This window comes from Salmo salar, chromosome ssa06 (genome assembly GCF_905237065.1).
Source record: "Salmo salar chromosome ssa06, Ssal_v3.1, whole genome shotgun sequence".
Lineage (NCBI taxonomy): Eukaryota > Metazoa > Chordata > Actinopteri > Salmoniformes > Salmonidae > Salmo > Salmo salar.
Genome location: NC_059447.1, coordinates 20,018,126 through 20,162,304, shown reverse-complemented (window position 1 = coordinate 20,162,304; position 144,179 = coordinate 20,018,126). Strand labels below are relative to the sequence as shown.

General features: G+C 44.5%; 4 protein-coding genes and 1 long non-coding RNA gene across 18 annotated transcripts; 3 read left to right on the top strand and 2 right to left on the bottom strand.

Annotated features, from left to right (window-relative positions):
* Nucleotides 1-16,424: 16,424 nt before the first annotated feature.
* On the top strand, nt 16,425-45,108 carry gprc5ba (G protein-coupled receptor, class C, group 5, member Ba). 6 transcript variants are annotated; one of them, XM_014202822.2, is made up of 4 exons: nt 16,425-17,022; nt 36,071-37,099; nt 37,405-37,532; nt 39,183-45,108. In XM_014202822.2, the coding sequence occupies exons 2-4, from the start codon at nt 36,073-36,075 to the stop codon at nt 39,225-39,227; spliced, it is 1,200 nt and encodes a 399-aa protein (XP_014058297.1). In that variant the 5' UTR covers nt 16,425-17,022; nt 36,071-36,072; the 3' UTR covers nt 39,228-45,108. The 6 variants fall into 6 exon arrangements, with proteins under 6 accessions (XP_014058297.1, XP_014058298.1, XP_014058296.1 ...); XM_014202823.2 differs by lacking the exon at nt 16,425-17,022 and adding an exon at nt 17,029-17,207; XM_014202821.2 differs by lacking the exon at nt 16,425-17,022 and adding an exon at nt 17,029-17,744.
* Nucleotides 45,109-49,203: 4,095 nt separating this feature from the next.
* Nucleotides 49,204-67,781, bottom strand: LOC106606545 (IQ domain-containing protein K-like). Its single transcript, XM_045719907.1, has 9 exons — nt 66,666-67,781; nt 66,437-66,564; nt 66,190-66,340; nt 65,488-65,585; nt 65,057-65,109; nt 64,712-64,789; nt 64,403-64,487; nt 53,059-53,173; nt 49,204-49,720 (listed from the first exon to the last, which is right to left on the bottom strand). Exons 1-9 carry the CDS (start codon nt 66,715-66,717, stop codon nt 49,407-49,409), a joined length of 1,074 nt encoding a protein of 357 aa, XP_045575863.1. The 5' UTR covers nt 66,718-67,781; the 3' UTR covers nt 49,204-49,406.
* A 283-nt stretch (nt 67,782-68,064) lies between these two features.
* LOC106606547 (SUN domain-containing protein 1) lies at nt 68,065-111,208 on the bottom strand. Of its 8 annotated transcripts, none has more exons than XM_014202831.2 (24): nt 108,470-108,773; nt 104,046-104,140; nt 86,449-86,637; nt 85,663-85,889; nt 85,107-85,133; nt 84,546-84,863; nt 83,928-84,062; nt 83,256-83,387; nt 80,643-80,726; nt 78,475-78,591; nt 77,425-77,556; nt 77,217-77,310; nt 76,530-76,588; nt 75,943-76,127; nt 75,474-75,755; nt 74,858-74,950; nt 74,193-74,266; nt 73,557-73,701; nt 73,000-73,326; nt 72,413-72,497; nt 71,188-71,303; nt 70,624-70,791; nt 70,167-70,259; nt 68,065-69,948 (listed from the first exon to the last, which is right to left on the bottom strand). In XM_014202831.2, the coding sequence occupies exons 2-24, from the start codon at nt 104,126-104,128 to the stop codon at nt 69,832-69,834; spliced, it is 3,282 nt and encodes a 1,093-aa protein (XP_014058306.2). In that variant the 5' UTR covers nt 104,129-104,140; nt 108,470-108,773; the 3' UTR covers nt 68,065-69,831. The 8 variants fall into 8 exon arrangements, with proteins under 8 accessions (XP_014058306.2, XP_014058303.2, XP_014058309.2 ...); XM_014202828.2 differs by lacking the exon at nt 108,470-108,773 and adding an exon at nt 104,641-104,880; XM_014202834.2 differs by lacking the exons at nt 104,046-104,140; nt 108,470-108,773 and adding an exon at nt 110,979-111,208.
* A 94-nt stretch (nt 111,209-111,302) lies between these two features.
* On the top strand, nt 111,303-113,035 carry LOC106606548 (uncharacterized). Its single transcript, XR_001329075.2, has 3 exons — nt 111,303-111,516; nt 111,951-111,986; nt 112,270-113,035. It is a non-coding gene; the product is annotated as an uncharacterized lncRNA (long non-coding RNA).
* Nucleotides 113,036-117,986: 4,951 nt separating this feature from the next.
* Nucleotides 117,987-135,011, top strand: LOC106606524 (centriolar coiled-coil protein of 110 kDa). 2 transcript variants are annotated; one of them, XM_045719903.1, is made up of 14 exons: nt 117,987-118,171; nt 119,144-119,334; nt 121,880-122,008; nt 123,480-124,770; nt 125,109-125,230; nt 125,799-125,949; nt 127,936-128,045; nt 128,270-128,386; nt 128,607-128,708; nt 128,911-129,027; nt 132,041-132,111; nt 132,292-132,357; nt 133,773-133,832; nt 134,071-135,011. In XM_045719903.1, the coding sequence occupies exons 2-14, from the start codon at nt 119,170-119,172 to the stop codon at nt 134,156-134,158; spliced, it is 2,589 nt and encodes an 862-aa protein (XP_045575859.1). In that variant the 5' UTR covers nt 117,987-118,171; nt 119,144-119,169; the 3' UTR covers nt 134,159-135,011. The 2 variants fall into 2 exon arrangements, with proteins under 2 accessions (XP_045575859.1, XP_045575860.1); XM_045719904.1 differs by having other exon boundaries at nt 133,773-133,813; nt 134,071-134,336.
* The last annotated feature ends 9,168 nt before the right edge of the window (nt 135,012-144,179 follow it).

The following is a 144,179-nucleotide window of genomic DNA, read 5'->3' as shown; positions in this document are numbered from 1 at the left end:
TCCCCATCTGATATCCACCCCCCCTCTCTATCTCTTTCTCTCCATTCATGCTCCAACCAACCACCCAGCCCCCACCCCAGATTTCTCACTCTTGGCCCAGAGATGATGCTCTCCACTGGGCTGGGTGGTGCAGGCTGAGGCCCTCCTCACATGGAGCCCCATGGATGCCAGACAGCGTCAGACTTCACTTGGCTGGGTAATTGTGCAGCAGTGTGGAGGTGACGCTGCTCCTCCAGGGGCCACCGCCTGGGTCTGAGGTTGGGCTGGGGGACAGTTTTTATTTCGAAACTGCAGACGCAATAGCTGTTTGAAAACAGAAAATGTATAAATAAAATATTTTTGAAACTGCAGACGCAGATGAAGGCTTCTCCTTTACAGAAAGAGAAAGAGAGAGAACAAGAGAGAGAGAGAGAGAAGGAGAGAGAGAGACAGAGACAGAGAGAGAGCAGTTGTTGATGCTGTTTATGCAGGCCTACTAGACTTTTACATTAGTCATAAATCAATTGGTTAGTCACACAGTCACACAAACCACAACACACACAAATGCCCAGATCTTCAGTATATAATGATTGATCACATTCAAGTCAAGTGTATAATTGATCCTACCTAACATGACACATGCAATCCAATCACTCAGGAGGATACATCAAAACAGTGTTGTTACCTGTCCCTATCCAGGCCTCCAGGCCTCTGTTTGGATGACATTGAACAGTAAATCCTAAATTGGCCTTTGTTCTGCTAACCTGTCCATAACCCACAAAGGGTTAATGGGTTAAGACCCCCTTCAGCCCCATAGAGCAACCGGAGCAGTTAACAGATAACCTTCTTTCAGGCTCTGTGAAGGAAGATAGAATGTACTGGGCCCCATGTGGCTGCTTTTGAAGAGGGACAGATTAAGGTTGTATGTACTGTATGTATGTGTGTGTGTGTGTGTGGGTGCAATGTGTGTGTGCGTTACTCCCTGCCTGTGTGTAGATCTACAGGTAACTTCCAAAATAAAGGAAACACCAACATAAAGTGTCTTGATATGGCGTTGGGCCACCATGAGAACAGCTTCAATACCCCTTGACATAGATTCTACAAGTGTCTGGAACTCTGTTGGAGGGATGCGACACCATTCTTCCATGAGAAATTCTAACATTTGTTGTTTTGTTGATGGTGGTGGAAAACACTGTCTCATGCATCTCTCCAGAATCTCCCATTGGTGTTCAATTGGGTTTAGATCTGGTGACTGAGACACACACGCACACACTCACTTTAAAACCTTATGCTCCTTAGAGACCCCTCTTTCAAAGTAACGGAGATCCCTTATTCTAGCCATGGTAGCCAAAATAAGCATGATGGGATGTTAATTCCTTAACTAACTCAGGAACCACACCTGTGTGGAAGCACCTGATTTCAATATACTTTGTATCCCTCATTTACTCAAGTGTTTCCTTTATTTTAGTAGTTACCTGTACATTGGCACATAATGAGGTCACGCTCAGCTGACCTTTAGTGTATTCCATTAGCATCAGAGGGCAGGCCTCCCCTAACTGTCTAAAGATCATGACCTCTCGACAGCCGGAGGGCTTAAGTCACCATGGCAATAAGGCCTGTAGAATGGGCTGGAGCTGCACTGACAGCTGATGTCAGGATAATCCCTGTTCTTACCCTGTAGCCTGGGTTACGTTACTTACCTCAATCAGCAAGTCAGCACATTTCACCAGCAGGGAGAAGGAGAAAACACCAGGACCGGACACACTGTTGGTTTGTGTGTGTGTGGTGTGTGTGGTGTGCGTGTGTGTGTGTGTGTGTGTGTATGTGTGTGTGTGTGTGTGTGTGTGTGTGTGTGTGTGTGTGTGTGTGTGTGTGTGTGTGTGTGTGTGTGTAACCTTGTCCCCAGGCTAAGTGCTACCATATATAGAGAGATATCTGGCTGGTGAAGGAGACTAGTGTGTGTATAATATACAAGCTTGTAAAATAAATTACGAAGAGGAACTTGAAGGACAATACAATTATTTTATATTGAAAGTTGTACTGTATGTGTGTTAGTGTGTGTGTGCATGCATTTTTGTGTTAATGTGTGTAACTGACCTTTCCTTCTTGCCAGTGTGCCATAACAGCCCATCTTCCATGTCCTTCCACTGTGTTAAGGAGGAGAGGGGATGTCATGTCCTTCCACTGTGTTTACGAGGAGCGTTGATGGCATGTCCTTCCACTGTGTTTAGGAGGAGTGGGGATGTCATGTCCTTCCACTGTGTTTAAGAGGAGTGTTGATGTCATGTCCTTCCACTGTGTTTAGGAGGAGTGGGGAAGTCAGGTCCTTCCACTGTGTTTAAGAGGAGTGTTGATGTCATGTCCTTCCACTGTGTTAAGGAGGAGTGGGGATGTCATGTCCTTCCACTGTGTTTAAGAGGAGTGTTGATGTCATGTCCTTCCACTGTGTTTAGGAGGAGTGGGGAAGTCATGTCCTTCCACTGTGTTAAGGAGGAGTGAGGATTTCATGTCCTTCCACTGTGTTTAGGAGGAGTGGGGATGTCATGTCCTTCCACTGTGTTTAGGAGGAGTGGGGATGTCATGTCCTTCCACTGTGCTTAGGAGGAGGGAGGATTTCATGTCCTTCCACTGTGTTAAGGAGGAGTGGGGATGTCATGTCCTTCCACTGTGCTTAGGAGGAGTGAGGATTTCATGTCCTTCCAATGTGTTTAGGAGGAGTGAGGATTTCATGTCCTTCCACTGTGTTAAGGAGGAGTGGGGATGTCATGTCCTTCCACTGTGTTTAAGAGGAGTGTTGATGTCATGTCCTTCCACTGTGTTTAGGAGGAGTGGGGAAGTCATGTCCTTCCACTGTGTTAAGGAGGAGTGGGGATGTCATGTCCTTCCACTGTGTTTAGGAGGAGGGGGGATGTCATGTCCTTCCACTGTGTTTAGGAGGAGTGGGGATGTCATGTCCTTCCACTGTGCTTAGGAGGAGTGAGGATTTCATGTCCTTCCAATGTGTTTAGGAGGAGTGAGGATTTCATGTCCTTCCACTGTGTTAAGGAGGAGTGGGGATGTCATGTCCTTCCACTGTGTTAAGGAGGAGTGGGGAAGTCATGTCCTTCCACTGTGTTTAGGAGGAGTGGGGATGTCATGTCCTTCCACTGTGTTTAGGAGGAGTGGGGATGTCATGTCCTTCCACTGTGTTTAAGAGGAGTGAGGATGACGTGTCCTTCGACTGTGTTAAGGAGGAGTGGGGATGTCATGTCCTTCCACTGTGTTAAGGAGGAGTGGGGAAGTCATGTCCTTCCACTGTGTTAAGGAGGAGTGGGGAAGTCATGTCCTTCCACTGTGTTTAGGAGGAGTGGGGATGTCATGTCCTTCCACTGTGTTTAGGAGGAGTGGGGATGTCATGTCCTTCCACTGTGTTTAAGAGGAGTGAGGATGACGTGTCCTTCCACTGTGTTAAGGAGGAGTGGGGATGTCATGTCCTTCCACTGTGTTAAGGAGGAGTGGGGAAGTCATGTCCTTCCACTGTGTTTAGGAGGAGTGGGGATGTCATGTCCTTCCACTGTGTTTAGGAGGAGTGAGGATGACGTGTCCTTCCACTGTGTTAAGGAGGAGTGGGGATGTCATGTCCTTCCACTGTGTTTAAGAGGAGTGAGGATGACGTGTCCTTCCACTGTGTTAAGGAGGAGTGGGGATGTCATGTCCTTCCACTGTGTTAAGGAGGAGTGGGGAAGTCATGTCCTTCCACTGTGTTTAGGAGGAGTGGGGATGTCATGTCCTTCCACTGTGTTTAGGAGGAGTGAGGATGACGTGTCCTTCCACTGTGTTAAGGAGGAGTGGGGATGTCATGTCCTTCCACTGTGTTTAAGAGGAGTGAGGATGACGTGTCCTTCCACTCACCATTCAGTCTTAAAATTAGCTCTCTTCCTGTCCTGCAAGCCTTACACGCCTGCATCCTGTCATAGTGATTACTTCCTATGTGAGGTCATGGACTCGCATCCTGACATTCATAATAAGGACAACTCAAGCGTGCGACCGGTGTGCTCGTCTGTCCTCACCAGATCAGATCCCTCCCTGTTTCAGCCTGTTTTCTTCCGTTTGTTACCTAATGAATACAACCCAGGATTGGCTATCGTCCTTTGGATATAACCCTTCCACTGTGTGTCTCTGACTCTCTGAACACGTGTCATGGGTAGCCCTTAATTAGGCTGTCTCATCGAGCAGTGCACCATTCAATTCAGTTCAATTGAATAAATTATATTTATCCCCAAGTGACATAACTGTTGCTGGACTGGCAGTGAATAGTAACCACACCGTCAACATACTGTATAGCAACAGCAATAATGACTAGTGAACCTTCTCAGTGTATCACAGGACTGGGGGAACCATCTCAGTGTAACACAGGACCGTGGAAACAGTCTCACTGTATCACAGGACTGGGGGAACCATCTCAGTGTAACACAGAACTGTGGAAACAGTCTCAGTGTAACACAGGACTGAGGGAACCATCTCAGTGTAACACAGGACTGTGGAAACAGTCTCAGTGTAACACAGGACTGAGGGAACCATCTCAGTGTAACACAGGACTGTGGAAATAGTCTCAGTGTAACACAGGACTGGGGGGACTGTCTCAGTGTTTCACAGGACTAGGGGTACCGTCTCAGTGTATCACAAGACTGGGGGAACCGTCTCAGTGTATCACAGCGATGGAGCCAGCATCCTGGGGAGAGGAAGCCCGGCCATGCCCTGGATTGGTGAGGAGTCCTCCAGGGGGAGGGGTTGGAGGGTGGCATAGGAATGGATGGCAGTGCCAGCCTGGGGCACAGCAGGGTGACGGGGAGAGCCCCGACTGCCAGGTGGAGGTGTCAGAGGAAATGAGCTTAGAGGCTGAATGGAGAGGCCGCAGCCAAAGTTCTCACAGGAGAAAAAGAGAGAGAGAGAGAGAGAGAGAGAGAGAGAGAGAGAGAGAGAGAGAGAGAGAGAGAGAGAGAGAAGGCACATATTAAAATGAGAGGTACCAAAGTGTCTTTGAGAGGACTATGTATAACAGATATTATGAATAAAGAAAGAACGCCTGCACAAGGTAGGGCTCGGTTAGTAGAGCATGGCGCTGCAATGCCAGGATTGTGGGTTCAATTCCCAGGGCCACCCAAACCCAAAATGTATGCACGCATGACTGTAAGTCACTTTGGTTAAAAATGTCTGCTAAATGGCTTATATTATACAAGGCATATGCTGCTCACAAGTGCTTATATTTAAATTGCAATACAGTCTGCGTTGTGTTAGTGAAGAATAATCAGCTTTAAGACATAAATGTACTGTACGGTATACACAATTTACTGGTTTTTTCCTTTAGTAAAGGGACTGTTATGTTATTTCAGTATGTGACTGAAATACTGGTGTCTTCCTTTAGTAAAAGGACTGTACTGTTATAATCACAGGCACCACAGATCTATAATTATAAACAGGGTGGTTCGAGCCCTGAAATCTGATTGGCTGAAAACCGTGGTGTATCATACCATATTCACCTAATTCTCCAATTATTTTAAAACATGGAAGCAAAACGCAGAAACTATTGATACAACCTACAGCATAGAAAATGCATTTCGGGAAAGTTGAGGAGAAAGTGCATTGGTGTGATCACTTTTGGCCAGTTATGATAACATTGTTGCATTGAAGCATTGCAAATAGTTGAACATGAGAGTCAATTGGAAAAATGGAAATCACTTGCTGCAAAAAGTTGTGCAGGCTAAATAGTGTTGTTAAATTGCCACATTTAAATACAAGTTACTATATCATTTTTTATTAGACCTACATACATCATTTGCAGTTGTCACTATGACAATGAACACACACTGAAAACACTGAATGGTCTGAACCTGTATCTGTGCATTAGAGACCTCCTGAATGGTCTGTGTCGTGCCCGCTTCATGACTGTCTTGGTGTGTTTGGACCATGATAGTTTGTTGGTGATGTGGATACCAAGGAACTTTTCCTCCTTTTCCTGTAGTCCACAATCATCTCCTTAGTCTTGATCACGTTGAGGGAGAGGTTGTTATCCTGGCACCACATGGCCAGGTCTCTGACCTCCTCCCTATAGGCTGTCTCGTCGTTGTCGGTAATCAGGCCTACCACTTTTGTGTCATCTGCAAACTTAATGATGGTGTTGTTGAAGTCGTGCCTGGCCATGCAGTCATGAGTGAACAGGGGGTACAGGAGGGGACTGAGCACGCACCCCTGAGGGGCCCCCATGTTGAGGATCAGCGTAGCAGATGTGTTGTTACCTACCCTTACCACCTGGGGGCGGCCCGTCAGGAAGTCCAGGATCCAGTTGCAGAGGGAGGCTTTTAGTCCCAGGGTCCTTAGCTTAGTGATGCGCTTTGAGGGCACTATGGTGTTGAATGCTGAGCTGTAGTCAATGAATAGCATTCTCACATAGGTGTTCCTTTTGTCCAGGTGGGAATGGGCAGTGTGGAGTGCAATAGAGATTGCGTCATCTGTGGATCTGTTAAAGCGGTATGCAAATTGGAGTGGGTCTAGGGTTTCTGGGATAATGGTGTTGATGTGATCCATGACCAGCCTTTCAAAGCGCTTCATGGCTACAGACGTGAGTGCTACGGGTCGGTAGTCATTTAGGCAGGTTACCTTAGTGTTCTTGGGCACAGGGACTGTGGTGGTCTGCATGAAACATGTTGGTATTACAGACTCAGTCAGGGACAGGTTGAAAATGTCAGTGAAGACACTTGTCATTTGCTCAGCGCATGCTCGGAGTACACATCCTGCTAATCCGTCTGGCCCTGCGGCCTTGTGAATGTTGACCTGTTTAAAGGTCTTACTCACATCGGCTACGGAAAGCGTGATCACACAGTCGTCCGGAACAGCTGATGCTCTCATGCATTCTTCAGTGTTGCATGCCTTGAAGCGAGTATAGAAGTAATTTAGCTTGTCTGGTAGGCTCGTGTCACTGGGCAGCTCGCGGCTGTGCTTCCCTTTGTAGTCTGTAATAGTTTGCAAGCCCTGCAACATCCGATGAGCGTCGGAGCTGGTGTAGTATGATTCAATCTTAGTCCTGTATTGACCCTTTGCCTGTTTGATGGATTGTCGGAGGGCATAGCAGGATTTCTTATAAGCTTCCGGGTTAGAGTCCCTCTCCTTGATAGCGGCAGTTCTACCCTTTAGCTCAGTGTGGATGTTGCCTGTAATCCATGGCTTCTGTTTGGGGTATGTACGTACAGTCACTTTGGGGATGATGTCATTGATGTACTTATTGATGAAACCAGTGACTGATGTGGTGTACTCATCAATGCCATCGGAAGAATCCCTGAACATATTCCAGTCTGTGCTAGCAAAACAGTCCTGTAGCTTACCATCTGTGTCATCTGACCACTTCTTTATTTACCGAGTCACTGGTGCTTCCTGCTTTAGTTTTTGCTGGTAAGCAAGAATCAGAAGGATAGAATTATGGTCAGATTTGCCAAATGGAGGGCGAGGGAGAGCTTTGTACGCGTCTATGTGTGTGGCGTAAAGGTGGTCTAGAGTTTTTTTCGTCTGGTTGCACATTGAACATGCTGGTAGAAATGATGTAAAACGGATTTAAGTTTCCCTGCATTAAAGTCCCCGGCCACTAGGAGCGCCGCCTCTGGATGAGTGTTTTCCAGTTTGCTTATGGCCGTATACAGCTCATTGAGTGCGGTCTTAGTGACAGCATCGGTATGTGATGGTAAATAGACAGCTACAAAGAATGTAGATAAAAACTCTCTTGGTTAGTAGTGTGGTCTACAGTTTATCATGAGATACTCTACCTCAGGCGAGCAAAACCTTGAGAATTCCTTACTATTAGATTTTGTGCACCAGCTGTTGTTTAGAAATATGTTGTCTTACCGGAGGCGGCTGCTCTATCTTGTCGATGCAGTATAAAACCCACCAGCTGTATGTTATTCATGTCGTCGTTCAGCCACGACTCAGTGAAACATAAGATATTACAGTTTTTAATGTTCCGTTGGTAGGATATTTGTGATCGTAGTTCATCTATTTTGTTATCCGATGACTGTACGTTGGCTAATAGGACTGATGGTAGAGGCAGATTACCCACTCGCCATCAGATCCTTACAAGTTACACTGCCCTACGTCCTCGATATCTCCGTCTCTTTCTCATGCGAATCACAGGGATTTGGGCCTTGTCGGATGTCTGAAGTAAATCCTTCGAGTCCGACTCGTCAGAGAAAAAATCTTTGTCCAGTAAGAGGTGAGTAATCGCTGTCCTGATATCTAGGAGCTCTTTTCAGTCATAAGAGACAGTGGCAGAAACATTATGTACAAAATAAGTTACAAACAAAGCGAAAAAAACTCACACAATAGCGCAATTGGTTAGGAGACCGTAAAATGGCAGTCATCTCCTCCGGCGCCATTATGTACAGCGACAGAATTCAGAGCATGAGCCATTCTTACAGTGTTCTCCCTGTACACTTAAGTCAGAACCGTAGGATAAATAAAGGAGGTATATAAACAGACAACGAAAGCTCTTACAATATTCGATGATTACATTTATCTAAAACAGGTTATAGGCTACATGTGCACCACCAAGTCAGAACAGTCGGCGAAATTAAGAGGGGTAAATAGACCAAATTATTAGGGTGAGGCACATGGGCTACTAACATCTTACTACACAACATACACTTAGTATTACTTTCTTAGCTACGGTATACATATCTCCCTGGCATATTATATAATTAATGCAGCAGAATACAATACATTTTTGGACTCACCTTGTTGTGCTGTGCTCACTTGAACAGGAAGGTGGTGCGGCGGTCCTTCGTGGGAACATTTTGTCATCAAAGTTTGGCATTCTCTGGATTTATGGTGCTTTCAAAACAACTGGGAATTCTGAACAAAAAAACAAGGTTGAATCATGATGACGTCATTGATCTTCAGGTCGTGCTCTAGAAAGAGGCCAGATTTACAATTCTGAGTTGGATGACCGTTCAAAACATATTTTCCCAGTCTGAGCTCATTTATTCCTGACTTCTCAATTGTCGTGAACTCACTGAAGTTAACAGTTGTTTTCAGCACGGCACAAATCATGCTTCATTGACAGCATGGCCAATGTTGAATGTTTATCATTTTAAACTTGAAAAATAGCCCCTTAATCCCAGATTTGGGACCACACAGCCACTCCACTGAATAGCAGGCTAGTGATTGCTTTGCAATGCTTGCATTTAGCTACTGTCACTGAATTTGCGATTTCCAACTTGTTGTGTAATGTCCAATGGCCGATGAGCACTGATACGTTTTATCTATAATTTCTCTTCATTATTTCTCTTCATATGACAAGGATTAAAAATGATTTGCCAATAGATTGTCAACTTCATTCATGATCATGACTGCTGGCTAAGATTATGAAAGAATGATGTTGACTTTTTTTTCTCCAAGATGGCGTAGCAGTCAGGCGTCTTTGTCCTGTCGTGTTCCTTGTATATATCTTTTTACATCTTTTTCTTCGCATATCATTTTTAAATATTTTCCTAAACCTCAACTTCTAAATACTCTCCTGCAACCTGCCTCACCCAATGTGGCGTGGATCTGTTTTTATTTTCTAAAGTATTTCTATTTACTTCGGATATGGAATCCCTCAACTGAAGCTAGCCAGCTAACTACCTACCACCTATCAGTCAGCATTGCTAGCAGTCATCAGCTAACCGGATTCCTATCGCAAACTCTGAACATTTTCATCTGGATCTTCGCAACTAGCTAACCGCAACCCCCGGTGACTACCCCTGGCTAGCGTTTCCATCCCGGAGCAAGCACCAATTAGCCTGAAGCTAGCTAGGCCAGGGCTCCTGTGCTACCACCGAAGCCCACTCCTGGGCTACAATATCCGGACCCCTTCTGCTGCCGGTACGGGGCACGGAACCCCGCCGATCCTCTACGACTGGAATACCGACATAATCTGCCCGAGGATTCCAACAGGCCCCTCAGGCGTGACGTCTGCTGAAGGCCCATTCTGCTAACCGGCCTGCTAGCTATCTAGAGCTACTTGGAACCCTACTAATTCCACGACTGGTCTATCAACGTCACCGCACGAAGAGGCAAAAACAGACTTACCCCCATCGCAACGTCCCCCAAAGGCTAACTTGCTAGCCCCGGTCTGCTAACTGCTAGCTTGCCTGCCCCGGTCTGCTAACTGCTAGCCCCGGTCTGCCAACTGCTTGCTTGCTAACCCGGTCTGCTAACTGCTAGCTTGCCAGCCCCGGTCTGCTAATTGCTAGCTTGTTTAGCCACAGCCTACTAACTATTAGCTTGTTAGCATCGGCCTGGTAACTGTCTGAATCGCCGTGTCCCCAGTCAGCCCAACCAATCACTGGACCCATATGTTCACTTGGCTACACATGCCTCTCTCTAATATCAATATGCCTCGTCCATTACTGTCCTGGTTAGTGATTACTGTCTTATTTCACTGTAGAGCCTCTAGCCCTGCTCAATATGCCTTAACCAACCATGTTGTTCCACCTCCTACATATGCGATGACATCACCTGGTTTAAACATCTCTAGAGACTATATCTCTCTCATCATTACTCAATGCCTAGGTTTACCTCCAATGTACTCACATCCTACATTACCTTTGTCTGTACACTATGCCTTGAATCTATGCTATCGTGCCCAGAAACCTGCTTCTTTTACTATCTGTTCCAAACGTGCTAGACGGCCAATTCGTATAGCCTTTAGCCATACCCTTATCCTACTTCTCCTCTGTTCCTCTGGTGATGTGGAGGTTAATCCAGGTCCTGCAGTGCCTAGCTCCACTCCCACTCCCCAGGTGCTCTCATTTGTTGACTTCTGTAACCGTAAAATCCTTGGTTTAATGCATGTTAACATTAGAAGCCTACTCCCTAAGTTTTACTCACTGCTTTAGCACACTCTGCCAACCCGGATGTCTTGGCCGTGTCTGAATCCTGGCTTAGGAAAACCACCAAAAACCCTGAAATCTCCATACACTTCTGCGAGCAGGCCATTCTAATCAACCTGGCCGGGGTATCCTGGAATGACATTGACCTCATCCCGTCAGTAGATGATGCCTGGCTATTCTTTAAAAGTGCCTTCCTCACCATCTTAAACAAGCATGCCCCACTCAAAAAAAATTGAATTAGGAATAGATATAGTCCTTTGTTCACTCCAGACCTGTCTGCCCTTGACCAGCACAAAAACATCCTGTGGCGTTCTGCATTAGTATCGAATAGCCCCCGTGATATGCAACTTTTCAGGGAAGTTAGGAACAAATATACACAGGCAGTTAGAAAAGCTAAGGCTAGCTTTTTCAAACAGAAATTTGCATCCTGTAGTACTAACTCAAAAAAGTTCTGGGACACTGTAAAGTCCATGGAGAATAAGAGCACCTCCTCCCCGCTGCCCACTGCTCTGAGGCTAGGAAACACTGTTGCCACCGATAAATCCACTGTAATTGAGAATTTCAATAAGCATTTCTCTACGGCTGGCCATGCTTTCCACCTGGCTACCCCTACCCCGGTCAACTGCCCGGCACCCTCCACAGCAACCCGCCCAAGCCCCCACCATTTCTCCTTCACCCAAATCTAGATAGCTGATGTTCTGAAAGAGCTGCAAAATCTGGACCCATACAAATCAGCCGGGCTAGACAATCACAGAATACCGACCATTTCGAATCCCACCGTACCTTCTCCGCTATGCAATCTGGTTTCAGAGCTGGTCATGGGTGCACCTCAGCCACGCTCAAGGTCCTAAACGACATCATAACCGCCATCGATAAGAGACATTACTGTGCAGCCGTATTCATCGACCTGGCCAAGGCTTTCGACTCTGTCAATCACCACATTCTTATTGGCAGACTCGACAGCCTTGGTTTCTCAAATGATTGCCTCGCCTGGTTTACCAACCACTTCTCTGATAGAGTTCAGTGTGTCAAATCGGAGGGCCTGTTGTCCGGACCTCTGGCAGTCTCTATGGGTGTGCCACAGGGTTCAGTTCTCGGGCCGACTCTCTTCTCTGTATACATCAATGATGTTGCTCTCGCTGCTGGTGATTCTCTGATCCACCTCTACGCAGACGACACCATTCTGTATACTTCTGGCCCCTCTTTGGACACTGTGTTAACTAACCTCCAGACGGGCTTCAATGCCATACAACTCTCCTTCCGTGACCTACAACTGCTCTTAAACGCAAGTAAAACTAAATGCATGCTATTCAATCGATCACTGCCCGCACCTGCTCGCCCGTCCAGCATCACTACTCTGGACGGCTCTGACTTAGAATACGTGGACAACTACAAATACCTGGCTGTCTGGTTAGACTGTAAACTCTCCTTCCAGACTCACATTAAGCATCTAAAATCCAAAATTAAATCTAGAATCAGCTTCCTATATCGCAACAAAGCATCCTTCACTCATGCTGCCAAACATACCCTCGTAATATTGACCATCCTACCGATCCTCGACTTCGGTGATGTCATCTATAAAATAGCCTCCAACACTCTACTCAACAAACTGGATGCAGTCTATCACAGTGCCATCCATTTTGTCAACAAAGCCCTATACACTACCCACCATTGCGACCTGTACGCTCTCGTTGGTTGGCCCTCGCTTCATACTCGTCGCCAAACCCACTGGCTACAGGTTATCTACAAGTCTCTGCTAGGTAAAGCCCCGCCTTATCTCAGTTCACTGGTCACCATAGCAGCACCCACCCGTAGCATGCGCTCCAGCAGGTATATCTCACTGGTCACCCCCAAAGCCAATTCCTCCTTTGGTCGTCTTTCCTTCCAGTGCTCTGCTGCCAATGACTGGAATGAACTGCAAAGATCTCTGAAGCTGGAGACTCATATCTCCCTCACTAGCTTTAAGCACCAGCTGTCAGAGCAGCTCACAGATCACTGCACCTGTACATAGCCCATCTGTAAACAGCCCATCTATCTACCTACCTCATCCCCATACTGTATTTATGTATTTATCTTGCTCCTTTGTATCCCAGTATCTCTACTTGCACATCTACCATTCCAGTGTTTAATTGCTACATTGTAATTACTTCGCCACCATGGCCTATTTATTGCCTTAACTTACCTCATTTGCACTCACTGTATATAGACTTTTTGTTTTCTTTTGTTCTACTGTATTATTGACTGTATGTTTTGTTTATTCCATGTGTAACTCTGTGTTGTTGTATGTGTCGAATTGCTACGCTTTATCTTGGCCAGGTCGCAGTTGCAAATGAGAACTTGTTCTCAACTAGCCTACCTGGTTAAATAAAGGTGAAATAAAAATTACAAATAAACATGATCAGTCCAATCAGAGCTACTGTACATATAATATGATTTGACGTAATTTTATCTGTGGTCAATGACCTTGAACCTTCTTGGATGGGCACTTCTAACGTAACTCTACGGCAGCATACCCAAGTCTACCCTTAGCCTTGGCGGTGCCGTAGTGTCCCCATGAGTGACAGAACACTGAGCCAATCACGGCGCAGCTCTCTGTATTTTCAGCTAGCTGCCCCACCACCACAGAAAGCACTGAGCTAGGCTGACAAACCTGCATTTTGGAGCTGCCTTACTCAAGAAAACAAAAAAGAGACCATGTTTGTATGCGGCTTTATTAACTCAATTATATCAATTTTTTTTTACATTGTTTGCAAACTGATATGTGACACGTGTTAATGCCAAAATAACATGCAAAACAGGCATGCCCCCCCCCCAAAAAAAATGTTTTATATATATATATTTTTTGTGTTAACAATGTGGGGGGCTAAAATAATGGCCGACGCAGCAGAGGCAGAGCTGAGCCCCAGCCACAGCGCGGAGTTCATTCTTTGAAGTTAATGGCGACCAGTCATTTAGGGCAGGTGGGGCTCCGCCTAGAACCACTGCGTCGGACCTTATTTCCTTAAGATATACAACGGGTGGGTCTGATACTGGCCGCTGATTGGTTAAAACCGCATTCCAGCCGGTGTCTCTTTAAGTGATAATGCCAGTTTGGAGGATATACTGGCATGGGTGTTGTTAGGTCTTTTTGTTCTGTATCTATGGACGTGACCTAGTTGTTTGTTCTAAATGTTCTGTTGTCATACTGGCTGGCAAAGTTCTTATCCCTTGTTTGCTAGCTAGCCAACTATGGCTAACTTTGTCATGTCAAACAGTGCAGCCAGAATAACAACAAAGTAGCTGCATTTCCATTTGTTTAAGCTGTTTTCTAATGACATTTATTTGGATACATCCATAACAATGAGCTAATGAGATGCAATTTCACCTGAGATAATGTCTAGATGCTTTTTATAGTGGAGATTCAGTTTATAAATTGCCTGGCTGGGCTGATGAGACAATGGATTGCGCAGTCAGAGGAAATAGGCATTTTAAGGTGGTAACTTGGCGTATAGACACCAGCTGGATTGCGGTTTTAACCAATCAGCATTCAGGATTAGACCCACCCGTTGTATAATCCACAATTTACCACTGGCTAAAGCTATGACGTTGTTCCATCTCACTGCGCAGTCCACTGTCTCATCTGCCCAGCCAGACAATTTATATGTTGCCTGCGTCTAATCTATTTAGTCAGGCAATGTCCACATTATTCTGACATATTTTAGAATGTAATAATAATTTGAATATCAATGCATTGGCAAAGCCTAAAAAAATGAATGATTCTTAAAGTGGTAATGGATGAATGTCTAATTCTGATGAGAGACTGTGAGAGCTTGTTGACTCTAACACCTTTAATCACCTAATGCAGGGCGCCATATGGACACCTAACCTGCGAGACGCTTCTGCACCATGCACTTCCTAGAACCACATAGAATTTTACAGTATTACACAACCTCTTCTTACACTGAGCAATATCTGTATCTATATGACTTATAGACATATTAATTTGCAATGTTGAAGTGATGAAATAATACAGTGAGTGCACAAAACATTAGGAACACCTTCCTAATATTGAGTTGCACCCCCTTTTGCCCTCAGAACAGCCTCAATTCGTCGGGATTGGACTCTACAAGGTGTCGAAAGCATTCCACAGGGATGCTGGCCCATATTGACTCCAATGCTTCTCACAGTTGTGTCAAGTTGGCTGGATATCCATTGAGTGGTGGACCATTCTTGATATACACAGGAAACGGTTGAGCATGAAAAACACAGCAGTATGCAGTTCTTGACACATTCAAACCGGTGCACTTGGCACCTACTACCATACCCCATTCAAAGGCACTTTAATCTTTTGTCTTGCCCATTCACCCTTTGAATGGCACACATACACAATCCTTGTCACAATTGTCTCAAGGCTAAAAAATCCTTCTTTAACCTGTCTTCTCCCCTTCATCTACACTGATTGAAGTGGATTTAACAAGTGACATCAATAAAGGATCATAGCTTTCACCTGGTCAGTCTATGTCATGGAAAGAGCAGGTGTTCCTAATGCTTTGTACCATCAATGTATATCATATTTGATATTTATTAAGTAATTTGACTGGGAGGGAACGCTATAACAAAGGGGGTCATATTTATTTATTTTATATTATTATTATATATATTTTATGATTATTGTCACATACATCGGATTGGTGCAGTAAAATGTGTTGTTTTACAAGGTCAGCCATACTGTAGTAGTAAGGCGCCCCTGGAGCAAATTAGGGTTAAGTGCCTTACGTTTTAAAATGTTTTGCAACAGAAAATCTAAAGGAATGTATCTTATTGGACAAGTCCAGATAGTCCCTCTCTGTTTCAGTCCATTTTCTTCCGTTTGGTGCCTAATGAATACACCTCAGATGATGGTAATGAATATGAGTGACATTTTTCTGAGGGTAATGTCTGTAATCTGAGAGGCCGTCTTCAGCCACAGCTCCATATGATTGCCTCAATGTGCATACTCGTGTGTGTGTGTGTATGTGTGTGATGCACATGGCTGCCTCATTAACACAATGAGGTCACTCTATTGTCACATCAATCAGCGAGAGAGAGAATGCATTGCATCTGTATGTAGCCTATATGAGTTTGCACATAGAGTTCAAGTGTGTTATAGCTCTGAGCATTTGTTTAACATGGAATGCACATGTTAATGGTGTGTGTGTGGTTGTGTGTGTGCGAGTGTGACTGCATTTTGGTGTCTACGTGTGTGTATGTCAGTGTGTCAAATCTGTGTCTGTGTTGTCATTATGTCCATCACCTCCATGGTCATGCTAAAGAATTTGGCCTGGGGCCAGGTCAGGACGGCCAAAGAGTTTCCTGTACTAATACTCCAAATCTCAGATTAAATACAATCCCATTGGAACAATAGAGCAGACAACAAAGGCTCCATGCTTTGACGAAGGCAGCGTTTCTCTATTATCTTCTGTCTGTGTGGCAATGGCATGGTGATATTGACAGATAGACTGTGATTACGAGGATTACGAAGGCGCGACTCTCTGGACAGAAATCAATGTGACTGTCACTCAAATTGTCCTCCGAAGCAGAGCAGCGGTATCCGACTAACCCGCTGGTTTCGTGGGATATCGGTGAAGAGGCAATATCCCGAGCAGAAGCAGTTGGATACAATTTCGGGCAGTGTAGAGGGGTAACAAAAACAAATCACCCCCCAATCATAGTGGGCTGATTGCGCTCATAGTAGGTTGCGCAGGTCTGGCACGGGGCGGGTTATGTGTCACTCACTTCACGCCTCCCTGAATAGATCAATCGAAGGGCTGAGGACGCGCGTGTTCAAGCAGAAGGAGAAACCAGCATCACAACACCGTTATACTCATAGCTCCGAACCAACCACAGACCGAATGTGGAAGGGAAGAACTTGATGCCAAGAACCGTAAATGAACCACGGATTATCATTTCAATTTTAATCCGAAATAGAGTGTACTGAATCGCCGGCCAATAGACAGATTTGGGTGAAAGGTGTATGGACGTGGTGCCAAAGAGGAATTGACGGGCAAACCCGCGGTCAACACACCAATTTATTGGAGGGGAGAATATAGGACTGCCTACAGAGCAGAAGCGGACTGGAGAGAGTGAGAGAGATAGAGAGAGAGAGAGAGGGAGGACGGAGTGCAGTGAAGTGAGTAGATTGTGGTTTCTCCCGTTGCTCCACGTAGAGCTGTCATGTTCGCTGGTTGTTCAAAGAGGGATTAAAATTACGCATGTTATGCAGAGCTCCAAACTGTCATACACGTTGATGCAGTCAGTCGGGAGATGTGCAGCAGGGGGAGCTGAGTCTCGACCCGGGCAGTGAACAGTGTAAAGGTGCGCAGCAGTGACAGGGAATCCGTCTGGATTTAACGCACGATATTTTGTGAACAGCGGGGATATTAAAGTTGCATTCATGTCTTTTATTTATTTAGATTATTCCTAATTTATTCATCACAAAAGGGGGTTCGTTGGGGAAACGCACCGTTGAACAAAGGATTTAGGAGAAACGACAACTGTAACCCAATTCTGCCATTCCGAGTGCGTCTCCCTGCTGGCGTGTCAAATCGGGACCGTTACCAGAAGAGAACGAGTACGGTTGAATACAGGGTGTTCTCTATCTGGTTCCTAACCTGGGAGTGGGTTGAATACAGAGTTTTCTCTCTCTGGTTCCTAGCCCAGGAGAGGGTTGAATAATTCGGTCGGGGCCGCAGAGCTGATCCACAGCCGTGGGAATGTGGTTGGAGAGTGTAAACGCAAACGAAGCAGGAGGGCTTCAACCCTAAAATGTGACTTTTTCCAATACACCCCCGCTATACAAGTGACACGTGCATTCTGCAATCGTTTCCATCGGATTTGTTTACGTCGCTCAAGGTACGTTCCCTCGATTTCCCCTCGAGTATCGATCGATATCACCGAGAGAGGGAGGGGAGTGATTCAAGAGAGAGATTCGATTGGTATACGTGTGCATGGTTTTCTGTGAACGTGATATAATCATTGTCAATGGCCAATTGGTAGTTTTAGCACGACACTATTGATGCTTCGAATTCATCACCTAGTGCGGTGTCGGTGGTTAAACTGGACACTGGCTATTGTTGGGTTCGTCATTCACAGGGGTCGAAGTTGCCCCCTTGACAGTCTTGTGTGAGTGCTGGTGATGTGGCTGCACCAGATGCGGGGTTCTAATGTGTAAACTTGCCCGGTGGTCTGGTATTTGTCGTTGGGCACGTTGTTGGGAAGGCTCTGTCATTGAGAAGAGTGCAATTGCTGCCGCAATTCGGGGCGTTCCTGCATGTGGGCATTCCTGCATGTGCAGGAACCCCTCATTATACTTATATTGGTCAATTTTTAAACTAAGAGAGGCGGGGGCATTCCAGTACAGTAGGTGGCAGTAGTGCACAATAATGTTGGATGCCAACCACCAATAAACCCCACAGAAGAAGGGGTGGGGCGACAATGGTAGCTAGCTTTGTGGTGACGCGGTGGGGGCGACAATGGTAGCTAGCTGTACACCGGTAGACAGTTTCCTTCACCCACATTTCATGCAGGAACCAATGGGATGCTCGGGGCTACACCTTAGTGTGTGGCCTTGACCTCAAGGGTAATTGATGAAAAGGACCACCTGCCACTTGACCAAGCATAACATCAAGAACAACATCTAAGCTTGAGTGAGGGTAAACGGCAATACTGTTTACATCAGAATACAGAATACATCAGAATACAACCCAGTCATTGTACATGAATGATGCCTCTGCTGTGCTCTGCCATTGATGTCATAGCTCACAGTGCATAATATGAGCAGCATGGTCTCCATGGTGGTTGACACCATTTTGGGATTTCATGTAAACGCACATTTCCAACCATATCCATGGATGTTCTGTGTTTCCCCTATACGCTGCAAATCTTGCAGCCACTGAAAAACCCCACCGGAGTTAAAACATCAGATCATCTGAGAAACATTACATTTACATTTACGTCATTTAGCAGACGCTCTTATCCAGAGCGACTTACAAATTGGTGCATTCACCTTATGATATCCAGTGGAACAACCACTTTACAATAGTACATCTATATCTTTTTTTGGGTGGGGGGGAAGTTAGAAGGATTACTTTGTCCTATCCCAGGTATTCCTTAAAGAGGTGGGGTTTCAGGTGTCTCCGAAAAGTGGTGATTGACTCCGCTGTCCTGGCATCGTGAGGGAGCTTGTTCCACCATTGGGGTGCCAGAGCAGCGAACAGTTTTGACTGGGCTGAGCGGGAACTGTGCTTCCGCAGAGGTAGGGAGGCGAGCAGGCCAGAGGTGGATGAACGCAGTGCCCTTGTTTGGGTGTAGGGCCTGATCAGAGCCTGAAGGTACGGAGGTGCCGTTCCCCTCACAGCTCCGTAGGCAAGCACCATGGTCTTGTAGCAGATGCGAGCTTCAACTGGAAGCCAGTGGAGTGTGCAGAGTAGTGGGGTGACGTGAGAGAACTTGGGAAGGTTGAACACCAGACGGGCTGCGGCGTTCTGGATGAGTTGTAGGGGTTTAATGGCACAGGCAGGGAGCCCCGCCAACAGCGAGTTGCAGTAATCCAGACGGGAGATGACAAGTGCCTGGATTAGGACCTGCGCCGCTTCCTGTGTAAGGCAGGGTCGTACTCTGCGAATGTTGTAGAGCATGAACCTACAGGATCGGGTCACCGCCTTGATGTTAGCGGAGAACGACAGGGTGTTGTCCAGGGTCACGCCAAGGCTCTTAGCACTCTGGGAGGAGGACACAATGGAGTTGTCAACCGTGATGGCGAGATCATGGAACAGGCAGTCCTTCCCCGGGAGGAAGAGCAGCTCCGTCTTGCCGAGGTTCAGCTTGAGGTGGTGATCCGTCATCCACACTGATATTTCTGCCAGACATGCAGAGATGCGATTCGCCACCTGGTTATCAGAAGGGGGAAAGGAGAAGATTAATTGTGTGTCGTCTGCGTAGCAATGATAGGAGAGACCATGTGAGAATATGACAGAGCCAAGTAACTTGGTGTATAGCGAGAATAGGAGAGGGCCTAGAACTGAGCCCTGGGGGACACCAGTGGTGAGAGCACGTGGTGCGGAGACGGATTCTCGCCACACCACCTGGTAGGAGCGACCTGTCAGGTAGGACGCAATCCAAGAGTGAGCTGCGCCGGAGATGCCCAACTCGGAGAGGGTGGAGAGGAGGATCTGATGGTTCACAGTATCAAAGGCAGCAGATAGGTCTAGAAGGATGAGAGCAGAGGAGAGAGAGTTAGCTTTAGCAGTGCGGAGAGCCTCCGTGACACAGAGAAGAGCAGTCTCAGTTGAATGACCAGTCTTGAAACCTGACTGATTTGGATCAAGAAGGTCATTCTGAGAGAGATAGCAAGAGAGCTGGCCAAGGACGGCACGCTCAAGAGTTTTGGAGAGAAAAGAAAGAAGGGATACTGGTCTGTAGTTGTTGACAGTGTAGGTTTTTTGAGAACATCAGTTGCTGAACAAAATCTTAGGGGAAACACTGATGTTCTCTAATCCTCAAACACCCTCCCTTCTCTATATTTGGAAACATTCAAGGTGAGATTATATTCTTTATTTAGGAATTGAGATCACCCCCGCCAACCTAACAATGGGTGGGCCCGGGTCCCCCCACTAACAATCCTTTCTGGAAACCCCTGTGGACCCTCCCATGTGGTCAGCATGGGGGGGGGATGAGCCTGTAAAAAGAACATTCTCTAAATAGGTATCTGCCTAAAGCAGGGACTTGGTCAGTGAAAGAGTTAAAGGCAAGGCCAGCAACCCTTAGGACCAGAGTATTTTTGGCCTCTAGCCAGGAAACTGACCTAACCAGGGCTACGATTCTACTATACTGGGTAAGTGACCACTGCTGACCGTTCATACATCAATGATGATGCGCTTATTACTAGGTCATAACAACTGAATCAATGTAACTTTGCTCTGGAACATGGGAGAGGAATTCTTCCTACATACATGTACAGGACATGCCCTTCCTTGCCTTGAACATTGTTGTGTCATCGGCAGTGAGTGAATGGTGTCAGACAAGAGAGTTGTTTGGTCTACCTACCCGTACTTGGTCTCTCTGGAGCTGTGGTGTAGTCATGTTGATGATTGTATGTAGGGCTGGGCGATATGGCCTAAAAATCACATCTCTATTTATTTATTTATTTTAACTTATGGGCAATTCACAATATATTTGATTTAAAAAAAATCATATATATATATATATATATATATATATATATATATATATATATATATATATATATATATATAAATAAAACATATATAAATTAGCTTTGTTGTACAATTAAAGCTCAAACACAATAATCTAATGAATTCAGGGCTTGTGAAGTTATACCTATACTAAATATAAGCCTTCCACAACCATAAGACCCACTAATAATTAAATTCTTTAACCTGCTTTTAGTTAAACCTGCTTTTTTACAATAATCACTGATTTGACATTCAAGTCTGTCTATGAAAGTGCCCTTTTTGTTCCAAATGGAACCAGAACCAGAACCATGCATAATACATATTAACTAATAATGACTAACTTCTAATCAAATCAAATTGTATTGGTCACATACACATGGTTAGCAGATGTTAATGCAATTGTGGCGAAATGCTTGTAGTGAACTTCTTGCAGCAGGCATTATAGAAAATGAACACAGTACTCAGAAACAATCTCTCAAGCCCAAGCCCACGTGTTAGTGAGTAGCCAGATAATATTTATATTTCAAGTTGAGCCAACGTGTATCTATTTGCTAGATAACAAGGTAGAACAGTTGAATTGCTATGAACACACCCTTCTGTCCATCTCCAACTGTTTGAGCAGCATGTTAGCCTGTCCACTTTGTTCAAATGTTGAAATCAAGTGGCCTACCTTATTTCTCAGAATGAGAACGAGTTGCCAATTCCTTATATAATTATGTTTGATGCTTATAGTCTTTGGCTAAAATGCTGCTAGCGGTATGTGGCACCACGTGTGACAAACTGAGCATGAATTTTCCAGAATCAATGTTCATTGCATTATATATTAGTAGGTTTTATTATCTGTTTTAACAAACCCTTTTTATTTTTGTACTTTTGTATCTAGTATTTTTCTGGTGTGGTTTTCATATAAGCTCTTGGGCTTCCAACCACACCTGCAAACCGTCTTATTATTATTATTATTTTTACCTGTATTGTTGTTTATCACTTGTTTTCTTTGTGCAAATAAATTAAACTAAACGTAAAAATGTAACTTAAAATTGATACTCCTGTTTTGGTAGTGTCTGCTCTGCGCACAATCTGAGGAGTTGAGACATAAAAGGGGTATGGTTAGAAAGGTTAACTTCTGCTCTATTCCAGTAAAATAATGTCTCAATGTCTTTCAGTGTCCATGTTATGACCTATTCTGTTGGACCAGACCTGAAATGTAAATAGCCGGTTCGCTTGTCAAAGAGGAAGAAGTGAACTCTCTCTCTTTGTAGTTGTGAGTGGCAGGGGCTCTGTGTGGGGAGGAGGAGCTCGGTGGGTGGGGGAGGGGCTCTGTGTGGGGGGAGGTGGGTGGGGCAGGGGCTCTGTGTGGGGGAGGGGCTCGTGGGTGGGGGAGGGGCTCTGTGTGAGGGGCAGGGGCTCTGTGTGGGGGGGAGGGGCTCTGTGTGAGGGGAGGGGCTCGATGGGTGGGGGAGGGGCTATGTGTGGGGGGGAGGGGCTCTGTGTGTGGGGGAGGGGCTTGGTGTGTGCGGGAGGGGCTCGGTGTGTGGGGGAGGGGCTCGGTGGGTGGGGGAGGGGCTTGGCGTGTGTAAACGGTAAGGTGCAGTCACAGCAAAGAAGAGAAGGAGACGAGTCCAAAAAGACAACATGAGAATAAGCGAACATAAATGCTCTGAAAAAAATGTCAACTGTAAAAACTAGATACTTGCGATACAGACATTTGAAATATCGTGCAAAAACATAAATTCAAATGAATTTCATATATCGCCCATCCTTAATTATATGCGGTTAGAAAGCCCATGGGTGTCTCTGAGTGTGTTCTGTGTTCTAGAATGTACTTAATGAAACAGATCAGGGACGGTTTAAATTCCATTCAAAATGCCTACTTTGTTTATCCTACAAGGGGCAATTACACTCTTAGAAAAAAAATGCTATCTAGAACCTTAAACGCTTCTGCGGCAGTCCCCAATAATGATTCCAGATAGAACCCTTTTGGTTCCATGTTAAACCCTTTCCACAGAGGGATCTACATGGAACCCAAAATAGTTCTACCTGGAACCAAAAAGGGTTCTCCTATGGGGACAACTGAAGAACCCTTTTGGAACCCTTTTTTCTAAGAGTTTATGCTGGACATGAACTGAAAAGGGGAAGTAGACTACATACAAACATGCAATATTATTCTGAGGTGCTGTCTTTGATGTCACACAGTGAGTTAGTCATCATTCAAACCTCGTAACACCTGATGTTTTACCCTCTGGCCTTCCTCTATCAACCATATGTACCTTATGCCAACCATGTGTATATCTGGTAGAGCTGTGTGTGTGACAGAGAAAGAGAGAGAGAACGTATGAGCATGTCATATCTTCATCAACGCCTGAGTTTCCTCTTGTGTGCATGTGTGTCTGTGCTCAGAGGCAACAGCTTGACTCATCACACAACGATCACACAACAATCCCTTCCACGCTACAGCTTCCTCCGCACATCCTGCTCTCTGTTCCTCTTCTCTCATCTTCTCTCCATTCCACTCCCCAGCCCAACCCACCCCACTAATTCTTCTTCTGATCATTATCATGTAACCCAGACATGCTCTCTGACACCTTCTCTCTCTGATCATTATCATGTAACCCAGACATGCTCTCTGACTCTCTCTCTGATCATTATCATGTAACCCAGACATGCTCTCTGGCTCTCTGATCGTCATCATGTAACCCAGACATGCTCTCTGACTCTCTCTCTGATCATTATCATGTAACCCAGACATGCTCTCTGACTCTCTCTGATCGTCATCATGTTACCCAGACATGCTCTCTGGCTCTCTGATCGTCATCATGTAACCCAGACATGCTCTCTGACTCTCTCTCTGATCATTATCATGTAACCCAGACATGCTCTCTGACTCTCTCTCTGATCGTCATCATGTTACCCAGACATGCTCTATGACTCTCTCTCTCTGATCATTATCATGTAACCCAGACATGCTCTTTGACTCTCTCTCTGATCATTATCATGTAATCCAGACATGCTCTCTGATCATTATCATGTAACCCAGACATGCTCTCTGACTCTCTGATCATTATCATGTAACCCAGTCATGCTCTTTGACTCTCTCTCTGATCATTATCATGTAACCCAGACATGCTCTCTGACTCTCTCTCTCTGATCATAAAAAAATCGGACTTAATTGCCAAGTCAATTAGCATATGGTCACACTGCGAGACTCAGTCACATGTTAATGAGGCCTAATTATCCAGGCCTGGGATGCCTGGAGAGGTCTGGGGACCATGGAGGGAGGCACAGAACTGTCCCTCTCTGTCTGTCTGATCATCAGTCTGTCTGTCTGTCTGTCTGTCTGTCTGTCTGTCTGTCTGTCTGTCTGTCTGTCTGTCTGTCTGTCTGTCTGTCTGTCTGTCTGTCTGTCTGTCTGTCTGTCTGTCTGTCTGTCTGTCTGTCTGTCTGTCTGTCTGTCTGTCTGTCTGTCTGTCTGTCTGTCTGTCTGATCATCTGTTTGTCTGTCTGATCATCAGTTTATCTGTCTGTCTGTCTGTCTGTCTGTCTGTCTGTCTGTCTGTCTGTCTGTCTGTCTGTCTGTCTGTCTGTCTGTCTGTCTGTCTGTCTGTCTGTCTGTCTGTCTGTCTGTCTGTCTGTTAGATGAGAGTTAGATGATGTAGTATGGAGTCCTGCCAACCTGGCAGTCTAGCATCTCTTCTGAAGACAGATTAAAGGCCCCAAGGTCCCCATCCTTCCCTGACCTCTCCATCTCTCCTCTGACCCCTTCATTTGCCCTTCGGCTCTGGCTGCGTTGTGATTCTTCAACTTTTCCCGAAGTACACACTCGTAAACTCCACCTCATGGATTCAAAAGAAATATACAGGTCAAGGAATATTTTTGAAACTTGGTCCAGCCTTGCTTGCACAAGTCCAATGCCTTTAAATACATTGAGAGATAATCATACAAAAAAAGTATTTTTAAGTGTCATCCAATATGGCGATTAGTTACCAACTTTCGTGGTCGATGCAATGCTAACAACAGTATCTCATTCCTAATGAAGCACATTCATTACAGTACTGCTGCTGATCCTCAAAAATATTCAATATATTAATCAATTTACGTAAACATGTCGTCCCCTACAAATGATGCAGCAATTAATTTCAGTTAATTACTATAGCTCCCGCCTTGGGCCAATCAGTGTAATTTAGTAAATGCCGAATCTCTATGGCAAGACACATCGTTCACCCAAGTTTCGTCAAAATCTGGCCAGTGCTGTCTGAGATATCGCGTGTGACTAATGTACGAACGAACAGACAGAGAGAGATCCAAAGTCCCCTCCCCGATTTTGTAGACAACATTACAGCATTGGTCGGTGGCGACAGTACTTCAGGAAGGCTAATTAGTAATGAATTATTATGGCTACCTATCGACATGATGACTAATGTGGCATGGAACAGAACAGGCAGATGTGAGGCAAGCTTTGGTCCATCTCCCGGAAGTGACCTGCTGACCCCAACAACATCTGTCTATCTCCACATCTGGAGCCCTGCACGGGCTAGGGTTAGGACACACACACATGCATGTGCACACACACATATACACACACATACACAGAGCATTCGGAAAGTATTCAGACCCCTTGACTTTTTCCACATTTTGTTACGTTACAGCCTTATTCTTAAATGGATTGAATAAAAACATGTCCTCATTAATCTACACACAATAACCTATAATGACAAAGTAAAAACAGGTTTTTAGAAACACACACATTCACACACACATACATATATATATATACATACACACATCTAAACGCATGCACATATGCACACCCCCCTCCACAAACAAACACACAAAATCGATTACTTATCATCGCTATCCATATCAAATGAATGACAGAATTGCTAAAAGACTGAGGAGAGGAGAGAGAGTTGAGAGAGATCCTAGTCAGAAAATGTAATCATCTCCCCAATTATGGTTATGGTAATTACACAGCATCTGGTGGTGCACTGTCTAGGGTAATTGTAGAGGACGATAATTGTAGAGGATTGCTCTGTAGGTTTCAGTCTTTGACTTGAGGAACTGAAGACTGTTCTTGCTGTTGTAGCCATGAGCAATTGCATTATGTATAGGCCTTATAAATGCACGTTGCAATGTGTTGCTATTAATTGTAGTGTAGCATTTTGTAACATTGATGTGAAGTTGTATACTATGTATGTAAATGACACATTGGTGTGTAAATGGTGCATAGAACCAGTGTGCAGTGAGAGCTATTGGGGAGTAAGATAGTAAGGCTGTGTTTACACAGGCAGCCCAGTTTTGTTTTAGAGCTGATCAATCAAACCAGCTCTGAAAAATACCTGATGTGAAAAGATCTGATGTGATTGGTCAAAAAAACAATTAGTGGGAAAAGAATATCCAAATTGAACTGTCTAAACAAAGCCTAAATGTATACAGTGCATTCGGAAAGTATTCAGAGCCCTTGACTCCCCCCCCATCAATCTACACACAAAGCATTTGTGTGTAGATTGATCTGCACTTTGCTCCGTTCATCTTTCCTTCGATCCTGACTAGACTCCCAGTTCCTTCCTCTGAAAAACATCCCCACAGCTTGATGCTGCCACCAACATGCTTCACCGTAGGGGTAGTGCCATGTTTAAATCTTGGTTTCATCAGACCTTGATTGTCATGGTTTGAGAGTCTTTAGGTGCCAAGCGGGCTGTCATGTGCCTTTTACTGAGGAGTAGCTTCCGTCTGGCCACTCTACCATAAAGGCCTGATTGGTGGAGTGCTGCAGAGATGGTTGTCCTTCTGGAATGTTCTCCCATCTCCACAGAGGAACTCTGGAGCTCTGTCAGAGTAACCATCAGGTTCTTGGTCACCTCCCTGACCAAGGCCCTTGTCCCCCTATTGCTCAGTTTGGCCGGGCAGCCAGCTCTAGGAAGAGTCTTGGTGATTCCAAACATCTTCCATTTAAAAATGATGGAGGCCACTGTGTTCTTGGGGACCTTCAATGCTGTAGAATTTTTTTGGTACCCTTCCCTAGATCTGTGCCTCGACACAATCCTGTCTTGGAGCTCTACGGACAATTCCTTCAACCTCATGGCTTGGTTTTTGCTCTGACATGCACTGTCAACTGTGGGACCTTATATAGACAGGTGTGTGCCTTTCCAAATCATGTCCAATCAATTGAATTTACCACAGGTGTACTCCAATCAAGTTGTAGAAACATCTCAAGAATGATCAATGGAAACAGGATGCACCTGAGCTTAACTGCGTGTCTCATAGCAAAGGGTCTGAATACTTATGTAAATAAGGTATTTCTAAAAACCTGTTTTCATTTTGTCATTATGGGGTATTGTGTGTAGATTGATGAGGAAAAACATGTATTTTATCAATTTTAGAATAAGGCTGTAACATAACAAAATATGGAAAAAGTCAAGGGGTCTGAATACTTTCTGAATGCACTGTGTGTGTTTTGACACTGCATTATACATTGACACACACTTATCTTTACATATATACACTAAACATTTAGGGTAACAAATAGTCCGTGTGCAGAGGTAAAGAGAATGAGATGCATTGTGGGAACAGTAGTCATTGTTATTCACACATAACAATACTGTGTACCATAGAGCCCTCAGCTGCAGCTCTTGCCTCCCTGTCTGTAACTGTGAGGAGGATCAGGATGTCTAAGCAGGCAGACAGTGCATCAGAACTGGCACTAGCTGGATTCTGGATCCCTCCTTCCCCATTACATAAGAGAGAGGGAGAGATAGAGGGGTAGAAGAAAATCAAACAGAGCGAGGGGAGATGTGAGAAAGAGGGAGAGAAGGAGGTAGAGAGCGCAGGGAGAGCATACGAGGGGAAAGGAAAGAGGGAGGAAGGTAGAGAGAGATGTGGGGTAAGGCAGGGGTTTTGCTGTACCATATGATTGGGTGTTGGGTGAAAGAGGGAGACATGGAGGGAGAGAGCTGAGAAAGGGAAGAGGGAGGTAGTGCGAGTGAGTGAAGAAAGAGAGGGATGTAGGGTAAGGAAGGGGATTTGCAGTACCGTGTGGTTGGGTGTTGAGAGGGAGGAAGAGAGAGAGAGTGCCAGGGAGGGGGTAAGGCACATGGTTCACATCCCATCTTCAGATGTGGCAGAAAGATGAGAATGCTGCTCTCTTTACAGTAGGGGAGGGGGAGCAGATTCAACATAAATAGAAGATTTCAACTGAGGGGAGGACAGAAATGGCTACAGAGAGAGAGAGGCAGAGGAGGAGAAACAGAGAGATAAGAGAGGGCAAAGGGAGCGAAAGACAAAGACGGATGGAGAGAGAGAAATAGAGAGAGGAGTGGCAGTTAAGGGAGAGCAAGAGAGGGGGCAGAGAGAGGGAAATTGACAATATAGAGAGGGGGCAGAGAGAGGGAAATGGATGGATATAGAGAGGGGGCAGAGAGAGATAAATAGAGGGATATAGAGAGGGGGCAGAGAGAGAGATAAATAGAGGGATATAGAGAGGGGGCAGAGAGAGAGATAAATAGATTGATATAGAGAGGGGGCAGAGAGAGAGATACATAGAGGGATATAGAGAGGGGGCAGAGAGAGAGATAAATAGAGGGATATAGAGAGGGGGCAGAGAGAGAGATAAAAAGAGGGATATAGAGAGGGGGCAGAGAGAGAGATAAATAGAGGGATATAGAGAGGGGGCAGAGAGAGAGATAAATAGAGGGATATAGAGAGGGGGCAGAGAGAGAGATAAATAGATTGATATAGAGAGGGGGCAGAGAGAGATAAATAGAGGGATATAGAGAGGGGGCAGAGAGAGAGATAAATAGAGGGATATAGAGAGGGGGCAGAGAGAGAGATAAATAGATTGATATAGAGAGGGGGCAGAGAGAGATAAATAGAGGGATATAGAGAGGGGGGGCAGAGAGAGAGATAAATAGAGGGATATAGAGAGGGGGCAGAGAGAGAGATAAATAGATTGATATAGAGAGGGGGCAGAGAGAGATAAATAGAGGGATATAGAGAGGGGGCAGAGAGAGAGATAAATAGAGGGATATAGAGAGGGGGCAGAGAGAGAGATAAATAGAGGGATATAGAGAGATAAAGGGATGAAGACACTCAAGTTTCTTTTCTGCTATAGAGGAAGGAAGCCTGGGGGGCTCTACTTCACATTACTCATATGAGGGAGGGAGGGAGGGAGAGTGTTTGGGTGGTTGTCTCTGTCAGTACTCTGTGTACCATCTCCAGCCTGTCAGACAGTCCCCCTACACAGAGTGGAAACCATCTGTGACAGATTGAGTGAGTAAGTAAGTAAGTGAGGGAATGAGTGAGTGAGTGAGTGAGTGAACAGACAAGAGAGGGACTGAGTGTGGAGGTGAGTGAGGGACTGAGAAAGTGAGAGAGGAAGCGACTGAAAGACTGATTGTATAGATGGATGACTGGACTGAGCATGGTGATGTAGCACTCTTGATATCTCTCCAGTCCTGTATGTGTGTTGAAACTCAGCGTCACTACCTGTCTGTTACTCTATGTTCTGAGTCTGTACTCCACACTGCAGCTACGCAATGTGGTTCCCATTCCCTGTCACAAAGCAGAGCCAGAGAGAGAGGGAGAGGAAACAGCAGTCTGCATGGTTGTATGGGGATGAGTGAACCCCCCTCTGTCCTATCCTCCCTCCCTCTCTCGCTCCTGTCTTTTCAGAGATGGGGCGCAACCATGGTTATCAGGGGCTCTGCCAGAACAAAACATTGTGTGAGGACTGAACTCAACACCCAGATCTGTCTGTGTGTCCTTACATCCGTATGTGTGTGTGTGTGCGTGCTTGTGTCAGTGGTGTGTGTGCGTGTGTGTGCGCATGCATGCATGTGTATGAATAGAGTTAGCAACGTGTTTAGGGGTGTGTGTGTTTGCCTGCATGTGTGTGTGTGTGTGTGTGTGTGTGTGTGTGTGTGTGTGTGTGTGTGTGTGTGTGTGTGTGTGTGTGTGTGTGTGTGTGTGTGTGTGTGAATAGAGCTAACGCCATGCTTAGTTGACTCATCCTTGTGGAAGCGCTGATTGCTGTTAATGTAAACCAGTGGTAACCAGCGGCGGAAAATAAAGTGATTTAAAGGTATCACCTGTACTCTCTGAGCACTGGGCATACTTGGCAAATCACAATGCACCAAAGTCATAAACAAGTCCTGTGTTTTTAAAAATGCAAAAATAGCATTGCTTAAATAATGACTGTGAACCCTCTTGAGACATTCACCCAGCGAACACAGAACGTTCCCACAACCAACATATTTTTTCCCAAAATGTTCTGAGAAATAACATTTCTGATTGGAATGTCTCTTGGGACATTAGCCCAGCTAACATAGAACATTCCCACAGCCTAAAAACAATGTTCCCTGAATGTTTTGGGAACCAAAATGTGTGAGCTAGAGAACTACCTACTAGGCCTACACTATGGCAAACATATGGGCTGTTGTTGCCCAGCTACAGGTCAGGTGCCCACTGATCTAACTATTCCTCGCCCCCCTAATGGTTAAGGTCAGGATTGGAGGTTAGGTAATCTGATCCTAGATCTGTGGTTAAGCTGCAACTAGTATCTCAAGCCAATCAATCAGAGCTGCAGGCCGGGTGTCAAGGCATGACTTCTCACCCCTGACCCCAGTGACCCCTGTGGGCCTTGAGCCCAGGATTTACTTCAAGCACGCCTCCTGTCCCTCACACACCTCGACCTTGGTTTGAAACGTGCCTGCCTGCAAGAGAGGGCTCACGGTAGAAGTATCCCCAGTCCCCACTCCTAACCTTAACCCAGCCCCCACTCCTAACCTTAACCAATTGATGAACGATAACATTGACCATGAATGGGTGGTTAGGAACAACTTCTACCTACAGATAACTTCCAAAATAAAGGAAACACCAACATAAAGTGTTTTAATAAGGCATTGGGCCACCATGAGAACAGCTTCAATGCACCTTGGCATAGAGTCTACAAGTGTCTGGAACTCTATTGGAGGGATGCAACACCATTTCACGAGAAATTCCATCATTTGGTGTTTTGTTGATTGTGGTGGAAAATGCTGTCAAGTGCCTCTCCAGAATCTCCCATCAGTGTTAATCAAATCAGTACTAGAATGAATCTAATACTGAAAGCACAAGCTACAGTTAGCTAGCATTGTAGTGTATTCAATGTGGTGAGTAGTTGACTCAAATAGAGAGAAAGACAATAGTTTTGAACAAATTCATTTCTTTAAAAATTAAGGAGAAGCAGCAGAGAGAGAGAGAGAGAGCTATATTTTGTATTTTTTTTAACTTTCACTTACTTAGCTAGCTAATTTAACCTACTCAAACACCGGGCTCAAAGAGAGGAATGCTATTTATGTTAGCTAGCTGGCTAAGGCTATCCAACACAGGAACCCTTCCAAGTCAAGGTAAGCTTTCGGTTGTAGTAATTTTTTGCCACCAGGGCCCGCCGGTGTAACTGCTAAACTTCTTGTTGGACACTGTACTGCATGATTGTAGTGGGTTTACTAACATGTTAGTTCTAGTAGTTATGTTGCCTACGACGTTAGCTAATATGGTAACATTGACAACGATGTAGGCTGTGTGGAGCGGTTATGGTATGAAGATTTAGTTTGGAAAGATTTTTTCGCCTGGCCACAGACAGCTGACGTGCTGTGCACTGAAGTGCACAAGCGAAGGGAAAAGGTGAGAGGAGGAGAGCGTGTTGATGCGAGAAGGAATTATACAACAAGCAAGTGATGTTGCTGTTTGTATGTGGCTGCTATGAAGGTGAACTGTGTGATCAGGGGTGTATTCATTCCGACGATTCTGTTGAAAAACATTTCTTAAATGGAAGAAAACGGAATGAAATGAGGATAAACCTACCGGAATTTGTCCAATAGAAACTCTTGTTGGCAACAGTTTGGACGAATGATTCCACCCTAGATCAGCTAGATGCAGGCAAGAGCACGCAAGGTGGAATTGAATGTGTCACTGTCTGTCACCTTGATTACTCCAATTTGTCTATCAACCTGTGCACCTACATTGTAAACGTTCATTCATAGGCTAAGATGTAGCAACCTCATGATGGGTATAGGGAAAATGAGAGTTATGTAGGCTAGTAGCCTAAACCTATCGCTGTTACATTGAGCTGGGTGAATAGAATATGAATGACAGTCATCCAATATGCTGTAATATAAATAAGGCCAACAAATTGTCCTCCCTAATCTTAAATGGCACCGACTGCCACTGATGTAAATATTATGTTACTGTCTATTAATGGCACCTAGAAGCAGATATAGCATAGCACAGATATAGCATAGCACAGATATAGCACAGCACAGATATAGCACAGCACAGATATAGCATAGCGCAGATATAGCATAGCACAGATATAGCACAGCACAGATATAGCACAGCACAGATATAGCATAGCACAGATATAGCACAGCACAGATATAGCATAGCACAGATATAGCACAGCACAGATATAGCACAGCACAGATATAGCATAGCACAGATATAGCATAGCGCAGATATAGCATAGCACAGATATAGCACAGCACAGATATAGCACAGCGCAGATATAGCATAGCGCAGATATAGCATAGCACAGATATAGCACAGCACAGATATAGCACAGCACAGATATAGCATAGCGCAGATATAGCATAGCTCAGATATAGCATAGAACAGATATAGCATAGCACAGATATCGCATAGAACAGATATAGCATAGAACAGATATAGCATAGCACAGATATAGCATAGCACAGATATCGCATAGAACAGATATAGCATAGAACAGATATAGCATAGCACAGATATAGCATAGCACAGATAAAGATGGTGGCTGGAAGCCTTGCTGCACCAGATATCCTCGACACACTCATAAAGCTGTCTGTAATCTGAATTAGTCTAAGCTGCCTTGGAGCGAACCAACACCCTGATAGAGGGGTTTAATGCCAACATTCATGAATCCAAAATGGTGTCTTTTTCTCTTTTGGAACCCACCACCACTATCAGCGACCCCCAGGTTATTTCCATGAGCCAGACCTAATTAAGGCTAACCACAGGGCTTTTCCCATTGCAAAGACAATATGTCAGCCAGCACAGTTTGGTTTGGGTGGGCATGATAGTGTGAACAGGGTGAAAGGGTTGTGTAGGGTCTGTGTTGTATTTGTGTGGTTGTGTGTATTAAAGTGACGCGAGGTGATGGTTTAAAATGAATGCAGTGCTATTGACTGTATGAGGCAGATAGGAAAGTATGTCTGAAAGGTCAGTGTGTGATGTGTTGTGAAGGGACCGGACAGTTGCTGTTGACTGTTACTAGGCTGGTTTAAAAAAGGCTGGTGTGTCAGTGTGTGTGTGTGTGTGTGTGTGTGTGTGTGTGTTTGTGAGTTTAGATACAGCCTTAGATACTGATCCAGTGTGTTTGGTGTCTCTTTATGTACGTTTGTTTTGTTAGGATGGGATAGGATAGGATGGGATGGAATAGGGTAGGAAGGGATAGGATAGGATGGGATAGGATAGGATGGGATAGGGTGGAATGGGATAGGGTAGGGTAGGATAGGATGGGATAGGGTGGGATGGGATAGGGTAGGATGGGATAGGATGGGATAGGATAGGGTGGGATAGGTTGGGATGGGATAGGATGGGATAGGATGGGATAGGATAGAATAGGATGGGATAGGATGGGATGGGATAGGGTGGGATGGGATAGGATAGGATGGGATAGGGTGGGATGGGATAGGATAGGATGGGATAGGATAGGATGGGATGGGATAGGATAGGATAGGATAGAATAGGATGGGATAGGATGGGATGGGATAGGGTGGGATGGGATAGGATAGGATGGGATAGGGTGGGATGGGATAGGATAGGATGGGATAGGATAGAATGGGATAGGATGGGATGGGTTAGGTTAGGATAGGATGGGATAGGATGGGATAGGATAGGATGGGATGGGATAGGATAGAATGGGATAGGATAGAATGGGATAGGATAGAATGGGATGGGATGGGATAGGATAGAATGGGATAGGATGGGATAGGATAGAATGGGATGGGATAGGATGGGATGGGATAGGATAGGATGGGATGGGATAGGATAGGATGGGTTAGGATAGGATGGGATAGGATGGGATAGGATAGAATGGGATAGGATAGGATGGGTTAGGATAGGATAGGATGGGATAGGATAGAATGGGATAGGATAGAATGGGATAGGATAGAATGGGATGGGATGGGATAGGATAGGATGGGATAGGATGGGATAGGATAGAATGGGATAGGATGGGATGGGATAGGATAGAATGGGATGGGATAGGATGGGATGGGTTAGGATAGGATAGGATGAGATAGGATAGGGTGGAATGGGATAGGATAGGATGAGATAGGATAGAATGGGATGGGATGGGATAGGATAGAATGGGATAGGATAGAATGGGATAGGATGGGATGGGTTAGGATAGGATGGGATAGGATAGGGTGGAATGGGATAGGATGGGATAGGATAGGATGGGATAGGATGGGATAGGATAGGATGGGATAGGATGGGATAGGATAGGGTGGAATGGGATAGGATGGGTTAGGATAGGATAGGATAGGATAGGATGGGATGGGTTAGGATAGGATAGGATGGGATAGGACAGAATGGGATGGGATAGGATGGGATGGGATGGGATAGGATAGGGTGGAATGGGATAGGATGGGATAGGATGGGATAGGATAGGGTGGAATGGGATAGAATGGGATAGGATGGGATAGGATAGAATGGGATAGAATGGGATAGGGTGGGATAGGGAGTTAATGTGGAGGAGAAACAGACAGTCACTGTGAGGTGATATTGATTTCCTCAGTAGCACTACTCAGCCTGTCAGTGCTTTCTGAAGATCTTCTCTTTAAAAGTATGTGTGTGTGTGTGTGTGTGTGTGTGTGTGTGTGTGTGTGTGTGTGTGTGTGTGTGTGTGTGTGTGTGTGTGTGTGTGTGTGTGTGTGTGTGTGTTTTACCTATGCAATGTGCCTCGTCTCAGTGTCTTACCTAAACAGCATGATGCTGTCAGCTCCTCTGTCTGGACAGGAGGATCCCTGTTCTTCTATTCCTGTTATATATATGATCCTGTGGAGGCTGGTGGGAGGAGCTATAGGAGGACGGGCTCATTGTAATGGCTAGAATGGAGTCAATGGAACAGAGTCAAACACATCAAACATATAGAAACCACGTGCTTCTACACCTGCATTGCTTGGGCTTTGGGGTTTTTGGCTGGGTTTCTGTATAGCACTTTGTGACATCAGCTGATGTAACTACATTTGATTTGAAATTTGATGATGTTTGACTCCATTCCATTAATTCCATTCTAGCCATTACAATGAGCCTGTCCTCCTATAGCTCCTCCGACCAGCCTCCACTGATATGATTCTACATGCCTTCCCGCGTCCGCTCAGACAGTGAGCAGTGTTTTCTCTGAGTATGACTCTGTCTGTGGATACTGATGTTATAAAGACGACCGGTAACTCAATGTTCTCCTTTCAAAACAAGTACATTTCCAACCTCCGACTCAGCTTCATGGTAAAGCCATATGAATGGTTTGTTAACTTGTTCTGCTCTTGTTCTGGAAGTATCTAGTTGATGCTCATGATTTTGTGTGTGTCTATATGCATTTGTGTGGGTGTGTGTGCATGCATGCATTGGTGTGGTCAGTGTGTGTAGTATGTTGAAGCTATCAGTGTGTGATGTTGGTAAAGAGCCTCTTGGCTGTGTGTTGACCTCTGGCCATTTACAGGATGGAAGGAGAGAGTCACTGTGCTCCTGTTGTTGCGGATACAAGAAGTGTGGGTGCGTGCGTGCGTGCCATTGGATAACGCTTCCATGTACATACACTGTCACTCACACAGTGTTCACTTGTGTTTCAATAAAACACACAGACAGATTTACAGTAGACGATTTGCTTGTCACATTTTGTTTCACTTTGCACATTTTGATCCAGAAATGACTCGCTGTTTCTCTAACCTCTCTCCTCCCTCCTCCTCTTAGAGATGGCGTTCTTCCCTGTCCTCCTCCTCCTCCTCTCCGTGGTCCAGCGTGGTTCCTCCCAGGACCCTGATGAGGACTCGTTGGCAGTGCCCCGGGGGTGTGGCTGGGGCCTGGTGCGCCCCTACACCCTCCTCTGCGACCTGGACTCTGTTTGGGGCGTGGCGGTTGAATCTGCAGCGGCCGGCGGCGCCCTGGCTGCCATTTTACTGGGTCTGATCATCCTCTGCCGACTACACCACGTGAGCGAGGCGGAGAAGCGCAGCGGCGTGGGACCCATTCTCCTCCTGCTCCTGGGCATCCTGGGCCTGTTCGGCCTCAGTTTTGCCTACCTCATTGAGCGTGACGAACAGCTGTGTCTCCTGCGCCGTGCCCTCTGGGGCCTGCTCTTCGCTCTGTGCTTCTCCTGCCTGCTGGTGCAGGGTGTGCGTCTCCGGAGGCTGGGCCGCGAGCGCCGGAGCCCGGGGGGCTGCGCTCTGACCGGCCTGGCCCTGGGGCTGAGCGCCGTCCAGGGGATCATCGCCGCCGAGTGGCTCCTGCTCACGGTGCTCAGGGAGGGCAGAGCGGCCTGCCAGTACCTGCCTCTGGACTTCTCCTTAGCCTGTAGCTATGTGCTTGCGCTACTGCTAGCCGCGCTGGGGGCGGCCTCCTTCGCTCTCTGTGGGAAGACCCGTCAGTGGCGCTGTAACGCGATCTGGCTCCTCTCCGCCTGTCTGTTGTCCCTCCTCCTCTGGGTTGCCTGGGTGGGCTTCTATCTCTACGGTAACGCCTGGCTGGGGCGGTCCCCGGACTGGGACGATCCAGCATTAGCGATAGCACTGGTGGCACAGGGTTGGCTCCTCCTCCTGTTCCACGCCGTGCCCGAGGCACACTCCTGTCTCCGCTCCCCGCCACAACCCTCCGCCCCCGACTATTTTGACACGTCCCAGGCCCCGTCCCGCATGAGGGAGACCAGCTTTGACGAGGACATCCCCCTCTCACACAGGCAGTTTCCGGAGAACCAGGGCTACGGCTTTGACGAAAACACTGCAGGTAACAAGAGACTTTGACTTTCAAATGTGTATTAAAATTCATGCTTACAAGCTCAGTACAGCACTACTGAGGTTTTACATGTATGTTTCTGTGTATGGGGTTGGATGTAGAACATAGTGACTCAGTGATATTACCATACTGGGCTAAAAATGACTACATAAGAGCAGTGGTTCTTGTAGTGGTACAAACAGTACCTGTACAGCATGTGTGTTAAAAGTTCCTGTGTTGATCTTAATGTAGAATGCATGAATGAATGTGTTTGCAGAAGAGAATAAGAGAATAACGTTGTTCCTCTGCTGTGCCAGGTCTGAGGAGTGCAGGTAATCATAATGGTAACACAGCGCCCAGACCCAGTGCCCCTTTCCGCAGCAACGTGTACCAGCCCACTGAGATGACCATGATCCTGAATGGGGGAGCGGTGAGTTCTCATATTGTACGTTTACACATCCGACCACGCTTCACATCCATTCACAAACTCTATTAAAACTCTGACTATGAGAGAAAGCAGTGTAGACACTTACACATATATAGAAACATACTCTCACTCACCTGGGCAGTGAGCACACACACATTTACACCCACATTTACGCCCCTGTCACACACTACCGTTCACAGGTATTCAAACTCAAATTATTATTCTGTTATTCTGCGCAAGAAAGCCACACATATTAGGTATAAAGCCACATATACACAACACATATACACACCTTGCATGCGTGTGTGTGTGTGTGTGTGTGTGTGTGTGTGTGTGTGTGTGTGTGTGTGTGTGTGTGTGTGTGTGTGTGTGTGTGTGTGTGTGTGTGTGTGTGTGTGTGTGTGTGTGTGTGTGTGTGTGTGTGAATGAGGGTGTGGGTTCCCTGGGCTGCAGACTAGAGCCATCTCTCCAGTGTGAGTGATGCAGCTGTGTCCCTGGCCCAGTCACGCCCTTTATAGCCCCAGGATGGATGGGTGAGCTCCCTAGTGCATGTGACTACCCTCCAATCACCTCGCTATAAATAAACGCTGCTGACCTGGCAGAATCTGGGGCCACGCATCCAGAAAATCGCTGAGCCAACTTTCAGCTTACGTTCTGGGAACGTTTTAAAATGGCTCCCTCCCTGTCTCTGCTCTGACACCTGCCACTACATTAGAGCCAGAATCTGGAACTAGAAAACAGCCAGAAATCACTGAGCCACCACCCAGCTAAAGCTCTGGGAACGTTTACCTGTGAACCAAATGGTCTCCCTCCTAGTATTATGCTCATAGACCTGCCACCTACATCAGAGTGGTATTAATGTACTTTAGTAGGGAGTAGGGAAAGGAAAGGAGGGGAGTTCTGGAAGTGATGCTCTCTCCTGCATAAAAGAGCAGGATTAGCTGTTGAGACTGAATCAAGAGAGAAAAGGGGAGAGAGGAGGAAGAAAGAGGGGGAAGAGAGAGGAGGAAGAGAGAGGAGGAAGAGAGAGGAGGAAGAGAGAGGAGGAAGAGAGAGGGGAAGAGGGAGGAGAAAGAGAGAGGAGGAAGATAAAGAGGAAAGAAGGTGTTTTGAAGATGTGATACAGGCAACATTCAAAATGTAACCTCTTATCAGGAACGTGTGGTGTAGTGTGGTGTGGTGTGGTGTGGTGTGTGTGGTGTGGTGTGGTGTGGTGTGGTGTGGTGTGGTGTGTGTGGTGTGGTGTGGTGTGGTGTGTGTGCTGTGTGTGGTGTGGTGTGGTGTGGTGTGGTGTGGTGTGGTGTGTGTGGTGTGGTGTGTGTGGTGTGGTGTGGTGTGGTGTGTGTGGTGTGCTGTGTGTGGTGTGGTGTGGTGTGGTGTGTGTGGTGTGGTGTGGTGTGCTGTGTGTGGTGTGGTGTGGTGTGGTGTGGTGTGGTGTGCTGTGTGTGGTGTGGTGTGGTGTGGTGTGGTATGGTGTGTGTGGTGTGGTGTGGGTGTGGTGTGGTGTGGTGTGTGTGGTGTGGTGTGGTGTGTGTGGTGTGGTGTGGTGTGGTGTGGTGTGGTGTGTGTGGTGTGGTGTGTTTGTTTACGTGAGTGTCTCTCAACTTCAAACACTGAAAATTACCAAACTGACGTCCCATCTCTTTCTCTCTCTCCTCCCTTTCACAGGTCCCCTCCGCACCCCCGACCTATACGGGGCGGCAGCTGTGGTGAAGGACAGAAATGAAGAAGAAGAGGAAGGAAGAATGGGGTGATGAAGAAGGGATGAAGGGTCCTTTGACAGAGGGATAACCCAGAGAGGATAACTATAACATGGACACCATCAGGACCCCCCCCCTCCCCTCCCCAGTTAAACAGATGACTTACTGAGGGCTTACACACACACCACCCACTCTGTGTTAATCAATTACACCAACCAACCACTGAATGAGTGTGGCTGAGGGGGAGAGCAGGTATGGAGGACAGATCAAAACATTACAGGTAGTTTTGAAGTTAAATCACTGTAGGAGATATTCAACTTAAAAATAACCCTATTTTGGTTGCAAATGCTGTGGAGACCATTTTCATCTGGGAGATGTGAGATTTGAAATGTTGACAGTCAGCTTTCTTTTGTATGAGTCAAGTTAACTCCCATGAGACTACTAAGCCACTGTATAACTTCTGAAAAACTGTGAAACCTCTGTCCCTTTTCAGATATTTGCTCTGTTTTTGTTGTTTATTTTGGGAGAAACTCTTCTGAAGCAGAATGTTTTACTCTGTCCTCCATCCTCCTGTGGGTATGGTACAGACACCTTACAGCCCTGTACCTCACCACAGCCCATCACACAGCACACAATAGAATAACACACGGACAAGTATGGCTTAAACTACAACCTCTCTAGCCAGTGTGTGCCTATAGGTAACTGCCAAAATAAAGGAAACACCAACATAAAGTGTATTATTAGGGCGTTGAGCCACCATGAGCCAGAACAGCTTCAATGCACCTTGACATAGATTCTACAAGTGTCTGGAACTCTGTTGGAGGGATGCGACACCATTCTTCCATGAGAAATTCTAACATTTGTTGTTTTGTTGATGGTGGTGGAAAACGCTGTCTCAGGCACCGCTCCAGAATCTCCCATAAGTGTTCCATTGGGTTTAGATCTGGTGACTGAGACAGACATGGCATATGGTTTACATCATTTTAATGCTCATCAAACCATTCAGTGACCACTCGTGCCCTATGGATGGGAGAATTGTCATCCTAAGGGGGCATAGTTATGGTAGCCAAAATAATGGCCTGCTCAGCATTTTTATACATGACTATAAGAATGATGGGATGTTAATTGCTTAATTAACTCAGGAACCACACCTGTGTAGAAGCACCTCCTTTCAATATCTCATTTTAGGGATGGGCATTTGAAATAATTTCACTATTCGAATAATATCATGATTTTTGCGGGGGATATCTGGATAGTCGAGTTGTTTAAACTTGGGAATTAGATTGCTGTGCAGTCTGTGCTACTTGCATCCCGCTTGCTTGCAGCAGTGTGATTGGCAGGTGCCAGTGAGTTTTACGAGAGAGAGAGCGAGAGTAGCCATACAGGCTAGTTAAACAAATTTGTAGATTCCATAGGTTATCCATCATCCCATCTGGTAGTGCCTGTCTTGTATGCATCAAATCAATCTAAAGAAGCTAGCTATGTTAGCCAGCTATATTAGCCAGCTAGCTAGCTACCTAGGCTAAAAGTACTTAAGGCTATTTTGCTGTGCTTCCTGTCCTTGTCTACAACAACTCCATTCAGATTAAACAACAGCTTACCTGATGGTTGCTCGTAGTTGTAGCCTACTCCTTCTCATTTAACTAACGGAATTCTGTCATATTAATTCCATTCAGCATTGATTAGAGATCTCTCACGTTGCTTACTACACATGGAGCCACTGACTGTAGACGGTGCCACTTTGATTGGCCGACAATAACAAACACGTGAAACCCGTGTAGGCTACTATGGTATGTACTTTATGTCAATAAAACTACATTCAAAAGATAGTTTTATTTAATCATGGCATATCCTTGTGTGTAGCAATGTCAGATAGACAATTACATTTAGACAAAGCCTTTTCATTGTTAAAATAGACTAAAAATGAATACTCTCACAAGTAGTTAAATACTAACATCCATTCGGATATTTGAATATCCGAATAACCGTGCCCATCCCTACTTCATTTACTCAAGTGTTTCCATTATTTTGTCAGTTACCTGTGTATATATGTGTGTGTGTACCTCATCTATATTGGCTCTACTCCAAGACTCTGGACCCCAAAAAACAAAATACTCCTTGTCTAAACACTGTGTTCTGCTTCTACTGAGTAACATGGACTCACCAATACTGAGTAACATGGACTCACCTCTACTGAGTAACATGGACTCACCTCTACTGAGTAACCTGGACTCACCTCTACTGAGTAACATGGACTCACCTCTACTGAGTAACATGGACTCACCTCTACTGAGTAACATGGACTCACCTCTACTGTGTAACATGGACTCACCTCTACTGAGTAACCTGGACTCACCTCTACTGAGTAACATGGACTCACCTCTACTGAGTAACATGGACTCACCTCTACTGAGTAACCTGGACTCACCTCTACTGAGTAACATGGACTCACCTCTACTGAGTAACCTAGACTCACTTCTACTCATCTTGTCTTTCCACTTGTCTAACCCCAAACTGTGAACCCATCCAGGCTGCGGTCCAACTATCCATAACGACAATATGACCGCAAACAACTATACACCTATCCAGCTCACCTAGCACCTGGCGGACAGAGCTAAGCTTCTACTGGACGAACAGTAGGAACTGGGAGAATCCGGGGATCCTGATTGGATGGACAGGATGTCAGTCAGTGAGGAGGGGTCTTGATTGGACAGACAGGGTGTCAGACAGGGACTGTGTATGTAGGTCAGACAGGCTGTGTTTTCCCACAACGTTCTCCTGTGACCACAGAGACTTTCTGAACCAGCAGGACTGAAACAACTGTCCCTTTATATCAGAGAGAAATGGGTCGGCGGGGAGGAGATGGACTTCCCTTTTACTGTTTTTTTTTTTTTCAAAAGGTGTGTGTGTGTGTGTGTGCATAGAGATAAAAAACATGTTCTATCTGTTTGTGTGTGTGCACACGCTTGTGCGTGTGTGTGTGTTATTGATTTTATCAGTGTTGGGAGGATATACAACAACTGTGCAATACACAGCTCCAGTCCTGTTCCAGTCCTGGCTGTGCCTCTCCCATTTCCTCCAGACTGGTTTCCAGTGAGCCTGAGAAATGGATCCAGAGTTCCAGACGTCTTGGTCAGCTCCAGATACATAACCCCATACTGTCAGCCTATATATAGACAAGCCCTGACTGGGGTCTGGAACTGCCTGACCTGGCCCCTGTGAATGATCAGATATAGTATACTGTGAGATCAGCTATAAGCCTGTGGGGAGGACTGGAGAAGTAAAGGGGGATGGGTAGCTAGAGAAAGGAAGGGAGGAGCCAGTCCTGAGGGGTTACAATAGTCTATGTGACGGCTACATCGCTTTGACTTCCCCCCAATCAGCCAATGTATCTGTGTGACAAAATGGCTCTTTCCCCAGTGTGTGTGTGTGTGTGTGTGTGTGTGTGTGTGTGTGTGTGTGTGTGTGTGTGTGTGTGTGTGTGAGAGTGTGTGTGTGTGTGTGTGTGTGTGTGTGTGTGTGTGTGTGTGTGTGTGTGTGTGTGTGTGTGTGTGTGTGTGTGTGTGTGTGTGTGTGTGTGTGTGTGTGTCTGTCTGTCGGGAAGGCAGCACTGCTCTGTGCTGTCCTCCTTATCTGAGAAGCCTCTCTCCCTCCTCTCCTCTCATTCGTCTGTGCTGGTAACTACCGTTTTCTGTGCCAAGAAAGACTCTTGTGTTACAGCAAGGTCTCTGTTTTCAGTCTCCCTTTCCCTTACATACTTACTCCCCTTAACGAGAGAGAGACATGCTGTGTACTGTATATAGTAGTGCTGTATAGCTTGTTTTGGTTAGATTTCTTTTTGACTGTAGAGGATGATTTTTTTTTAAGACACCAGCCTAATATATTATTATATAAACCACTGGACATCTGACTAGTGTAATAATATATATATATTTTTTTTGATTTGTGACTGGATTGATTTTATTGTTATTATTTCATTTTTTATTTTGCTCTTGCTGGTGTCTTTCTTTGTTCTTTTTAACTAGTATTTTAAAACATATTTCAAGATGCTAGCCATGTTTTTAATTTCATTTGATTAGATTATTAACGTTGAAAAACACAACGGTCTGTCTGTGAGGGATCTAGCTAACTTTGGGTGTGGTTTTTCCTACTTGTGACAACCTTGGAAATCTCCTATACAGTATCCTCTGTCAAAACATGTTTCACTGTCTGCTGTAAGTTTTATTATATGGGGAAACGTAATACATTTTTCAGAGATATGACATTCGTTGCATAATGCTAATCAAAAATACTTGTTGTTTTGCACTTCATAGATAATGACTACTGTGTCTGTGATATAATAGAGTGATGCAGAGAGTAGAGCAGCGATGGTAGAATGACCTCTGATCTATGACCTATGACCCCTGCCAATGGCCAGAGATGGTATGACCCCAAGGGTCTTTTGGTGTAATCCTGGGTCATTGGGTTACAGGATGTCTCTTCACTGGGGGTGGGTAGCAGTGGATGCTGGTGGGAGGAGCTATAGGAGGACAGGCTCATTGTAATGTCTGGAATGGAATTCATGGAACGGAGTCAAACGTGGTTTCCATATGTTTGACGTGTTTGATACCATTCCATGTATTGCATTCCAGCCATTACAATGAGCCTGTCCTCCTATAGCTCCTCCCACCAGCCTCCACTGGTGGGTAAGTAGGCAGGCACTACATGTAGGCCTAACCATAGAAATATAATTACTAGATTGGTTATTCTGTATATGGCCCTAACCCATAGTGCTGCATGCCAAGGCAGGCTTTGTTCGGGCCTCTCCGGGCCAGACCCAGACCCGTTCTGACTGCACTGTGCCAGGCTCCAGTGGGACAGGCTACAGGCCTCAGAGTGCTGGCATAGGATCAGTTCTGCCTTTTAGATAATACTGAATAAGATTATATGAACAGGAGAGACCCGATCCTAGATCAGCACTCCTACCCTAAGACGCTTTGTGAATACGGGTCCTGTCCTCAGGGCTGTGGGTGGACAACAAGCAAGGAACAACTGTGGAGATTCACCCTCCCAGAACCGAAGAGGGGCGGGTTTCAATTCTTCAATCTTGTGATGTTTTCACTCAATGTGGAGTACAAAAAAAAAGTAAAAAGCTGTTACTTAGTAGATTTTTGCACTCGTCGATGACTACCTATCTGTGCATGCTCGTCACCATTTATATACATGTCCATTTATATACATGTAAGTACCTTTCTCTCAGACGTAGTGTTAAATACTAATTATATTTATGTGAAGGTCATGTGACAAAAATCATATTTTTTAGCGTATATCAGATGACAGTTTTATGTCTGTGCTTTCTTGAACACGAGAGAGAGATAAAGACGGTTGTAAAAGAGAGACGGTAGAGAACTGTAGGGGATGTCAGGGGATAGGGTCCAACACAGGCCAAAGGGCCCACAAATAACCTGTTGGAGTTGCTTGTGACATCATCAGATTACCCAAATACTGCACCCCCTGCCAGTTTGTAAGGAAATCTATATGAAATGCCTAAAGATCTAGATCTTCACGTCTGTGTTTATAAAGATGCTATGAACAAATTAGGGTGAGATTTTACACATACTACTGTTCCGTCAAGTTCGTTTTCCCCCCCTGGGCAGCCCCATTTGTAAACACCCCTCCTGTCTGGGTTTGACATGTCCTTGACTTGTCCACTCCTGAATTGGCTTGCCTTCACACTGTTCCATTCAGGGCATCCGACGGAGGTGGTATTGGTTTCCACAGCTGTGACTGTGCAGTGACGCAGCATGCCTATGTATAGAACTATGTTTCCCCTGATTAGAAGAACAAACAGTTAACTCTCAGTTTCTGTAACCGATTCAGGCAAACGTTCAATAAAGTGTCATGTTTGTAGTTAACGCCTTTCGATGGATCATGTTTTTATTTCTAAACAAGAACAGGCCCACTGGAACTCTGTCCCAAGGCGTCCCCAATGGCACCCTATTCCCTACATAGAGGTCTGGTCAAAAGTAGTGCACTATATAGAATAGGGTGGGTGCCATTTGGGACACAACCGTGGTAATTTACGACCACTATAGAGTCCATAGTGAATTACTGGGACCCTAAAGTGACAGGTATCAAGACTGATTCGTCCATTGCTCCTTACTCTCTGTTCCAGACATTGAACATGGAAGGGTTAAAGCTGTTCAGTTGGTTTGTCAAGACGTCACTGGGAGGTGACAATGACAGATATATAGGCCAAATTGAAATACAGATCTTCAGAGTAGTGCAGTAGTACCCTCCACCCTTTCACATCCCCAGTATAGAAGGGCTAATATCCATAATAGTTGAGGCCCTGATTAGAAGAAGAAAAAAGTTTCCTAGTTTGTGACCGATCCCCAAGATGTCATAGCCTGGTCTGTATATGCTTCCGCCTTCTCCCCAGACTACTCCCCAGCCAGAGTTACCTTCTCCCCAGACTACTCCTCAGCCAGTTACTTTCTCCCCAGACTACTCCTCAGCCAGAGTTACCTTCTACCCAGACTACTCCTCAGCCAGAGTTCCCTTCTCCCAGACTACTCCTCAGCCAGAGTTCCCTTCTCCCAGACTACTCCTCAGCCAAAGTTCCCTTCTCCCAGACTACTCCTCAGACAGAGTTACCTTCTCCCCAGACTACTCCTCAGCCAGAGTTACCTTCACCCCAAACTACTCCTCAGCCAGAGTTACCTTCACCCCAGACTACTCCTCAGCCAGAGTTACCTTCACCCCAGACTACTCCTCAGCCAGAGTTACCTTCACCCCAGACTACTCCTCAGCCAGAGTTACCTTCACCCCAGACTACTCCTCAGCCAGAGTTACCTTCTCCCCAGACTACTCCTCAGCCAGAGTTACCTTCACCCCAGACTACTCCTCAGCCAGAGTTACCTTCACCCCAGACTACTCCTCAGCCAGAGTTACCTTCACCCCAGACTACTCCTCAGCCAGAGTTACCTTCACCCCAGACTACTCCTCAGCCAGAGTTACCTTCATCCCAGACTACTCCTCAGCCAGAGTTACCTTCACCCCAGACTACTCCTCAGCCGAGTTACCTTCACCCCAGACTACTCCTCAGCCAGTTACCTTCACCCCAGACTACTCCTCAACTAGATGTACCTTCTCCCCAGATTACTCCTCAGCCAGTCAGAGTTGACAAAAGCACATACAGATGTGAGGCCAGGCTAAAGCTTTCATGCCAGTGCATGCAGTAACATTGAAACTAGTAGAGCAGTCCTGCTACCTGCTGGGCTAATGCTACCTACCCACTGCTATGTGATCCAGTTCCACCATGCAACAGGACCCACTGCTTCCGGCCAGCCAGCCAAGCTCTACTGTGGAGTGCTGGTTGCTCAGCCCTATCAAATGTCCTCGAAATGAAATGAGCTGTTTTATCGCCTCACCCTAACCCAGTGGCAGCTGTGCCCCGGGCATCCAATTACCTACTGACTGAGATACATCTCTCTCCCTTCCCTGGCCTGGGCCTTCTGGGGGCTGCTGCGTCAGGATTGGCCCAGCAGCTGTCCATCACAGGGCCGACCCCCTGTTCTGCTCTGTGATTTGGTCCAATTGAAAACTGTGAGGCCTTCTTGAGCAGGGTCTCTGCAGGTAAGTCCCTCAGACATATAACAGTGGATATAATGCCAATACACTGAATTGCACTCTCAAAACCAATGGAATGTCAATGGTCTCTAAAAGGTCCATGAGGGAGTAAAGTACAGCACACTCTATCTTGTCATTTTCAGTGTTTTATTGATGTCCTGTTTATCAGCTTGCTCTCAGTCACTGAGAGATCACTCTTCTCAGATCTCACTTTCTCTTCCTCTTTCCATCAACAGGGTCATTCAGCTTCCTGACTTGCAGGACACAAGGCTAAGGTGGAAAAAGAATGTGCTATTCTGTTCATCTGCTCTTATCTCTGCCCTAAATTCCTGTTTTGAGTGGGAACATTTGTCTGTTTCATTAGCAGAAGCATTATTATCACCCTGTTCGTGGAAAAAGGAAGTGACAAATACAGGAAATATTTGTACCTTTCTATGCTCTATGGAGGAGAGGTGATTAGAAGCAAAGCTACCAGAGTGTCTAGTCATCTTTACAGTACGTATCGATACGGTTTCTAATATTAGTGTGTAACCTACGCTCTTCCTCAGTAGTGTGTCAGTAATAGTGTGTAAAAGTGTATTCTCTGAGGTGGTGATGTTGATATAACATTGATGATGTACATGTCATTCTCTGCCGTAGCACGATATTCCCTGTAAGGTGTATTACGTTTGACCAGTTGGCGTAGTCGGCAAGATCCCTAGCCACACAAACAATATGGAGGGACAGGTAGTTGGTCAAGTAGTGCACTATATAGGGCAGGCCCAATCCTAGAACACGAAACATTTCTGGTTTTAGTTTCTACCTGGTAGTTTGTTGCACACACCTGGTGTCCCAGGTCTGAATTAGTCCTGAAAACCAGAAGTACAGTGCCTAGCAAAAGTATTCATTCCCCTTGGAGTTTTTCCTATTTTGTTGCATTACAACCTGTAATATGAATTTATTTTTATTTGTATTTCATGTAATGGACAAACACAAAATAGTCCAAATTGGTGAAGTAAAATGAAAAAAATTACTTGTTTCAACAACAACAAAAAACCTGCAAAAGTGGTGCGTGCATATGTATTCACCCCCTTCGCTATGAAGCCCCTAAATATGATCTGGTGCAACCAATTACCTTCAGAAGTCACATAATTAGTTAAATAAAGTCCACCTGTGTGCAATCTAAGTGTCACATCATCTGTCACATGATTTCAGAATATGTTCTGTTCTGAAAGGCCCCAGAGTCTGCAACACCACTAAGCAAGGGGCACCACCAAGCAAGAGACACAATGAAGGTCAAGGAGCTCTCCAAAAAAAGTTGTGGAGATGTACAGAACAGGGTTGGGTTGTAAAAAATATCCGAAACTTTGAACATCCCAGGGAGCACCATTAAATCCATTATAAAACAAAAAGAAAGAATATGGCACCACAGCAAACCTGCCAAGAGAGGGCCGCCCACCAAAACTCATGGACCAGGCAAGGAGGGCATTAATCAGAGAGGCAACAAAGAGACCAAAGATAACCCTGAAGGAGCGGCAAAGCTCCACAGCGGAGATTGGAGTATCTGTCCATAGGACTACTTTAAGCCTGCACTCCACAGAGCTGGGCTTTATGGAAGAGTGTCCAGAAAAAAGCTATTGCTTAAAGAGAAAAATAAGCAAACACATTTGGTGTTCGCCAAAAGGCATGTGGGAGACTCTCCAAACATATGGAAGAAGGTACTCTGGTCAGGTGAGACTAAAATTGAGCTTTTTGGCCATCAAGGAAAACGCTATGTCTGGTGCAAACCCAACACCTCCCATCACACCGAGAACACCATCCCCAGAGTGAAGCACGGTGGTGGCAGCATCATGCTGTGGGGATGTTTGTCATCGGCAGGGACTGGGATACTGGTCAGAATTGAAGGAATGATGGATGGAACTAAATAGAAAGTATTTCTTGAGGGTAACCTGTTTCAGTCTTCCAGAGATTTGAGACTGGGACAGAGGTTCACCTTCCACAGGACAATGACCCTAAGCATACTGCTAAAGCAACACTCGAGTGGTTTAAGGGGAAACATTTAAATGTCTTGGAATGGCTTAGTCAAAGCCCAGACCTCAATCCAATTGAGAATCTGTGGTATGACTTAAAGATTGCTATACACCAGCGGAACCCATCCAACTTGAAAGAGCTGGAGCAGTTTTGCCTTGAAGAATGGGGGAAAAAAACAGTGGCTAGATGTGCCAAGCTTATAGAGACATACCCTAAGAGACTTACAGCTGTAATTGCTGCAAAAGGCGGATCTAGAAAGTATTGACTTTGGGGAGGTGAATAATTATGCACGCTCAAGTTTATTTGTGTTATTTCTTGTTTGTTTCAGAAGAAAAAATATTTTGCATCTTCAAAGTGGTAGGCATGTTGTGTAAATCAAATGATACAAACCCCCCCCAAAAAAATCAATTTTAATTCCAGGATGTAAGGCAACAAAATAGGAAAAATGCCAAAGGGGTGAATACTTTTGCAAGCCACTGTATTTCAACCCTCCAGGACCAGGATGTGGCAGCTCTGGTATAAGGAATAGGGTGCCATTTGGGACACACATTGCCTCAGCCTCTATGGCCTTTCAGTGGCTCCCTAAGGATGGGGAAAAGGTATCCATAGCGGTGGCTAAAGCCGCAACGGCAGCAGCCTCGGGCAGGGTCAGTGAGTCAGTTAGTGTCCTCTCCTCCCTGGTCAGCTCCTCTACTCCCTGCAGGCTGGGGGTCAGCGACTCGGTGCTCTCAGGACTCATCTGGGAGGTGGGGGTGTGGACCACGGTGCTCTGGGGGGTGGGGGAGACCACCTGGATGGACACGTCTGAGTTGGAGTACCCACCGCCGGGCTGAGGGGTCTGAGGGGTGGTAGAGTCCCCCCTGAGGTCATTGAGGGCCGAACTCACTAGGGAAGTATAAAACAAAATAAACCAAACATACAGTTTATCCCCCAAACACACACACACACACACACACACACACACACACGATTCAGAGGTTTGTAGACTAGCTCATGGTGACAGCTGCTAGGCCTGTTCTATTGTTAGCCTCAGTAATAGACAATAGATGCAAAGCTTTCTTGAATAGAATTGTGTTCTTTATATTTGACCAGTTACAATACTCAAACAAAGAGAGAGAGAAAAACAAATTTGTGTTGTAGATGTCACAGACACAATGTTGTGTATGATGGTTTGCTATGTTTACACTGGTTAATGACGGTGTTTGGGGTCAATTTCAATTCAATCAAGTAAACAGGAAGCAAATGAAAATTTTACCCAAAAAAGTATTGAGAAATGTTTTATTTCAAATTGGAATATCAGTTTACATCCTGAATTTAAATGGAATTGACCCCAACCCTGTTGTTGAGTTATCGAGCTATGGGATAGCTAGCTTTATGTTGTCGTGTTCACTGAACCGTCATCAGAGATACATTCCTCACATGATACACGAGGTCAGGGACACGAGGAGATAGATTAATGTGGTGCTGAGCTCTGCACCTGTCAGCTGACGCTTGACCTCCAGGCCTGACCTGACCTGTGGCGGCCATGTCTGAGAACCCTGTCGAGACCAAGAGATGAGACCGCCTCAGTATGAATGATTTTCCGACTTGTTTCCAGTGCTTATGTTTCAGAATGTCTTTAAGTCAATTTCCAGTGATAATGTTTCAATCTAAGTCATTTCTAGCGCTTATGTTTCAGACGGTGAAGTTTTTCAAGTAATTTCCATAACCACCATAACCATTTTGTGTATGTGTGTGTGTGGAACGAACAGCCGACTGGTCGGGCATTTCCGTGGTAACATGGACTCTTTACAACGTGATGAAACTTTGTTGTTCCTTGCTGAAACAAGCAAGGTGTTGTAGCAAACAAGTCCCCCTCACTGCAGCAGCAGCCCATGCAGTCAGGAGCGGAGTAGAGGAGAAAATGTACTATTCAAATGATTATAACGTGATCACGGCCATTTGGCTGACCAATAACCCTCATCCAAAATTCCATGACCGTCACAGCCCTAATGGCGAGGTCATTAAATGTTTCAGCCTATGAGGTTTTTAGGCCATTTCCAGTGCTTGTGTTTCAGCCTGTGAAGTGTGTAATGGTGAATGGGTATGGTATGGTACTGGGTCAGATGAGATCAGCCTGGCAGCAGCTGCTGTATCACACAGTTAACATTTATTTTGCTCCTTTCATGTCTCCCTCTTCCTCTCTCTCTCCCATCTCAATTTTTCTCTTTTCCTCTGCCTCTCTTTCAGGTCTTTCTCTCTCTCTTCTCCATCTCTCTCACACTCCCCCTCTTCTCTCTCTGTCCTGTGGTTTGTGTCATCCGTCACTCTGCACTGTGTGCTGCTCTGCTCTCGGTTCATTACGCCCAAAAACAACAAACAAACTGCAACTTCAGCAAAAACAGCCCAGCAACGTCTCTCTCTGTCTCTACCATCTACCCCTTCCTCCATTCCCCTATCTTTCTATATGCATCTCTCTCTCTCTCTCTCTCACACACAAGTACTGTACAATGCTGTGGTGCTGATGTTGAGAGAGGGCTTTCCATTGAGAACGCAGTAGTCAGGTGCTTATGTTGAAGAGGTAGAGAGGTCTGCATTGACAACACAGTAGTCAGGTATAGAGAGAAGTTCCTCTCCACTGAGAATACTGTATTCAGGTGCTGCTGTTGAGAGGTAGAGAGTAGAGAGAGGTCTCCATTGACAACAGGTGCTGATGCTGAGAGATAGAGAGGTCCCTCTCCATCTCTATTGAGAACATAAGGTCAGGTGTGTTTCTGTGCTCCCACAGCCCCCCCAGGCCCCCTGCTGGAATGTCAGGTCAGCACTCGCTTCACGCAGCAGGAGTGTCGTGTACCAGGAAGTGTAAGAATGTTCGCTGCTCCACAGCTATTTGGATGTGTGTGGTGTGTGTGCCTTTGTTGTTTTGGAATGCGTGCCTCAATGTGGTGGTCATGTGGAAAAGACCGATGTGTGTGTGTGTGTGAGTGTAGTGTTTGTGTGTCTAAAACATGTGCTATGTGCAGGGCTGTTAAAACATCTGCCTGTGTGTATGTATGTTTAAGCATATCTGTTTGTATGTGACGGAGATATTCTGTGCATGTATGTGCATTGTAATCTGTGCTTCTGTATGTATTGAGCATGTGGTTATGCTTGTGTGTGTGCATATTTGTAAAGTGTGTGTGTGTGTGTTGTCAAGGACATAGCTGTGTTGTTCTCCCAGGAATGCCAGCCAGTCAGCCATTAAGGGCTCAGGGTTTTCTCTCTGGAATAGGACCTACATTCCCAGCTGCTCTACACTATATATACACACACACACACACACACACACACACACACACACACACACACACACACACACACACACACACACACACACACACACACACACACACACACACACACACACACACACACACACACACACACACACACACACTTTCATCTCTCTCCCTCTCTCCTTCTTTCCTGCCTCCATCTCTTTCTGAAGATGTGTGGAGTCCCCCTCCCTCTGTGTCACACAAAGACATCCTGAACCCTGCAGACATTTTCTCTTCTGTCTCCTTCACTTCCCATATTTCTTCCCCCTCCCTCTCCTGCCCTCATTCTCTCCCTCTCCTTCCCTCTCTCGCTCTCTCCTCAGCAGCAACTCCATTCAGATTAAACAACAGCTTACCTGATGGTTGCTCGTAGTTGTAGCCTACTCCTTCTCATTTAACTAACGGAATTCTGTCATTTTAATTCCATTCAGCATTGATTAGAGATCTCTCACGTTGCTTACTACACATGGAGCCACTGACTGTAGACGGTGCCACTTTGATTGGCCCACAATAACAAACACGTGAAACCCGTGTAGGCTACTATGGTATGTACTTTATGTCAATAAAACTACATTCAAAAGATAATTTTATTGAATTAAGTATTTCAAATGTCATGGCATATCCTTGTGTGTAGCAATGTCAGATAGACAATTACATTTAGACAAAGCCTTTTCATTGTTAAAATAGACGTAAAATTGAATATCTGAATAACCGTGCCCATCCCTACCTGATTTACTCAATTGTTTCCATTATTTTGTCAGTTACCTGTGTGTGTGTGTGTGTGTGTGTGTGTGTGTGTGTGTGTGTGTGTGTGTGTGTGTGTGTGTGTGTGTGTGTGTGTGTGTGTGTGTGTGTGTGTGTGTGTGTGTGTGTGTGTGTGTGTGTGTGTGTGTGTGTGTGTGTGTGTGTGTGTGTGTGTTCACTCACCCCGGCTCTCCTGGTGAGCCCAGAATTCTTGGACTGTTTTGGTGATGTCACGGTTATCCTCTCTAAGCTCCCTCTGCCACTGGCGCAGCTCCTGCACATCTGCACGGGCCCGCACCTACACACACACACACACGCACACACACACAGTCAGAAACAGTTGTAATGACTATTCTTGTGTTTGACCTTGATTGAATCCACATTGTCAATCAAACTAAAACAGGAAGTGTCCTCTAGATGGTCCAGATCCTCTCTGGTAGAATCTGTTTTAATCTGAAGCAGCTGGAGGAGAAACACACTGGGCTGGCACACCTGAATATAGATTCCTTCCTCCAGAATACCATACAGCAGTGTGTGTGTGTGTGTGTGTGTGTGTGTGTGTGTGTGTGTGTGTGTGTGTGTGTGTGTGTGTGTGTGTGTGTGTGTGTGTGTGTGTGTGTGTGTGTGTGTGTGTGTGTGTGTGTGTGTACTGTACGCTGTAGGCAATAGGATGGGTAGTTTAGCAGTACTAACTTTCATGCGGATTCCTATGTTGATAAAACAATGTGTTTGGCAGTAAACTGAAGGCAGTGCCAGTGCCAGGTCTTTCAGCTATTGTATGTTGATGATCATGTGGATAATAATGCAGATGATAATGTGGATGGTGGGACTAAATCCAGAATACTGAGAGAGCATGTTTTTCCTGGAGCCTTTCCGAGGTCTTTCCCTGTGTTTCTGTGTGGCCTCAAAGCTTTCAATGGAGGTTCCAAATAGCTGCTGCAGGGTAGCTGAATAGAACATGTCCCTGAATCCTCCTCTCTCCCAGCCCCCCTCTTTCCTACACTCTGACTAGATCTTTATGTCTCAGAGTCCCTCTTCACCCGTTTCCTCCTGCTCTCCATTCTCCTCTCACCCCTCCTACTGTCTGTCTGTCTGTCTGTCTGTCTGTCTGTCTGTCTGTCTGTCTGTCTGTCTGTCTGTCTGTCTGTCTGTCTGTCTGTCTGTCTGTCTGTCTGTCTGTCTGTCTGTCTGTCTGTCTGTCTGTCTGTCTGTCTGTCTGTCTGTCTGTCTGTCTGTCTGTCTGTCTTTTTCTTCATGTCTTCTTTCTATCACACACACACACTCCTGTTTGCCACTCTCTTACCTCCTCTCCTTGTTCCCATCTGTCCTTTTCTTTTCTACCATTCTCCTTCCTCTCCTCCTTCTCTCTCTCCCACCTCACTTCTTGCCTCTCCCTCCCTCATTTCACCCTTCCCCCTTGCTCCCATTTCTATCTCCCTCTCCTCCCTCTCCCCAGTGTGTCCCTTTTACATCTTTCCCCTCCTCCCATCATCCCTCATTTCACTCTCTCTACCCTCCCCCCTCTCTACTTCTTTGCCTCCTCTCACCCTCCCACCCCTTGCTCCCATTCCTTCATCTCACTCCTGTTCCTCAGCCTCCCCTCCCCCCGGTCTCTCCCCTCCTCCATCTCGCTCCCCAGTATAGCCTTAGTTAGTGGTTAGCCGTAGCTAGCTGCAGTCTAAATGGGAGTGTGTGGCTGTGAAAGTGGGCCTGTTACGTAAGGCCGTACCATGGCATTGGGGTGGAGGGGAAGCCATGGTTTATTCAGTGGGTGTCAGAACGCAGCACAACCCCCTCTGCTGACGGGAGATACCATAGAGATGGAAATGAGGGGTGAGGGTCAGGAGGGGGGCAGTCTGTCTTGTTTGTGTGCGTGCGTGCGCATGCGTGCTTGTTCATGTGTGTGTGTCGGTATGCCACTTGAGGAAGAAAGGGGATGGGTGATGGGAGTGTCTGTGTAAATCAATGCAGATAGCTAGTTAACCAGGGTGAGGTTTGTTATGGCTGAAGTGCATCATGGATTCAGTTTAGCACTGCATCATGTCTGTCTGTACACGTGTCTGTTTCATTACATACGGATGAGTGTTTTTGTGTGTCAAACCATTAGTGCGCCTTTCCTAATAATCTTTTGAGTATGTGTGTATTGTGTACTTTGGTGTGCACGTCAGGATGAATGTGTGTGTCTGTGTGTATTTGAGTTGAACACGTGAGTGAGTTGTCCCTACCCTGGGTATGTGTGAAGGATGGGCATTTCAAACATGATTATATAAATGAGCGAGACAGCATGCACACACACACACATAGCATAAGCACCAAAAGCACAGTGAGACCCCATCTAACTTAATCCCCACTGGCATCCTCGCTCCAAGTCAAAGTCTTCCCAAGAAAATCTGTTCACACACACACACACACACACACACACACACACACACACACACACACACACACACACACACACACACACACACACACACACACACACACACACACACACACACACACAGATACACACACACACACACACACACACACACACACACACACACACACACACACACACACACACACACACACACCTGACACAAAGATACGCAGATGCACACACACACACACACACACACACACACACTCACACGCCTTCCAAGTGTCATTCTCTCTGTCAGGTGGTCTAGCTGAGACAGAGCCCTTGTCCAAGTCTGTGGGAGAAAAGGGAGGAGAAGATAGGAGAAGAATAAAGTGGAGAGGAAAGGGGGTTAGTCTGAGATCAGAGACTTTACTTCATCCTGAACACTGAAGCATGCATGAGAACACCAGCTGTTCCGGACGACTGTGTGATCATGCTTTCCATAGCCGACCTTTAAACAGGTCAACATTCCCAAGGCCGCAGGGCAGACATATTACCCGGGCGTGTACTCACAGCTTGCGCAGACCAACTGGCAAGTGTCTTCACTGACATGTTCAACCTCTCCCTGACCCAGTCTGTACTACCAACATGTTTCAAGCAGACCACCATAGTCCCTGTGCCCAAGAATGCCAAGGTAACCTGCCTAAATGACTACCGCCCCGTAGCACACATGTCAGTAGTCATGAAGTGCTTTGAAAGGCTGGTCATAATGCCCACAAAGCTCATCACTAAGCTAAGGACCCTGGGACTAAACACCTCCCTCTGCAACTGGATCCTGTACTTCCTGACGGGCCGCCCCCAAGTGTTAAGGGTAGGTAACAACACATCTGCCACGCTGATCCTCAACACCGGGGCCCCTCAGGGTTACGTGCTTAGTCCCCTCCTGTACTCCCTGTTGACCCACGAATATGTGGCCAAGCACAACTTCAACACCATCATTAAGTTTGCTGACGACGACAGTGGTAGGCCTGATCACCGACAATGATAACGATGAGACAGCCTATAGGGAGGAGGTCAGAGACCTGGCAGTGTGGTGCCAGGAAAACAACCTCTCCATTAATGTGAGCAAGACAAAGGATCTGATCGTGGACTACAGGAAAAGGCGGGCCGAACAGGCCCCCATTAACATCAACGGGTTGAGAGTTTCAAGTTCCTTGGTGTCCACATCACCAACAAACTATCATGGTCCAAACACACCAAGACAGTCGTGAAGAGGGCACGTCAATGTCTTTTCCCCCACAGGAGACTGAAAAGATTTAGCATGGATCCCCAGATTGTTATACAGCTGCACCATCTAGAGTGTGTTGACCGGTTGCATCACTGCCTGGTATGACAACTGCTCGGCATCCGACCGTAAGGCGCTACAGAGGGTAGTGCGTACGGCCCAATACATCACTGGGGCCAAGCTTCCTGTCAGCAAGGACCTATATAATAGGCAGTGTCAGAGGAAAGACCAAAAAATTGTCAAAGACTCCAGTCACCCAAGTCATAGACTGTTTCCTCTGCTACTGCATGGGAAGTGGTACCAAAGCACCAAGTCTAGGTCCAAAAGGCTCCTGATCAGCTTCTACCCCCAAGCCATAAGACTGCTGAACAATTCATCAAATGGCCACCCGGACTAGTTACATATGTTTTTACACTGCTGCTATGCATAGTCAGTTATCTATGCATAGTCACTTTACCCCTACCTACGTGTACATATTACCTCGACTAACCTGTACTCCCCCACATTGACTCGGTACAGGTACCCCCTGTACATAGCCTCGTTATTGTTATGTCATCTTATTGTGGTACTTTTTATAAAAAATTTTACTTTAGTTGATTTAGCAAATATTTTCTGAACCCTATTTCTTGAACTGCACTGTTGGTTAAGGGCTTGTAAGTAAGCATTTCACGATAAGGTCTACACCTGTTGTATTCGGTGCATGTGACAAATAAAATGTGATTTTATTTGATTCATCTACAGCAGAGCCGGGCCATGGAGGAATGTAGGGGTGGATGGAGGGGAGGAAGTACCACGCTCTGCCCCAGGGTACTGCACTTCCTGTGAGCCACACATGGTTCATCTAAGTGCCTTGTGGTTCCTCACTGCATCACTGGCTGTGTCTCAAACAGCACCCTATTCCCTGTGTAGTGTGTACTATAAGCCTATAGGGTGTACTGCAAGCAGACACTATCACTCCCTCTGGATTGACATTTAAAGGAAGGGATGGGTAGACACAGATTAGAAAAGTGTCCATTGTGGTTATTAGGCTAACTCAGCCCTTGTGTTCTTATTGTTCGCCCCTCATGTAGGCTTGTCTACCATTAGCTTTTCACTAGCTCACTGGTCTAATGCAAGTCATCTAACATCCCTCCAATCACTCATCTGGAATCAAAGACCTAGTTCTCTATGGGCAAAATCTCTCTCCAACAGCCTTGCCTTACATAGACATTGAATTGCTAGAACAGGCGTGGAGTCTTGACTTGAATGGGGATGTCTGTTCTACAGATTTTATTTCTATGTTCCCACAGTTCTTTGAATTTATCACTGATAGTGGTGGCACCACTACCAGGCCATTCCAGGGCATGCAGGGATAATACTGGGGGTCACCCAAGCCTACACCCCACAGTCATACACAGGGCTCTATGCTGACCTTTTTTTAGAAGGAGCATGTGTGCGCCAAGTAAAAAATGTTAGGATCATACAAAAACATATTAGAGGTAACAAACTGTTTTCTTTGTCATGAATCTGCGCTCAGTGTGTTCTCCATGGCACTCAGGTGCAGCCGTACAGTGAAGTAATCATTACAACAATTATCATCTGGGTGGTGTTTTTCTTGGCACACTGGTGCTCCTAAATTAAAATTCCAGGTCGCACAGCAAAATATTTAGGCGCATATGCAAGTAAAATGGTCGCACTGTAGAGCCCTGGCAAAGTAAGTATAGGGCACAGCAATACCTAGCTACTCACAGTCTAAGTACAGAGTGAGGTAGATGACTATGGACTGGGGTAGGCTAGGCTATAGGCTAGACTGACTATGGACTGGACTGGGGTAGGCTAGGACTAAGCTCTGCTGTGCTGGGCTATGAGATGTCCTGGGCTGGACTGGGCTAGGTACTGAGTCCGTGCCTGTAAATCTCTGAGAGTGGGGTAGGCTAAACGGAGCAGAACCCTAGAGGCGTCTATCTATGTCTATCTATGACCATAAAATCCCTCTCTTTCTCTACATGGCCACACTATTGAGCACCATTGACTGTTTAATTGGAAAGCTATTTATTACTGGTCTCCTTTGGCCACAATACTGTTTAACTCACCATTGCAATGCCTTGAGTGGTCTGTGGTGGGTTTATGTACACATCTCTGTGGTGGGCTTATGTAGTATATCTCTGTGGTGGGTTTATGTACTATATCTCTGTGGTGGGCTTATGTAGTATATCTCTGTGGTGGGTTTATGTAGTATATCTCTGTGGTGGGTTTATGTAGTATATCTCTGTGGTGGGTATATGTCGTATATCTCTGTGGTGGGTTTATGTAGTATATCTCTGTGGTGGGTGTATGTAGTATGTCTCTGTGGTGGGCGTATGTAGTATATATCTGTGCTGGGCTTATGTAGTACATATATCTGTGGTGGGCTTATGTAGTATATCTTTGTGGTGGGTTTATGTAGTATATCTTTGTGGTGGGTTTATGTAGTATATCTCTGTGGTGGGTTTATGTACACATCTCTGTGGTGGGCTTATGTAGTATATCTCTGTGGTGGGTTTATGTAGTATATCTCTGTGGTGGGTTTATGTAGTACATCTCTGTGGTGGGTTTATGTAGTACATCTCTGTGGTAGGTTTATGTAGTATATCTCTGTGGTGGGCTTATGTAGTATATATATCTGTGGTGGGCTTATGTAGTATATTTCTGTGGTGGGTTTAAGTAGTATATCTCTGTGGTGGGCTTATGTAGTATATATATATCTGTGGTGGGCTTATGTAGTATATCTCTGTGGTGGGTTTATGTAGTACATCTCTGTGGTGGGTTTATGAAGTATATCTCTGTGGTGGGTATATGTAGTATATCTCTGTGGTGGGTATATGTAGTATATCTCTGTGGTGGGCTTATGTAGTATATATATCTGTGGTGGGCTTATGTAGTATATTTCTGTGGTGGGCTTATGTAGTATATCTCTGTCAGTGGAGGCTGCTGAAGGGAGGACATGGCTTCCATATGGTTGATACCATTCCATTGACTCCATTCCAGACATTAGTATGAGCCGTCCTCCACTCAGCAGCCTCCACTGATCTTTGTTGTGGGCTTATGTAGTGCATCTGCTGGCTAAGGCTTCTGGATGGTTAGAGTAGGGTCATATTCATTAGGTCAAACCATAGCAAAACGTTTTGAAACGGAAGTTGAAAAACAAGCTTTTCTTATCGGGTGAGTGCAGGTAGTCCTTCCCTGTTTCAGTCCCTTTTCTTCTGTTTGGTGCCTCATGAACATCCCCATTAGCTGTTGCGAAAGCAGCAACTATTCTTCCTGGGGTCCACACTAAACATGAAACATTACATAATACAGCTCAAGGACAGAACTACATCAAAAAAAATGTAAAGGCACACGTAGCCTACATGTCAGTAACATACACACAAACTATCTATGTCAAATAGGGGAGATGCGTTGTGCCGTGAGGTGTTGCTTTATCTGTTTTTTGAAACAGGTTTGCTGTTCATCTGAGCAATATGAGATGGAACGGATTTCCATGCAATAATGGCTCTATATAATACTGTATACTTTCTTGAATTTGTTCTGGATTTGGGGACTGTGAAAAGAGGAGTTTACACTTTGAAGTGTACCTCCAGTACTGTACTGCACTGTGCCTAGCAGGAGTTAAAGGATGGATGATTATGGCTAGCTGGGCTATGGCTACGGTGTGTTAGCTAAGTATATTACATAACATGTTGTGTCATAGCATCTCTCTTTCTAGTGTTCAGCCTAGCATCTCCCTGTGCTGCTCAGAGAGAAAGAACATTGTCTGACCAGGTGCTCTGTGATATACTGGCTGCTGTGTGATGTACTGGCTGCTGTGTGATGTACTGGCTGCTGTGTGATGTACTGGCTGCTGTGTGATGTACTGGCTGCTGTGTGATGTACTGGATGCTGTGTGATGTACTGGCTGCTGTGTGATGTACTGGCTGCTGTGTGATGTACTGGCTGCTGTGTGATGTACTGGCTGCTGTGTGATGTACTGGCTGCTGTGTGATGTACTGGCTGCTGTGTGATGTACTGGCTGCTGTGTGATGTACTGGCTGCTGTGTGATGTACTGGCTGCTGTGTGATGTACTGGCTGCTGTGTGATGTACTGGCTGCTGTGTGATGTACTGGCTGCTGTGTGATGTACTGGCTGCTGTGTGATGTACTGGCTGCTGTGTGATATACTGGCTGCTGTGTGATATACTGGCTGCTGTGTGGCATCAACGTGTGTTTCTGAAGCTGACCGTTCATCCTTGGTAACAACTACACATATTGTCAATGAAAGAGGTGATTGAGGGAGGGGTACACACAAATGCACACACACACGCACCCACACACCCCTCCTCTGCAGTCAACGCTGCGTCAGGCAGGTTACATAACTCAGCCACGTGAGTGAGAGAGAAAGAGAGAGATAGTAAGAGAGAGGGATGAGGCAGAGAAAGAGAGAACTAGACGGAGGAAGGAGGGGAGAAACAGGAGAGTATGTTGTAAGGGGGATTGAATGAGAAAGGGAGAGATAGTCGGAGGAAGGGGGGACAGGAAAGTATGGTGTAAGGTGGATTGAATGAGAGAGGAAGAGAAAGATAGAGGAAGGGGGGAGGAACAGGAGAGTATGGTATAAGAGGGACTGAATGAGAGAGGAAGGATTAGGATGAGTATGATGGATAAAGGGCTAGAGGTGAGAACGAGAGGAAAATAGTATTGACGTCTACTGAAAAGCTTCACATACACTGTTTCCACCCCGCTGAGCCACACACACTCACACACACACACACACACACACACACACACACACACACACACACACACACACACACACACACACACACACACACACACACACACACACACACACACACTCCTCTGAAGCATGATGGCACTGTGCAGAGCATCAGAGCATCACACAGGCAGCTCTCAGTTCACAGTTGACTGTGTTGTACATGCTGCTGCTGTCTCTGCTGGCTGTGGCTGCTTTGAGCCCCAGGTAACAAACCACTCAGGACACAGCCCAATGCCTCTTCAGCACCAGCTTCAGGCCTATCATGACAGTCCTACAGGCCTACCTCCTCAGCCTTTGATATAGTCCAATACCGCAGCACCAGCACAGCCTCCAGCCAAATCCCTATTTTATATATATATTTCATTGAAAGAACAGTGGGAAAGTGTAGAGGGGTGTATCATAAAGCAGAGTGTCTCAGACACTGAAGTGGCCGAGAGTGGGCTCAGTCCCCCTGCCACCAGGGTATACAGTGCATTTAGAAAGTATTCAGACCCCTTGACTTTTTCCAAAAATGTTTACGTGACAGCCGTTTTCCCTCATCAATCTATACTTAATACCCCTTAATGACAAAGCAAAAACAAGTTTTTAGAATTTTTTGTTAATTTATTACAAATATACAACTGAAATTTCAGACCCTTTACTCAATACTTTGTTGAAGCACCTTTGGCAGTGATTACAGCCTTGAGTCATCTTGGTTATGACGCTACAAGCTTGGCACACCTGTACTTGGGGAGTTTCTCCCATTCTTCTGTGCAGATCCTCTCAAGCTCTGTCAGCTCTGTCAAATCCTCTCAAGCTCGCACAGATATTTTCAGGTCTCTCCAGAGATGTTCGATCGGGTTCAAGTCCGGCCTCTGGCTGGGCCACTCAAGGACATTCAGAGACTTGTTCCGAAGCCACTCCTGCGTCGTCTTGGCGGTGTGCTTAGGGTCGTTGTCCTGTTGGAAGGTAAACCTTCGCCCCAGTCTGAGGTCCTGAGCGCTCTGGACCAGGTTTTCATCAAGGATCTCTCTGTACTTTGCGCCATTCATCTTTGCCTCAATCCTGACTAGTCTCCCAGTCCCTGCAGCTGAAAAACATCCCCACAGCATGATGCTGCCACCACCATGCTTCACCGTAGGGATGGTGCCAGGTTTCCTTCAGACGTGACGTTTGGCATTAAGGCCAATGAGTTCAATCTTGTTTCTCATGGTCTGAGAGTCTTTATGTGCCTTTTGACAAACTCCAAGCTGGCTGTCTTGTGCCTTTTACTGAGGAGTGGCTTCCATCTGGCCACTCTACCATAAAGGCCTGATTGGTGGAGTCCTGCAGAGATGGTTGTCCTTCTGGAAGGTTATCCCATCTCCACAGAGGAACTCTAGAGCTCTGTCAGTGACCATCAAGTTCTTGGTCACCTCCCTGACCAAGGCCTTTCTCCCCCGATTGCTCAGTTTGGCCAGGTGAGGCCAGCTCTAGGAAGAGTCTTGGGGGTTTCAAACTTCTTCCATTTAAGAATGATGGAGGCCACTGTGTTCTTGGGGACCTTCAATGCTGCCTCGATACAATCCTGTCTCGAAGCTCTATGGACAATTCCTTCAACCTCATGGCTTGGTTTTTGCTCTGACATACACTGTCAACTGTGGGACCTTATATAGACAGGTGTGTGCCTTTCCACATCATGTCCAATCATGTCCAATCAATCAAGCAAGTGGACTCCAATCAAGTTGTAGAAACATCTCAAGGATGATCAATGGAAACAGGATGCACCTGAGCTCGATTTCGAGTCTCATAGCAAAGAGTCTGAATACTTATGTAAATAACGTATTTATGTTTACTAAAAACCTGTTATCGCTTTGTCATTATGGGGTATTGTGTGTAGATTTTAGAAAAAGGCTGTTACGTAACAAAATGTGGAAAAAGTCAAGGGGTCTGAATACTTTCCGAAGGCACTGTATGTGAGTTGGGAGGGCTAACCACTACACCCTAGTTAAGATCTAGTCCCAGATCCACATTATCCACAGACACAACATGGCTGTACATCAAACAGCCAGCCCCTCAGACCCAGTTCTGGGCTGGCCCAAGCCCCAAAAACAGCACTAACAGTGTTCCTCTCCTTCACTCCCTCTCTAATCACCCCTGAAAAAGCCTTTTAGCAGAGCCTTCCAAGCCATCTCTCTCCACTCCATCCCTAAACTACTAGTGGGGAGAGTCTGCTGTGCTATCCCTCGCCCTATTGAACCTTACCTCAGTCAGAGCAGGATAAACACAGGGAGTCAATGAGAGAGGACAGGCTCACTACCGCCACCTCCTGTTGAGGAGAGGAATTACAACCAATTACAGTGCGAGATAACACAAGAGCTCCAATACTGCCTACCTCTGGCCAGACTGGTCGAACAGGACACACTCTGCATGCTCTGCTCTGCCCACCCCAGTGCTTCTTCAAGCCCACTCGAGCAGAGCCTGTTTGGACATGACAGCTCTAAACCACAGCTAGCATCGTCCATCCTTAATCATTTACACTGACAATGAGGAGATTTTGGGCTGGATCTTTCTACGCTATCACAGAGTCGCAGGGATGAGAAGAAAAAGAGCTGTTTTGGTGTTTGTGTGTAAAAAAGGGGTCATTTGTGGTTACATCATAAACAGACAACAACAGTGTCTAGTAGATAGACGAGACAGAGACTTGTCTGATTAGAAGTGCGTCTATGGGTGTGTGTGAGTTTACATTTTTTGTAATTTATGAGACGCTCTTAACCAGAGCGACTTACAGCAATTAGTGTCTATATTTATCCAGAACAGAGCACTCAAGAACACCGACACAGGAAGGAATTAGGCAGTGCATCACTGATGACATAATCACGCTGTAGCCAGAAAATAATGGGATTACACAATATATTTGTTTCATATGGGGTCATTGGCCAGCTCCTGAAAATACAAACGCCTGAACACAATAATACACACACATGCATGCACGTAAAAGAACACACATAAGCATGCACACTTACGCACTAACAAACACACAGCAAAATAGGGGACAGTGAAGCATTTAACCCTTTACACACCGTGCATTGACACCCTTTAAAATGGTACAAGACTATTTCTCATCTAAAATAACAGTGACCTTTAATTTACTGTCAACAACACTCACGGTATAGCCCCGCCAGAAGGACTGGATGAGAACAGCAGCCTGCTGGTCTGACAGCAGTAGGGAGAGAGGGATGGGAGGCCTGGGACTGGGAGAGGGAGGGAGAAGAGAGGAGGGGATGGAGAGAGGAGAGGGCAGCATGTGAGTCACCTCTGTTCATAAGAGCAGCATCAGCCTAAGGTGCAAGTTTGTGTCACTGTGTGTGTGTGGGTGTGTGTGTACATGCATACATATTCTGTGTGATTTCTGAGATGACTTTCTTGCTCTGTGTTATGTTTGCGTATACACTTTATTAAGTCTCCTGCAACTCACTGTATCCTGAGCCAGTCCTTGACAAATGGGATCTCATGGAAGTCCACTGGGGCCTGTCCCTGCCGGCGGGGGTTCCGACTGCAGTGAGAGAGAAGAAAAGGCTTTGGAACAGACCGTAGCAGACAGAATATTAAGCTTAGTTTCACACAAAGACAAACTACAGTCATAGTTGCGTAACACCAATCCATTTTTAGACACAGAGCTTCTTTTTTTTTTAATGGTAAAAGCAATAGCTTAGCACTCAGAAGATAAAAAGGTGGCAGAAAGTTCAGAGACATTGTCAAAGCTTTTTACTAAATCAACTGAGAATGGAAGAGCGCAAAGGGGGCATGCAGGCAGACTTACTTGTACAGCCACTCAGTTAGGAAGTCACAAGCGTTGAATGCTGTTCTTTTCCTCTTAAACAGGTAAAAGGATCACAGTGTTACTGTAGTGTAATAATCTGCAGAGCTCTACAGAAGTAGGCTGCAGTATAATCATCATTATCATAGTATAATCAGTGCTTGAAGTCGGATTAAATGAGTCCTAGTACTAGTTTTGGGTGTTGGGATTCATCACATGTTAGAGACAATATTTCAGAAGAGGTGATCATACATCATGTCACTCTATAATTCAAAGTTGTTTATGTTGTACAGTCAGGGGAAGCAAACTATTAAAATACTGTAGTGTATTGTAGTTTGGTGGTCTGTAGTGTTCTGCAGGGCCACATTGATATCTAGTAAATTGCCATTATATCATGTTAGTGTTATTGTGTGATATAGGCCTAGTGCCAGTACCTCCAGGCAGTGTTGTCTCTGGGCCTCTCTCAGCATGGCCTCCAGTCCAGGCAGTAGCACTGGGAACACGGACCCCTCCAGGAACTGGGTGATTGGGCCTGGGGCAGACATGGGAATGGATCATCACAAGTGGGGTAAGAGGGGCCTTTCTGCCATGCAAGGGAACATTTCACTCCAAATGTAGCCTAAAACACTGTTATGGTACTATTACTGGGGAGTAAAATGTAGCCTAAAACACTGTTATGGTACTATTACTGGGGAGTAAAATGTAGCCTAAAACACTGTTATGGTACTATTACTGGGGAGTAAAATGTAGCCTAAAACACTGTTATGGTACTATTACTGGGGAGTAAAATGTAGCCTAAAACACTGTTATGGTACTATTACTGGGGAGTAAAATGTAGCCTAAAACACTGTTATGGTACTATTACTGGGGAGTAAAATCGAGACAGACTTGAAACATTGTTATCCTCTACTGTGCTTAGAGAGCTAATTAAACAGGAAAGTATTGTTCCTGATAAAAGCATAGATTATGTGTAGCGATTGAGAGGGGAAAGCAGTATCGGGTCTTGCACCAGAAACACTGAGGCTACAGGACACTAGCCTACTTCCTGTGCCATAAACTTCAAGACCTCTTGGCAGAGGCAATAGTATGTTTAGCACATACAAAGCAGCTACAGTTTTAAGTAGTTTGAAACTCACGTTGATGGAGCTGGGGAGTGGATGCAGGGTGTGTGGTCAGAGGCTGTCTGTGACAGAAGGATGGAGGTTTGTCCAAGGCAGAGTATCCAGCAAGGGCAGGGTGGCTCAGAAGAGGGTCAACATGCTTCACAGGATCATCATCCACAGCAACCTAGAAAGCCATACAGCACCATGTAGACAAACATATCGTTTTCTTTTTACAAATGAATAGTATTTACTGAAGTGCAATTATTGTTGGCCGCCTTACCTTAGCAGCCATGAGACCATAGAAGACAGGAGAGTGCTTGCTGGCGCTGTACTGGGAGACATGAGTGCTCACTGAACCACTGTCTGTCCAAGCAGCGCTGGGTGGACTGGGCTGCTCCGACTCATATTCTGGTTGCACACAACAATGAAAACGAAATATGTGTGCCTATTTTAATCGACAACATGCATACCGGTATTTACAATTAACTCTCAAGCGAAGCATAGCTTACCTTCACAGACTTGTTGCCACAACGATTTCTTAGCACCAATCATTTTTGCCATTCTGAGGCAGTTGCTAAGAACGCATTGCTGGTTGTCAAGGAAAACGTATATTCGTACTTCCGTTTTTTTTTTTTAATTACTAAGAATATCTTGGATGAAGTACACATTTCTCTTAGCCCAAAAAAACACATTTTTAACACAATTAGAAAATATGTATAAGTCTTTAAAAGAAACCAATAGCAAACAAGCAGGGACTGTTCCTATTTTTTTTTTATCCCACATCAGGCACTGGAGGGCAGCAGCTACAGCTGACTCAGACAGACGGAACCAAAGAGGGAGTTTTATTACGCTGGCTCGGGTTGAATCATTAACCAGGCGAAAGCGGGGAGGGAGGCGATCTCAAATCAAACAGTAATCTGAGCCGTTTAGTCATGTTGTCAACCAGGCAGCACGGCGCATCGTCCAGAAACATACATTTTCCATAAAATACTTTTGAATTTTCTAACTAGTTTTCATTGGGAAAGCAGATAAAGCATTTTTTTCAAAAGCAATCAATTTTGCTTGTGAAAACAAAATCCTACTCATCAGTCTACGTGCTTAGTTACATTACTTTTGTTTTGAGCCGACTTTGCCGTCGGCCATAACCGGGCACCATGCCCGGGAGGCAGCCTGATTCCAAATCGAATGCAATCAACGCTAAACAGATTGAATCGTGGCATGCCCGAGGCATTAATAAAGCTCCCTCATTCCTACGTATGATCTACTGCTCTGTATTTTTGACCAATGAAGCTTATAATAACTTGGTTATATCAAAGGCAGTTTGAATTACGATTCATGTGGTGAGTGTACACGTTTATAATACACAAAAATTGTGATCAGAAGAAAAGCCCTCAAACTCAACTCTGGACCTCAAAGCCAGTTCCTCTGCATTTTTTTTCTCCATCGGGGACTGCTGTAGACCTGGGTCACCAGGTGTGTGCAATTAATGATAAGGTAGAACAGAAAACAGCAGGCTCTGGACCTCATAGGGTGAGTTAAGTACCTCTGCCCTATAGTGATCTCTTATTCTAAGGGCATTCACCATCTAATGCAGGGGTGTCAAACTCATTCCATGGAGGGCCTACTGTCTGCAGGTTTTGTTTATTCCTTTCAATTAAGCCCTAGACAACCAAGTGAGGGGAGTTCTTTAGTAATTAGTAAGCTTAACTCAATCAAGTATAAGGGAGGAGCGAAAAACTGCAGACAGTCAGCCCTCCATGGGATGAGTTTGACACCTGTAATCTAATGGTACATTTGTGCTCATCCTCTCCCTGCTGCCATTCCAAAACCACAATCCCCCCAGACGTGACCCCAAATAATGCAGCCACCACTACTATCCACCCAGATGTGACCACAACTAAAGCAGCTTTTAAATAAAAAAAACAATAGTCTTTATTAGGTAAAATATCACATGCATCAAAAGCTCTCAAAATGTAATTCTTTAGGAATATATTCTAAAATGCGGTTTAGCTACCTCAGGATGACAGCAACGACAAAACTAAAAAAAAAAAACATTTAAAAACAAATGAAAAACAAAATCTGTACTGTCCCAAGATCCAAAATGCACTGAAAAGCTTTTTGATAAAAATACATTGCAGTCCTATCTTGCAGTAACAAATTATCTTAAAAATAAATAGGATCATGAAATCATTTTTTGTACATTTAGACTTTCTGGTCCACACAAAACTAATTTATAGCTACCCCATCTAGTTTTTTCCACAAATTGTGAGGACTTGTGCAACACACATTTCATTTACAGGCATCATTTGTCATTATTCTGAACTAAAAATTGTAGAAGTCAAACATAATTACAGTTACAATGGGTAATAAAAATGTAAGAAATATTGACAAGGTGTACCCTTTTTTCATAAAGCAACACTGATAAAATCAAATTCTTAAAAAGGACCAACTATTAACAATGAAATATACAGATTACATTCCTGCAGGGAGTAGAAGGGATTATGTGCTATCTGGGATTCTTGGGATGGCCCTACCCTAAACCCTAACCTCTATCCTATCCTTAACCATACCCCTTACCTAACCCTAACCTCAACTTCAATGGGGTGATGTCAGAGTTAGGACGTCCCAAGGATCCCCTTTTCCGGAGTAGAAGCTCTAGTAGAAGACGTTATGACTGTGCAAGGAGCAGCCAAACCATTGGCTCGCTGCACTAGAAGAAGCCAAACCATTCGCTGTCAGTCTCACTCTCATTAACACTCCAGTCTGGACTCCACAGAGCTTCAGGACCAAATCTTAACTTGAGATACACATGTATCAAGTCATTAAAAGTCTGTCCATGTGTGTAACATTTTCTATAGGAGAGATAGAGCTTAGTTTTGATGGCTGTGTGGATGCATAAAATCATGGCGAACGGGTAGTGTTGTTGAGTCCAAAGAACGGTAGCAGTCCAGTCTGTCTTGCGAGTGTCCACTGACCACGTTAGCTGGCCATGCAGACTGACCAACCAACAGCAGCAGAGAGAAGTAGCTTTGTATCAAGAGAAGAGAGGCCTATACAGTGTCATGTAGGCCCAGTGTGTGTGAGGCCTATATAATTTAGGCCCAGTTCTGTGGCTTTGATCCAGTTAAGTGGCTTTGATCCTGAAATTCCATCAGAATCCACAAGGGGTCTCCAAAGAAACACCCAATTCAAAATAAAACCTGATTAAAACACCAACCAAATCAGACAGGATGTGTAAGGAAATAAAAAAAGATGTGTGTAGTCCGTTTCCATCTGGAGGTCAGACTCCTGTGGTTGTGTGAGAGCGGCAGAGGAAAACGCTCCTCCAAAAACCAAAGGGTTTTGACCTGGAGGGCTAATTCAGTGCAAGAGCAGGTTTAAGGTGGAGGGACTGGGACCGAGCTTCTTCCACCTTCACTCTTCTCTTTCACATTCCCTAACATTTCATTACAGTTCATTCTTTCATAATTTCAGTACTGAGTAAAACAAAACCCCCCTTGGACACATTCTAGCATAAATCAAACACCCATCCCCACACTTCTGAAATCACTCGTCTATATAAGTCTCGGTTTTTCCCAGCCCCCTCCATTTAGAAAAATATGTCCAGTACTATATACAGATAGGATGATATGCATTTCTCCGCTGACTGCCAGTTCAAATGGCCACCATCCTCCCTCACTGGATGCGTGGTTCTCCGTGGACTCTGAAGCGGTAGAGGCAGGTGTACTCGGGGTGACCCCAGTTGGTCAGCACCCGCACCTCGATGATCTGGAAGGCCCTTTCGTTCTTCTCCTGGATGGAAGGAAGAGACATAGTAAGGAGTGATAAGTATTGAATCTCAAAGTATCAGATTTTGTTTAAAAAGATTTTTGACAAAGTAAAAAAGAGCCAGAGAGAGGTCAGAGGTCAGTGGTTGTATATAGTATGCAGGATGGTGAGAGGTTTTTTGTGTGTGTTTGTTGGCGCATGCACATGAGTGTGTATAAATTGATGTCATTTCTTGTGTTTACCATGACAGGGAAGTTCTGCATTGAGTCTCCGTCCTCCTGGTAGGTGTACTGACCCAACAGCTTCCCCTCCTCCTGATACTCATCATCCAGACCCTGAAAACACACAGAAACCAGTCAGTGATGTCTGGCAGGAGATTGAGGCTGAGACCATATGATACACATGACCAACAGAAGGCACTCCATGTAGTTGCTGATATTGCCAGTAGGTAGGTATGTGTCTTATGTAGACAGTGTAGTTGCTGATACTTCCAGTATGTGTGTATGTCTTAAGTAGACAGTGTAGTTGCTGATATTGCCAGTACGCGTGTGTGTGTGTGTGTGTGTGTGTGTGTGTGTGTGTGTGTGTGTGTGTGTGTCTTACATAGACAGTGTAGTTGCTGATTTTGCCAGTACGTGTGTGTGTCTTACGTAGACAGTGTAGTTGCTGATATTGTCAGTACGTGTGTGTGAGTCTTACATAGACAGTGAAGTTGCGCGGGGCGCTGGTGATGTTGCCGGTAGGGGACAGGGCCTTGGGGATGTGCTCCAGACAGAAGGCTGTGGGGAGGATCCTCAGGGACAACCGGATGACCAGGTAACCATGAGAACCTTTAAACGCCCAGCAGTTCCCTGGATACATATCAGGCTGAGGGAAGGAAGGAGAGTTGGCGAAAGGACGATGGGCGGAGGGAGGAAGAGGTGGTAAGACATGTTAGAGTCACTGATAACTGTCTTCTAATCAGTCTCCACAAAATAATCCCTGTCCTGTTAAAATTTACAAGACTAATGATGTAATTGTTGAAATCATTTTCAACATTTACCATTATCTACAAATAAAAACACTGATAAAGAGGAAACAATGTCCCCTGGTGGTGTTGAACACGACAGCTTCTTTCTGGAATAACTTTATTGAATCAGTGTCTTCTAAGCAGCTCAGCAGCTATTCCTGGATTGCAGCTATTGTTGGAATGTGTTTTTATTTGTACACTGCGTTTGTGACCGGAACAATAAAGCTTCTGAACGTTTGAATTGGAGAGCTCACCTGGATGGCGACGCGGGGTGACTGGGAGAAGTACCAGAGGGGCACGCTGAACAGACTCATGAGGGCCGTCTTTGTCTCGTACGTCTCCGAGCAGCGCGTGCTTAGGATACTACCGCCTGACCACACAGACACATGACCACGTTACATCATTACCACAGTTCAACCACAATAAATTCCTTTCTATTTCTACGCAGGAAGACCACATTGGAAATACACGTCTTAAGGTTTATGACTGTTATCTTCTGGGAATAAGTGGATCTTTATTTAATCAACCAATCAATGAATGAATCAATCAACGAATGAAAGAATGGGAGCAAGAAAGACATTCTTATTCAATCTTAGGTCAAAATGTATATATGAGTCAGAAATCCTAATGCCTGAACCACAACCCTGTGGTGAAGAAACAGTATTGAAAAGCCATCTGACCATACACAGGGATAATGCAATGAAACACACAACATACAATAACATGATTCCATACTAACACACACATCAAAATAGAATCCACACAGACAAACATCCCAGACCACTTAGTTCATCTGAACACTAATCTAATGGATCCCCCTGTGCCTGTCCAATCCACACAGGCCATTAGTATGACAACAGGCTTATTGTGTATGGAGACAGACTAGCTGAGCTTTGGCCTCTAAAGCCCTACTACCCTCTTCACTACTGTTATACCAGTACCATTCATACTGAAATGGCACACTATTCCCTTAGTACACTACTTTTGTCCTGGCACCCTATTCCCTTTATAGTGCACTACTTTTGTCCTGGTCAAAAGTAGGACACCATAGGCACCCTATTTCCTTCATAGTTGGGCACTATATAGGGAATTGGGTGCCATTTGGGACGAACCCTCGGTGCTGGCTGCTGTATAGTTATGTAACACTAGGCTAACGGCTAGGATAATCCTTCCATTATAAACCACCATCATGGAGCTGGCTCGAACCCACAGGATGGTTCTGACCAACAGGGTAGTTCTGTTCATGGACATGTCAACAGGCTGACTCTAATCCACAGAGTGGTTCTGTTCATGGACCAGTCAACAGGCTGGCTCTAACCCACAGGGTGGTTCTGAACCACAGGGTGGTTCTGTTCATGGACACGTCAACAGGCTGGCTCTAACCCACAGGGTGGTTCTGTTCATGGACCTGTCAACAGGCTGGCTCTAACCCACAGAGTGGTTCTGTTCATGTAAACAGAGTGAGAGGTCTCTCTTTACCTCCAGACTCCAGGGCGTAGTCCACTAGGCCCGTCCTATCCTGGGAGTAGAGTTTCAGGGCATTCTGGACGATCAGCTGCACTTGCTAGGGGAGAGAGAGGCAGAGGCAGGGATGGAGGGTTAGGATGTGTGTATGGTTGGATACCTTTTGCAGAGACTCTGCCATGCACCTCCACACACAATGACGCCTAGTCTCATTGACAATCATGACCACTTAAAGTAACAGTCATCAAATAGTGAAAGTACATCATATAGGAAGGAGGTGGTTTCCAAGACCCAAATTAAACCTACTCCTGATCCACTATTCACAAAGCATCTCAGAGTAGTAGTGCTGAATGATCCAAGATCAGTTTAGCCTTTTAGATCATAAGGTTATATGGTCAGATCCTAGATCAGCACTCCTACCCTGAGACACTTTGTGGATGCGGGCCGTGAAGTCAAAAGCATGCTCTATGGAGAATCTGGGTCCAGGACACCGTTCCATCTTCATGAAATAAATGATGATAATGAAGCCGTTCCTCTGATGACAGTGAGTAGCACTGGGTTAACGACAACAAAGAGTCACTATAGTGGAGTGTGTAGTCTACCTCCTCAGACAGTCCCCCGCCCACGGCGGTGTGTTGGGCACTCTGTGTAATAGCCTGGGTCTGGGTGGTGATGACTGCAGCCCTGGCCTCAGCCTCCGTCCGGGCCTCAGCCCTGCTCTGCTCCAGCTGCAGCGACACGTTCCTCAGGATGCTGAGCTCCAGGTTGGCCAGGAGGGCCTGCAGATCGGCCCCGCTCACAAAGCGCAACGACAGCCACTGGAGGAGTCCCTCGGGGATGTCTGGTTCACCCTGGGGGGTCTGGTCGTCAGAGCCGTAGAACAGGGCCCGCAGCTCCCGCCTCACCTGGGCGGACACCTGGGTAGACACCTGGGAGGGAGAGGTGAGACAGATCATGTGTGAGGGGCTGTAACTGCAGAATACATATACCAACATGTAGAAGTTCAGTTCAGTAACAGCACAGTAGAGGCTGTCATTTGGAAGAATGCCATTATATTGCAAAGGTAATGTACAACTACTATAATAAAGACTGAGCTATATCAGCGCAAGGTACAGTAAACACTAAAAGCAGTAAACAGACAGTTGTCTCTCATACTCACCGTTTCCTGGATTGTGTTCAGCTGCTCACATTTCCCTTGACATCCCATCACCCCCTGCAGGTCGCCCCTGATCCGACCCAGCTCCTCCTCCAGCCTCTGCACCTCCGCCAGCAAAGCAGCATGGGCCTCCTGGTCCACACCCACACTGAGGTGGAGAAAATAGAAAGTGAGAGAGATAAAGGGGGAGAGAGAGAGGGAGAAGTCTCTCTTTTACACTTGCTTAGGTTTGAAAAATGTCCCCAAAATCCCTAATTTTCCAGAAATCCAGTTTGGAAGATTCCCTGATGTCTGTCTTATTACCTCCTGATTCCAGGAATCTTCTAACCGGCATTTCTGGTAAACCAGTTTTGAGAAACTGACAAATTTTGCAACCCTTGACTTGGCTCCACACTTTAAAAAATATAAACGTTTGCATGCTGTAAAAACTATCTCCATTACAATGGCTCTATTGTTTGATCTAATAATGGACCACTTAGACCAATGTTTCAGTCATAAGGCATTAAAACACTTTGGGGCAAATGAAGAGAATCAGTGTGCAAGAGTTTCTTTCCCCATGAAATAGAGTGCAGGTGTAAACCGTAGAAAAGTTCTGCACTATATCATCTATGGACGTTAAGCCAGTGACGGTGAACCTACCTGACAGGGACAGAGGCAGGGGGTGGTGTGGCTGTCTCCTCTGTCTCCTCCTTCCGCTGTTCCCGTTGCACCGCCTGAAATACAACCTCATTAAAATGTACAGTACAGTAATATGAATTAAAATGTACCGTACTGTAATATCAATTCATGGCCAATAAGCTACAATACAGCATGTGTTGACGTGAACACTTTCAGCACGGGCATTATATGGCATCACAATTAACCTAAAAGGACAGGGACATGCTGACTCCTGTGTATCAGATGACTAGACTTGTATGAGTGTGTGTCATACTGTATGTATTCAAACGAACTACCTGAGATGATGTATGTATGGACTGGTGCTTATTCAGATGAGCTGCCAGAAGCGGTATGTTCCTGTTTGTGTTCCTATGGGTGGGTAATGTGATGCGTGGGTCTTGTATGTGTCAGTCAGTAATAAGCTTAGCTGTTAGCCTGCTAAGATCTAGTGGTGTGTGTTCAGATGTGGAGGTAACATATGCTCCTGGGTGGATTCATTTGATCTCACAGGGTTTCATTCATAGTCTGGTGTGCATTTCCCATAGACCATTTCCTCAGTCTCAACTGCAAGGACCTGTACGTTCCTGTATGTATTGGGAAATGTAGGTAATGGGGTATTGTGTGTATTTCTCAGAAATAGATGTTACCCCAGATTTAGTAGCGAGGACCTGCAGCAGCCTCTCCAGCTCAGCTAGCCGTGTCTCCTGACTCTGCTGCTGCTGAACCCTCTGCTCTTCAGTCTGTACAGGAGAGGGAGGAGAGAGAAAGAGAGAAAGAGAGGGAGAGAGGAGAAAAGGTCACCCAGAAGTAAAGAGTAAGGAACTCAGTAATAAGGAATAGGGGGGTCAGTATGGAATGCTTACAAAGCAAAACGCACTGAAATCTGACCCTCCATAAAAACCACAAATCTGTACATAGTTATCAATTAAAATGTTGAAGCTCAACCCTCTGATCAGCCCTGCCACCAAACCCCAAACTCATTCCTGCCACCAAACCCCAAACTCATTACTGCCACCAAACCCCAAACTCATTCCTGCCACCAAACCCCAACCTCATTCCTGCCACCAAGCCCCAACCTCATTCCTGCCACCAAACCCCAACCTCATTCCTGCCACCAAACCCCAACCTTATTCCTGCCACCAAATCCCAACCCCATTCCTAACACCAAGTCCCAACCCCATTCCTGCCACCAAGTCCCAGTCCTATCAACATCTTTGGTGTCCGGCCCCAGTCCCTTTCCCCTCCCCTGACAGCCATCCCTACCTGTGCCCTGTGTGAGGCCTCCTGCTGCTCCAGCTCTCCTCTCAGCAGGGTGATCCTGTGCTCCAGCAAGCCAGAGACCCAGAGACCCAGGCTGTCCCTGTCCGTCTGGCTGTCCAGCTGCTCCCTCAGGAGGGTGTACTGGGCCAGGGTGTCCCCGTGATGCTGCTCCTGCCTCTGGTCCCCCTGCTGCACCCGCTCCCACAGCAGGGCCAGACCATGCTCCACCCGCTCCAGACGCTCCAGGCTCTCTGTGTCCACGGTGACTATGGGGGGAAGGACTGGCTGTAGAGGGAGATACGGGATAGACAGAAATAAAGGAGGGACACAGAAGTATAGTGAGTGGTTAGAGAGAGAACAAGAAAGCTTGTTTTAGTCCAACATTCATGAGGCAGGTGTATTTCATGAAGTACCATATTCGCACAATACAGACATAAATAGAGAGACGCCCTCAGGCGAGCTCCTCTCTTACCTGTGCCTGTGGGCCGGGGGGTGCTGGGGTAGTCTGCTCCAGTGGTGTGGCGGGGGTGGGAACAAGGGCAGGGGTCAGGATAAACGATGACAGGGTGAAGGGGGACACCACTCTGGAGCGCCACTCTGTCAGGTTTATGGCTGGAAGGTAGGAGAGAAAACTGGACGGACCCCAGAACCACAACCCTGAGAGGAGAGAGAAACAAGGAAATGAATCAACAGGATCTACAGTATGCAACAACCTGCCTGTCTTTACTATAAATGCAGTGAAAGCTTTATTGGATTAGCACCTGTTGTTTCTTAGGCTTTTATTGTTTACGTTTTTTTGTGTTTATGCATGAATTTGGGGATTTGATAGTAGCTTGTGGGTTTATGAATGCAAGTCAGTGCTTTTCTGTGTAGACTGTTAGTGTGTAAAAGTGTTGTTCCACAGAAGGGCTGGTTCTGTAGCTGTGTGCCCAGTAAGAGTGTCCTAGATCTGGGGCTGGATTTGGAGTAAGCTCTGGGGGGCTGGTTAACAGCTCTGGTGCTACACAGCTGACAGATCGGCGTATTTGTGTGTGAAGTAGGTTACGTCAGGTGACTCACACAGGAGTAGCAGGAGGGGAAGGAGGAAGAGGAGGAGCCTCCACATTCTGGGCAGGCACCTGAAAGACACACACAGAGCAGTGAGCAAAACACACCTGAGACATGCACACACACACACACACACACCGTCAAACATAACCTGATCAGACACTGTAACCTTTTCTTCCTCAGATGAGAGAAATAATTGAATCAAAATGTAATATTTAAAAGTCTTGACTAAATAATTCAATCATCATATCTGTCATGTGCATCTAACTAATTGACAGAACCCATCTATCATGACCCTTTGTTATCATTATTTAATTTCATCTGAAGAAATGACAAATGCCTAAATATAACCAAAATATAATTCAATCTAATTAAGATTTATCGTGTTAGACAGAGCCTGCATAAGAACAGTCATAAATATTGATCAAACATGCACAATGATAACTGGGTCTCAGACACAAACAGGAAGGTACAATGTAAACTTGTCCAATGACAAAAACGTTTTACTACGGTTTGCCCCAGATATCTGAAATGTCTCTGCTGTCAATCACATCAATCAAAAGTTAGACACAGTTAAATCTGCAACCTTTGATAACAAAGAACAATAGTAGGTCAATAAAAATCATCTACACATGGATCTTTCTGAGAACTACACTGACAAAAGTCACATGAGTTGGATACAGTAACAGAGGCTCTCACCGGGTCAGGAAGAAGACGTTGAACAAAGACATGAGAGACACCAGCTGGTACCAGCCTGTCCCCAGACACCACAACAACCGCCTGGCTGCTTTACCTGGGGGGGGGGTATCATTACTGTAACGTAGCGTGTATGATATAAGAAAGAGCAACTGATTAAACAACTAAATACTGATGATGAAGAGGATGGATGCAACACAGGGTAACTAACCTGGAGCTCCCAGGACTAGCCACAGCACTGACAGGAGTCTCTGAGCCACTGATCGTACTGCTGACCCCACTGCTGACCCCAGCGCCAGGCCTGCCCTCACTACATAGTAACCTGGCTGGAGCAGACAGTAGCCTGGAAGGTCAGAACAAACACTCAACGTTGGAGCTTTCATTAGAAAAGGGTCTTTGTATGAAACTTTATGCGCTGCTATTTTGGCCATGTCTCTCTTAAAAAATATATATATTTTTTTATCTCAATGAGATTAACCTGTTAAAATAAAAGGTAAAAAAACTAAGAAATCATAGTGATTCAATTCAGTAAATAGAGTGCTAATGACATGGTAATAACAAATGCTAGGCATTAGGACAAGGCTTCAGTTCACAACTGATTTCAGATCAGCTCTCTGGAGTCTAGTCCTGACCTCAGCCTCTATCAGCAGTGCAACAAAACAGGTCCTAGACCAGTAGTGGAAGGAAGGGAATTGTATTCCCCCACACACACAGTTTGTATATAATTTGCATTGATGTCAATGAGAGATTCCTATGAAAAGTCTATGTGCGCAAGGTTTATAAAGCAAGGGTCGTATTCATTAGGCACCAAACAGAATCAAACTGACTGAGTCAGGGAAGGACTACCTGAACTTGTCCAATAAGAAATGCTTGTTTTTGGTTTCTGTTGCAGAACGTTTTGCTATGGTTTGGACAAATCAATACAACTCTGATGTATGTGTATTAGGTCAGTAAGGAAGGAAGCCAGGGAGAGGAGGAAGGGGGTTAACGTGTATGTGTATTAGATCCGTAAGGAAGCCAGGAGGAGGAGGAAGGGGGTTAACCTGTATGTGTATTAGATCATTAAGGAAGCCAGGAGGAGGAGGAAGGGGGTTAACCTGTATGTGTATTAGATCAGTAAGGAAGCCAGGGAGAGGAGGAAGGGGGTTAACTTGTATGTATATTCGATCAGTAAGGAAGCCAGGGAGAGGAGGAAGGGGGTTAACCTGTATGTATATTAGATCAGTAAGGAAGCCAGGAGGAGGAGGAAGGGGATTATAACCTGTGTAAGCTATAAGGGTCCACAGACCCCCCAGTAGACGGTGAGTTCTGGAGGTCTGTGTGTGACTGTGGACCAGTGTGTTGGTCCCCAGGTGCTGCTTCCCTTTACAGTCGTCACCTGAGGCAGACCACATGACGGATGGATGGCAGACGAGGAAAAGAAAACAAACAAATGAATGAAAAATTAAATGCAATAAACATCAACGCAACTCAGAAGCAAAAAATTTATAGAACTTAACAAATCAGAAGTCAAATTAAAGTTCCAAATAATGTATGAAATGTAAAAGCATTCAAATAAAATTAATAGAATAAAAAGGAAAGTTTTCCATCTTCCTAAGTCAGAGGGTGGTTTAACCTTCCAGACTTGGAAATGTATCAACTCGCTACCCAAGGCTTTTACTTGTGACATATAGTTAAATACACTAAAGAGGAACAATGGGTACATATTGAAGATGCACGTGCTCATCCCCAGAATCTTTTGACGTGTCTATTTTCAAAGGATGAAGCTAAGAACATTAACAACTACATAGTTAAGAACACTAAAACAATATGGAAGAAAATGAAACTTCTTTTACCGAAACAACAAATATCGCTCCCTAGAAACACGACCTTATGGAATAATCCTTTGACAGCTTTTCAGAATTCATCGATAAACTGTCCCACTTGGAAAACTAAAGGCAAGAACAGTTGGAGCATAACTAACGAAATTACAGTTAACAAAAATGTATGCTTAATCCAGTATAAAGTAATGTTTCGAATTTATTATACAAGAGAAATATTCTACAACACAAGAGCGAAGTCATGTCTCAAGTGTAAAACTAATAATAACTCCATTATCCATACTTTGAGAATGCTACAAAGTTTGGAAGTTATGGGCGGAGCTAGAAAGTTGTCTATCAGAAGTATTACAATGTAAACGTACTTTTAATCCATCTGTCTGCATATTTCAAGACATGTCATGTGGGGGTGTAGTGAGATATCCAATGGGCTGGACGATTCTCTTCTCATCAATCATTTTGAAAAAACAGATACTAAAAACTTGGAAGTCGATCAATCCGCCATCATTGACACAATGGAAAAATCGAATGATGTATTATTGAAATAGCATGGGTAAATGAGAAAAACAAATTGGTACAATTTAAGACCAAGTTGCAAACAATAATTCAGGCACTAGGGATGGGAGTGTGAGCATGCAGGTCTGGGCAGATAAGATGTAGTCATTGTTTGTATGTCTGTACATTTTTGTTTATATGTATTTGTTTTTTTTGGAAAGTAAAAAAAAGGAAGAAAAGGAAAATCCAATATTATAAAAACTACCAACCACAGAAAAAATGCTTCTGAATGAGTGAAATGTCCACAGTGTAAGAGCTGCAACACAGTTGACAGAGAACTGTCTGTCTGTCAATCTCTGGTTGCATTCCAGGTTGTCTTTATTCAAAATGCATAGATGATCAAACCTTAAGAAAACACCTTAAAACACAGGAACCACGTTAATATGAAAAAGCAATCTTCTGAGATGTACGCATGTGCAAACAAGAAAGGCAACGTTCCAGGTTCTCTCTTTGGTGACACAGCCCATCCCTTCCTCCCTCCTCTCCAGATGTTTGGATTAGCAACTTCTGTGTCAAACAGGCCTTTGTTCTCTGTTTGACGTTTGTTCAACTGCATTGTCAGGATCGTATGTCATTCTGTCTGACTCTGACACCAGTGTCATTTAGGAAGACGTTCGATAAGACATCATGGAATATGGACTACAGGACTATATCTTCTCCCAGTTTCCTTGAAACAATCTTTAAAGTGAAGTGAAACATTCACAGAGATACATCTGATTGATCTTTATGGGTCTCGGCCTTTTCAAAATAATCTTTAAAAAAACTTCTCAGTGCTTGTATGGAAACACACAAACACCTGCTCTATCTGACTAGGGAGACCAGTAGCCAGAGTACAGTCACTGACTGGTGAAAGAGGTGTGACCGGCTGGCCACTGGCCCTAGTGGTTCACGTAACCCCTGTGCACTGATCTGGAAATAGGTCACACATTGAATTAACTCTGGGTCAATCAGGGTGACAAAGTGGCCCCCTGGCACGTATAAGGCACTTGAGAGGGAATTAGTGTTTGTGTGTGCCCATGCACATGGGTGTGTGTGTGTGAGTGTGTTGACTACTTACACAATGAGCCATTCAAAAAGTGGGGGTGTCTGTCTCCCATCACGTGGTCTTTTACATTCATGCTCCCACAGTAACTAGAGTGAGCTGCAACACAACAAACTATTAATAATCATATTTACATACCAAAACATTTCATTCTGCAGGCGAGTGGCGACCAAGAGCGTGTGACGCATTGTATATAACGACACACAAGAGAGGGTAAGAGGGAAATTTGCATATCACCAAGGGAACCAACCAAAGTGGAAAGAAGACCATTTGTTTATGACGTAATCAAGTGGACTTGTATTAAACCGGAGATGGATGGATGGATGGAGACACACACAGACAGACAGACAGACAGACAGACAGACAGACAGACAGACAGACAGACAGACAGACAGACAGACAGACAGACAGACAGACAGACAGACAGACAGACAGACAGACAGACAGACAGACAGACAGACAGACAGACAGACAGACAGACAGACAGACAGACAGACAGACAGACAGACAGACAGACAGACAGTAGAGGGGTGAGAGGAGAATGGAGAGCAGGAGGAAACGGGTGAAGAGGGACTCTGAGACATAAAGATCTAGTCAGAGTGTAGGAAAGAGGGGGTCTGGGAGAGAGGAGGATTCAGGTATGGAGTGTATGGGGAAAACAAAGATGAGCGACATGCAGTGAGGTGGTACAGGAGTTCTGTCTGTCTCTATAAGAAGTATGGAGGAACGTTTCAGTGATGAGCATACAGTCATGGCCAAAAGTTTTGAGAATGACACAAATTTTAATTTACACAAAGTTTGCTGCTTCAGTGTCTTTAGATATTTTTGTCAGATGTTACTATGGAATACTGAAGTATAATTACAAGCATTTCATAAGTGTCAAAGGCTTTTATTGACAATTACATGAAGTTGATGCAAAGAGTCAATATTTGCAGTGTTGACCCTTCTTTTTCAAGACCTCTGCAATCCGCCCTGGCATGCTGTCAATTAACTTCTGGGCCACATCCTGACTGATGGCAGCCCATTCTTGCATATTCAATGCTTGGAGTTTGTCAGAAATTGTGGGTTTTTGTTTGTCCACCTGCCTCTTGAGGATTGACCATAATGGGATTAAGGTCTGGGGAGTTTCCTGGCCATGGACCCAAAATATCAATGTTTTGTTCCCCGAGCCACTTAGTTATCATTTTTGCCTTATGGCAAGGTGCTCCATCATGCTGGAAAAGGCATTGATCGTCACCAAACTGTTCCTGGACGGTTGGGAGAAGTTGCTCTCAGAGGATGTGTTGGTACCATTCTTTATTCATGGCTGTGTTCTTAGGCAAAATTGTAAGTGAGCCCACTCCCTTCGCTGAGAAGCAACCCCACACATGAATGGTCTCAGGATGCTTTACTGTTGGCATGACACAGGACTGATGGTAGCGCTCACCTTGTCTTCTCCAGACAAGCTTTTTTCCGGATGCCCCAAACAATCGGAAAGGGGATTCATCAGAGAAAATGACTTTACCCCAGTCCTCAGCAGTCCAATCCCTGTACCTTTGGCAGAATATCAGTCTGTCCCTGATGTTTTTCCTGGAGAGAAGTGGCTTCTTTGCTGCCCTTCTTGACACCAGGCCATCCTCCAATAGTCTTCGCCTCACTGTGCGTGCAGATGCACTCACACCTGCCTGCTGCCATTCCTGAGCAAGCTCTGTACTGGTGGTGCCCCGATCCCGCAGCTGAATCAACTTTAGGAGACGGTCTGGGCGCTTGCTGGACTTCCTTGGTCGCGCTGAAGCCTTCTTCACAACAATTGAACCGCTCTCCTTGAAGTTCTTGATGAGCCGATAAATGGTTGATTTAGGTGCAATGTTACTGGCAGCAATATCCTTGCCTGTGAAGCCCTTTTTATGCAAAGCAATGATGACAGCGTGTGTTTCCTAGCAGGTAACCATGCTTGACAGAGGATGAACAATGATTCCAAGCACCACCCTCCTTTTGAAACTTCCAGTCTGTTATTCGAACTCAATCAGCATAACAGAGTGATCTCCGGCCTTGTCCTCGTCAACACTCACACCTGTGTTAACGAGAGAATCACTGACATGATGTCAGCTGGTCCTTTTGTGGCAGGGCTGAAATGCAGTGGAAATGTTTTGGGGGGGATTTAGTTCATTTGCATGGCATAACATTCTGGAGTATATGCAAATTGCCATCATACAAACTGAGGCAGAAGACTATGTGAAAATGTATATTTGTGTCATTCTCAAAACTTTTGGCCACGGCTATACAGAGGTAGATGGACAGAGCTGGAGAGAGAGGCTCTGAAGACTGAAAGAGAGTTATCTGTGGTGAAACTACACAGTAGAAAACAGCATCTGTACATACTATGGAGAGAAGCATTCCTCTACATTATAATCCACCAAACCATTAGTATACATGCACAGTTAACCTTATGCCCAGCCTTCACAGATACGTTTTCACAGACACAGAAATGCAAAGACCAAGAGCTTGAGAAAGAAAAGTCGTGTCGGCGGACAGTGGAAATAGAGGGCTGAAAAAAAGAGGGTCACTGAGGTGGGGACTGGTCAGTGTTGATGATCGATGACCTTTGACCCATGCCTCCTGACTTCAGGTCGGCGGTGGGTCAGGTACCTTTGCCTTCGTAGCCGTTGGCCCTGTAGCCCATCATCCTGTGGAGAGTGGTCTGCTTATAGAGCCAAGAGACACGGGACGCGCTGGAGGAGACGGCCCGTCTGGCCCTGTCTAAGAGGGACACCAGGACACCTAGTGACACAACCATACCACACATCAAATGTCAGGTCAAACAATCTGTCTGTTAAACCCCCGTCCCCTTTCCAGCCCGGGACCAGATCAGTATTTTGCTTTATTTAGCTGACTACTCAGACTACTATAATTTTGTATTTTTGCTTCATTTAAACAACTCATCTGACTAATGTTAAGGCCCATACAGATCTGGGACCAGGCTATTCCATTTCCACCTCGAACGTCACAGTTTTGAGGCTGGGAAGAGACAGGAGTGGAAATACCTTTGAATCTTAAAAATATATATTTTTATAGCACTGTTACAATTAACTCAGGTCCAGTCCCTTGAGATTATCAGGTTGAACAGCTTTGAATAAGTCAAACCATGAAAGACAGTAAAAAAAAAAAGAAAGAGAGATGGGTGGGTGGGTGGGAAGGGAAGTAGTATAATGGGGGAATTCAGTGATGTAAAATTTGCAGATAGATATACAATGAATAGAGCTGATATGATTCCCAGTTGCGCCCCTCTGAACAGACCCCAGTAGTAAGAATTACATATACCTTTGCCTGAGTGGCTCTTGGCCCTTGTACCCAGCCACAGAACGTTCTGGAAGAGCAGTGTCATCATGGACACTATGGGGGCCAGGGCTCGTCTGCTGTAGTGGAAACACGTGTTAGAGACTGACATCAGGAGACCTAGACAGAGAAAGGACAGCAGGTTAGTTAACTTAGCTGGACATATAAAAGGTGGAGAAATGGGTCCTTCTCCTAAGTGGAAACTCACATAGCGTTAGCCCTAACAAGCGAACAGAAACAGAGAAACACACAAGAAATGGCTGGTTGACTGATCATTTTAACTTATTTCGGACATTCTGGGCTTTTATTAAGGTGGTCTCCTAACGGGATACAGAGATTTTATAAATTAAGGAAACAGTGTGATATGCACAGGTTTGTAAACCATCAAACAGAAATAACCTCCTGTTTACCTTTTTACTAGGACAGGAACACTGGGTCATGTTCATTAGGGAATGCAACAGAAAGCGTTTTGCAATAGAAAATGAAATGAGCGTCCAGGTTGCCCCTCCATGATTCAGTCTGTTTTCTTCCATTTGGTGCCTAATGAACACAACCCAGTTTCACTCCCCAGTCAGTTGTGTGCACACTAGGTAAGGTTCTCACCAGTCTTGCTCCTCTGACTCTTGACCGTGCAGTATAAACTGGAGGATGAGGCTGATGATGATGAGATGGCGTTAGCAGCTGCTGCAGCAGAGGCAGCCTGGGATGAGGAAGAGGATGAAAGGGCGGCGGCAGCTGCTGCAGCAGAGGCAGCCTGAGACGAGGAAGAGGAGGAGTATGTGGTGAGAGCTTCTTTCCTCTCAGAGTGTATGGAACAGTCTTTACAGGTGTAACCGTTGGCGACCATGGCGTGGCTGTGCGACACAGTGTTGACGCCGCCGTTCGCACCCGTTGAGCTGTGGTCCGTCCTTGAACTCCTCCCTGGGGGAAACACACACAAGAGGAACATTTTTAAGTACAACTCTGACTAGAAAACCATTTCTTCATTTATTTCTCCTCAGTCCATTTATATGGTCTCAAAATATCATTATTTTGCACATCAGAGCTAGCCTTAAAGCAAGCCTGTGTTTACTTCCTGGAAAAGTGTTGTGATGATGCGTAATAAAAGATCACTACCCGGGTGAGTGCTCACAAATATCATTAGAATGAATGGTGAAGTCTCACCTTTCAGATTGGTATCCTGATCTGAACCTAGACAGAATAAAGCATTATTAAATCATCCAAGCCAGCGGGAGATCATTGAATACTGATTCATTAATTGTATTGAGTCACACGGGTAATAACGCAGCTAATCTCTGTAAAACCACATTAAATGATTAAATGGAGAGATTATACAAATCAGCCTGCCCCATCTCTCCCCTGGTATTCCCACAAATCATCCATCAGTCCTGCCTTATATATCAGACAGACACACAAACAACAAACTGCAGTAATTAAAATTAGCATGCTAGCTAGTTAGCTTAAACTGCTACAGTAAAACTGCTAGTTTTACCTCATATATTCTAATGAGGTTGACTGGTCCTAGACCTGTGCTTTAGCCATTGTATGACAGACTGTCTGACCATACCTGTCATGTTAAGCCAACGATAGTCGGAGGAGTTGGCTAATGCACATACCGTACAGGTCTGGGACCAGAATAGAGCTAATGTATCCTCTCTATCAAACGTAACCCTTCCTCTGATCGTATGACCCATGCCCTGCCCTTTCCTCTTGGACTGACCCCAGTAGCCATCTGTGGTAGTAGTGGTGGTGGATCGCTGGCGGAGGCTGGACTGGTCCAGGATGGAGGATAGCAGGGAGGCATCGCTGGCAGTGGTGCAGCCCGTTGAGGGAGTGTTGGTAGTGGAGAAGGAGAGGGTCTTGCGTGGCGTCTGATTCAGGGACAGGGACTGGTTCAGGGACCGGGAGCTGGAGGCAGACTGCTGCTGCTTTCTGCTCCTTACCATCCTGAGAGACAAGAGAGAGATTGGTAGAGATTATAGAAGTCAGTGTGTGCCTGTCTCTGTGTGTATCTGCCTCCAGCTGCCTCTGTGTGTATCTGCCTCTGTGTACATGTTTAATGTTAATATAATGCTAATGTTTCTAACTTTTGTGTCTGCATGAGTGCGTTTGTGTGTTTCCATTGACTCCCTTCCCCTGTGTAGTCTGACCGTGACTCTCTGACTGGACCCTGTGTAGTCTGACCATGACTCTCTCTGACTGGACCCTGTGTAGTCTGACCGTGACTCTCTCTGACTGGACCCTGTGTAGTCTGACCGTGACTCTCTCTGACTGGACCCTGTGTAGTCTGACCATGACTCTCTCTGACTGGACCCTGTGTAGTCTGACCATGACTCTCTCTGACTGGACCCTGTGTAGTCTGACCATGACTCTCTCTGACTGGACCCTGTGTAGTCTGACCGTGACTCTCTGACTGGACCCTGTGTAGTCTAACCATGACTCTCAATGACTGGACCCTGTGTAGTCTGACCGTGACTCTCTCTGACTGGACCCTGTGTAGTCTTACCATGACTCTGTTCGACTGGACCCTCCGCTGCTGTGGTTCTGGGAGGAGAAGTCAGCCAGGCTGTCGTTGCCATAGAGACCACCAGTGGTCTGCAGACGCAGGCTCCGCCGCGACATCCTGGGCGAGTTGAACACGGGAGCGATCTGATGCGCCTTCTCAAATTCTAGGGCCACAGTCGAGTAGCTGGAGCTAAGGACAGAAGGATAGGGAAAGAAAGAGAGAGAAGAAAGAGAGCAGGAGAAAGGGATGAGGGGAAGAGAGGAGATGGCAAGAGAGTGGGATAGTGAGATGGCAAAGAAAGGGAGGAAAGAGAGGACAGGGGAAGAGATGATATAGCAAGGGAGAAAAAAATGGCAAGAAAGATGAGGGATGGATAGATGGCAAGAAAGATGAGATGGATAGAAACAGAGGGATGGATAGAAACAGAGGGATGATAGAAACAGAGGGAGAGTGAAAAAAGGAGAGAAGTGTGGTGAATTTAGGTACTGTATGACTCAATCACAGTGCCTGAGCTTCTTATCATTTGCTGTAGGCCTATCAGAGGCCTTGGTCTGAATCAGACCAGCACTTCTGTGGTTTCAGCTTACCTCAACATGAAATCAACAACCCTCTCCCTCTGAGTCAGTCAGGGCCAGTATTCATAACAGTTAACTTATTCATTATCACCTAAAAGGCTAAACTGATCCCAGATCAGCACTCCTACTCTAAGAGCTTTATTAATGCAGGCCCAGGGCTTAGTTAGCATAACATGATTAATACGGACATTCCCAAGTTCCTCCCATCCATTGACTGTATCTTAGTCACATATATAAACTAGAGAGAGACACTTTGTTTTGTAAACAACAGCAACACAGCATTGGGACAGCTGTAGCAGCTCAGTAGGGAGAGAATGTTACCATAGGAACTGTTCCTGGAGCTGAACACTGGGCTCTCTGGAAATGACTCACCCAATAAACACGAGGAAAGAATACAAATGGAGAAAGAACAAGGACTGTATGTGAAAGAGGAGAGGCCCAGACAGATGGATAATGGAATGGATAAGGACACTGTATACCAGTCCCGTGTGGCATAGTTGGTAGAACATGGTGCTTGCAACACCAGGGTTGTGGGTTCATATCCCAAGGGGGACCAGTACAAAAATATATGTACCTTTTGGATAAGATCATATTAAGTTGAAGTCGGAAGTTTACATACACTTAGGTTGGAGCCATTAAAACTCGTTTTTCAACCACTCTACAAATTTCTTGTTAACAAATGATAGTTTTGTCAAGTCGGTTAGGACATCTACTTTGTGCATGACAAGTAATTTTTCCAACAATTGTTTACAGACAGATTATTTCACTTATAATTCACTGTATCACAATTTCAGTGGGTCAGAAGTTTACATACACTAAGTTGACTGTGACTTTAAACAGCTTGGAAAATTCCAGAAAATTATGTCATTGCTTTAGAAGCTTCTGATAGGCTAATTGACATCATTTGAGGTGTACCTGTGGATGTATTTCAAGGCCTACCTTCAAACTCAGTGCCTCTTTGCTTGACATCATGGGAAAAACAAAAGAAATCAGTTAAGACCTCAGAAAAAAAGTTGTAGACCTCCACAAGTCTGGTTCATCCTTTGGAGCAGTTTCCAAACGCCTGAAGGTACCACGTTCATCTGTACAAATAATAGTATGCAAGTATAAACACCATGGGACCACGCAGCCGTCATACCGCTCAGGAAGGAGACGCACTCTGTCTCCTAGAGATGAACCTACTTTGGTGTAAAAAGTGCAAATCAATCCCAGAACAACAGCAAAGGACCTTGTGAAGATGCTGGAGGAAACAGGTACAAAAGTATCTATATCCACAGTAAAACAAGTCCTATATCGACATAACCTGAAAGGCCGCTCAGCAAGGAAGAAGCCACTGCTCCAAAACCGCCATAAAAAAAGCCAGACTATGGTTTGCAACTGCATATCAAATCAAATTTATTTATATAGCCCTTCGTACATCAGCTGATATCTCAAAGTGCTGTACAGAAACCCAGCCTAAAACCCCAAACAGCAAGCAATGCATGTGAAAGAAGCACGGTGGCTAGGAAAAACTCCCTAGGAAGCACGGGGGTGGCAGTATCATGTTGTGGGGGTGCTTTGCTGCATGAGGGACTGGTGCACTTCACAAAATAGATGGCATCATGAGGACGGAAAATTATGTGGATATATTGAAGCAACATCTCAAGACATCAGTCAGGAAGTTAAAGCTTGGTCGCAAATGGGTCTTCCAAATGGACAATTAAACCCAAGCATACTTCCAAAGTTGTGGCAAAATGGTGGCCATCACAAAACCCTGAACTCAATCCCATAGAAAATTTGTGGGCAGAACTGAAAAAGCGTGTGAGCAAGCAGGCCTACAGACCTGACTCAGTTACACCAGCTCTGTCAGGAGGAATGGGCCAAAATTCACCCAACTTATTGTGGGAAGCTTGTGGAAGGCTACCCGAAACGTTTGACCCAAGTTAAACAATTGAGTGTATGTAAACTTCTGAAAAACGGGGAATGTGATGAAAGAAATAAAATGAAATTAATCACTCTTCTATTATTCTGACACTTCACATTGTTAAAATAAAGTGGTGATCCTAACTGACCTAAGACAGGCAATTTTACTAGGATTAAGCAATTGTGAAAAAACGAGTTTAAATATATTTGGTTAAGGTGTATGTAAACTTCCAACTTACACTGTAAATGTAAAATAATATACCAGTTTGAGCCACTAAGATGTGGAGTGGAGACGGAATGTAAATATTGTGAATATAGAATTGGACACTACTGCAGCAGTAGCTACAAACTCTCTCTCTGACTCACTCATACCAGACCACACCCCCTGGCTGAGTATGCAGGCAGGGCCAAGACCGGTGCCAACATTCCATCATAGAACATCTAAATCATTATTGCCACATTGGCTCTTAGAAACAGATCCTTTCAGAGTATACTTGAGTCTTGTCTATTGCATGTGTACACACACACACACACACGTACTAACAATCGTGATTTGATGTTAAACACACAGCAGTAGGGTAATATTATCCTACAGTAGGTTGGGACTCCTCTCCTTTGTATGTCAGTCATCTAAATCCCCCTGACAGACAAGAAGGGCAGTTGAGGAGGAAAAAGCATCTTAGCTGACTGACTGTGTTCAAGAACTTCCCTTCCTGTAATGGAGATGGGAGGCGGGAACAAAATGTAAGCACAAACACATGGTCTCATTCAATGTTGCAACCACAACAGTGAGAGTCCATAAGACCAAGTTCTGAACAACAACATGTGGCAGCCATTTAAAACAATGCAACACTGAAGGAAGAACAGGGGGTGGGTCCCACACACAGCCAGGCTGTTCTCAGATGCCACTCCTTCTCTAAAGGCCCCCAACATATAAACAGGGGCTCTGGCTGTAGAGGCCTCCTCCATCAGTCAATCCCCAGGCCTGTGTGTGTTGTGTCCTCCTGGCCCTAAGACCTCAGGATTACACCATCCCATCCAGAGCCAATTATGGGCTTTGCTTTCCTCCTCCTGCTTGCTGCTCCACCTGGCTCTCCTACACACACCAACACCTCTCAATGTGACTGTGTGCTCTTCCACAGAGTGTGTGTGCTCTTCCGGGGAGTGTGTGTGCTCTTCCGGGGAGTGTGTGTGCTCTTCCGGGGAGTGTGTGTGCTCTTCCGGGGAGTGTGTGTGCTCTTCCGGGGAGTGTGTGTGCTCTTCCGGGGAGTGTTTTGGTGGGATGGAGTTTTGGCATGCCTGATGACATCACCTGGCGGTAAATGAGTTAATAGACCAATAAGAAAAGAGAGTTCCAAACCTCTCTGCCAATAACAGCTAGTTGCTAAGAAGCAATTTTTGTTAATTTCTGACCATTTTATTTGAAAACAATCACAGTAAGATACTTATTTGTTCCCCAGAAATAATTTATTATTGAAATGAAAACAGCTGCATTGGATCTTTAAGAATACCCTGTGTGCCCCTGTTCCCCCCTCCATGTAATGTGGACTGTCTCCTGTCTACCCCCCAACATCTAATACCCTGGCTAGGGGCGCTGTCTCCTGTCTACCCCCCAACATCCTAATACCCTGGCTAGGGGCAGTGTCTCCTGTCTACCCCCCAACATCCTAATACCCTGGCTAGGGGCAGTGTCTCCTGTCTACCCCCCAACATCCTAATACCCTGGTTAGGGGCGCTGTCTCCTGTCTACCCCCCAACATCCTAATACCCTGGCTAGGGGCGGTGTCTCCTGTCTACCCCCAACATCCTAATACCCTGGCTAGGGGTGGTGTCTCCTGTCTACCCCCCAACATCTAATACCCTGGCTAGGGGCAGTGTCTCCTGTCTACCCCCCAACATCCTAATACCCTGGCTAGGGGCAGTGTCTCCTGTCTACCCCCCAACATCTAATCCCCTGGTTAGGGGCGGTGTCTCCTGTCTACCCCCAACATCTAATACCCTGGTTAGGGGCGGTGTCTCCTGTCTACCCCCCAACATCTAATCCCCTGGTTAGGGGCGGTGTCTCCTGTCTACCCCCAACATCTAATACCCTGGCTAGGGGCGGTGTCTCCTGTCTACACCCCAACATCCTAATACCCTGGCTAGGGGCGGTGTCTCCTGTCTACACCCCAACATCTAATACCCTGGCTAGGGGCGGTGTCTCCTGTCTACCCCCAACATCCTAATACCCTGGCTAGGGGCGGTGTCTCCTGTCTACACCCCAACATCTAATACCCTGGCTAGGGGCGGTGTCTCCTGTCTACCCCCAACATCCTAATACCCTGGCTAGGGGCGGTGTCTCCTGTCTACCCCCAACATCCTAATACCCTGGCTAGGGGCGGTGTCTCCTGTCTACACCCCAACATCTAATACCCTGGCTAGGGGCGGTGTCTCCTGTCTACACCCCAACATCCTAATACCCTGGCTAGGGGCGGTGTCTCCTGTCTAACCCCCAACATCTAATACCCTGGCTAGGGGCGGTGTCTCCTGTCTACCCCCAACATCCTAATACCCTGGCTAGGGGCGGTGTCTCCTGTCTACCCCCAACATCCTAATACCCTGGCTAGGGGCGGTGTCTCCTGTCTACACCCCAACATCTAATACCCTGGCTAGGGGCGGTGTCTCCTGTCTACACCCCAACATCTAATACCCTGGCTAGGGGCGGTATCTCCTGTCTACCCCCAACATCTAATACCCTGGTTAGGGGCGGTGTCTCCTGTCTACCCCCCAACATCTAATACCCTGGCTAGGGGCGGTGTCTCCTGTCTACCCCCAACATCCTAATACCCTGGCTAGGGGCGGTGTCTCCTGTCTACACCCCAACATCTAATACCCTGGCTAGGGGCGGTGTCTCCTGTCTACCCCCCAACATCCTAATACAAATTCTAGGGGCTGTCTCTCCTGTCTTACACACACACACACACACACACTAGCCAGGCTACGGTCTGTGTTAGGACTGTAGAGGGCAGCTTTACCCACACAGGGTCACACTGTGACTGTCTGCAGTGCCAAGGTCACTCTGCCCCCCTGTAGGGAACACATGCTCCCTGGAGGGCACTGCTAGGGTGAGAGAGAGCACTGAGAAGTCAGGGGGGACTGCAGGGTACAAACTGACTGTTTTTAACTGTTCAGCATATCACAGGTGTGCTGTGCAAAGACAACATTTAGTCTCAGGGCAGGGAAAGGTACTGTACTTCACAGTGGGCTGAGTGTGTTGTGGTGGGATCAATCATCAATGCATTCAGAATGAATTTACTAACTGGAACCATGCTTATATCTGCACTGACTGTAAACGTCAGAAGGCACCCAGAAGAACCCATGATTGCACGGCACAGAGCTCAGAAGAGAATAACACAGCACTACCTACAGATGTAGGATCTTAATTAGAGACAGTTTGCTACGACAGGAAAATAAGAAGATTATAATTATGTGGATTATAATTACATTTATATTTTTGTAGGGGTGATAAAATGTTTCGTAAGGGAAAATCTAGTCTGAAATTTCTAAGTGGAAATTACAAACTTCAGAAGGCATTATAAACCTCAAATACACAACAAATTTTACATTTCCTGCAAAGGGCTGATTCAATCAACATGTAGTGAACAATATTAAGCTCTCTCACGCTGTCCTACATGTGTATGTGGAGGCTGCTGCAGCAGGAGTTAGCCTAGTGCAGAGTTAATAAGGCAGCTTTCACCAGACACTGCACTATACTACCCTCCAGAACAATCACACCAGACCCTGCACTATACTACCCTCCAGAACAATCACACCAGACCCTGCACTATACTACCCTCCCGAACAATCACACCAGACCCTGCACTATACTACCCTCCCGAACAATCACACCAGACCCTGCACTATACTACCCTCCAGAACAATCACACCAGACCCTCCACTATACTACCCTCCCGAACAATCACACCAGACCCTGCACTATACTACCCTCCAGAACAATCACACCAGACCCTGCACTATACTACCCTCCAGAACAATCACACCAGACCCTGCACTATACTACCCTCCAGAACAATCACACCAGACCCTGCACTATACTACCCTCCAGAACAATCACACCAGACCCTGCACTATACTACCCTCCAGAACAATCACACCAGACCCTGCACTATACTACCCTCCAGAACAATCACACCAGACCCTGCACTATACTACCCTCCAGAACAATCACACCAGACCCTGCACTATACTACCCTCCAGAACAATCACACCAGACCCTGCACTATACTACCCTCCAGAACAATCACACCAGACCCTGCACTATACTACCCTCCAGAACAATCACACCAGACCCTGCACTATACTACCCTCCAGAACAATCACACCAGACCCTGCACTATACTACCCTCCAGAACAACACACCAGACCCTCCACTATACTACCCTCCAGAACAACACACCAGACCCTGCACTATACTACCCTCCAGAACAACACACCAGACCCTGCACTATACTACCCTCCAGAACAACACACCAGACTAGAGGTCGACCGGTTATGATTTTTCAACGCCGATACCGATTATTGGAGGACCCCAAAAAAAAACGATACCGATTAAATCGGTCGATTTTATTTTTTTATTTGTAATAATGACAATTACAACAATACTTATTTTAACTTAATATAATACATCAATAAAATCTATTTAGCCTCAAATAAATAATGAAACATGTTCAATTTGGTTTAAATAATGCAAAAACAAAGTGTTGGAGAAGAAAGTAAAAGTGCAATATGTGCCATGTAAGAAAGCTAACGTTTAAGTGCCTTGCTCAGAACATGAGAACATATGAAAGCTGGTGGTTCCTTTTAACATGAGTCTTCAATATTCCCAGGTAAGAAGTTTTAGGTTGTAGTTATTATAGGAATTATAGGACTATTTCTCTCTATACCATTTGTATTTCATATACCTTTGACTGTTGGATGTTCTTATAGGCACTTTAGTTTTGCCAGTGTAACAGTTTAGCTTCCGTCCCTCTCCTCGCCCCTACCTGGGCTTGAACCGGGAACACATCAACAACAGCCACCCTCGAAGCATCGTTAACCATCGCTCCACAAAAGCTTTAATCCTATGCATCTTTCATCAATGTTTATGATGAGTATTTCTGTAATTTGATTTGCCTCTCTGCAATTTCACCGGATGTTATTTGAGACAATGCATTACTGAACATAACGCGCCAATTTAAACTGAGGTTTTTGGACATAAAGAGGGACATTATTGTAACATGGAGTCCTGGGAGTGCCACCTGATGAAGATCAAAGGTTAGTAATTCATTTCATCGCTATTTCTGACTTTTGTGAGTCCTCTCCTTGGCTGTGAAATGTCAGTATGGTTTCTTGTGGCTAGGCGCTGTCCTAACATAATCGCATGGTGTGCTTCCGCCGTAAAGCCTTTTTGAAATCAGACACTGGTTGGATTAACAAGAAGTTTATCTTTAAAATGGTGTATAATACTTGTATGTTTGAGGAATTGTAATTATGGGATTTCTGTTGTTTGAATTTGGCGCCCTGCAATTTCACTGGCTGTTGTCGAGGTGGGACGCTAGTGTCTCAATGATACCAGAGGTTAACTGACTTGCTTAGTTAAATAAAATGTAAAAAAATTATTAGAATAATAAAATAAAAAATTTAATCGGCCACAATCGGTGTCCAAAAATGCCGATTACCGATTGTTATGAAAACGTGAAATCGGCCCTAATTAAATCGGTCGACCTCCACACCAGACCCTCCATTATACTACCCTCCAGAAAAATCACACACAGCAGAGCAGTTTCCTATACCAGGCCTCATTGAGTGTGTATATGTGTCGACCCTAACGGTCTGCAGTCTCCAGCATTTCTGCTTTAATCTTTCCTGTCTAATTAGGCCAGGGACAGACTCAGACCTGGTACAATAGATTAATGTACAGCCAATCAATGACATTATCAATCCATTAACGAGCAGTACAGTTGACTTCCAGAGCCAGATCTGGATCTGCCTGTGGTCGCCTGGGAGGAAACAGAATGAACAGCCCGTCTATAGCCACTGGCCAGGGATATTATCACAGAGCTCTGCTTGGCGCAGCACATCCTGGGCTCCGGCTTGGCAGAGGGTTCTTTTTACAAACCCTGCAGTGGTGAAACACCTGGATTGATACACAGACAGATACTCTTTAAATCCACACACAGACAAATCTCACACAACTTGTGGAAATAAGCACGCACACACAAATAACACCTCTAAACACTTGTGTTTAACAAATCTCTCTCTCTCACACACACACACACAGCTATTGATTGAGCTTATTAAGACGTCAGTACATCACGTCGTCTTGCTTGCAAACCCCTACGTCAATTCGCTATAGGGCTCTGTATTGATCCGTATGAGTTTCCCTCGACTAAACTGCCCCCACACCAGATATCAAAGTAGACTGGACACTGACCAAAAGCAGAGAGAGAAAACACTTCTTCTCCTCCTCCTCCTCCTCCTCCACTGTTCTCTTACACAACAACAGGAGCTTTGATGCCCAGTCCTCCCACACTCAGTGGGTACTGCCAGTTCTCCGATGGTGTACTAACAAACCAGAGAGAGATCAGATCACCCAGAGATTTAGTCTACATTGTACAACCACTGAGGTGTCTCAGGGGTAACCTACTAGCTTTCCTTTCATGTATTATATTATAGATGAGGACTTTATAATAATCATTGACCTGCAGGGAAAGTTCACTGAAATCCCTGTGGTCAAATGTAATAAATGTTTGCTGAATATAATCACATCATTTCCTGGGAGCAACTGCCAGATCCTCATTACCCTCATATTGATCTAACCTCCCCTGACAGATCCTCATTACGCTCATCATATTAATCTAACCTCCCCTGACAGATCCTCATTACCCTCATCATATTAATCTAACCTCCCCTGACAGATCCTCATTACCCTCATCATATTAATCTAACCTCCCCTGCCAGATCCTCATTACCCTCATCATATTAATCTAACCTCCTCTGCCAGATCCTCATTACCCTCATCATATTAATCTAACCTCCCCTGACAGATCCTCATTACCCTCATCATATCAATCTAACCTCCCCTGACAGATCCTCATTACCCTCATCATATTAATCTAACCTCCCCTGACAGATCCTCATTACCCTCATCATATTAATCTAACCTCCCCTGCCAGATCCTCATTACCCTCATCATATTAATCTAACCTCCCCTGACAGATCCTCATTACCCTCATCATATTAATCTAACCTCACCTGACAGATCCTCATTACCCTCATCATATTAATCTAACCTCACCTGACAGATCCTCATTACCCTCATCATATTAATCTAACCTCCCCTGCCAGATCCTCATTACCCTCATCATATTAATCTAACCTCCCCTGACAGATCCTCATTCCCCTCATCATATTAATCTAACCTCCCCTGACAGATCCTCATTCCCCTCATCATATTAATCTAACCTCCCCTGCCAGATCCTCATTACCCTCATCATATTAATCTAACCTCCCCTGCCAGATCCTCATTACCCTCATCATATTAATCTAACCTCCCCTGACAGATCCTCATTACCCTCATCATATTAATCTAACCTCCCCTGACAGATCCTCATTACCCTCATCATATTAATCTAACCTCCCCTGCCAGATCCTCATTACCCTCATCATATTAATCTAACCTCCCCTGACAGATCCTCATTACCCTCATCATATGAATCTAACCTCCCCTGACAGATCAAAGACAGTTGACATCACAGCCAAGGAGCAGTGATACAGTCACACACACACCACAGTCAGGGAGCTAAGACAGATTACAAACCACATGTTCTAGAAATCTAAACGGTGAAACCACAGGTTGAACGATGCTACACACACACTTTTTTGTTGTTGAAAAACTGATGCACTATCAACTCACCCTTAAAAGCCTGGGATGTTAGGCCAAATACTAAACACACCGAAAACTTCATTAGCAGAACCATTTCAAAACAAATGTGGTGTTGAGACTAACCACCAGCAGGCTGTCTTCTGGAGTGTATTACTGAGGGAGATATCACTCCCAGCAGGGTTCACAACTCCTCCTTTAAACCCTTCTGGGCCTCACTACATTCTGCTTACAAAATTAGGTTTTACTGAAAATGTTTCCACACAGTTGTTTAAGCTGGGCTCTGGAGGGTCAGTGCAGGTCTGTGGGGTGGAAAAAACAACACACACACACACACACACACACACACACACACACACACACACACACACACACGTCCCCCCCTACGGTTTCCTAAACCATTATAGAGTAGAGAGCTGCCATTCCCCTGAGAAAGAACACAGGCCTATATTTACCACAGGCAGGGCAGGGACAGGCTGGTAGAGGGGATCTCAGATTTCCATCTGTCTATCTCTGGGTGGGTTTCAATTGGCACTGAGATTACGGCCACCGCCCATCCTCCTCTTTTCCCTCAAACAGAACAGAAGCACTTCTCTTCCTTCTCTTCTCTCTCCAACAGTGTGCCATCGCTTCCTCTCTCTCGCTCTCTCATATTGCCCTTGTTGCTATGGAAACTTCTCCAAACAGCACTCCGGGGCCTGAGAGGGTGTGTGTGATCTGTGGCCGCCTGAGTTTGCGCCCCTCCCGGTTCTACAGAACAAATCCTGTCAGAGGAGCACTAGCAAGTAGAGAAGAGAAAAATAAACAGTAGTTGAAATTCCCCTTCACATGTTGTAAGTTCAGCCTGAATGGGGTCAACAACACCACCTCTGACAGACACACAATCATCCAGCTGCTGCCATTCAGCCATGCCCTTGACTAGTGAAGCACTGTCTGAGGGAGGCAACCATGCTGCCACACACACACACACACACACACACACACACACACACACACACACACACCAGATGTCCTAAACAACTGTGAGTGCAGCATGGCCAACCAGCAGCAACTGGCACTCCTCCTCCACATATGCCTTTAACCTTCCTTGAACAGTCTTTATTACCTCCACTTCATCCCTTCTTTCTCACCTTCCACCCAGCCCGATCATATCACTATAACCACCGGTCCTAATATTACCCTAGATCACCTTCCACCCAGCCACAGGCTGATCATATCACTATAACCACTGGTCCTAATATTACCCTAGATCACCTTCCACCCAGCCACAGGCTGATCATATCACTATAACCACTGGTCCTAATATTACCCTAGATCACCTTCCACCCAGCCACAGGCTGATCATATCACTATAACCACTGGTCCTAATATTACCCTAGATCACCTTCCACCCAGCCACAGGCTGATCATATCACTATAACCACTGGTCCTAATATTACCCTAGATCACCTTCCACCCAGCCACAGGCTGATCATATCACTATAACCACTGGTCCTAATATTACCCTAGATCACCTTCCACCCAGCCACAGGCTGATCATATCACTATAACCACTGGTCCTAATATTACCATAGATCAGTTTGAGTGACTATGAGAGATACAATACTAACGCCAACCAGGGGACCTACTTACCCAGTAACACAGACTGGTCATAAAATATGAAGGGGCCCACTGAAGAGACACGCTATTGCACTCTCAGGCTAGGGTCAGTGTGTCTAGAACCCCATCCATCAGGTGCTGTTTATTTGAAAGGGGCAGAACTCTACTACACTGCTGGGTGTCAGGTAGGTAGGTGTGTGTACTCTGCTGTGATTGACTCGTGTGTGAAAATGTATAACCTAAGAGCTGACTTCTCTCTTTCCCACTTTCTTTTTCCATCTAACACACTCCCTACCTCTCTCATGCACACACACATTCACCTCACACTAACATGTTAGAAATACGGCATAGAAGAGAAAAATCAGGCACTGGGCAGAAAATGAGATTTCTCTTTTATTCAAATCAAAACATATCCATGATGCCAGAATTTCTCCTTCTCTGAGAAATAACTAACATAACCTCTCAAAGTATCCTCCATTTGTGTGTTTTTAAAACACTACCGTTGAGCTGATATATACACACACACACACACGCACACACACACACACACAAACCCTTGAAATTAGTGGATTGGCTATTTCAGCCACACCTGTTGCTGACAGGTGTATAAAATTGAGCACGCCGCCATGCAATCTCCATAGACAAACATTAGCAGTAGAATGGCCTTACTGAAAAGCTCAGTGACTTTCAAAGTGGCACTGTCAGGATGCCACCTTTCAACAACTCAGTTCGTCAAAGTTCTACCCTGCTAGGTGTGTCCTGGTCAACTGTAGGTGCTGTTATTGTGAAGTGGAAACATCTAGGAGCAACAGGGGCTCAGCCGCGAAGTGGTAGGCCACACACGCTGACAGAACGGGATCGCCGAGTGCTAAAGCACATAGACGATTTTTCCGCGCTATCCTCGGTTGCAACCCACCACTACAGAGTTCCAAACTGCCTCTGGAAGCAACGTCAGCACAATAACTGCTTGTTGGGAGCTTCATGAAATGGGTTTCCATGGCCGAGCAGTCGCACACAAGCCTAAGATAACCATGTGCAATGCCAAGTGTCGGCTGGAGTGGTGTAAAGCTTGCCGCCATTAGACTCCGAAGCAGTGGAAACGCGTGATTCATCACGCCAGAGAATGCTTCACCATCTTGCAGTCCGACGGACGAATCTGGGTTTGGCGGATGCCAGGAGAACCCTACCTTCCCCAATGCATAGTGCCAACTGTAACGTTTGGTGGAGGAGGAATAATAGTCTGGGGCTATTTTTCATGGTTCGGGCTAGGCCCCTTACTTCCAGTGAAGGGAAATCTTAACGCTACAGCATAGAATGATATTCTAGATGATTCTGCGCTTCCAACTTTGTGGCAAGAGTTTGGGGAAAACCCTTTTCCCGTTTCATCATGACAATCCCCCCCCCATGTACAGCGCGAGGTCCATACAGAAATGGTTTGTCGAGATCGGTGTGGAAGAACTTGACTGACCTGCACAGAGCCCTAACCTCAACCCCATCGAACACCTTTGGGATGAATTGGAATGCAGACTGCAAGCCAGGCCTAATCGCCCAACATCAGTGCCCGACCTAACTAATGTTCGTGGCTGAATGGAAACAAGTTCCCGCAGCAATGTTCCAACATCTAGTGGAAGGCCTTCCCAGAAGAGTGGAGGCTGTTATAGCAGCAAAAGGGCGGGACCAACTCCATATTAATGCCCATGATTTTGGAATGAGATGTTCGGCGAGCAGGTGTCCACATACTTTTGGTCATGAGGTGTATATTGATTCTCTAATATATGGAGTTCAATAATAAAAAAAATATTTTTATTTAAAAAAATACTAATCAGTCGTAACTTTTAATATCTCGTTACAACATTTCCCAGTGTAGTACAGGGGGACAGAGTAGCTTGGGTGGTACCATATAATTAAAAATAACAATTGAATGTCTCTCTATAGCTGGTACAACTTATTTTCTCACAGGGGTAATACTCCAGAATCCTCCACTGACAGCAGTAGATCAATAGTCTAAAGCCAGGAAATAGCTGAGAGCCTGGGAGAGAGCAGGGTGACCTCCCCTTACAAGGGTAGACATCGTACAGGCTTTACATCAATCAGTGAGGCCATTCTCCTTACTAATAACTATGGTGTTTGTACCAATGGGAATACACTGGTAATTAACCCTTGGTTGGTGGGCTGTAGCATGGTGGTCTCTGCTGAGTCGTATTGATTAGGCCCCAAACGGAAGACAATGAACTGAAACAGGGAGGGACTACTTTAACTTGTCCAATAAAAAGCCTGATTTTCCTTTGCCCTTAGCTAAATGTTTTGCTACAGTGTTGCCTAATGAATGGCACTCTGGCCTCCTGCTCCTGTCCACTCAGGCTAGGTTTGTTCCCCTCACTGTGGGGCTTCTAAAAGGCCTCTCAGAATTTTGGATGTGATTGGTTGGGCTTTCATTCATTCCTCCCTCCCCTTCTCCAACTTGTCTCCAGTCTTTTGAGTTCTGACAACAGATGGCCCAACGGTTGCTGTCACCTGACCCTGTCCCTCTCAGCGCTACCGTCTCCCCATTCCGCAAGCCACACACACACACACACACACAGTACAGTGTGACAGCTCTCAAGGCTGATATTTCTGATGCCTAGCTACAGTACATGAGTCAACAGCCTTCTCTGTCAGTTTGTTCTGCCATTTAAAAAACTGTCCAACAAGGCAAAATCAATAACATTTTGTTAGTTCAACTTATTCAATAAGTGAAGTATTAGCCTACATTACTCTTTCATGTACAAGAAAGAGCGACTCTACCTAATTCTCAGATCAGTGCCACCAGGCATTTATATGGTTGATCAACTCTCTCACCGGACCATGGAGACACATGGTCTTGTTCCAGTCTTCCATGCTAGGCCTACCTGTTACATTCCAATTGTGTGTGTGTGTGTGTGTGTGTGTGCGCGAGTGAGAGACTGAGAACCCAGAGCATTTTCCTTTAATCGGTCTCCGCCTCACTCCACACACGACCTGGGACCGGTCCGGCGCCAAAACAGGCTTTCCCACAGTCAGAAGATGTGGTAGTAGTAGGGCTGTTAGAATTCTAACTATGAATTGTGATTCTATTGGGTAGGACATGGCTGTGGGAGAGCTTTCAATGCAGGGAAAGTGTTGCTTGGTTATTATCTTATTGCCTTATACCTTCACAGTGAGGGGAGTCAAGGTGGCTCCACAGGTTATCAAGAGGTTAAATTGAGCAATTATGAGACTTAGTAAAAACCATTACCAGAAAAAACCATTACCAGAAATAAACATTACCAGCAGAAGCCCTTAAGGACTGGATCGTAGACTAAATCCTGTCTCGTGTAAGAGAGCTCACCTGCAGCAAATTCTACTGCGGTAAGGAAGCCATTTCTCTACTGCAGCACACGCACACACACACACACACCCCCGTTCCCCTCGACACAAGGCTCCTCATGGTAAACCCACACACCCTGGCACTCCCACCTCTTCTACATGCCTGTGAGAACAGTGAGATATTAAAGGTAATTACAAGGGATGTATGTAAATGTCATCTAGTTGTCAGGCAAGCCAGGCCTTGGAGGACAGCCTGTGGTCTGGGCCTAGTCCAACTCAGGGAGAGGAGAGGACTAAACATGTCAGCTGACTGAAGGGCTTTTCTATAGGAATGCCCTTAGCATTTTTCAAAGGAGAGCGAGGGTAGAGTATGGTAGTCAAGCTAATGGGAGTGGTTGTGTTGTAACACACTCGTGTACGGGAGCATGTTCTACTGTTATTCTCGCTCTCTCTCAACAAGAAGCACAAAATAATTTCTCCTCTTAAAGAACCAAATTCCAGCACTGCCATTTCCCCCTCATTTATTTACACGAGGTGTCAAAAGTGACAATGTAAAAAAAACAACATTCCAACTTCACACACACACACACACACACACACACACACACACACACACACACACACACACACACAAATCACCTGCATATTCAGTGACAATCACACCTGCAAGCAGTTTCATGCCCAGGCCCCAGAGATGATGGGCTGAAGAGAGATCAGAACAATGATGATAGAACAGCATGTACTGTAAACTAGGGCAGCATGATATGGGCAAATACATTTAATTGTGATTCAGATCAAAACACTTGAGTGAACTGTTGGAATTATGGAAATAAAATGCGTTTTCCGATTATATTTGTTTAATAATAGAATCTTTGAGAACTAACAATTGCAGAAAATTTGCTAAATCTATTTCAGTTCCATGGAGAATTTAATAATTGCAGGAAATTGGCTTGAAAATGCACAAAAAAAATTGCTACACCACTTAGATTGGGGGACTTTCAAATGCTCCCTAAAATTCAGCCGAGCCAAAGTCTAACTGCGCTCTTTGCCGCATCCATTGCCACGACCACCACCTAAGACCCTTTTTTTATCCAGAAAAAAATGGATAAACTGCACAACATGAAAAGTTTCTTCCTTGAAAATTCAGTGGGAGGGAGAGAACAGTGTGTGACTAACATGAGAGATACTGTACCATGAGAGGAAACACAGGAAGCAAAGGAAACATCAAGCTAAGCAAGGGATAGTTAGTCCAAACTAAGATAACTACAAAAGGCGCTATGCTACCATTTTCATTGTGTTGTTCCCTCATAACACATAGCCTTACACACAGAAATGCTGAACCACAAGCGCACACACGGACTGAATCATCGGGCTGAATCATCGAAACCACAACCACAGCGGTTGTTCTTGTGAGCAACTCTGGAACTCATCAGCAAGAATGCACCAAGATCTTCAATGTATCAACTGTCAAGGATGAATATTAGTATCAAGACTGAAAATATTTAGCTAGAAATAGAAGCCAAATTAAAATATATCTTTACAATTTCAACATTCTCTCCTCACTCCAACTGTTGTAAAATGTATTCTCAAATGTACTTCAAAGATCTTTTTACTCAAGTGAGAGCAAAGAATCAATTCAGTAAGATTTCTGAATGCAACACAAACTCATTCAGGACTCCGAATGGCGCTTTACTGTTGGAAAAAGATGTAAAACACTGAAATACGGGAGGTGAATGAGAAACAACCTCAGGATAATTTGAGGCAGCTTTCATTCTCCACGGCTGTGGTAATGACTTGACTGATCTGACAGAGGCTCTGACTGTAGTCAGTGGACATAACCACAATAGGGCGACGGGATTCAATAACAAATACTATTTTTATGTGAGTGACGGAGGAATAGCTAACTTGTGTAGAAAGGAACGATTGATGATAACCCTCGCCACACATCTAGAGGCCATCTGAATACGGGAAGAGCAACAGAGGAACAGATAGCTCCCTAAACCTTGGATAAGACACAGTATCAAACCTCTAGCCTGTTCTACAGAGGAACAGGATATGTACTATACCATTTCAATTCAAGTAAATACAGCAAATAAATACTCATGCAATTGTTCCATACACACTCTGAATTATCTAGAATGGACATGAAATGAACCTGAAACGGTCAGTAGATGCCAGTCAGTAGTGTAACGGTCAGTACATGCCAGTCAGTAGTGTAACGGTCAGTAGACGCCAGTCAGTAGTGTAACGGTCAGTAGCGCAGCCAGCATTCTCACCTGAGGGAGTAGGTATATCCTGTGTTCTCTGGAGCACACTGTGGAGGAGTGTATGTGTGTAGGCGAGAGAAATCCATGGTCATTCTCCGATCAGACTGCAAGAGTCAGGGTGGAAGGGAGAGGACTCTTTAGGCCATAGCACAATAGATGAGGGATTATCATTCTAACACACCAGCAAGGGCATGCATTACACACACACACACACACACACACAATTGTTCAGCTTGTCTCTCGACACTAGTGATGTTTAGATCCAGTAACAAGTTGATTTACTTTCCCTCGGAGCAATAGCATAGTCCTACAAACACTCACTAGTTAGCATACAAACAAACTGTTCCACACACATACTACACTTCTCTGGTGAATATTAGACAATCTCTCTCTCTGTGCCTCCACAGCACAATCCCACATTAGACCCAATCTAGTTGGCTTCACTCCAAGAAAACCTAGGCAGCAGTAGATGCTCTGGAGAGTCCCAGAGCCCAGGTAGGCAGGCAGACAGACAGACGAGTAATGAGAACAGTTACACATAATAGTTTCCCCTAGCACACAATACTACAGCCCTGCTCTGTTCTGTAGAATAGACTTGGCCAACCTCCTTCCCTTGCATTATGTCTGCGGCCTGTTGACGACAAGCGCTTCGGCAGGCAGGCAGCAGGGTTGGGTAATGAATGGAACTCTTCTTCTCTTTCTGTAGTTCAGCAGCTGTGGGCTGACGGGGACCAGTGGAGACAGGACAGGGGACAATGGGAGTCCCTCTCAGGCAAGGAACCCAGCCAAAATACCAGACTGACTCCCTCTCAGGCACAGCACCCAGCCCAATACCACACGACTGGAAAACAGGCTCTCTCCCTTCAGAGAGTAGCACATACAGAGGCGGAGCTGTAGGCCCAACCCTTGTAATGGACGGGACACACCTAGCCAGGTAGATGCCTGGGGCCTGTTCAGGAGGGTGCGGTGCAAATAACATTACAGAATGTTTGTGTAGGAGAGGAGTACACATAATTGTTGGAATTTTGCCAGTTGTATACATTAGCCTACATTTCTGTCTGCATCATTGTGAGCCCTGCACACTCCCAGACGCAACACCAGGAAGATGGCATGCGTGGGACACAGTAATCTATAAGCTCCTCAATTGAACATGACCCCATGAAGGGTCAGGAGAGAGGGCTAACATGAAACCTGTTTAAACCTAACAGGTACTATATAGGGAACATAAAAGGGATGTATTTGGTTGTGGTGATTGGTTTATTCAAAACAGAGGGAAATCAATAAATGGAGCTGAAACACTAATGTATTGATTTTAACTATGGATCTACAACAGCTAGCCTTGAAGTAAACTCAAACAGCAATGGAACGGTTGCCTCTCAAATATGCACAGAATTCAATGGTTACATAATGACTCCGCTTCCACTGATAACTTACAGTAGGATGGCCCTGCAAGTTACTGCCCACGTCATATCTTCCTACAACAAACCCTGAGCCGTGCTGATACTACAGTAGCTAAGGAAGGGGTGCTGCCACCTATAATATACTATTATAGAGGTTGTACTAAATAAGAGCGAGCACTATAGAGGGAACAGATGGCATTCCCCCAAATCAGAGGGACTACTGCCTGGTAATCTTAACCACAGGTCAAATCTATTTGTAAATCCAAAGGCCCAAAACAGGGATAAATAATCATGAAAACCCATGTGGCATCTTTAATTCTGCCTAGATTAGTTGGTTGGATTGGAGGCCTGTTTTTGGCAATCCTTCTGGATGCAGAAGTTACTGGACATTCCAAGTTCAGGAAAATAACTATTTAAGCCCTCCGGTGTGTTCAAAACTGAATTATTTTGAGATTGCAGAGCTGAGATGGGAACCAACTTTAGAAACATGTTTCAACTGCCATCCAATGTATCACAATCACCATAAAAGAGCAATTGGTCATCCTCCATTTTTGCTTTTACAAGCCATCTTCCCAGGGGTCATCGCTAGAAAGGATTCAGCTTTTGTCAAATTCACATAAGTTGATTATTTTCATTTTAGATAACCCTAACTCTTTCTAACCTTAACCTAATTATCCTAACCTGCTACATTAACTATCCTAATCTGCTGCGTAAATTCTCCTAACCTGCTACGAAATGTCAAATCTGACAAAACCTGTATCCTTTCTCGTCAAAACCCTTCCCAGGCTTAGCTTGTAAAATCTTGCAAAGGGCATGACCTATGAACTTATACTCGAGAGACAGGCTGAACACAAACAGCACAGGCACACTCACTAGCCTGCCCGCCCATATACACACACACACTATAGAACAGGGTTTCCCAAACTTAAATAACCAACTCATCACCAAGCTTTGATTATTAGAATCAGCTGTGTAGTGCTTGGGCAAAAAACAAAACGTGCACGGAGGGGGGCAGGACCAAGTTTGGGAAACCTTGCTATAGAGAACCACAGTATGAGTCCTAATACCCATAAAACGGTACGGTCAAACTGGGAAATAGTACCAATAGTTTAGATTTAAAAAAGTCACCTTGTCCGGGAGAGATTTACATGGTTATCAAAACGTCATGCCAGGGTACGCCTACATGAAACACAAGCAGTGTTCGAATACTCATACTAACCTCACTATTTGTGACGCGAATTGAGTATATTGTATGCTTATTGGTCATAGTATGGATATAGTTAGTATGCCAAAAGTTCCCGTACTAAATTCGCCAAAATACGAAGGATACACGCAGTGGACACTGTTTCCGTGCTTTTACGGCCCATAATGCAATTCTTCAGAAAATGGCTGTGGCTTCATAATTTTTCAGATTTGAAGAAAATATGAAGCCGAAGTCCGATGATAGCGGATACAAATTCATTGCTTGAACTAATTATGACAGATGTTAAGAAAATGTTAAGCAATGTAATAACTTTTCACATAAGTTACACGTTATGTTGGCTGACAATTTGTTAGCTACACGATCCTTACGAACCACATAGCATTACAGCAGTATGTACTTTACCGGTATGTTAGCTAGTTAGTTGGCTACTAATACATCAAACTTCCCAGGCAGTATAACTAACTACCCAACGTTTGACTTGGTTATTCACATCATTCTTAGCTAAGTGGTATAGTTGTGCGTTTCTATGGATATCGTTAATTTTGCCTATCTACTCCGATTTCAGAGCCCTCTCCTGTTGAATATGGACGGTGTCAGTAAACGTTGGCAAAAAAAAGTGTAATTAAATTGTTGCCAGCAGCCCAGTTAGTCACCAATGCTCTGGATAACATGAAAACTGCCTAACCAGCTCTGCTAGGGCGAGTAAAACGGTCAGTGAGATGTTACATCATTTTGAGTCTGGAAGTAACTAGCCAACGTTAGTCAGTTAGCTTGCCGTTGAACGCTCAGATCAACCCTACTCCTCGGCCAGAGCGTCCAGTGTGACATCTGAATGCTCCGAGAGTGAAACGCTCTGAATTTACGAACTGACAATGCTCTGGATTTACGAACACCCATATCACACTCTGGCACTCCAGACACACCCGAAATCGTAAAATGTTTAGCTAGTCATTTGTTATGCTAACAAGCTAGCAAGAGGTTGCATCGCAATGTCATCAACTTCAGGAGCACTCAACTGAAACAATAGTTTGTTTACAGTATACTAAAATTAACTAATAGTATGTAGTATATACTCATTAAGTATGTAGTATACAGTATGGGTATTCGAACACAGCTACAGCCCTTAAGTGTTTATAAAATCCCCAATGGAAAAATGAATGGCACCATTTCCGTTTGACCACTAGGTTTTATCGGTATTATGACACCTCCACTGTGGAGCTCTATAGAAAGCTTTCTAAAATTGCCACTTTCACAACATGCATGTTTTTTGTAAAACTGTCTTTTCACAGAACAGTAAGTAGGTGACGCGCTAGGTAAAAAAAACGATATCGAATTGTTGATTCTGCACAAGTCGGGTTTTGAATATGTCAAAATGTGTACATCCATTTCAATGTGTGCAATTGGAGCAGCAAATGCCTAAATTACAAATATGAATGCATGTCCGAGTGACCCATAAACTCCGTGAGTCTCGTATTGCCTAATGCTAATTTTAGAAGGCAATATTTAGACAACGCAGACACCCGTCCATGCACTGACATTAACGTTGCGTTTATAACATACATATCAAACGTAGGCTCTCATTGCGCGGATACTGAGGATAATATAAAACAAACGTTTGAGCCTAAGGTCGTAGTTAACATGTGAAATAATGAAACAGGCCCGAGGTTCTGTTCGCTGTCAAAACAGAATATTGGAGAAAGGGGCCAGAGAAGCGCTACAAACTGGGAAATACAATGCGCGTTAATTTATAATAAATTACATTTTATGACTACTAAAAAAACGGAAGATAAAACATAATTCCAATAATGTCGTGTGTAACTTCTACTTGCCCGTCAGATAAGAGTCCATCTGTTATTCTTATGAGCGTAATCCAGTTGAAAAAGATCCACACATTTCTGTCTTGCAAGATGCGTTAACTTCACACCGCATGTCGAGGCGTCTATTCCAGGTATGGTGCGTTCGATGATCCTAACCTTGATACCAAAATAATATTTATCCGTGAACATACACAAAAGTTTGCAAGTTGTGTGTGTACGTAATTATCAGGCACAACAAGCAGAATTCCAAAATGGCTTCCCAGACGTAACAAAGCAAGAAGGATCGTAGCAGATATGTTCCTCCCACTCCCAGACCCGCTATTGTCAGTTTATGGCGCACACTGGATCTATTGGAGTAAAATTAAATTGCTGCATCCCACCACTGTGACTTCTCCCATCGGATGAGAGTTGAACTGGGAGTAGTGATCCAAGTATAATTGATAAACTATAGCGTAATACTGAATATGATTTAGTATCAAATCAATCAAATACTGGAGGTACAGAATACACAAAATAAAAAGCACTATGTTTTTGTCACAGGACTAAAGAGCTCAATAACTATATGACTAGGGCTCTTATACAAAACTAGAAATAATCTATAACTGGACAGTATAATGCAATCTGGGAAACTACTGCTACTGCACATTCAATGTATCATCATTTCCACAACAAGATCTACTCATTCAGATACACATACATGATCCACCAACAGCTGTTTCCCCATCACCTCTCCAGGACAGAACTCCTACAGCTGAGGGATCACTATTCATGTAAATGGATGACCACAGGACAGAGAGTGGTATTTTCTCTGTGGTCAAAAACATTAATGTTGGGCCAAACTCAAATCTTAACCAATGCAAGTGAATTCATACATACAGCAAAATCAGTTACAGTACTGCTTTTAAAATTTAGATCATATTTCAAATAAGGGTTTAATAATCCTAAAACATGTAACTCAATGAAGTCTAACACCATTTTCACTGGTGGCCTGTTTACAGAGCAGATTACAACCCACATATCAAATCAGGATCAGCTGAGAAGTTGAGCCTCATCAATAATTAATTTGGCCCCCATGGAACCTTTTGGATCAAGATTTAGAAAAGAGTCACATGAGACCAATACAACAGGATATATGCAACAGGGCAGTGGCACATTGCATGCATCTCCATTCCAAAAAAAGTGGTCCAGCATCATTCTCCTCCAACTTCATAGGACTACTGCACCACCTACTGTCTGTGATAGTGTATTACATGGTGATGTACCCTGTCACCCAAGCCATTTGAACCAATCACAGGGCTTTGGAAGATTGACAGGGGGAGCAAAAGGTGTCATCTCTGGTGTCTCGTTGGACATAGAGGCAGTGGGGTTTAGGGATAACATGTCAGGAGTGGTTGACGTAAGTCGCTTGAATCGAATGATAGAAGGAGCAAAGCCTGTCTTTTGATGTAAAACTATTTTGGGGGGTAAAACTTGGGTATGTGAGATATGCGGTGAGACCGCATGTACAGAAGCCGCTGCAGTGTTACAATTGTAAAAAGTTTGGACATGGACACGTGGCAATTGTTTGAAGGAATAAATATGTTGAAGAGTCAGATTAAGCATGTTCCCAGAGTGCCCTGTAAGGATGAAGGAGGTCACAGGATCACGGCTATCCAGCAGATTTCCTATGTGGAGGCAGTGAAAATAGCTGAAGGAGTGAATAGAGATGATGGTAGTGGATGTCCCACAGTCTGCAGTGAATGCCTTACAGGAGAAGGATCCCGACACACTAACAGTGACGAAGGTGGACTTTGTTGCGTTTATAGCAAACTAATTTAAACAAAATCAACAACAAAGATATCTAAGAAGTTAGACATTGTGAAGGGGGCAAATAGATTTCTGAATCTCCAGGACTTTATAGCAAAAATGTTACAAGGAATACTGAAGAGGTTCCTGAGCAGTTTTAGGTTTTTGTTCAAAATTATGGGTTAGTTATTAAGAGAACATAGTGGTATAGTCTGGTCGTGACCGGTCTCACACTCCAGTACAGTAGCTAGCAGTATATGCATCTGTTATTTGGTTGCGATCCGCCAATAAAAACTCGAAGACGACGACAGTAGGCGGGGTTACCGCGAGATGTTAAATTCAAAGTAAATCTAGTTCAGCTGGAGATGAGAAACATATTGTAGTTAGTTACCCTGTCAACATAAACGTCAATGATGCACACACACCATTCCAGTTTAGATAATTGGTGCACTGGTCAATAATTACGAAATCAAGTGCATGCAACCATGGTGGTGGCTGTTCGTGCAGCCTTGATGTGCTAGCTTAGTAGCTAGCTAGCCTACGTCATACCAAATATTGTGGTTATACCTTCTCGTATTCTAACGTTTCTGTTTTCTAAGTACCTCACTAGTTGCACGTATAATGCAACACTTATGCATACATTTCGCACGCCCCATTGCACAAGTTACTGGTAGAAGACACCACTAGTCTGAATGTGGGACTATTTCAAAAATATTTAACGTTTACTGTAACTTACACTTAGCGCTGGTTGACAAATCCACAGGTTGTTGTGAAGATGAGCGACGGTCTGTCTGGCTGTTCAGTTATCCAAGTCAGTACATGGCAAGCCTGCCTAAAAAGTAGCTAACGTTTGGTTTGCCCTTTCCCCGACTGGCACAGTAATATTTTCCGCTGCTCAAACTGACATCGCATGGAGGAGAGCAATAATTAACCGCGTTTCAAATCACAATCCTTTTTAGGTAAAAATGCCCATATATAGTAGCTGTAGGAAGCGCGTGCAGCCAGAGCTGTAGCGCCGCTGGCTGGACGGTTTTAGCATCTCTTTTTCGTCTCTGTCAACACTGGTTTTTGTTGTAAATAACAATACGTTTTTTATACATGGATTGTTGTCTAGAAACTAATATACACTGTTTATAAACAGTACCTTAATATAAAATCGTACTCTTTTTAAACTGGCCTATATAGGCATACTGTGATATCAGTTAGACCAGCAGTAGAGAGTGCACTGTATCCTATCCTATGACAAAACGATCAGGATACCATCCCTTGAAGAGGTAGGCTAGATAACCAGTTCTACAGAGTAAATAATTGTGTTTTGTGAATCCATTTGTGTTATATGACAATGGAAAGACTTGTGGAGGAAACTTTCTAGCCTACTATGAGATAAAATATGTAGGGCAGGCCACATGTCATATGAGGAATGTTGTTGATGCTGATCCTATTGTTTCTTGTTACCTACCTGAGGTCACATGACTAGAACGTTGCATAGGTTGTGTGAGTACAACTATCTCACTCTTGTAGAAGATAGGATCATTTTTGACAGGATTATAGACAATTTGCTACACAGTATGAGGAACTTGTTGCACTTTGTTAAAAATGTGTCTTCTGACAAGTCCATTTGCTGAATTTGTTTTTAAAAATGATTACCTACTAACATCTAGTACTGGACTGTATATGGCTCTTATGTATCTGTGCTCTCTTTCTGCAGATACCAATTGTGAGAGTTGCTTGACTACAGCCCAAGGTAGGATTGATATGCCTGTTTTCATTCATGTGAAGTGTGTTCAAGAGGGCTAGTAGACAGTCATGGAAGGCATTGCTGTTGCACTCTTGCTACATTGAAGAGCATTAGACCAGGCATTGTTGCTACACTCTTGCTACATTTAAGAGCATCAGACCAGGCACTGTTGCTACACTCTTGCTACATTTAACCACAGTGTGACAACAGAAGGCATTTGCTTGATCCTCAGATATAGAAATAGAGTTATTAGAATCATTGCTTCATGCTCTTTTTTTTCGTCTTCCAGAAATTGAGAGCAGAAGAAAGACACAGCAGAGTCCAGACAGGATGTTATTGAGAAGCTAGTCGGTGGTGCTGTGTGTGGAACCGCTCCTTTCCACAAAAATTGTCAACTTTCCAAAGAAAATATGAAAACGTCCTGCAAGCACCTATTAGGTAATAATGTGAATTTGTGTTCCGTATCTTGAATAATATTTCCTACAAATGGACGTTTATAATGTTATTGGGCAATGTGTGACAACTCTTCAGATGTGCACAATGAGGAGTTCCGTACAGGCAGAGTTGCAAAGAAAAAGCCATATCTCAGACTGGCCAATAAAAAGAAAATATTAAGATGGGCAAAAGAACACAGACACTGGACAGAGGAACTCTGCCTAGAAGGCCAGCATCCCGGAGTCGCCTCTTCACTGTTGACATTGAGACTGGTGTTTTGCGGGAACTATTTAATGAAGCTGCCAGTTGAGGACTTCTGAGGCGTCTGTTTCTCAAGCTAGACAATCTAATGTACTTGTTCTCTTGCTCAGTTGTGCCCCGGGGCCTCCCACTCTTTCTCTTCTGGTTAGAGCCAGTTTGCGCTGTTCTGTGACGGGAGTAGTACACGGCATTGTACGAGTTTCAGAAGAAAGTACTTTGTTTCTGGCTATTTTGAGCCTGTAATCGAACCCATAAATGCTGATGCTCCAGATACTCAACTAGTCTAAAGAAAACCAGTTTCATTGCTTCTTTAATCAGAACAACAGTTTTCAGCTGTGCTAACATAATTGCAAAAGGGTTTTCTAATGATCAATTAGCATTTTAAAATTATAAACTTGGATTAGCTAACACAACGTGCCATTGGAACACAGGAGTGATGATTGCTGATAATGGGCCTCTCTACACCTATGTAAATATTCCTGAAAACAATCAGCCGTTTCCAGCTACAATAGTCATTTACAACATTAACAATGTCTACACTGTATTTCTGATCAATTTGATGTTATTTTAATGGACAAAAAATGAGCTTTTCTTTGAAAAACAAGGACATTTCTAAGTGACCCCAAACTTTTGAACGGTAGTGTGTGTGTGTATGTATGTATGTATGTATGTATGTATGTATGTATGTATGTATGTATGTATGTATGTATGTATGTATGTATGTATGTATGTATGTATGTATGTATGTATGTATATATTTTTTTTGTTGGTAGGATTGATATGCCTGTTTTCATTCATGTGAAGTATGTTCAAGAGGGCTAGTAGACAGTCATGTAAGGCATTGCTGTTGCACTCTTGCTACATTGAAGAACATCCGACCAGGCATTGTTGCTACACTCTTGCTACATTTAAGAGCATCAGACCAGGCATTGTTGCTACATGTAAGAGCATCTGATCAGGCACTGTTACTACACTATATATATATAATGTTTTGTTGTTGCCTGTTATTTTGGCATTAATACGTGTCACATCAGTTTGCAAACAATGTAAAATAAAAAATAGAGTTAAAGCGTCATACAAACATGGTCTCTTTTTTTGCTTTCTTAAGGCAGCTCCAGTATGCAGGTGTTTCAGCCTAGCTCAGTGCTTTGTGGTGGTGAGGCAGCCAGTGGAAAATAGGGAGTGTAGGGGTTGGTAATGTTCTCTAGTTGCGCCGTGATTGGCTCAGTGTTCTGTCACTCATGGGGACAGTACGTCACCACAATCTACGGGGAGAGCTAAGAAAATTCAAGACCCTTGGGTGCTGCCATAGAGTTATATTAGAAGTGCCCATCTAAGAAGGCTCAAGGCCATTGGCCACAGATAAAATTACATCAAATCACTTCATATCTACCATAGCTTTGATTGGACTGATCATATCAACATCATACTTTCAAAATCTTAGCTATCAAGCTAGACAAGCAGTCATCATCATGAATCAAGTCGACAATCTACTGGCAAATTGTCACATGGAATGATACTGGAGAGACGATGCAGGTACGGGGAGTAAAACATGTAATATATAATGGATATGGAACGAGACAGGAACAGTGTCAGCAAACAGGTAACACAAACAAAAGACAATCAATGCAGCAGCGGGGAACAGAGCAAGGGAACTGACAAATATAGGGGAGGAAATAAACAGATGAGTGAGTACAGGTGAGTCCAATATCACTGATGCGCGTGACGAGGGAAGGCATATGTGTGCAATGAATGGAAGGAGTGCGTGATGCAGGGCAACCTGGCACCCTCAAGCACCAGTGGGGGAAGAGCGGGAGCAGACGTGACACAAATCCTTTTCAATCTGGTCATATGAAGAGAAATTATAGATAAAACCTATCGGTGCCCATTGGACATAAACATTACACAACAAGTTGCAAGTGGTTTGGATGGAATCAGTGGATAACTGCAATCACTAGCCTGCTATTCAGTGGAGTGGGTGTGTGGTCCAAGTCTGGGTATAAGGGTCTTTTTTCCAAGCATAAAAGGGTCAACATTCACATGCAACAACATGGACCAGAAAAGACTGAATACATTGCCATGCTGTATCCAGCACGACTTCTGCCACGTTCAAAACAACTGGAAACTCGGAACAGTGAATTCTCAGACTTCAGTGAGTTCAAGACAACTGGGAACTCTGGGGGGGGAAAAAAATAACTTTGACTGGGAAAATACGTTTTGAAAGGTCATCCAACTCGGAATTCCAAGTCGGGAACTCGGGCCTCTTTCTAGAGCTCCCCAAGTTCCTAGTTGTCTTGAAAGCACCATAAATCCAAAGAATGCCAAACTTTGATGACAACGTTTGATGACACAATTTGCCCACAAGAAGAACCGCCACACCACCTTCCTGTTCAAGTGAGCACAGCACAACAAGGTCAGTCCAAAAATGTATTGTATGCTGCTGCATATATGATGTAATGTGCCAGGGAGATGTGTATACCATAGCTAAGAAAGTAATACTAAGTATATGTTGTGTAGTAAGCTGTTAGTAGCCCATGTGCCTCACCGTAATAATTTGGTCCCTTTCCCCTCATAACTTAGCCTACTGTTCTGACTTGGTGGTGCACATGTAGCCTGTTTTAGAGAAATGTAATCATCGAATATTGTAATAGCTTTCATTGGCGGCTTATATGCCCCCTTTATTTGTCCTATGGTTCTGACATGGTGTACAGGGAGAATACTGTAAGAACAGCCCATGTTCTGAATTCCGTCACTGTACATTTCAAAAGTGCTGAACAAATAGTTTTATTGACTACGTCCATTCTAGCTCACTCAATAATGTCTTAATCGAAATTGTCCCCTTATGACATAGTTTTTACATCTCAATTGTCAGGGGAAACCACATTTCTTTAACTCTCCTGTTGTGTTCGTTTCATGTTATTTAATTCTGTGTTCCCGGTCCAAAATGACCACCCCATTATAGCTGATTATAAATCCATAATAATACGATATTATCACCTAATGTTGTTAGATCTTTTTATCAACTTAAGTTCTTGTGAATATTACATCAGTTATCCACTGATTACAACTCGTTTATGAGTAAAAGAAAAGCATAATGTATGGATTATTTTGACTATAACAAATACTCAGATGAAACATTTTGTGCTATTTATCACAGACTACTTCGTATCAAAGTTTAACAAGGACTCTCCTCCTTACCAGTGTCATGATCAAAGATATGATCAAGAGCCTCACATACAGTATGTTGTTTGGTCATTGTGCTGTCAGAATGAATTGTGAGTAAGGCCTCAAAAAAGCTTTATATACCAGAGCTGCGTGAAAAGTTCTATATATTATTGAAACAATGTTGCGATTGTTTGTGAGAATTCTAACAGGTGTGGTTCCCGTGGGGGAAAGATTCTATTGGGGAAAGGTTCCTGTGGGGGTTGCCATGGAAGCCAAGAAGGGGAGTGAGGTGTGTGTGTGTGCTCAAACACACATGCATGTGGGGGTCTGGGAGAGGATGAATGGGCATGTGCCTGAACTCAATTTTATACACTAATTGTAGGCTCACCCATTCATTTCTAATGACCGGTCATTTTTGACTGGGAACACCACAGGTGTACAAAAGTTATGCCCTGTGTAGACAAAGTCATGGAACCTTATGACAATCAGATTAAATTAACTATATTTTTCCGAGAGAACTTGTAAATCGGTCCAATTCGACCAGAACACAGCAGGAGGGTTAAGCAAGTCAGCCGTATCAGCTATTATTTTTTTAAAGGCAGTAAATGAGGCTGAATGAATTGTTTCACTGCCAGACAATTCTCCGCTGATAGCCAGGTGTAGAAGTGGTAAGGATTCACTCCATGCTGCTGAAAAGAAAGCTCTGCTGTTGGGACAGCTGTATGTAAGCCCTAACAGTTTGTGAGCAACGTTTGTCACCGTTATAGTGCAATTAATGTCTTGTTGTGTTGTGCAGTGGCTTTTCTGGCATGCAACAAAACATTAGATTTTTTTTTTGCCCCACCAAGATTTAGATGCTAAAATCACCACTGAACACATTTTAAGGTAACTATGTTCAACTGTACCAACTCTGTTTATTTAATCTACAAAATTCTCTTAGAATAAGAATAAAGATATTTCTCAATCTCATGTTGTTTTATGTTATTGTAATTTCTGCCATACTGAACTGACAATGCAATCATTTGTAGGTTCACCCACTAATGCAATATATTGATAAAGGATGTGACAACTACTTTCTTAACGGAATCAAGTGTTCAGCCATCTGCCCTTTTCCAGAAACATCCATATTCTGTTTCTCTCTGTCTCATACAAAATCCATATCTGAATAAGCTAAGAAATAACACAGTTGGATTGAAATATATGAATTTGAATTGGATATTATTGATTATGCATTATACACTATTTCAAATTTGCTTTCATTTGTAAATTACATTGTCAAATCACTCAACTTGAATGTGAGTCGTGTAATACTTTTACAGATTCAAGCGATCATTATGATGACTGAATAATGATTTATTTCTGAAATTCTGACATAGATAAAGATGTAATACATTTAATTCAACTGCTAATAATACTAGGTACATTTCATATTCACAAATGCAAATGGTCTAATTCAAAATCAAACTTTTTTCACTTTATAAATGAATTTAAACAATATGGCACTACTTTAACTAAAATTAAAAACAAAAAGGCAATTAAAACTTGTTGTATTATTAATTACATTTACATTTACATTTAAGTCATTTAGCAGACGCTCTTATCCAGAGCGACTTACAAATTGGTGGATTCACCTAATGATATCCAGTGGAACAACCACTTTACAATAGTGCATCTAAATCTTTTAAGGGGGGGTTAGAAGGATTACTTTATCCTATCCTATCCTAGGTATTCCTTAATGAATTTGATTTGTTTGTTTAGGATTCCTGGCAATGTAAATAGTTTGTTTGTATGCTTGTTTGCATGTGACTATTCCTCTTTTGTTTGGTGATATTTGTTAATATATATATATATATTTTTTAAAGAAATTTAAAATAAAATTTAAAAATAAAATTATGATGACTGATCGGTTTCCATTTCAGTCCCAAATGCCTATATATATGATCTTCCCCATTGGTGTCTATTGCAAAAAGGATATGACAGGATTTCCTATTTGGCTCAATTTAAGCCTGGTGGAGCCATCATCATATTGCTTCTTATTAAAATCATATTACACTTTTCAACATTGGAGGCTGAGGCTAGGGGAAATTAAGGTGCTTGGGATAGAAATGGAACTGGGCCTAAATTATGTTGCTAGGAGGCGCTGTTGCAACCGGAAGAGGTCGATGTGATGAGGACCATTTGAGAAATTCACGATTCTGAAATGCTATAAACAACAGAAACCATAAGACAAACGACGCCAGGAGATATTCATTTGTCTTCAACTTTGTATTTAGGGGAAGAAAAGAGATACACGAAGTCATTGGTTGTGGATGTCACGCTAGAAAATCAGGGTAAGAGGAGAGGGATGGGCACGGACAAAACCCGCTGTCAGACAACCACTGCTGGGCACAGCTGTAAAAGCATGGCTTGCTTTACGAGTCAAATACTATTACCATGCCGCAAAATGTAGTGAGGCTTCACTGTTTGCCAGCCAGACTATTCTGCTACAATGTATCAAAGTGTAGGCTAGATGCGCTTGACTGTAATTTGTATCATGCCATGTAATGAGTGGACTATAACACCGTACAGTGCTACTGTATGTCTTCTACTAGCCGTGGCTGTTATTTACTTACTCTGGGGGAACCAATAATAAGACAGGAAATTCACACACTGACCCAGGTGACTTTTCATTACATCTATTCATCCATGAAATAACCACATTATCAGGAAAATGGAACTGGTGTTGCAGGAATTATCTGACCATACTTATTCTGGTCGAGATATTGGGTCAGTGGGGCATTCAATCCGGTTGCTTAATTATTTGATCATGAGGATGTCATTCATGCTCAATCAATGTGGGTTAACTACAGGTTTAAGTAAAATATTGTGTCTGTGTGTGCTTGTGTGCGTGTGTACACCTTCATTGTCTTTGCTGACAAGCATTCCCTTAAAAGCAATCACATTGTTCAGAAACATGATTCCTCATCATCCGCTTCTCAAATGGATACTGGAAATATTCCTGCGTGCCCATGCCTCTCAGAAAAGCATGAGTGGAATGTGATGCGTGTGAGATATACAGTAACTAAAGACAGAGCCCTCCTTGTGTTTGTTTGTCTGGCTCTTCCAGCTGCTCATAGCTTGACAGCAGATAGTGCCTAACCCCACGCCTTCATGGTTCACACACACTGCAGAGCTTCTTCTTGTGTTGACATTTAGCCTACAGGTTCGATCACCTGGCTCCAGTGTCTTGTCAAATACCCTCTCTCGTTGGATACTGTACCGCTTTATGACTATTCTGCTGACTGTGTCTCTGTTGTAAGCAGCAGTTTTGAGAGGCTGGAGCCCAAACATGGACATGGAGAGTTACGAGGACTTCTGCCTGCGGAGCCTGGCCAGACTGCAGACTGAGAGCCAGGGGAAGAGCCAAGGCCAACAGACAGGCTGTGAGCCAACTGGTCCTGTGGAAGCTCTCTCCTTCATCCACTTCCATGGAAGGGCTGTGCTCTCACCCTTGGTAAGGACATAGTCTGGGGGAAAGGGCAGAAGGTGCGGAGAGCTGTATAGACATAGATTTAACATAAGGTCAGGGGTGGAATTGGGGGCAAGGTAGGAATGGAGTTGTATCAAAGTGAAAACATTAACATGTTAAAATGTGTTTTTCTGTTTGTGAATTCCAGGATATTAGTGTCTTTTTTCCAATTCCTCCCCAGCATTGGATGTACTGTAGATGTATACCATGGCTTTGTTGAAAACTAGTTTCTGATTGTCTTGAAAGGCATTCTAGAGCGTGCATTATTTCCCTATAACGAACAGTATATCAGCACGGTAGAATTCAATGGCTACAGTTCTTACAAGCTCTTTGAAATTTAAATCATTATTGGCATTGTTGATTTCGATTTTCATAATATCAAGCTAGGACTGATGGTTTGGTTAGCTAAACTAGCAAGGCTGTTTGCTTGGTTACCAAAGCAACTACAGTAGCTGTCTAGTAAACTTGCTATCTACTTCAGTGAATGGTGAACCCATTTGTACCTGCAAATGAACACATTTCTAGAGGCAAATGTGTTCAATTATAGCCATGGCATAAAAGGGATAATCAACAAGGTGCTATGAATTCTAAGAAAAATAATGTCACTCCTTGGAAGGTTAGTTCCACTCCGCTAGTGTGTCGTGGAACACACCTTCCACGTCGTTCATTATTTTCCATTGGACTCATAGCCCCTTGTTGATTATCCCTTAAGTACATTGTATATATTGTGGGCTAAATCCTAACCATAGCTATTATCCATTAATGTAATTCCAACCTTTGCATAAAAGGTAAAGGGAATAGTAAATGTGCACAAATGTTTGAGTTAAGTTAAGCATACTTATATCTAATTAGCATTCAGCCCAGTGAGAATAGTTTGTTGTCATGGGGGTGGCTTTGCTTTCTCCCATGACAACCACATGGTTCCCCAGGAGAGTTTGTGTATGTGTGGGTATTCTCCTGTCTGGGGGTTTGTAACTCTCAAGTTGCATGGCAACCAAATGCAATGATCCTTTGGTTTACAATGTAGCAATGTGAGCAATGGGCATTGAGTGGACACACACACCATTATGCCCACACACACAAATATCTGGCTTAACCATTTTGTAATTCACATGTCTTAGAGAAAGAGTCACCATAAAAAACACGTCATTGTTTATTTTGTTAAATCACAGAGTATTAAAGGGGCAATCAATTGCTTCAAAGCATTATCCCTGTCCCTGTTTTGGTAAAAAGATGGGGATGGGGCTTGAGAAATGTAACCACTCTCAAATTCATAGACAGACAAGGCTGACCATCCATGATATAAAAAGTATAGTTTTAACTATGTTTTGAGGCTATATAGTGTTGGTTTACATTTACTTTGTTTACAAACAGTGGAGTAAAACAAGCTTATATTTTGGGTTCTGATGGGGTACTACAGTTGAACTAAGCTCATAAGTTATATTCTTCAAGAAACAATAGGTACATATATGTAATGCGGTGCGTACTGGCGGCAGAGAAGTCAGGCGCAGGAGAGCGAAAGCTGATTTACAACGGTGTCGTTTATTAAAACATAAACATCCGTCAACAGAACAATACATGAAATGGGTCAAACAAAACCCGGTAATAACCAGCATACCGTGCACAAGCACTACAAGAAACAATTACGGACAAGGACATGGGGGGGAACAGAGGGTTAAATACACAACGTGTAATTGATGGAATTGGAACCAGGTGTGATGGAAGACAAGACAAAACCAATGGAAGATGAAAAGTGGATCGGCGATGGCTAGAAGGTCGGTGATGTCGACCGCCGAACGCCGCCCGAACAAGGAGAGGGACCAACTTCGGTGGAAGTCGTGACAATATAATTAATTTACAAGTCCAAAAATTGATGCAACTACAGATTGCCCTTTTAGTCATCACTGGATATGATACACATATCTTACCAATAAAACTCAATATTAGCGTAAGTCGGAATCAATATATGTCCACTTCATGACCTTAGTTTTGAGAGTGGGGATAGAGAGGGGTGTGTGTTTGTGCATGCCTTGTGGGTTTGTGTGTGTGCATCTGTGCGAACGTGTGCAGGAGATGAGGTGGAAACTGAGATGTATTTCCAAACCTCCTGCCAAATGAATGACCACAGGGACATATACTTCCCTCAGATTACACAGACCCACAAAGAATTTGAAAATAAATCAAATTTTGATGAACTCCCATATCTATTAGGTGAAATACAGTGAGGGAAAAAAGTATTTGATCGCCTGCTGATTTTGTACATTTGCCCACTGACAAAGAAATGATCAGTCTATAATTTTAATGGTAGGTTTATTTGAACAGTGAGAGACAGAATAACAACAACAAAAATCCAGAAAAACGCATGTCAAAAATGTTATAAATTGATTTGCATTTTAATGAGGGAAATAAGTATTTGACCCCCTCTCAATCAGAAAGATTTCTGGCTCCCAGGTGTCTTTTATACAGGTAACGAATAATGTATGTGTGTGTGTCTCTCTGACTGTGTGTGTTTATTGTGATCCAACCTCAGCTGAGTGTGGAGCAGCGCAGCGAGATGTCCCAGTACAGACAGAGGGCTGCCCAGCTTGAGGTGGACAGACAGGCACTACGCAGCAGCAGCCTGCTGGCCAGGGTTCAGGACATTCTGGACAATGCTCAGGTCAGTCTCAGACAACCATTTCCCAAAGACTCCAACCACCCAAGCTGTAGACCAGGGATCATCAACTAGATTAGCCGCCGGGCCAATTTTTTTCTTGAGCGGATGGTTGTGGGAACAGATTTCCCATATTAAAATCAATTGGAGCTGATTTCCTTGTGTTTTTACAGTTTTTTTTTATCTCCAACAATGAAAATTCAACAAACATTTTTTTTTTGCTCAGAAATTTGGGAGGCCAAGTAAAACCACTAGCTAGGGGAACCCTGCCATAGACTGTTCTCTCTGCTTCCTCATGGCAAGCGGTACCAGTGCATCAAGTCTGACACCAACAGGATCCTGAACAGCTTCTATCCCCATGCCATAAGACTACTAAACAGCTAAATACAGTATCTAACAAAATGGCTACACAGACTATCTGAGTTGACCTTTGTATTTTATTCTTATTTTTACACTGACTCTATGCACACTCACAGGGCCCTACACACTACACTCACTGATACTCCAACACACATACAAACACTCACTGATTTGCTCACACACACACATACAAACACTCACTGATTTGCTCACACACACATACAAACACTCACTGATACTCCAACACACATACAAACACACACTGATACTCCAACACACATACAAACACTCACTGATACTCCAACACACATACAAACACACACTGATACTCCAACACACATACAAACACACACTGATACTCCAACACACATACAAACACACACTGATACTCCAACACACATACAAACACACACTGATACTCCAACACACATACAAACACACACTGATACTCCAACACACAAACAAACACACACTGATACTCCAACACACATACAAACACACACTGATACTCCAACACACATACAAACACACACTGATACTCCAACACACATACAAACACACACTGATACTCCAACACACATACAAACACACACTGATACTCTAACACACATACAAACACTCACTGATACTCCAACACACATACAAACACACACTGATACTCCAACACACATACAAACACACACTGATACTCCAACACACATACAAACACACACTGATACTCTAACACACATACAAACACTCACTGATACTCCAACACACACACATAATATGTGCTTACAGTGGCTTTGGAAAGTATTCAGACCTCTTGACTTTTTCCACATTTTGTTACGTTACAGCTTTATTCTAAAATTGATTATATCGATTTTTCCCCTAATCAATCTACACACAATACCCCATAATGACAAAGCAAAACTAGTTTTGGGGAAATGTTTGCAAATCACATTTACATAAGTATTCAGACCCTTTACTCAATACTTTGTTGAAGCACCTTTGGCAGCGATTACATCCTCGAGTCTTCTTGGGTAGTGCATGTTATAAAGGGAAAAGGGTGCTTTTTCGGACGCAGCCCATATCTGATTATTTGTGTTAATTCCCCTCTTCTCTCGGCCTCTCTTAGGTGGACAAAGTACCAGAGATGGAGGGTAAAATGGATCTACCAACTCCACCATATTGCCTTTCCCCAAAACCTGAGACAGTGAATGGCTACACCCTGGTCACAGACTCCCCTGGGCTACCCAGGGGCGGTGGTGTGGTTGGGCTACACATTATGGATCGGCCCACCACCCCTCAACCTGAGTCCCCCATAGTCCTGAATGGGTACAGGGCAGAGGAGAGAGAGAAGCAGGTAGAGGAGGAGAGGTGGGAGGTAGAGGAGGAGATGAGGAGGGGAGAGGAGGAGATAGGGGGCGGTCAGGATGTGAGTTTCCAGAGCCTTCTGAGGAGGTCGAGGGAGTATGTGGAGAGAGAGCAGGCCCAGAGGGGGTCAAAGGTCATCGGCAGGGTCACTTCAACCACCCCGCCTGTGGAGAGCCTCTCTGACAAGGAGAACGAGAGCCGCAGTCCTCTGGGAGAGATGAAACCTGAACAGGGGTACAGCCTGCGCCACAGTCCGCTAAACCCACCTCAGACCCAGGCCCACATCCAGCAACAGAGTCAGTATCCTGCCCAAGCTCAAGCCCAGTACCAGGCTGTGTGTGACCCATATGACTCTCGGTTTAGCTGCCTCTCGTCTGGCCTCCCCGACCCTTACGCCCTCCTGCCCAGCCCTGAACCCAGCATGAGTCCCCGCCCCCATCGTCGCCGACCACGTCCAGTGTCCACTGGTAACATCATGATCTCCTTCCCCATTGGCTCGGCCGACCTCATCCCCAGAGGGCTAGTGGGGAGGCACCAGGAGAGCGCTGTTGTCATGGCGACAGGGGTGATGAGGTCACCAGAACGGGGGTCAGGCATCAGTGACGATAGCAGTAGTCGTCGTGGCAGCCAGTGTGGCACCAGCCCGGTCCAGGAGAAGAGCTGCAGCCCAGTCAGTACCTCCGGAACTGGTTCACATGGGCATCATGATGTCATCAGCTCCGGGTTTCGCCGGCGCTGCCACACCCTAGACAGCCAGCTCCACTCCTCCCATTCTGCCTCAGGACCTGGCATGGACCGCAGCCAGGAGAGGCTCCCGCGCTTAATGGGGGGAGTGCCTCGTTTGGCCCCGAGCCGTAGGAGCCCCGCTGTCCCCCTGAATCAGTCCTATGAGGTGGAGAACCCCTCGGCCACGCTGCTAAGGCCCCACGTGAGACCCTTGACCCCTGACCTCTCTCCTTGCCAGATGAGGCTGGAACGTGAGGGGCCTCAGGGGCCCCATGATGGACGGATCGCACCCATCTCTTCTCTAGAGGAGCAGGACAGTAAGACAGGTGAGAGAGAGAGAGAGAGAGAGAGAGAGAGAGAGAGAGAGAGAGAGAGATCGTTGTAACGTAGTGTGTATGATATAAGAGAGTGTTATGAAGAAAACTATACAAGGCAGTCTGTACTCTGTGATTAATTTGTCTTGAATGTAAAGTCCACTACTTTTCGTGCAATCATTGAAAATCATTTTGTGTGTGTGTGCGTTCATGCATGTGTGTGTGTGTGTGTGGTATGTGCGCTTGTATGTGTACGACCGTCTGTGCATTTGTCTTTTTTTTTGTGTGTGTGTGTGTGTGTGTGTGTGTGTGTGTGTGTGTGTGTGTGTGTGTGTGTGTGTGTGTTTCAGAGGAGACCCAGCGACGTGTGAGTGCTCTGGAGGAGATGCAGAGGCGTCTGGAGGAGGAGCATGCCCTGCAGATGTCTCTTCTCATGGCTGAACAGGAGAGAGAACAACAGCGCCTCTGTCAGGTCAGGACATGGAACCATGGCATGTTGACCCTGCTCAATGTATCAAAAGCCACATTTGTCACTATTCTTCCACAACTATCAGCATTCCTTCCTAGTTTGTGATATTATATATAGTATATGCAGACAGAATGTCACACAGAGAATTAAACTTTAAAGCTACAGTCTGGGATTTGGGAAGCTGTTTCTTGGATGTCAAGGCCTGTCAGTCCTTGCATCTAGAGCTCTGTCTAGTATGAATTTGAGAGGGGTTACATTTCCCTAGCCCCACCCCTCAGCTGTATACCAAAACAAGTGTTTTTGAATCCCAGAATGTGGCTTTAAGTTCCATAAGTTTGAATATGTTAGCATTTGCCAAGTGTTTTGTTTGGCTGCTGTAGAGAAGTGACTGTACAATCCTCAAGACTACACATCCGTCACGGGACAACGCTCGTGTGTGTGTGTGTGTGTGTGTGTGTGTGTGTGTGTGTGTGTGTGTGTGTGTGTGTGTGTGTGTGTGTGTGTGTGTGTGTGTGTGTGTGTGTGTGTGTGTGTGTGTGTGTGTGTGTGTGTTTCTCTGTGTCTTTATTAGGAGCTGGATGAGAAGGGGAAGAGGCTGAGAGAGCAGGGGTGTGGCCGGCTCCTGAGTGGGGACGGTGGTGGCCTCAGCCCTTCCTGCCCTGGCCTTAGCCCCACCCTGAGTGCTACTGATAGGTCACCTAGACACAGTGTACACAGCATGGGTAGGTGGACTGTGGCATGGAAGAATGACTCACACACACAAACCATTACCTTGGTAGATGTCATTGGGTTGAAGCATTGGGAAATATAACTATTTTTTCTATTACTACACTGCTCAAAAAAATAAAGGGAACACTAAAATAACACATCCTAGATCTGAATGAATGAAATAATCTTATTAAATACTTTTTTCTTTACATAGTTGAATGTGCTGACAACAAAATCATACAAAAATAATAAATGGAAATCCAATTTATCAACCCATGGAGGTCTGGATTTGGAGTCACACTCAAAATTAAAGTGGAAAACCACACTACAGGCTGATCCAACTTTGATGAAATGTCCTTAAAACAAGTCAAAATGAGGCTCAGTAGTGTGTGTGGCCTCCACGTGCCTGTATGACCTCCCTACAACGCCTGGGCATGCTCCTGATGAGGTGGCGGATGGTCTCCTGAGGGATCTCCTCCCAGACCTGGACTAAAGCATCCGCCAACTCCTGGACAGTCTGTGGTGCAACGTGGTGTTGGTGGATGTTGCGAGACATGATGTCCCAGATGTGCTCAATTGGATTCAGGTCTGGGGAACGGGCGGGCCAGTCCATAGCATCAATGCCTTCCTCTTGCAGGAACTGCTGACACACTCCAGCCACATGAGGTCTAGCATTGTCTTGCATTAGGAGGAACCCAGGGCCAACCACACCAGCATATGGTCTCACAAGGGGTCTGAGGATCTCATCTCGGTACCTAATGGCAGTCAGGCTACCTCTGGCGAGCACATGGAGGGCTGTGCGGCCCCCCAAAGAAATGCCACCCCACACCATGACTGACCCACCGCCAAACCGGTCATGCTGGAGGATGTTGCAGGCAGCAGAACGTTCTCCACGGCGTCTCCAGACTCTGTCACGTCTGTCACATGTGCTCGGTGTGAACCTGCTTTCATCTGTGAAGAGCACAGAGCGCCAGTTGCGGATTTGCCAATCTTGGTGTTCTCTGGCAAATGCCAAACGTCCTGCACGGTGTTGGGCTGTAAGCACAACCCCCACCTGTGGACGTCGGGCCCTCATACCACCCTCATGGAGTCTGTTTCTGACCGTTTGAGCAGACACATGCACATTTGTGGCCTGCTGGAGGTCATTTTGCAGGGCTCTGGCAGTGCTCCTCCTGCTCCTCCTTGCACAAAGGTGGAGGTAGCGGTCCTGCTGCTGGGTTGTTGCCCTCCTACGGCCTCCTCCACATCTCCTGATGTACTGGCCTGTCTCCTGGTAGCGCCTCCATGCTCTGGACACTACGCTGACAGACACAGCAAACCTTCTTGCCACAGCTCGCATTGATGTGCCATCCTGGATGAGCTGCACTAACTGAGCCACTTGTGTGGGTTGTAGACTCCATCTCATGCTACCACTAGAGTGAAAGCACCGCCAGCATTCAAAAGTGACCAAAACATCAGCCAGGAACCATAGGAACTGAGAAGTGGTCTGTGGTCACCACCTGCAGAACCACTCCTTTATTGGGGGTGTCTTGCTAATTGCCTATAATTTCCACCTGTTGTCTATTCCAGTTGCACAACAGCATGTGCAATTTATTGTCAATCAGTGTTGCTTCCTAAGTGGACAGTTTGATTTCACAGAAGTGTGATTGACTTGGAGTTACATTGTGTTGTTTAAGTGTTCCCTTTATTTTGATGAGCAGTGTATTTGAAATAGGGAGGTGCTTTACAAAACCCTTACGGCGTTTTAGTTTTTTACCTCTCCTCAGCTTGTACATTTCTTTTGTCTTTTAATTCTCATCTTCATATTTTTTGTGCAAATTCATCAATAAAATACCAACCGAACTGTTGACACAATAAATGCATATACTATAACAATGGTTCCCCCGTAGGTCTCAGAAAGGTAAAGCCATCTTGGTAACGTGATTTGTTCATTGCCTATTTACCTGTTTCTGTGTGAATGTAATGTGTAAAATATTTCTTTCCCCTCTCTCTCTCTCCAGGTTTCTCCTCTCCACTGAGCTCCAGTGCTCCCTCTCCCTCCATGCAGCCTCCTGTCTACCTGTGGGGGCCCACCTGGGGGGCCAGCAAGCCCCGGGGAAGGCTCAGTCAGGTGCTTGTGTGTGTTTGTGTGTGTGCGTGTGCTTCTACATATGTGTGTGTTTTCCAACTGTTGGTGCTCCCTCTTGTCTCCATTTCCAGAATCTTGTTCGATGTATATGTGTGTTTCATTGTATTATATTAAATATATTGTATGATAAAACAATCTTCTCTTGACTGAGTGTAAGTTGATTTCCATGTGTCTATTCCTGCACTATGCTACTGCTCCTCACTCAGGTTGTGACAGTTGAACAGCAGAGGGCGCTGTGTCGTCTGGGAGCCATCAGTTGTGGGTTCCTCACCCGCAGACTGCTCCAGACAGAGAAGGTGAAACAGCTGCGCCAGACCGTTCAGGTGAGAGCACTCTTATATCTGCACACAGAAACACACTTGTATACACAGTGTAGATGTATATACTACTATATAGTGTAGGTATGTAGGGGAATAGCAACTGAATCATAATGGAACTGAAACACAGTCATATTGGACTTTGACTGATTTAAAGACGATCACCTTTAATAATTCATCATTTAAATGGTATAATTTTTAAGTCTGTGTGTGTGTATGGTTTTAGGACACACAAGAGTTCATCCGCTCGTTCCAGACTGAAGCTCCACAGAAGAGAGGTTCCATATCAGCACAGGACCTATCTCTGCAGGAGAGAGTCAGGGCACAGGTAACACTCAGAGAGAGAGAGAGAGACACACACACACACACACACACACACACACACACACACACACACACACACACACACACACACACACACACACACACACACACACACACACACACACACACACACACACACACACACAGAAAGTGGAACCGGATGAGTATGAGTATTGATTATATTGTGTGTGTGTCTCCTCCTTCAGTTGCGTGCGGCTCGATATGACGTCCATGACATCTTCTTTGAGATGCCCCTGGAGGAGAGGCTGGCTCTGCTGCAGCTGGACAGAGAGGTTCGCACAGAGAAGAAGCTACGAGAAATGGTAACCTGACTGGACGTTTCACCTTTCAATCACAGACTTAGACCAACCACAACACACTGGGTGGGACTTTTAACTGTCAGTCACACAAATAGGCCAATCATAACAGAAGGACTTAAACCTTATCACTCTCACAGTAAAAAAAATCACAAAAACAAGTGTAAAATCCCTTAGAAAAAGTGACAAAACATTATTTCACTTTTTGAAGCAGAGCCTAGACCCTAAGGCCGCAGCCTGGCAGAGACAAATGAAGAGTTTATTTCCAAAACGCTATATCTACCAATTTTTCATATTTTGTGTTTTTTCGCAAGAAATTATTACTTTTAGGTACCTTCATGATTTTTAATTCATAGATTTTTAAGTGTGTATTAAAATGTGTTTTTTTGCAAAACACTATATATCCATTGTTTAACTGGAATGCAATGTTCGTATACTGTATATTTGACTGTGACTAGCTATCTTAAGATGAAGGCACTAACTATAATTCACTCTGGATAAGAGCATCTGCTAAATGACTAAAATGTAAAATGTAGATGTTTCACATACAGATCTCATATTGATTCATAAATGTTTTTAAATATGGATGTCACAAATGTATTTCTTTCTTTATAATTTTTTTTAATTTGTTACATTTGGTTGTGTAAAACCTGAGAGTGAGGCGGATATTTTTTTATTTAACCTTTATTTAACCAGGCAAGTCAGTTAAGAACAAATTCTTATTTACAATGACGGCCTAGGAACAGTGGGTTAACTGCATTGTTCATGGGCAGAATGACAGATTTTACCTTGTCAGCTCGGGGATTCGATCTAGTAACCTTTGTCTCTAACCACTAGGCTACCTGTCTCTAACCACTAGGCTACCTGCTGCCCCAAATAGTGTTTTGAAAAAAAACACATTATTATTTGTCTCTGAAATGAAACCATCAAGTGAGATTTCAAACAAATACATGTCTGTCATTGAATGCCATGATTAGATAGTGAAAAAACACACCAATCTCTTTCATAATTTCTTTAAACAATGAACATTTCTCAAAATGGATGTATAGCGTTTTGGAAAGAAAATCTTCAAATGAAAACATCCGATTTCATCTATCAAAAGTAGAGATTAGTTCAACTTTTGATATTCAAAAACATACGTAAAAGACGCTCCTTCCTCTCTGTTGTCCGTCAACGTATGAGCTCCATGGAAAAACCTTAATCTCTGTCTGACCCTGGCCTAATACTTACTGACCCTGGCCTAAAACATACTGACCCTGGCCTAAAACATACTGACCCTGGCCTAAAACATACTGACCCTGGCTAAAACATACTGACCCTGGCTAAAACATACTGACCGGCTAAAATACTGACCCTGGCTAAAACATACTGACCCTGGCCTAAAACATACTGACCCTGGCCTAAAACATACTGACCCTGGCTAAAACATACTGACCCTGGCTAAAACATACTGACCCTGGCTAAAACATACTGACCCTGGCTAAAACATACTGACCCTGGCTAAAACATACTGACCCTGGCCTAAAACATACTGACCCTGGCTAAAACATACTGACCCTGGCCTAATATATACTGACCCTGGCTAAAACATACTGACCCTGGCCTAAAACATACTGACCCTGGCTAAAACATACTGACCCTGGCTAAAACATACTGACCCTGGCTAAAACATACTGACCCTGGCTAAAACATACTGACCCTGGCTAAAACATACTGACCCTGGCCTAATATATACTGACCCTGGCCTAATATATACTGACCCTGGCTAAAACATACTGACCCTGGCTAAAACATACTGACCCTGGCCTAATATATACTGACCCTGGCTAAAACATACTGACCCTGGCTAAAACATACTGACCCTGGCCTAATATATACTGACCCTGGCTAAAACATACTGACCCTGGCCTAATATATACTGACCCTGGCTAAAACATACTGACCCTGGCCTAAAACATACTGACCCTGGCTAAAACATACTGACCCTGGCTAAAACATACTGACCCTGGCCTAATATATACTGACCCTGGCTAAAACATACTGACCCTGGCTAAAACATACTGACCCTGGCCTAATATATACTGACCCTGGCTAAAACATACTGACCCTGGCTAAAACATACTGACCCTGGCCTAATATATACTGACCCTGGCTAAAACATACTGACGCTGGCTAAAACATACTGACCCTGGCTAAAACATACTGACCCTGGCCTAATATATACTGACCCTGGCTAAAACATACTGACCCTGGCCTAAAACATACTGACCCTGGCTAAAACATATTGACCCTGGCCTAAAACATACTGACCCTGGCCTAAAACATACTGACCCTGGCTAAAACATATTGACCCTGGCTAAAACATACTGACCCTGGCCTAAAACATACTGACCCTGGCTAAAACATATTGACCCTGGCTAAAACATATTGACCCTGGCCTAAAACATACTGACCCTGGCTAAAACATACTGACCCTGGCTTAAAACATACTGACCCTGGCCTAAAACATACTGACCCTGGCTAAAACATACTGACCCTGGCTAAAACATACTGACCCTGGCTAAAACATACTGACCCTGGCTAAAACATACTGACCCTGGCCTAATATATACTGACCCTGGCTAAAACATACTGACCCTGGCTAAAACATACTGACCCTGGCCTAATATATACTGACCCTGGCCTAATATATACTGACCGTGGCTAAAACATACTGACCCTGGCTTAAAATGTACTGACCCTGGCCTAAAACTTACTGACCCTGGCTTAAAACATACTGACCCTGGCCTAAAATATACTGACCCTGGCCTAAAACATACTGACCCTGGCTTAAAACTTAAATGACCCTGGCCTAAAACATACTGTCCATGATTCTGATGTGTAACTGTATCTCACTGTGTGTGTGTGTGTGTGTGTGTGTGTGTGTGTGTGTGTGTGTGTGTGTGTGTGTGTGTGTGTGCGTGTGCGTGCGTGCGTGCGTGCGTGCGTGCCTGCGTGCGTGCGTGCGTGTGTTCGATAGGAGAAAGCCAGGACTCCTAATGACAGGGTGCTGTCTGCTGCCACACAGAGGTCACTGGACAGGAAGAAGAGGTGAGGGGGTGGAGTCCTGTGAGACGGGTTAAATGATGGCTCTGTAATCAAACCAGATGCCTTATCTGAATTTGTACCAGGAGATCAGACTATGATAAAATATCACAAATATATTTATTTGGCTGACATTATTGAGATAAAAGCATAATTATTCTGATGTGTATCGTTCTGTTCTCTCAGGGTGGGTGAGTCTCCAGGACAAGCCAGGAAAGTACAGAAGAAGCCAAAGAGCCCTCCCACTAACAGGTACAGTAGAGAACAGTGCTGCCCCCTACTGACTGCACATAAGTGGCTCTTACTGTCTCCTATACCTCACATCTCTTACTGTCTCCTATACTTCACATCTCTTACTGTCTCCTATACTTCACATCTCTTACTGTCTCCTATACTTCACATCTCTGACTGTCTCCTATACTTCACATCTCTTACTGTCTCCTATACTTCACATCTCTGACTGTCTCCTATACTTCACATCTCTTACTGTCTCTTGTACTTCACATCTCTTACTGTCTCCTATATTTCACATCTGACTGTCTCCTATACTTCACATCTCTTACTGTCTCCTATACTTCACATCTCTTACTGTCTCCTATGCTTCACATCTTTGACTGTCTCCTATACTTCACATCTCTTACTGTCTCCTATACTTCACATCTCTTACTGTCTCCTATACTTCACATCTCTGACTGTCTCCAATACTTCACATCTCTTACTGTCTCCTATGCTTCACATCTTTGACTGTCTCCTATACTTCACATCTCTTACTGTCTCCTATACTTCACATCTCTTACTGTCTCCTATACTTCACATCTCTGACTGTCTCCTATACTTCACATCTCTTACTGTCTCCTATACTTCACATCTCTTACTGTCTCCTATGCTTCACATCTTTGACTGTCTCCTATACTTCACATCTCTTACTGTCTCCTATACTTCACATCTCTTACTGTCTCCTATACTTCACATCTCTGACTGTCTCCTATACTTCACATCTCTTACTGTCTCTTGTACTTCACATCTCTTACTGTCTCCTATATTTCACATCTGACTGTCTCCTATACTTCACATCTCTTACTGTCTCCTATACTTCACATCTCTTACTGTCTCCTATACTTCACATCTCTGACTGTCTCCAATACTTCACATCTCTTACTGTCTCCTATACTTCACATCTCTGACTGTCTCCTATACTTCACATCTCTTACTGTCTCCTATACTTCACATCTCTGACTGTCTCCTATACTTCACATCTCTTACTGTCTCTTGTACTTCACATCTCTTACTGTCTCCTATATTTCACATCTGACTGTCTCCTATACTTCACATCTCTTACTGTCTCTTGTACTTCACATCTCTTACTGTCTCCTATATTTCACATCTGACTGTCTCCTATACTTCACATCTTTGACTGTCTCCTATACTTCACATCTCTTACTGTCTCCTATACTTCACATCTCTTACTGTCTCCTATACTTCACATCTCTGACTGTCTCCAATACTTCACATCTCTTACTTTCTTTCTATACTTAAAAAAAGCTGTACATATGAAATATTTATCCTCCAGATAGGGGAAAGTGTTCTAGGTGTCAGTACAGGTCAGTGGTACACTATCTATGTACCCTTTCTGTCTTTCTCTCCTCATCACCCTCTCTCCCCCTCAGGATCCTGAAGCCAAGTCAGGGTCAGAACGCCTCAGTCCCAGGTCAGCTAAACCGACAGGGGTGAATACAGTCTCCAACATTTCTCTACTTCTCCCCCTTTCTTTCTTTCTTTCTTTCTTTCTTTCTTTCTTTCTTTCTTTCTTTCTTTCTTTCTTTCTTTCTTTCTTTCTTTCTTTCTTTCTTTCTTTCTCTGCCCTTCTTCTTTAATTCCTTAACGCATACAAAATAAATAATACAACTATATTTTATAATGAATAAAAATCACCCCATCTCTCCCCTCTCTGTCTGTCAATCTAAGTCTGTCTGTCAGGAGCTGGTACAGAAATACCCCTGAGGACAGAGTGAGACGCTCAGACAGCCTGAAGAAGCAGAACTCCCTGGGTTAACAGGTTCCTCCCTCAGTCCCTCTATGACCCCTCACTCCCTGACCCTTGACCTCTGGGCCTTCTATCAGCCCCATGTTCCACTATGGTTCGATCACCACCAATGCTACTAGTCCCTCTAACCTCCCTCTAACCTCCCTCTGATGGTTCAGTCCAGTGCTCTCTGCCCAAAGTCCAGTGCTGTCTAGCTAACAATACATTTGGTAGGGTGTGTACCCTACCAAATGTATTGTTACTATAGTTACATAGATTTTTCTACTATTACAAACTTATGAACAGTTCATGTATTCCTTAGGTTTGAATGCTGCTGTGCACTCTTGTGCCAAGATAATTAATGCATTAATGCTGCTAGATAGCTATATTTGCTGCTTAACTTGCAAAGACTTTGTAGCTAGAGGCCTTTTGTAGTGGATATGTAGTAGGGACACGGACTCATAAAGAAGCTTGACAAAAGTAAAGGAAGTAGATTCCGTTAGAGGTATGGATTGTCTTCTGACAGGTGGCGTCATTCCTCCTCTCATTTATAAAAAAAAAAAAAATGTAACCTTTATTTAACTAGGCAAGTCAGTTAAGAACAAATTCTTATTTACAATGACGGCCTACCCCGGCCAAACCCGGACGACGCTGGGCCAATTGTGCGCCACCCTTGGGGACTCCCAATCATGGCCGGATGTGATGCAGCCTGGATAACCTCAACATAGTCGTCAACATAGACGTGGCGCTATCTAACGTAAGACAATGAGAGGTTTGTGAAATGTTAAACACACCGGCGGCCTTTCCAGACACAGACACACCTCAGAGATAGATAGAGATCATTGTGTGATTACCTAGCTTTAACCCTGCTATCCCATACACCTCAGAGATAAAGAGATCATTGTGTGATACGCCATACACCTCAGAGATAGATAGAGATCATTGTGTGATTACCTAGCTTTAACCCTGCTATCCCATACACCTCAGAGATAGATAGAGATCATTGTGTGATTACCTAGCTTTAACCCTGCTATAGTAGCCATCACCCTCTGCTGGTAGTCACAGATAGTTGCCATGTAAAAAAAGGTATTTTAAACATACAGTATTTATTTCTTATATAGTTTTTGAGTTAAATCGCACTCTTCAACTCTCTGCTCTGTGTGAAGTCTGGAACATTTCAAATTGGTTTGTGTGTGATGTGTGCAATTTTAAAATATCAATATGTTTTGCTGCAAAACGTCACGGCCAAATGAAAGAAAATGTACAGTTGAATGTACTATTGTCTTATTTTACACTGTACCAAGAGACACATGCTTTGGTTTCAGATGGTCTGTTTACCCGGCATGTTTGAGCTGTAGTTGACAGACCAACCTATGTCTCTGGAGAGTATTTAAAATATCCCATACAGAAATGTAGCTGCCTTTCACAAACAAACATGACTGAGATTTTTGGAATATCTGAAAGCTGCCAGTGTATATGAGAGGATTTACAGAGAAAACATTTAACAATGAAAACAAAAGTAACTCACCACTGTTCAGTAGCTATAGCATCCTTATCTCAAAGCAGTCTTCTTGTAGCCTGGCTGACGCACAGGCCCACATGGTACACAGTGAGAGGAGAGCTTGTGGTACATACAAACGCATTAGCCAGGCAAGTCTTCTTTCCCCACCTAGGGGCTGATGTATACCACCTAGGGGCTGATGTATACCACCTAGGGGCTGATGTGTACCACCTAGGGGCTGATGTTCCTACCTAGGGGCTGATGTATCCTACCTAGGGGCTGATGTGTACCACCTAGGGGCTGATGTATCCCACCTAGGGGCTGATGTATCCTACCTAGGGGCTGATGTATCCTACCTAGGGGCTGATGTGTACCACCTAGGGGCTGATGTATACCACCTAGGGGCTGATGTATCCCACCTAGGGGCTGATGTGTACCACCTAGGGGCTGATGTGTACCACCTAGGGGCTGATGTGTACCACCTAGGGGCTGATGTATACCACTTAGGGGCTGATGTATACCACCTAGGGCAATCCTGGGTGGGATACAGCATACACTAAGGTGTTATTAATGTGTCATTCTGTGAAAGAGTTGGATACTGACCCTGAGTCAGTTGCTAAGGGGATTTGTATATTAATAACTGGTGTAACTATGTCTCTGTTTAAACAGCCCTACACCACCATACATGGCCTTTTGTAGCAGTGACAGATTTCTGGTGTTGTTATTGACTGGCTTTGATTAATTTAATTAGCAATTTGTGTATTGAATACAAAAAATGTTGTAATTTTTTTCCTGTTTACAGCCTGTGCTTGATGTATTTATTTCCGAATTACCAATGATATTAAATATTGATATTTGAATGTCTGTGTTGTATTCATGTAAGTGAATAAATTCAGTGGCAGTAATTTTTATTGCGGGAAAAATCATGACATTTCAAACTGAGATAGCGATGACATTGAGTGATCAGAAATGAATGATCAACAGAAAACACACCATGCTGTTGTAGAGTCCAGTAATATAGTACAGACTAAACAGATGTATTATTAAGTTAACATCTACAATATAAAATGTCATACATTGTTACAAATCACACAAAGATACTGTATCTATCCATATTCATGTAAAAGGACTACAGTATTTATGTAAAAAATACAAAACAATTCCAGTAGAACCGTTTTAAACATTTCTCGAATCCAGTTCATGGACCAGCACAGAGCTCTTTGTTGCTGACAGGTGACTGGTAAGTGATTTCTCAGGCCTGAGAACGATGGGCTTTCCAGTACAAATTAGTTTGAGAAATATTGCTCTATAACAAAGTTTACATTCTAAGTGACAAAAGTACATCTCTTAACATGGAGTATAGCAAATATACAAGATTAATAACATGCTGATCCAAACATTTATCATTATCCAGTATATATATATATATTTTTTTTTTAACCTTTATTTAACTAGGCAAGTCAGTTAAGAACAAATTCTTATTTTCAATGACGTCCTAGGAACAGTGGGTTAACTGCCTTGTTCAGGGGCAGAACGACAGATTTGTACCTTGTCATCTCAGGGATTCAAACTTGCAACCTTTCAGTTACAAGTCCAACGCTCTAACCACTAGGCTACGGTGCCGAGTTACTGGGCTCCCGAGTGACGCAAGCGGTCTAAGGCACTGCATCTCAGTGCAAGAGGTGTCACTACAGTCCCTGGTTTGAATCCAGGCTGTATCACATCTGGCCGTGATTGGGAGTCCCATAGGGCGGCACACAATTGGCCCAGCGTCATCCGGGTTTGGCCGGGGTAGGCCATCATTGTAAATAACAATTGATTCTTAACTGACTTGCCTAGTTAAATAAAGGTTAAAAAAATAAAACTCCTACCCATAACCTTTACAATACTAATATTAAACATACAGGCATTGTACTGTTGCGTTAGTTAAGGGTGCATATCAAATAGGCTATGACAGAGAAGAGAAAATACATTGAGACAAAAAACATTATTATGATTATCTAATTAGCCTGCAAATCCCAGATTGACTGTGATTTTAGACAGGCTTTTCTTGATCAGGCAGTTGTTGTTGCATTGGTGCTGCTGGGCAGTGTCTCGTAGCACTTCTTCATCTCTTCATATTCCTCAGAGACATCTGCAAAGAAGCATTGACATAAGCTTAAATGTTCACCATGTAACATTTGGTACCAGGTATTTAATTGTGCCTAATTATTTGAGGTACAGTAAGTACCACAAAAGTATTGGTTGCTAGTTTCTTAGTTAATTAAACACAAGATAAGTACCAGCTTAAACTGGGCTGTAGAAAGTATATAGTTTGACAAGTAGTATAGTATGAATCTGGAATTGGGAGTTTTGCCTCTACACAACATGCAGTTAAATGTTTTGTCATGATGGTTATATTCAGCACTCCACCATATTCCAAACAAGGCCTGACCCGTGTAGTGTATACTGGGACCAGATCTTCAGTGGGTAGGCCATCTCTGTCAAGAACAGTTGAATGTGCAGGCGTTTTTAGGCCTTCCTCACTGATTGGTCCACATATGTGTCACCTCTGAGGTTAGTCTAGATGAAAACCAAGATACTTGGTTGTTGTTAGCACTGGTACTTCCTGTCCCCCTAGGATGAGTGGTGCAGGTTGTGGAGGGTCTCTTGAAAAACATATCCGAATTTCCACAGACTCTTATTCAGTAGCATGTTGTTGGATGTGGCCACTCTTCCAATTGCTTTGTCTCCAAGACCATTGAAATGTCCTCTTGGATACTGATTAGTGGTATGGCTTGGGACAGCTCTACAACGTCTGGACACTGGGTATGCAGGTGGACATGTGAAGGAGAAACAGATATGTTGAGGGGCATAAATGTGCTATCGCCCTCTGCCTTCTTCCTGTGGTATAGCTGTGGGGTCAGGCTATTCACCTTGGGCACAGTTCAATGTCAGACAGATGTTGCAGGAGCTTTGCATGATCTACTCCATCAAAGGCATTGGATATCTCAGCAAGTAACTCTCACCATTGTTGGTTTTCTAGAGTCTGTAGCTGTCAGCCAGGAGTGTGTGGCTTTCATAAGGGCAGTAGTAGTGCTGGACTTTGGAAGGTAGAATCATACTGATTCGTGCACTCAGAGAGGACTGTTGGCATGAGTTCTTTCATGATAAAGCATGAAGTTAAGGCATGAAGTTAGAGAGATGGGCTTCCAGTCACTCGTTGTACCTGGGTTTGAAACTTTAGTTATGGGACACACATTGTCAGTATTCCAGGCAGCAGGAACAGTCCCCTGCCAGTAGGAGGTTTTAACTATGTGTGTGATGATGGACTAGATGTTCTACATGCTCTTTTAGTAGCGAGGCTGGAATGACATAAGGCCCACAAACTCTTGTCAGAGTTTGCTTTATCTGGTCAATGCTGCACAGCTCAACCTGCCTTGTAGGCATGGGAAGGGGGAAGGTGGCAAGAGATATGGTGCTTGTCCAAGCCTCAGCAAAGAAGCCATTAAAAACATCAGCCACATTGTCGTTTTCAACTCCCTTGACCTGAATTCTCCCTCCTGATCTTTTCTTTCGTCCCAGTCCTCTGTTGAGTTTTTCCTCTTTGGGTCCTGGATTGAAAAAATGTTGTAGTTTTTCTTTGCTTTCTTGATAAGCATTTGCACGGTGTTTCTGTAGTTTCTCCATTTCATTGTTTTCCTCCATCTGTTGAAAGTATTCTGTCTTTTCCTGATGCAGCCTTTATTTGTTCAGTCATCCAGGGCTTGTCCAGTGTTGTTGTTTTCTTATTTCTGATTGGCATGCATACATTAAGAGCAGTTTGAATGCAGGAGAACGTCTCCACCTTTGCATCAATGCTCTCCACCTTGTACAGTATATGGCAGACCAGTCAGTACAAGGCCTCCTTTCTTTTTCTGGTTTACCAGACGTCCCCTTTTTCGTGGCACATCGCTTCTCCCTCCTGATGTTGTGTATGGGGAGAACAGCAGACATTTGTGATCACTAGAGCCGAGAGGAGCAAGTACAGTCAGTGGGGGTGTTGCAGTGATACGGCAGATTTATAATGATCACATCTAGGATGGAGTCCCCTCAAGTCTTGTCTTTCAGGATCTTGATGGGCAGGTAATTCAAGTCTCCACACAGGATGATTCCCATTTGGGGAGAGGACATCCTGATCACATCGATGGTGTTTATGAGATAATCCAGTGTTCTGCTGAAGTGTTTTCTCAATTGCTCATGGTGGATGTAAGAGTAGAGTTGAAACTGAGCTGGGGAGTGGTTTAGGATGAAGCTGAAGCCACATACACTCAAACTCTTCTTTCTCTAGGTCAGTTCTTCTCTTTGTCTGCTTACTGTGATTCACATACAGTGCCTTCGGAAAGTATTCAGACTTTCCCTTGACTTTTTCCACATTTTGTTACGTTACAGCCTTATTCTAAAATGTATTAAATCGTTTTTCCCTCATCAATCTACACACAATACCCCATAATGACAAAGCAAAAACAGGTTTTTATAAATGTTTGTTAAATTATAAAAACCGGAAATATCACATTTACGTTAGTATTCAGACCCTTTACTCAGTACTTTGTTGAAGCACCTTTGGCAGCGATTACAGCCTTGAGTCTTCTTGGGTAAGACGCTACAAGCTTGGCACACCTGTATTTGGGGAGTTTCTCTCATTCTTCTCTGCAGATCTTCTTAAGCTCTGTCAGGTTGCATGGGGAGCATTGCTGCACAGATATTTTCAGGTCTCTTCAGAGATGTTAGATCGGGTTCAAGTCCGGCCTTTGGCTGGGCCACTCAAGAACATTCAGAGACTTGTCCCGAAGCCACTCCTGCATTGTCTTGGCTGTGTACTTAGGGTCGTTGCCCTGTTGGAAGGTGAACCTTCACCCCATTCTGAGGTCCTGAGTGCTCTGGAGCAGGTTTTCGTCAAGGATCTCTCTGTACTTTACTCCGTTCATCTTTCCCTCGATCCTTACTAGTCTCCCAGTCCCTGACGCTGAAAAACATCCCCACAGCATGATGCTGCCAGCACCATGCTTCACTATAGGGATGGTGCCAGGTTTCCTCCAGACGTGACACTTGGCATTCAGGCCAAAGAGTTCAATCTTGATTTCATCAGACCAGAGAATCTTGTTTCTCATGGTCTGAGAGTCTTTAGGTGCCTTTTGGCAAACTCGAAGTGGGCTGTCATGTGCCGTTTACTGAGGAGTGGCTTCCGTCTGCCACTCTACCATCAAGGCCTGATTGGTGGAGTGCTGCAGAGATGGTTGTCCTTCTGGAAGGTTTTCCCATCTCCACAGAGGAACTCTGGAGCTCTGTCAGTGACCATCGGGTTCTTGGTCACCTCCCTGACCAAGGCCCTTCTCCCCCGATTGCTCAGTTTGGCCGGACGGCCAGCTCTAGAAAAAGTCTTGGTGGTTCTAAACTTCTTCCATTTAAGAATGATGGAGACCACTGTGTTCTTGGGGACCTTCAATGCTGCAGAAATGTTTTGTTACCCTTCCCCAGATCTGTGCCTCGACACAATCCTGTCTATGCTGTATGGACAATTCCTTTGACCTTATGGCTTGGTTTTTGCTCTGACATGCACTGTCAACTGTGGGACCTTATGTAGACAGGTGTGTGCCTTTTTCAAATCATGTCCAATTAATTTAATTTACCACAGTGGACTACCATCAAGTTGTAGAAACATCTCAAGGATGATCAATGGAAACAGGATGCACCTGAGCTCAATTTTGAGTCTCATAGCAAATGATCTGAATACTTATGTAAATAAGGTATTTCAGTTTTTATTTTTAATACATTTGCAGCAATTTCTAAAAACCTGTTTTTGCTTCATCATTATGGGGTATTGTGTGTATATTGCTGAGGACAAAAATGTATTTAATCAATTTTAACTGTAAAAAAATGTGGAAAAGGTCAAGGGGTCTAAATACTTTCTGAAGGACCCGCCTCCTCCTCTCATCCCCTCTGGACCTGTCATTTCTGAACAGATGATAGTCTTGTATGAAAAGAGATTCATCTGGGATATTTTTTCCAATGTCTGCATTTACTGATTTAAGAAGCAGTTCAAATGAATGCGCTTTGTTGACCATTGAAATCAATGGTCTTGAATTGTTAGAGTTTGGTTGGCTGACTGAACAATTAAGCAATAATGCCCAAGGGGGTGTGGAATATTGGCCAATATACCACGGATAAGGGCTGTTGTTATGCACAATGCAATTTGGAGTGCCTGGATACAGTCCATAGCTGTGGTATATTGGCCACAGCTACGGACTGTGGCCAATATGGGGTGGCAGGTAGCCTAGTGGTTAGAGCATTGGGCCTGTAACTGAAAGGTTGCTGGATCGAATCCCCGAGCTGACAAGGTAAAAATCTGTCATTCTGCCCCTGAGCAAGGCAGTTAACCCACTGTTCCCCGGGTGCTGTGGATGTTGATTAAGGCATCCCCCCGCACCTCTCTGATTCAGAGGGGTTGGGATAAATGGGGAAGACACATTTCAGTTGAAGGCATTCAGTTGTACAACTGATGAGGTATCCCCCTTTCACATACCAAAACCCCTGGTTACTAACACAAATAGAACAGTAAGCAAGTATGTTGTGTCATACCTGTAGTTTGAAATGCTTTTTCAGCCAATCAGCATCCAGGACCCAAACTACATGGTTTATAATCCTGTTTATAGTGGTTATATACCACAATGGTTTATTCCCTTTACCTGGGATGAGCAAGCTGTCAGGCGTCTTGAGTGACTGGCTCATGGATTCTTGTAGTTCACGCTCCAGCTCCTCCACAATATCTTTCTGATTTAGGACAGAAAGGTTTTAGGTAACGCATTATTTTATGGTACACATAATAGCAGTTCATAAGAACATATCTAAGTCAGTGAAGACTCAGTGAAGAGTCATTATTCAACAATTATATATTGGGGAGATAGGGAATGGCAGCACCAACACACCTGGCATCCTGTGACCAAAAGGTCTTCACACTGGGGCAGTGCCACGTCATATGCATGTAGGTTCCAATATTTCACTGACCAATTAAGACCAAAAAGCTCTATGGGACTCACACTTAAGGAGTCCTATGGAGTCAACCACTCCCACTCCACCCACTCACTGAGTTGTTAGGTAGCCAGAATACAAGTGGATGTTTTGTATCCAATCTATACTACTAGAAGACCTCTGTAAACTAATTGGAATAGTTACGGTATGGAATACATATCTTAAAGACTACAAACAAAATACAGATTGGGAAAGAGTCTGGAACAATATCCCAATATACTCCCAAAATTAGAATAGTCAACTAATACACTACAAATTCATTCACAGATTGTATTTGACTCCACGGAAACGCTCCCAATTTAAACTTGCTCCTATTCCAAATTGTCTGTTGTGTTGTCTGTTGTGTCTCAAAGAAATATTGGAACTTATATGCATATGATGTGGGACTCCCCCAGTGTGAAAACCTTTTGGTCACAGTTTGCCAGGTCTGAGTCGAGCGTAGTTGGTGCTGCCATCTCCCCAATATATTATTATTGAATGATGACTTTTCATTGACTCTCACAGTACCCCAGAAATGAGTATGGTTGCCTGGACTGACTGCGGCAAAAATAATGTTGGCGACCAGATGAAAACCTCCACATAAGCACAGCATAACTCAGTAGCTACAACACTTCCTTGACGTCCTTTCACTAGAGCTCTCCATAGCTTGTGTGAACAGCGCCAAGGAAACAACATTAGATACACTCAATAGAGCAGACGAAAATGTAAAAAGCTTATTATGAGTTAATGTAATGTAATCATGTTTGAATGTATCAATTGTATTTTTTATATCTGTATCGAATATTGATGTATGCAGGCTGATTCTATTCATGTGTGCCTTGGTCCCACAAACAATTTTACAAACATAAGATGAGTTACCCATGATGTTTTGTTTTACGCATAGATATGTCCACAACACGAGCCCGTGTGGGGGAGGGAGGGAGGGATAGGAATGGGTCGCACCTACTGAGAAGGGGAGATGGGACAGACAGGACAAATAACTGTTGTTTAATGTTTTTTGTTTCTTTATATATATGTACTTTTGGAATATTATTGCCTGTCTGCGATCTGAACCCCTCACAGAAAAAACAAACAATATGAAGTTGGTCGCAAAAGATATCGCCAATTTTGACTTTGTAGCCTATCTAAGGGGAAATCGCTCAGTTCTGCCTCCAGGACAAAACTCATGACAATAATCATCAACCTGTATTTTTTCCTTTACTTTGCTGGTTCCAGAAACTCCCTTAAAAAAATTGTAGACACCTGCTCTAAAATCCAGGGCATCTCAAGGACAATCAGTGTATTTCAAGTTCAATCTTGGAGGCCCACAGGACTGATGGTGTTCATTACTTCCTTCAGACCTGGAAACCTAGTTTAAGGAACTCTCTTGCCAATCAATGATATCAATTGAAAGAAAGGGCCGTTCCTGCAGGCTGTTGGAATAGCCATGCTGCTAATGCTGTCTCATATCCTGGACACAAACTCAGAAAATCATAAGAATCAACTCAACAGTATCAACTCCTA

Coding starts and splice junctions, on each gene's coding strand:
- LOC106606545 (XM_045719907.1), bottom strand. CDS start 66,717: ATGGCAAAAATGATTGGTGCTAAGAAATCGTTGTGGCAACAAGTCTGT. Junction 66,565..66,665: donor GTGGCAACAAGTCTGTGAAG/GTAAGCTATGCT, acceptor GTGTGCAACCAG/AATATGAGTCGGAGCAGCCC. Junction 49,721..53,058: donor GGCTCACCAGGAGAGCCGGG/GTGAGTGAACAC, acceptor ATACTTCCCTAG/TGAGTTCGGCCCTCAATGAC.
- LOC106606524 (XM_045719903.1), top strand. CDS start 119,170: ATGGACATGGAGAGTTACGAGGACTTCTGCCTGCGGAGCCTGGCCAGA. Junction 119,335..121,879: donor GGGCTGTGCTCTCACCCTTG/GTAAGGACATAG, acceptor ATCCAACCTCAG/CTGAGTGTGGAGCAGCGCAG. Junction 125,231..125,798: donor AACAACAGCGCCTCTGTCAG/GTCAGGACATGG, acceptor TGTCTTTATTAG/GAGCTGGATGAGAAGGGGAA.
- gprc5ba (XM_014202819.2), top strand. CDS start 35,821: ATGGAAGGAGAGAGTCACTGTGCTCCTGTTGTTGCGGATACAAGAAGT. Junction 35,873..36,070: donor TGCGGATACAAGAAGTGTGG/GTGCGTGCGTGC, acceptor TCCTCCTCTTAG/AGATGGCGTTCTTCCCTGTC. Junction 37,100..37,404: donor CTTTGACGAAAACACTGCAG/GTAACAAGAGAC, acceptor CTGCTGTGCCAG/GTCTGAGGAGTGCAGGTAAT.
- LOC106606547 (XM_014202828.2), bottom strand. Junction 73,702..74,192: donor CCTGCCTCTGTCCCTGTCAG/GTAGGTTCACCG, acceptor TCTCCACCTCAG/TGTGGGTGTGGACCAGGAGG. Junction 71,304..72,412: donor CTACGCCCTGGAGTCTGGAG/GTAAAGAGAGAC, acceptor CTGTGTGGTCAG/GCGGTAGTATCCTAAGCACG.